The 144179-nt window shown below is 39.8% G+C and overlaps 2 protein-coding genes across 5 annotated transcripts; one reads left to right on the forward strand and one right to left on the reverse strand.

The window, feature by feature from the left end:
- Positions 1 to 9566: 9566 nt before the first annotated feature.
- Positions 9567 to 57277, forward strand: LOC124158047. 2 transcript variants are annotated; one of them, XM_046533209.1, is made up of 13 exons: positions 9567 to 9793; positions 10155 to 10400; positions 10494 to 11589; positions 11662 to 11792; positions 14744 to 14944; positions 16368 to 16474; positions 22727 to 23066; positions 34662 to 34856; positions 37832 to 38003; positions 48822 to 48973; positions 49092 to 49338; positions 50926 to 51079; positions 55680 to 57277. In XM_046533209.1, exons 1-13 carry the CDS (start codon positions 9707 to 9709, stop codon positions 57073 to 57075), a joined length of 4524 nt encoding a protein of 1507 aa, XP_046389165.1. In that variant the 5' UTR covers positions 9567 to 9706; the 3' UTR covers positions 57076 to 57277. The 2 variants fall into 2 exon arrangements, with proteins under 2 accessions (XP_046389165.1, XP_046389164.1); XM_046533208.1 differs by having other exon boundaries at positions 9568 to 9793; positions 34659 to 34856.
- Positions 57278 to 62026: 4749 nt separating this feature from the next.
- Positions 62027 to 121153, reverse strand: LOC124158048 (medium-chain acyl-CoA ligase ACSF2, mitochondrial). 3 transcript variants are annotated; one of them, XM_046533211.1, is made up of 14 exons: positions 120988 to 121153; positions 119131 to 119238; positions 100411 to 100654; positions 96645 to 96776; positions 89464 to 89684; positions 84533 to 84650; positions 82588 to 82683; positions 80746 to 80894; positions 72322 to 72514; positions 69936 to 70043; positions 67752 to 67900; positions 66648 to 66789; positions 62602 to 62712; positions 62027 to 62508 (listed from the first exon to the last, which is right to left on the reverse strand). In XM_046533211.1, the coding sequence occupies exons 2-14, from the start codon at positions 119172 to 119174 to the stop codon at positions 62350 to 62352; spliced, it is 1866 nt and encodes a 621-aa protein (XP_046389167.1). In that variant the 5' UTR covers positions 119175 to 119238; positions 120988 to 121153; the 3' UTR covers positions 62027 to 62349. The 3 variants fall into 3 exon arrangements, with proteins under 3 accessions (XP_046389167.1, XP_046389168.1, XP_046389169.1); XM_046533212.1 differs by lacking the exons at positions 119131 to 119238; positions 120988 to 121153 and adding an exon at positions 102756 to 102930; XM_046533213.1 differs by lacking the exons at positions 100411 to 100654; positions 120988 to 121153 and having other exon boundaries at positions 119131 to 119237.
- Positions 121154 to 144179: the final 23026 nt, after the last annotated feature.

Consider the following 144179-nt stretch of genomic DNA (forward strand, 5'->3'; position numbering starts at 1 on the left):
TAGCCCGATTGTTTAATATTTAGAGGTCGTACAAAGAGCATAAATGCAATAACATTCAGTTTTCCAAATTTTAGGAAATAATATCATTTTCAGGAGCAACACTCAGTTTTATCATGTTAAGGACCGAAATTCGCTCCATTTTAACGTCCGATCAACAGTTTTCCAGGAATAATACAATACTTTTCCGCGAGTTACAGCCTAGCGGCACACCCAAGGAGATTGTAAATATCAACCTTCTTTTGTGTTGTGAAGATATTTACAATGTCCTTGGTAACGGCGAGCTGGTCGCTCGTCCGTTTCTGCCTACATATGAAGGAAACCTCCACGTAATTTCAAGGTCGCACATGCTCGCCCCTCTTCCTCGTTCCTCGCCGAGCAGGAATTTCTATTGGATGATATTTCGTGATATTTTAGCAGTGCCGATTTTTGATCGCATAATAAAAAACAATAATAATAATAATCAAAACACAAAAATATCAGAATTTGGCCGGTGAAATAAAAAATATTTGGAAGTTGAAAGACGTCAGTATTCACCCACTGATAATCTCGGCGGAGGGAGTCTTGTCTAAAAGATTCAAAAAATAATTCGAAGTCCTGGGAATTATAAAACAACCGGACAGTGTATAGGATAGGGTGAATTCTCTTCCTTAACATCCGAGCCTCATCCTAATTTGTCCTAAGGATAGGTGAATATTACCGTCTGGTATAACTAGTTGAGAAAGTGCATGAATTAATAAAATAATAATAATAATTGTTTATTCTTACGGGTGTAAACCCAATGTACAGAAAAAGTGTTACATTAATAAGCATATGCAGTGGCGCCGACCCCATGGGGCCTGAGGGGGCCCGAGCCCCCTCAAAAATTCCTTATGGGTGTGAGAAAAAAATGTGCCATGCTTGCCGAGTGTCCCCGGAGTGTCCAGATATCGAGATTCGAGTTATCAGGGTTCTAATGTTGATCATATGTCTCCTCTAAAATTCTTAAAAAACTTAAAACTCAATACTTATAAAATTTCCCGGTGCAAGATCCTTGGTTTGGGCCCCCCAATTGTTTTTGTAAGTCCGCTCCCCTGAGCATATAGACATAGTGTTGCATAATAAAGTATATATAAGAAGCATATAAACATTAATAAGCATTATTTAACACGTTAAAAAAATAAAGAGTAGTAAAAGGTGACATGAGATCAACATAAAAAATTATAAAATAACATACATATAAGAAGCATACAAACATTAATAAGCATTATTTAAAACGTTAAAAAAGTAAAAGATAGCGAGAGATAACATATGAGCGTAGTACACAGCGTAGCGTACATAATGAAGCGTAGTATTTTATCAGATGGCGTTTTTTATCAGGCCGAATATTTTTATCGGATAACATATCTTTATATTTCATCGAAAAGCTATTTCTATCTTATAATATTAGTTCCGTAGTATTTTATCGTAAGACTATTTTTAACGATCCCGATATTTCTAAGGTTTCGTTAATTTATCGCACCCGATATTTTTATTGGATAATATATCTTGATAACTTATCGATTACTATATTCTATCGGTCCCGATACTTTTACCTGGTCCTATTTATCGGACGATCATTTATCGATAATTTTTAAAACTCAAATTCGTGTTCCCGATATAATTAATCGTCGCGAGATCTCACGATATAACGTCCAGGGTAACACGCCAATAGGGGTGCCAATAAGGTTATAGGGGCAGGAGGGGAGCATTCTAAGGGCGGCGCCTCGTAGATTTAGACATAAAACCTGGCTATGCCTAGGAGTGACCTACTGGATGTAGCCACTGGCTATTGGCATATGGGTCCCAGGGGTTCAAATCTAGGGTGAAGGTTTGGACTCCCCGAAATTAATAATCAACTGTAGAACTAGCTCTGGGAAAGTAAGTGGCCCCTCTGCGTAATGCGTGATATTCGCATGCCTATGGTTGTGTGAAGTGTGTGGGGTGAGCTCTACCCTCACCTTTCCAAACCAACCTTCAGATTGAAATGTGAAGAGAGTACGTAGCGTTGCCAATATTTGACAATTTTTTATTGGTTCTCACTTCCAGTGAAAATTTGTGCAAATGAATTCAAAGTCGAAATGACTTCACTTTGACCTCAGAATGACCCGCAAAAAGTCACCTTCACAGTCATAACTGCATAGTGATTTTTCGTGGGTCATTCTGAGGTCAAAGTGATGTCATTTTGACTTTCCTTCCTCCTTGGGACTGAGCCAGCATTGGTAATAACTTCGAATTTTTATACAAGAAAGCAAGGTCTATAGGGAACTTGCATATATTTCAGATATAATCAATAGCCCCAAAATTATATAAAAACATATGTTTGCATACCTCGGTGAAAGTTTTTTTATTATTTTATGACGTGGTTTGCGATATTTAATGCATCAAAGTTCACGAGAATTTTCAAATGCAAGTGAGAAGCGAAAACGCCCGATGATTGGCTGGTAGGAAAGTGACGTCATAGTTCAGTACGAGGCACGGCCATAGTATAGGTTGCATACTTGAACACATGCGACGGCGTGGTTATGATTCATTTATTGAAGTGCAGACTTATCTGAGTTGTTCATTGTGACTTCAGGGCTATTATTTGATCTATTTCTCCTCCATTGAAAGCGATAGATTGCGTAAAGATGAAGGCATATCCCTAGTAGCACAATTTGTGTTCAGAGTATGCTCAGGGCATTTTCAACACACATGTAAGATGTGTTCAACATAATTTGAGCACATGCTGAGCATATGTAAATGTCCGGCAAGGCATATGCTCAACATATGTTCAACACAAGTTTTCAACATATGCTCAGCATGTTTTCCACACATGCTCAACATATGTTTTTAACATATGCTCAGCATATTACCCACTTATGCTCAACATATGTTTTTAACATATGCTCAGCATGGTATCCAATTATGCCCAACATATGCCCATCATTCTCCCAAAATATGCTCAGCATACCCTAGTGAAAATATCTACAGGATTTTTTTCCAATAGTAATTTGACAATGGGAAACATTTGTTTCTATAGGAAATTTTTATGTTCCTACAGGAAAATTTTATTTTCCCATAGGAACCTAAAATTTTCCTATAGGAACAATCATTTCCCATTGTCAAATTACTAAAGGAAAAAGAAATCCTATGGAGATTTTCACTAGGGTGAGGTTGCATCCATTTATCCCCCTTATGAAAAGTATTCCCTTACAACCTTGCAATACCTATAGATGCACAAACTCTCTCCTTTTAACCGCTCCTGCCTTTCACTGTGGACTTAGGGCATGATGTCAGACCTACACATTGCATTCACTCAAGTTATCAGATTAGCACTTTAAATTGAAAATGTTTAATCATTAATACAACTAAATTTGGTCAAGGATTTGAAATCGCCAATGTTAATTTAAAATTTATAAATGATAAGCATTCGACAGAATAAAGCATTGATGGTACTGATTATCATGTTGTCTAACCCTTCAACATCCTCTTTAGCCCTGTCATCGTACAGCTGTCACCAGCTCCACTGCACATGTGCATCTGAAAGCATTACACTCCACACTGCTAGATTACAACATACGAAAGATTGAACGAACAAGGAAAAGGGCTAAGGCATGTTTTAGTAACATTAATAAGAATATTGATACATAGGTGGTACCATGAGCCACTATAATGCTTTAGCCCAAATTATTTGTAATTATTAAAGTCTACTGCCACTTTATCCTTTGATGGAGCTCCTACGGAATATGTAATCAATTGGTAGATAATGGATTACATAGGATATAATAGGAGAATCAAGTATGACATAGTTCTGCAATTTGATAATGAAGTAGATTTATTCTAATAAAAAAACATAAGCATTTAACATTATCAACAAATATTTCAATCCTATTCTTTTCCTTGATTTCTCTCAGTCTTCTTCAGGCAGCACGACCATCGTAGCCACTCCCCAGTTAACTCAAGAAAGGCACATTTATCAGCACTGCTAAACATAAGACAAGAGTGGAGAGCATCTGTAGATTAAAATAAACAGAAATCAATATTTATCCACTAAACAAGCACTAAACAGCAAAAAATTATTACTTCTTTAACCTGAAAATGGTGAATATTGACATCTTTCATGAATGGTAAATTAACATTAAGTTGCAAAATTTAAAATTTGCATGAGACAGACTAAGGAGAGGAAGCAGCAGTAAGGGAAGTATTGCATCATAAGTTCACACAATATGTAATGTAAAAGTTATTCATGTCAGCTAGTGTATATACATTGGTCTTAAATATCAATAATCCTACAATACATTTCCATGTAAGTCCATCAACATAATACAATTATTGAGAGCTAGATGAAGATAATACTAATAGATTAGTGAGGTCATGAACATTTTAAGACACCGATTCATTTCCATGCAAGAGGGTGAGGTTCTTCAAAAAATAAAAATGTCATTTTTTTGCATGACTAAACAGACATTTCTCATTAACAGATTTTGCATTGCTTAAAATATGTAATGAAATATGGAAAGCAAGAAAATTATGATGAACCTGAGAGTATCATGTTTAACAGAACAAACTGTTCAATTGACAACATTAAATTTAATTCCACTATAATGTGGAGCCTTATATTCCATAAAAAATCGCTTAAGATACACATTATGTGACTTTGGTCTCTAATTGTCCATGAAATTATAAATACCAATGGGCATATGGTGTATGTCTTGAAATCCGTGAAACCCAAGCAATATATATATGCCAGATTTGGTTAGTATTTGAGGCACGAACCACAGGAATACTGTAGATACTGCAAATAAACTCGATTATTTTTGTCCCCTTACTTCTGAGTGAATCGCCTAAGTGCTAAAGTAAATTTTTAGTAATCTGATGGAAAAACTAACGATAGTACGTATCATGCACTCCTTTTGAGCCATCCCCATGGGTTACCTATGCCAATTCTTTGTTTCGTTCCCTCATATCAGAGTGCAACTGTGTTAACATGATTCCTAGTCGAGACTACTCATATTTACTGTTAGCATTTCGCTGCGACAGTTGTTCACAAAATAAGTTCGTTAAAGATACTTGGTTACAAAATGGTGCTGTTATCATAATTTTATGGCCTTGTTACAATATTAGCATTAACAAAAAAAGTTTATGAATAGATTCACAAACGAAATTATAACAGGCTCTAAGCCTTGACCAAGAATTTATTACTTCCTTCACATTTTATTGTGGCTATGATTGATTTTGATCGAACATTTTCGCACTCACTCGGTTACATGCATCATATTCGATCCAAGTATTTACATTGGGCAGGAATAACTTAATACGGCATTTACGACCACAATTCAGTTCATAAATAGCCATTGAGAACTTTTACCATACCACACAAGAACAGTTAGAACTAAAATAGTAATATCATACATTTATCCGTTCATAAACAGCGATTGAGAACTTGTACGATATCACACAAGAACAGTTAGTACTAATTGTAAAATAGTAATTTCATATATTTATCTACCAATGTACTTACATTTCATGCTTCTAGATGATTCCGAGGTAACTGGGCTCTCTCCTCTTGTATAAAGTAACGTAAACAACGTGCGATTTGAGCAATGAAATCATAGCAACATGAACACACACAACAACGTCGACCCATGCGTCTCGCTCTTCAATTATTTTTAAAGTGTTAAAATCAGGGCCTTGGTTAAAATTATGAATTGATATACTTGAATTAGAATAAACTAGAACTAGATATATTCCTTTACATTAATTATAAAACTAGCACGCAGTATTCGAATCCTGATCGCTGATTTGTCGACGAAATATTTCTCAGAACGCATAGATATTTTCTTGAAAATATGATCAACATATTTCGTTGAACACATGTGGAGCATATGTCTACGTATATATGCTCAACATATTTTGTTGAACACATGTGCAGCATATTTCTATGAAAATATGCTCAACACATCGTCTGAACATATGCTGGAAATATTTCGAGCATATGTTGAAAACATGTGGTTTTAAACATCTGCTGAACATATTTTCAGCATATGCTAATGTTGTGTGCAAAACATATTTCCCTGACATAATCTGAGCATATGCTCAACATTTCTTGTGCTACTAGGGATGGTTATTCTTAGGCTGATCCTAGCAAGCTTCATGTTACTGATTCCATCATGATAACAGGGTATTGTAGTGAAACTGTAGACTTCGTCGGCTCGGAAAGTCGATGCCGAGAAATAGAAAGGTAGCTGATGTGCATCTGTAATGTTTTATAGTTCATAACAAAGTGAGACTTGCGTATAATATTGGCGAAAGCGTATACTCATGTGAAATGTGTATTCTTTTGGCAGTCCGGTAGAGTCTTATGGTGAACGTATTTCCACCTCGAAGCTGTCGATGATACTTTCAACTTAAAAATACCTTGCCTGGAGGGCGACAGGAAGCTCTGAGGAAGCCAGACTATTAATGTTTCAATTTAGTAGCGATAATATAGACGAACTTCCAACACAATCTACCATCTTGTGACTAAAAACCCCGAAGCCACATCGCTATTCTGCAGAAAGAATCGGTCAATCGCACTTCGATCAATATAATAAACACAACGTCTTCAGGTGTTAATAAGTTACTTTTGAAATGAAATACTTCCTAAATTAGCATTAAAATGTGCATGTTTTCCAAACAGAGTCTTTAATACATTTTGGGAGCTTTTCTCAGGATATATCTGAAACCTTCTCTAAAGGCGAGCTTATCGTCATTGCGATCGGTTGTCACTTAAAAATTCCGTATCGGAAATCCTACAGGGATGACTTTCGACGATGACCGTGATCACCTGCACTCGAGTGATAGTAAGATCTTACTATCACTGGAACCCGTGGTGAAAATATCATCCCAATCCAATTTCTATTTGGTTTTAACTGGGGAAAGAGCAACATAGAACTGCACATTCTTTGGGCAACTTTGGGTTTGACTTTCCCTCAAACACACCATTTCCCCTGTGGTGCACATCAGTCCTATCTTTATACGATGGCCTGACAACCTTTAATTGGATCCTTGGTTTATCCTGACAACTAACTAAATGGAAATTGCTGATCCACACATGTCCATTCTTATCTCCATACTTTCCAAATCAAAGGCCGCGGAACATTCCTCTTGTGACTCAACTTTTTTTTGAAAAGCAAGCAACGGCGCAGAATAAAATCAAAGAATGCTGCGATTCATTTTTTGTGACCACCTCTGGATTCCATCCTTTTTCCATCTACAACTTCCTTTATCTTTCGGGGTAAACTATGGGACAAGATAATGTTCAAATATTTTCATTAATTTATAACAAAATATAAGTTCTAAAAATACCCAAAAGCCATTTTATTAATCTGCACTGATGAGTGTAAATTAATGTAGAAGATGAATGCTGTAGACGTAGTAGTTTTCCTTAGGTTGAGTTGCAAATTTCATGAAGTTGACAAAACGGCTAATTTTTCGGTGCGCGGAGTCATTTATTGCACTGACCGTGTCTACATTTTTCAATTTTTTGTAATAAAATAAATCAGAATTTAGGGTAAAATTTCCTTTAAAATGACGTGTAGTTCATTATTATAGCATGCAGTGAAGCCAGGATATAAATTTGCAAAGTACAGCGGCACATCATTTTGACGCCGACAGTAGAAGAAAACGCTGTCTTCTTGGCTGGCACTCGAATGCATGAGGATCAACGTTGCTCTATATTTTCATATTTCCTCCCTTGTTTTTAAACATCATGGAATTTTCTATGTCCTTCCGTAACTGAAATTGAACAAAATGCCTTAATAATTTGAGTCCATCGTACGATCGTAACCATCGAGAAACACCTATCTCGATTTTTGTTTTGAAGTCGAGTTTTTATTCTACGGCGGCCGAATTATCGAAAAATCTCAGTTTCAAGTTATTCAGTCAATGAAATATGGAAATATTATTTATATTAAAGTTATCTTCGCTCACATAGCACACGGGTTTAACATTCCGTTTATTATACTCTTATTTTTCCGTAACGCTCATCCCGACAGACGGCATGCATCGAGGCTTTTCTTCTAATTTCCTCCTTGGGAATGCAGGCGATAATTTTTTCTGGGGTGTTATTGCACAGAGGAACAATGCACCACTTGTAATTTTTCCTTATTTCACCCACGTTCTCCTTTAAACGCAACGTGGCTCTTCCAAACCTGCAGATACTGGGCTTGGATCTTGGACTCGTACTGAACTATGACGTCACAGCCAAAGATTAGTGGGGGCGGTATTTTTTAGCCCGCGAAACTCGGGCGACTTTTGGGAGTCATTTTCTAGGGTATAAATTGAATTTTAAGCGGAAAAAAGTATATTGCGGTACTAAGTGTTTACTGTAGTATATCAGCATACTGTTTCTAAAAAGTATGCAATTTCCCTATTATTAACAATGTGCAGATAACAAATCGTTTATGGCACGAAAAATGATAGATTTGTTGCAAACAACCCAAATCTCTGCTAACTTCGAAGCAAATGGATCAATTGAAAATTGATTGTTACCGATGTATGCTGTACGCAGTGGCGTAGCCAGGGAGGGGGCCCGGGGGGTCCGGATTTCCCCCGAAACATATTCATAAAAGAAAATAAAATATTGAAAAATTATAAAGTTACATAATATTTCTTTGAAAAATGAAGTTTATTCGATTATGAAAAGTGTTAAAATTAGTTTAAAACCTTCTACTTAGTAGCTGGACCCTCCCCCGAACGAAATTTTCTGGCTACGCCACTGGCGCTGTACGATGAATTGAAGGTTAGTATATATAACATTTACTTTAATATTGCTAATAAATGTCACTATCGCTTAATATTTAAAACTTCTACCAGCACCTTCGTCGTTGAAGAAGGAGGAGAAAGGAGGCGCGTGGTTTGAGCGAGTCCCTTTTCCTGTTGCTTTGTTTTGGCCTGCCTCACTAGGCAGAGCAGAAGAACGACCAGAGCTGAAAACAAGAATAACTGTTAAACGATGTTGAATATACTGCTGACATTTAACTCGTATGATCTACGTACTTGCATTACTTACATGTTACGGCACACAACGGTACCAATAAATTTTCAATTGACCCATTGGCTTCGAAGTTAGCAGGGATTTGCGTTGTTTAAAACAAATCAGTCAATTTTTATACTACAAAAAATTTGTTTTATGCAAATTGTCAATAAAAGATTTGAATTTCTTATGTCAAAATTCCAAGTTATTAGAACGAAAACTGCGGGGATACCAAGCCCTCAAAGTTGGGCAACTTGATTTTACGCTAAAAAACACGGGTACTTTTTTTTAGAAAAAGGTTAGTAGAGGAAATACTGAGGGGCGGAATTTTTTTGAAGTAAATGACCCAACGTAGAAATAAATTTACTATCGTTTGCTGCTTTGAAATTTATTCCCTAGTTTAGACGATAGGGTCCCCTAAACTCGGGTGTTTTGCTTTTTTTCTACAGAGAGTAAGGCAGACGTTAGAGGTCGTCTGCTAAACAGGACCTTGCTTTAGGGGCCGTTAACTGCTGCCATTATACCGTGAACGGAGAGAACGGAACGAATAACATATGACGGATAGCGGTTACAGAAAAGGCGGGATCTCTTTGCTCGTTTTGAGAGTTCATGCATGGATTGCATCATTGCATGATGTGATGTGTGCCATGCAGTACTATTCAATACGATTCATATTTTCAAGAGGTGTTTAAAATGAGTGCTGCATCATTGAAAATCTTTCAGGCATGGAATTCATGCATGAAAAGCGGGAAAGTGTCAGACCTGCTGAAGGACGAGTCGGTTTGTTGTCTTTTTTTTGTATTTAACTACTCATATGATTAACTTGTGTTAAATATATATATGTGTGAACATATGTTCGTATTGTGAAGGAATTTGATTATCTGAAAAGCAGTTAAATTTCTGGATGTTTAGTATTAGAGGAGATTAGTGTTGGTGCTGTAGGTAGTGTTCAGAATTAGTTTTTTTCAGAATATAGAAATTAATGGGGCTATCTTTCTTTAATACAAACATTGCTATCATGGCACCAGCTTGAGTAAATGTATGGCACCATTACATCTCAGTGGCTCGTATGATCGCATTTTCAATAGTTTGTATGCCTATGGAGGTTTTCTTATCGGCTATGTATACATTTATGTTTTAGGTTGTTCAAGAACTTGAAAGTGATTGTGACGCAAACACTGTATTGAAGATATTTAGCCGGTTTGGGTCAAAGGTGTGGGAATTGAAAACTAAGCCTCTGGATGTAGTTTTTCCGGGGGCTACACCTGTACAGTTGATAAGTATCACTGAGATACTTACTTCTCTCTACGCTAGAAAAGTATCTAGTGACTACGACGTGAAATTCATAATATCCATTTATCATATTATGGAATATATTTTGAGAATGGTGAGAATATTTCTATTTTTTCTTGATACACTAGAGTTAATCTAGAAGGTTGCGAGAATTGTGTGTAATGTTATCTTTTCTTCGCATTTTCAGGGTCATTATGATTACTCTTTGAATTTGAAAAGAAGAATCGAAGAAGTAGACTACGGATATTTGAAAGGGGAAGAGCAAGTGAAAATAGTATTAAATAACTTGTATTTACTGTTTTGGAACAGTGCCATAAATCTGGATGACAGTAAGGGTGATCCGGATTTGGTTCTAAAGTTGCGTTTAGCTGCCATTGATCTCCTTTCCCACTCCGACCTGAGCAAATTCCCAGTGGTTTCACAACGCATTGTGGTAACATCACGTCATTATTTGGCAAGAAAAAGGGACAGCGCACGCCATGAACTTAATTTGAAAATGTGTAGTGACTTCCTTGAGATAGCCACCTCTATGGTGCTGAAGTTTTTGAAATTAAGCAGTGGAAATATAAATCAGGAAACCTGCGGTGAATCGCAGGATAGGTTTTCTGTAAGTGTGAAAGCATATGGGGATATTCTTATCGAAATTATGCGAGTGCACAATGTGATTATGGAGGGCAAAGAGGGCTATGACTTATGCACCAAGTATTACAAAATGTGTTGTGACAGTGAAAACTCAGATAAAAGATTTAATGGATTTTTAGATATATTTTGTGATGTTTTTTCACGAGTGGCCTTAATATCCTCTGATTGTTCAATGAAGAGGAAAAATTTTCATGAAATATATCATAAATTGAGGGAGATACAGAGTTTAAGCCATAGTGAACTGAAGACTGAACATGAGTACTGTGGACTGAAAGTGAAGTCTCTTCCTTTTTTGAAAGCTTCAGAATGCGTTTGCCGTTCTGTAATTGATTTGTTGGATTTTCAGATGGAGTGTAGCAACTTGAGTGATTGTCGTGGAGATGAAAGTAGTTTGCTTTTAATCCTGGATTTGGGTGGTAAACTTAATTGGGTGTCAGACCTTTCTTACTCTTTGAAATTCATGGCATTTAGTTTAAATGTTGTGGTCCGAATGTTTGCCAATGCCTCTGAGGATCCTGGATTAGGTGAATATGATGATAAAATAATGAAAGCAAGAGAGCTTCTAAGTTCGTGTTTGAGTATTGAGGAAGGAATAAAATCTACTCAATACAGCTACTCCACATCGGCTATTAATGCATTATGTAAGTTTTCCGTTGTTTACAATATGAATGGTTAAATTCATTGAATTGGTCATAATAAGTATTTTTTTTCAGTTCAGGTCTTGCATGTTTCTATCAAAGTTTTCTTTGATAAGAAGTTGCTGGTTATTTGCGAGGAGTTCTTGATGAAATATTGCAAGCTCAATTCCAAATGGGTGCAGACCAATGAATTTGCTGTTTTTAAGGTGCGTTTTAAGTTAATGTATAGCTTTAATTGAAAGTATTTTAAACAGCCAGAAGCTTTTCCATTGTCGATTGCCCTTTGAACGTTGGAGGCTCTATTTTCATCGAGTGTTAGATTTTAAAATCTAACTTGATGAATACAGTGCCTTCAGCAGTCAAACTAAATGAATTGGAATTAGCTCACAGAACATTTTTTCAATTGACTTTGGAGTAGTCTTTACCATTTTCACAGTTTTTCTGTAATGCATGATCCCCCACCGAACAAGGACGTACTCAGGATCATAACTAGAAGGGGGCAAGCCATGGGACTTGTGAGATTATTTCCTTGAAAAAATAGTTTTTTTTAGTTACACATCTTGTACTATTATATATCATTTTTCGTGGGTTTGAAGAAAATTTGTTGAATACTTTCTTTTCAATTCAGTACTGATTATGCTTAAAGACTTTTGCAATTGTTGCTCCTGGGGGGGAGGGGGGGGGGCAGCTGCCCCCCCTCCCCATGCCCCTCGCTGGGTAAGCGCATGCCTCTGGATCTTCATCCTTCAAATTCATATTTATGCTCTTCATAGTCCTATCTAAATGCTTCCTTATCTTCTGCTGAAAATGTTCCTTTTGTGGTTTTCTTATTCTCAGTTAATAATGGGGGTTTATAGTGAATTTGGAGACTCGGCTATCTCGACTCTGAGATCTTGTCCACTATATACTCACTAGTTGAAGTCTTCCTTAATGGATGGGTCCATCCAGTGTTTCCCTCCTACTCAAACAAAATCTGTGAGGATTCCCTGAATTCTGTCGATGCAATAGCAAGTGGTGGTCATGATATAATATGTGTACCATGCTTTGGCTTCCCAACGCTCCTGTCATTTTTGTCTCCTACAAACACCGTCACGGAAACTGACAGTGCTGGTGACATTCCTCTTAATGAGGCATACAAGAGGCCCAATTTCCATAGCGTACAGTTGTCCACATAGAGGGCAGCCCTGTCTGATTTCCTGCTTTAAAGGTTCAGCATAAGTACTCCTGATTGTCGAGGCTAATGATGGGGAGAGGTGACTCGAATAATCAGAAAACACAAATAATCCAAACATTCGCGTTTATTTCTTGTCATTTTCATAATTTACGGATATCCGACAATCATTATTATTTAAGCACATTTTCTGTTATTTCAGATTCCTTTCCGGAATCATTAAGAGCATGCACTCCTGATCGCGATCTTTTAGCAACGATAATGTGATTTTAGTCTTATTCCTACTGCTCCGTGTAATAAATGGTTTCAGTAAACCACGCACCCGTGGCTGCAATATCACGGATTCAGAAAAGTGGTTTGTATGAATGCTTAACAACCACTGTGCGACGCTGGAAACTACACCGTCAGGCACGACACCACGTAGTCACATCACTTGCAAGTTCGCAGGAATGCAACTGCTGTGCTTCAATGATGCGTGATCACACCGTGATGCCTGGATGGAACTCCTGTGCGGCAACGGGTGCACGATCACGCCATTGCGCAGCAGCTATTACAGGAAACCACAACTTATGGCAACCTCTACACGTAGGCAAGTGCTTGGCTATGACTCTCATGCTATCTCCACTTCCACTTCCAACCGCTGCTTTTAATTCTACTAACCTCTTCCTCTCCAGTTTGACCTTGACTAGTCACGGTATCAACATGCCCGAGTGCGACGAAATCCCCGATTTCCTAGGGCTGTATTCAACCACATGCACGTTAGCGACAGCAATTGCGCGTTAGCGATATGACATAAAATTAAAGATCGTGCATAACATTTCTCTTGATTTACGATTAGCTATCTATTGAAAAATCATCCAAAATTAATATAGAGTTTGTTTCCTGCCGCTGATCGTAGTCTGCAAAGCCGGAGGAGACGTCCAATTAAACTTATTACATTCCTTGTCAGCAAGTAAATAAAATAATCCTATTTTACGAAGGGGATTCTAATGCAAGTAATAAGCCCTGTGAGGCCTTTCATTAATGTGGGGCTTTGGCTTCCGATTTTATTTTTTTAATGAAAATAGCGGAAGACCTCAAAGGAGCTTGAATTCATGCACGGATAATCCACAACATGGATTAACCACAACCGGATAATCGGGAGTCTGCTGAATGTGAGGGAATCCTGCTTGCAAACTATGTATTCACTATGCAACTTTGTCTATTCTATATTTATTGGTTTGATGTTATGCATTGAGTCTCTTTTATCGGGTCGTCCATATACTCAGACCAGGGATGACAGATTACACTAAGGCTGGTTCCTTCAGGCATCAACTTAATATCTTTTCTGTTGAAAATGCCAGAGAAAAAAGTTGATAGACTCATCATTCAATAGCCTCAGCATTCTTTGGGCATGCATGGTAGAAGGGTAAGTCTGTGGAAACTGCCCTCCAAAGCCTTCCCTGCAGGCTGGAGAAAATTTTTGACGTTGGTCTGTAAGATGGGAATAAAAAATCAACCCAGTGCTCCTTTATAGCAATTGAGAGGATTCAGCATAGCCACCTGGGCTCACCTTTCAAGGAGCCGCTGGAGGTTAGAGATTGACTCATTTGGGAGGTGCTTGCAATTAGCAAGGATATGGATCTCTATAGACGATCATTAATGGGTGGCTGGCAGAAAGGACCCTTAGGTCAAAGTGCCTAGATAGAGTGTTACCCCATTCTAATCTAATCTAAAATGGACAATATCTTTTCTTTGAATGATATAAACCTCCTTTAACATAGCATAAAGTTTTCAACTCTCCTGCATTTATCTCTTGAGATTCTTAAGCTAATAATTTTAAGTTATGTGGAGCTGTTATGGCCCTTTAGCATTTAAGTGTCATCAGTCCGTTATCTTAATCATCTAAACTTTGCGACTGATGCTATTCATTCCTGAATGAGTGACTCATATTTTCTTTGTCAACTTTGAACTGTGTGACATTAATGATTGAACTTTTACATTTAGGACAATTACTGGTGGGCCATCCAACGCCTTTACCTGTGCCGTGTAGAGCAGGGCAAGTACCGATCAGCCTTGGCTGCATTAGCCATGTGTTTAGAGAGGAGAATCACCGATAAGTATTCCTCTGTTTTCAAAGAGTGGGGCAAAGTCAAAATATGCGCCCAGCTGTCCACTAAGGAGCGAATGCCAGGGGAGGAACTGAAGGTGAGTGCCAATGAGTCGCTAGTTATAGTTATCTACCATCTGGTTAGCTAATTTAGACAACTGTGATAAATGCATTGTTATTTCATATACTTGTGGCCTTAGGTATGTAACCTTTCAAACTAAGGTGGTTTTTTTGCCTTACCAACATCTCTTTACCATCCAATGCAGTATTCGATCAGCTTTGTTACGTTCAACTTACTTTTCTAAAGAAGTATATTTTGGTATTGGTTGTTAGCTATATGGTATAATTCTTCAAATATGTATGTATTTTCTGAATGTTAGTCAATCAAATTGGTTGGAGTTTGGTTATGTACCCAATGGCTCTTCCTTATGTCTTAGTTTGATGTTTCATCTTATATTTGGTGGAGAAAAATGTATGTGCACAAAATTCCAGTGTTGTAATTTTATTATTGAGTAATGCTCAAATTCTTCAGGTGCATAAACATGATTTTGCATTTTACATGTATAAAGGGAGGAGGAGTTGCATTAGAAATCATTACAAAAATGAGTGTAAAATGATTGAAAAATCTTGTTGAAATGGGTTATTTGCCTAATTTTGAGCAAGATAAATAAGGAACTTTGCTCATTTGTCCATGTTGTAATCCAGTTGTTGAGATTGTAGCATGCCCATTTTATTGAAACAGACAAGCGAGTAGTGTCTGTAATAGAAACCAAGTGGATCTCCTTTTTTGTCTGTATGTGAGTGTTTCTTTTGTTGTTGTTTATTTGACAATTTGGGGTTCTGGAAAGTCAGGCAAGGATTGAGTTGTATGTACATGTATGGTTTTATGTAGTTGATTTGTCCCAAAGGCATGTCTCCATCAATGCACTCTCGTCTGTAAACTCACGTGGCACCCCCTAGACTGTCGCAAGAGGCCAGCTTTTCCTTGCCCCTCCACCCTCGCCTTACAGACAACTCTCATGGCTCCATCCATTCACTCTGCTACTGCTCCCCTCTTATCTACAATCATATTCAAAAGTATTGCAGCAAATGGAGCTACACCACTTTAGCCGCAGTGGCCACTTTCTCTGCAGGCTTGGTCACTAAATGTATTTCACTGATTGTCATGAGGCCTTGACGCAAAACTGTGGGATACCTAGTTTTACTTGACATTTTATGGTTATTTCTTACCTGTGATTGCAAGAGGTATTTTGTATTTTTAGTGTTCATGGAGCATTTTACTTAATGTTTGGGTAAAAAGTGGTAATTATGCTTAGGTAATGGTATCAGTATTGATGTTTGATTTTTTAATGAATCTGGATTGAAAGTAAGCATTAACAAATTTTAGTATCGACTCAATCTCATTTAAGGTAGACCATAGCCATTTCTGTTGCTTTTTTTGGTCTATGAATCTTTCTAATTTTGTACGGAAGTATTTTTTGTTAAGATTAATGAAAATTAATGATTGATTTTGATCTACAGCTCTCAACTGTATATCACATCTTAAAGGAGAACTTTGAGGAGATATTTTCCGGCAAGGAAATCAGTCAGTTCTTGAAATTAGAATTGAATGCATACCTCTCCAAGGAGTGAGTATTACCTCATTTATTTTATTATTTTTTTTCTGTGAGTATACATTCATTTTAAATGTATACATATTTTAATAAGAAAGTTGGCTGCTTTTGCTGCTAATTTTGAAGTACAGAAGACTCGTGGTTATCCGGCAGCGTTTTATTGGGGTTGCCGATTATCCATGCTCGAGTTTGGGGTCCTTAAAAGTTTACAGCAATCTTTGTAAAAAAAATAAAATAGGCCGAAAAAGCACCAAGATATTGGCATTTAAAAAAATATAATGCTACACCGGGCTAGTTTTTTCTGTTAGAATCCCCTTTTTAAAGTGGAATTGTTTTATCTATTTGCTTACATGGAATGTTTCAAGTTAACTTGAACGTCTTCTCTAGCCTTGTAGACGACGATCAGCAGTGGAAAACTCTTGATTAATTTGAGAAGTTTTTCAATGGTTAATCACAAACCATTGAATTAATAATAATCATTAATTCAATGGTTTGTAAATTCAGAGAAATGTTAACTACGATTTCCGATTGTATATTTTATATCGCTAACGTGCCATTATTTCCGTGGCATCGCATGCAGCTGAATACAGCCCCCAGGAACTGGAGATATCGTTGCACTCGGTTACATCTACGCCGTTATCAGTCAAGGCCAAACTGCATAGGAATGGAATAGTGGAAAAGAAAGCAGTGGGGGAAGTGGAAGTAGAGAAAACAAGAGTCATAGCCAGGCACTCCCATGTGTAGACAATTTGCCTCAAGCCCTGGTGTTCTGTAACCGCTACTGCGCGATGGTGTGATTGCGCACCCGTTGCCTTCACGGGAGTTTTGTGCTCCTCTTTTCAATTAGCAATGCGGTGCGGGATCGGGCTCGGTGATTACGGATCCGCGTCCCACAGCAGTTGCATCCCGGGCAACTTGTGCGAGACGCGACTACTCGGCATGGTGCCTGTCAGTGCAGTTTCCGACGTCCTGCAGTGGTTTCGAAGTGGATTTGTGCCAACGAGGTATTACATGCAGTGGTAGGAATACAAGTACTATTACATTGACACAGCGAAAAAGATCACGGTCGGGAGGACAAAGCTCTTAATGATTCTGGAAACCAATCTATTATAATAGGCAATGTGCAAAAGCAATAATAGATTGTTTGATTTACATAAATTATGAAAATTACAATAAGTAAAAGTAAAGATTGGATTATCTGTGCTTTCTATTTGTTCGTGCCACCTCTCCCCATCATTAGCCCATTTGGATAATCGGGAGGTTATTGTACTTTACTTCATTTGTATCCGAACCCGTATTATGTCACAGCAACCCCTCATTGTATGTATGTATGTATTAGACACTTGTTTACGAGGGATTTTGTGATATTGATGGTCTCTCCCTGATTGAGGCCCATATAACAGTGGGTCTGTGTAGATCCCTGAGAATCTGGAATTTTTGCTTGATTTTCTATAAATTATTCATGAATTCCTATCAAAGGAGGGAGTTTTGAAAGCTATCATTTTAAGGCAAGAGGTAACTTATATGTGATGCTTATTAATGAGATACTCTGTAAAACCACCATGTAGTGAAATCTATAGGTCAGGTAACTTTGTTATAAGGGTGTTCATTCAATGGATTTGTTATGAAAGTTACTTTTTTATGGAATGAGTAAAGAGTTTGTATAGACTGTAACTAGGTCAGATTGAAACAATGTATATTTTCATGGGAAACTAGTCAAAATGGAATGTGTTTTTATGTAACTACGTTGCGAAACCCAGGTCAAGCCTATTTAAATACACAAGTGAACCGTACACAGTTTTATTCTTTTATTTCCAATATGGAGAGGTTTCACATTGTCAGGCCTGAAGTTATCAGTTATATTTTGCTGTTTAAAATAAAAAAAATTGAGCCATCAGGCTGTCATGTCTCATAATGTAGCCAACTACAGTAAACTCTCGATTATACGAAGCAGGATTTTACGAAGTTTTCGATTATACGAAGTGATATTGCGGTGCCAGCGAAAAGCCTATGGTAAATACATGGCGCTATTCAATTATACGTAGTTTCGATTATACAAAATGTTTTGAAATTACGAACCTCGGCTCGGTCCCCAGGGGCAAATGGCATTCATTTATACGAACTACGGCAAAATATTTGTCAATAAAACTAGTTACGCCGGCGTAAGTAGCTAAAAAAAAATCAGCGCTTCCGACTGTGGTTCATCAAAAGTGTGAAATTGTAAATGGTAGTGCAATTTTGGAGAGAAAGGGTTCGCCTAGAATCTCATGGAGGGAATTTAAGGGAAGTAGGAGTTCAGTAAAAATATCGCGACTGAAATAATGCCCCTATTTACGTGCCTATTTGTAAACATCGCATCGACAATACTTCGTAGTTTAACATGTCAGGAATGTCGCGTGGAATGTGGATAATAACGTTTCTCTCTTTATTTCTCCGATAATGGAAGATATTTCTCCTGTCATTTTCCGGTTGGAACCTTGCTCCTGTCGGCGTAAAAGAGGAGAGACATACTATATGAACATAGCATCTCACACCCGGTATGAAGAATATGGTCGTGATGAAGTCTTTCGTAGCAACGTCTGTAAAGATGATGGAGCACAGTAGCCGGACGGAGAACTCAAACAGAATTTACTTTAAATATTCGCCAGAAGATAATCATATCCTACGTATTTTATGATCGTAACGGAATCTCAATGAAAATAACTAATTGAAAAGATAGCACCTTCAGCTGAAAATACGGAGTAACTCGAAATATTAACTTACGAAGGTTATTTTGGAAACAGGTTAAGGCCCTCGTTTTTCTTTTTTTTCTCGTCACTGGGCGATAGAGGGCTACATAAATGGCGGTTAGGCCCTTAGAGTATGGTTAGGCCGGCTGGCGCTAAAATTCCGTGGGTGTTGGAAACAAATATCTATCTTACGCGTACTTAATAGTTGCTATTCGCTCCTAACCACAAATTTATAACATTAAATTCTTATAATAAACTTTGCAATTCTTCATTTCATGACGTGGGAATTTCTTAAGCAATCGTTGATATTGAAGTATGTACAAGAAATGGGAATTTTATGGTGGTATAATTATTTAACGATCTTTCATAGTGTAAATCGATAGCAAAAAAGCCTTTTCTAAGAATTCTACCGTGAATAACCACATAAAACATGTAAATAAGGCCACTAAAGACAAAAAAGGGCGGAGGAAACAAAAGCGAACATTTGTTCGTGACTGATGAAAAAGGTTTGAAATTACGAAACTCGATTTTACGAAGTGCCAATTTTCCGGTCCCACTGACTTCGTATAATCGAGAGTTTACTGTAAGTCATCCCATCTTCTCCTTGAGATTTTTATAAGACTTCTTTTTTCTCCCATTCTTCCCAGCACTTTCTCATTACTTCCTCTGTCGATCGATTCCATCTTCATCATTTCTCCGTAAATGTGTATGCATCACCACATTTTGATCCCTTGACTTGCCTTCTGCTGTCAACGTCCAAGCCTCGCCACCCAAACAGAAACATGGTCCATGGTGCAGCATCTGATGAAATGTTTCCTTACTTGCACTATTTTCGGAAAGATCAAGATTCATTCATTCCGCTGAGGGAATTGTGGGGAATGCGAGAGGGATAATAATGAGGAACTTGCATGGGTCGTAGATTGCTCTAAAAACTATTTTGAATAAGTCAAATGGATACATTAGCTCGCAAAAATACCTTCAGTTTCTCCATTCAACATCAAAAGAAATAAAAAAATTGCATTTAAAATCGAGAAAAATGTCTCTGAGCCGACCACTGCGCGAAGACACCCGAGCGTTGCCGAGGCCAGGCGTGACGTCATAGGTGCCTAAACAACCGTAGGGAGTAGGGAAATACGCTGAGCGCATGGTGTAAAATTTGTTTTGAGGGAGTATTTAGCCGCTCATCGTCACTTTATTTTGTTCTGTTATTCTTGGGCAAGTTTTCCTGTTGCTATTGTGCCTAGATTATTACTTGGGATATTAATAATGCGGCATCTGGATGATAAAGTACAAGCGTTTCACTTCGTACGTTTTAGTAATCAGAAAAATGGATGATAACGTTACCACTCGTTCGAATAGTACACCTGAAATTCATCTACATCTACATAATGCCCCGCAAGCCGCCTAAAAGGCAAGTGGCATGGGGTGTTAGGACACCAGCCTTTTTTTAGGACACCAAAAATTGATGCTCATGGAATTTTTTAAGACAAATTATTGCTATACGTCGGCGGCAAATCGAGTTGTAAAAGAAACTTTTAATACTGGAGGATAACGATCGTAAGCTGTGCTGTTGACATTAGAGTAAGCTGTGCTCTTGAATTTGGCAACACCGAATTAACAGAGAAGGTAGTCCTATCCGTCCTACGGTACGAATTCACAGCAAAACAGTCTGCACACAATCCACATGTGAGATCGCGAATTGGTTCCGCTGCCAACACACACACAAGCTATAACCTATTTCAATAATATAGGTAAATCCATAAACAATATACTAGCATATACCATAAAAATATAGTGGGAAATAGGCAAATACTCTTATCAAAAACTGGATGTCACTGTCACATTCTTATATTCATCACGTACAACTTACAATAACAGAACTCGTTATGATGAATACAACTATTTATTCACTGATTTAAACCCTTAAATTAGCCCACACAAGTGACACAGGTGACTTTCCTCACTACTATTCGTTGAAATAATGGAATAACAAACTTCACTCACAGTTTTTATTTCAATAGCGTGATCGTGAAATGTCATATCTACGGTGAACAACGGAGATTCCCCTATGAAAAAATTGTATAAACCTGTTTCAAAATTTTATACAATTTATACAATTGCCATGGTAATTGTATAAATTGTATAAAATTTTGAAGCAGGTTTATACAATTTTTTCATAGGGGTTAGCACGCCACTGACAATTTTTACACTACTGTTAGACATTTATCGATAGCGTAATAGCACTTTTTACAATTCAATCACGATGGAACACTGATAACTCTTGGCCGATATTTTTCAACCTTGTCAAACTTTGTGCATTACAACCACTGGCACTGTGATTATTAGTAGTAGCTTAACGGGAGATGTCACGTTGAAAATAACACTATTTTGGCACAAAAATGTTCCTAGATGTCTCCAATCAGCGAGCAAAAGTTGCACTGACTGGAATTCACCCCATAATACAAGCACACACAGTCCTAAACGACGAATTCTCCGGTACCTACAAATAAACGGATGAAGTTATGGTATATAAAAGCTAAGCGGACATTAGTAAACATCAAAATCGTTCTAATTACATACTTAAATGAATGATATGCCGTCGATAACATCAACTTACAATTAACGTATCCCCCTTCCAATGTCCGTGGCTCAGACTCCTACAACGATATTATTTAGGTATTATAAAATTTTTGGTTTAACTGCTCCAGTTTTATATTTTATGCCCGTACTCAGATATTAATATTATAAATAATGCAAAATATGAGGGCTTCCAAGCCTCTATCGTCGGATATTTATCTCTAAATATAAAATAATCAACACGTATAACAAACGAAGCTCTCACAACTGCTGGCAACTATTACAAACAATCACAACAATAGCTTCGCGTGATGTCTAGGCACCTTTGACGTCATCGAGGCTTCGTCGGCAGTGGCTTGGGGGGTGAGGGAGTTTTTCCCGCGCTTTAAAATTCGTTATATTTATCATTAATTATCTCGCAAAGGAAAACTCAGATTTACATGCGGTTTTCTTTGTTGTATTCAGAAAATAATTTTCTGTCCGCCTGTGAAATAAAAAAAATTCATGCAAGTTCCCCATTGGGACCGGCAGTTGGGGAAATGTGAGAGAAATGAAGTGGTGAGGGTAAAATTCACTCCAGAGGTGCAGCAATGAAGATGAAAGTGGTGGAGTTTTGCTGTGATTGAGTGGGCATTTGGTTTCTGTTGGGGCTGCATGATGTAGCTCTGAGTTATTGCTACTTGACTTTATCTCACAGCATACTTAGCTGCATTTTCCTGAAAGTCCTCGTACGATTACATTGCCATTAAAATTCAGCTTCCTCTAGCAACAGATTTTTACACCAATTTGGCAAGTTTGTGGTCTTAATTGCATGGCTGATGTGATGACCAAATTGAATTTTATCCACAACTTAATCAGCCATCAATAATTTTTCCACAAAATGAGTGTTCCACTCAAGAGAGAAAATCTGAGGTTTTTCTTGGTGATCAATGTTCTGAGTTCTACAAAAACTTTTTTTCAGAGTGTCAATGACAAGTGCAGTTCAGGATGTTTGTCAAACTATTTTGGAAGTCACTGATGATTCTATCTTGAAATTTGAAGCTCAACTTTGCCTAATTGAATTGTCATGCCCAATGGCTATGTCAGACACAGCAGTGGACACTGAAGAGGAATCAAAGAAACCTAATGACATGACTGTGGAATATGCTCTTGCTTCGTGTAAGAAGCTCATAGCTGTCTTCCAGAGAGAGATCAGGGATGCCCCTGTCAAGGAGGATGTGCCAGCAATGCTCTGTGTTTTAGGACAGGCTTATTACTCGATGTACCTGTACAAATCTTGCTTGAGACGGAAAAAGGCAAAGGTAGGTAGGATGAAGTTTACTATTTTTCCATAGCTTGTCACATGAGTGAGTAATGTATTATAATGATTAAAGTAGGTTTACTTGGAGCATTTTACCAAGTTCTCCAGCATGTCATGTTCCCCATCTAATTGAATTTATCCGTATTAATAATAATAATAATAAGGCTTATTTGCCCTTTCACTCTTTTCTTTAAATCCTTTTCACCCTTCCCCACGTACCTAATATGTATTCTGAAATGGTGACACAAGTGGCTTTCGTAATCCTCTCGCAGTTCAGTTTTTGCTCCACCCAGATTTTCCATCTCTTCTACCCATGTTCTCTCCTCCCCCGCTATGCCTAGCAGTGCCATGACCCTTTTCCTCTTTCCTCAGTGCCCACAGTTCAGTACTTTAACACGTTAGCTAATGAAAATCTTCTCAATTCATTTCTTTACTCACCAAATGAACCTCCCATCACTTCGTCCTATTCTCAAACGTTTCCTTTTCTACTGCGATTCAACCCTTACATCTTCACCACTGTCTCTGATTTCTATTATGTGTTTGCTGCCCAAATGATATGAACTGCTCAATTTTATGCCCATCTACTCTAATGCCAAACCTTGCATTCCTTGCTTGCGAGGATTTTGAAAAAACTGTTCAACTTTGATTTACTTGTGATTCAATATCAGAGATTCAGGAGACATTGAATGATTTGAAACAAAGCTGCTTCTGTAATAATGATTTAGGTTGCGTAATATTCCCTGCCATTTTAAAGGTGTTAAAAATCACATAAATTGCCTCGAGAAAAAACTCCCCTGGACTGGAAATCAAACCATGGGTCTTCTTGGGCTGCTTTGCAGACCACTATGCTATCCAGTTTCCTGGATTTCCTTGGCATTTGTATCAAGGCTCATGGTAGTAGAAGTTGGGCCCCCATGGTCCGTCAAGGATGGCTACACGAAGGAGAAAGGAATTCAATGAAGGCACAACTAGTGCAAAGCCTCAAACCTGTGCTGTGGTCCAGAAACCCGAAGATGCGTGGTTTGACTTGTGGTTCGGAGAAGTTTATTCTCATGGCAATTTATGTGAATTGATTTGGGTTGAGAACTTTTTCTGAGTGTCACAATGGACTCGAAGAAAGGAGTGGCTTCACAAGACTCTGATGTTTTGAGCGGAAAATGTCACCACCTCATTTGAATTTTCCAATGCATTCGGGATCATCTGCATGTGGGAAAGGCTCAATGGTTTCTTCCCGATACAATTTTATGGTGCATATTCTCTATTGTATTGGTACCTGTTTCTCATTACAGTTCACTCTTCATTCTTTATTTTGTTATTTCATGATTTAAAAAAAAATCTTTTCCTTCTCTTTCAATTTACTTAATTTTAACCATCATCCTGCAGCTCCACACTTGTTTTTTTCCGCTTTTAGCTTGTGCATGAAGGTACATATTTATAACACATATGCTCTATAGTTTGAGGAAGGTGGCTGAAAATGAAAGGATGTCTTAATGTCATGGTAATATGTACTAGATTTTATTCGCAATTTGTGAATCCCATGGCCGATGGTGGCTGCACCATCTGCAGCAGAGGGGTGATGGGATACGAATGGCCTCAATGTCATTTTGATTACCTTTGTAATTTTGTTAAAATTTGCAGATGGCTTTCATAATTGTAGTCTTTGAGCCTGTAAAATACATTGATGTTAGCCAGCACTTTTGGAGGGAGGGTAAGAAATTGTTTGATTCCTATCAGGTAATTACATGTGGTACTAGTGATAGCATGTCTGCAGGAGTATTCAATTGGAAACTTCTTGAGGTTAAATTTTTGGTCCTACTAGTGCAGGATGCCAGGATCAATACTGTATCTAATGTACATCATGTGCCAGACTGGTTCAGAGAAGTGTAAATATGTTGTTGATGTTTGGGGCGCAGCTAGGAATTAAGGCTGGGGGGGGTTTAGGTGCAACTAATACTGGGGTGTGTGGAGGTATGGAATACCCACCAGGCTAAGCGGTAGGTGCGAGATTAGTAAAATGTGAAATTTTAAGATAACTTGTTCAAAATGGTGAGTTTTAGGACTTTCTGAGGTATATTTTATTAATCCTTACACTATTCTATTAGTAATATGAATCCAAATAAGTAAAATGGATTAAACTTAATTTCTCTGAGCTCTGGGTGTGGGGAGGGGATTTATCCCCCAAAACCTCCCATCCCTGTGCCACTGGTTGATGTTGCTGGATGCTGCACAGAGGTTAACGTTTACCAAATACTATTTTTTGTCAGATATAACTATAAAAATTTATTTCCAACAAAATTAATTTATGAGAGCATATTTCTTGGAAACCATCTCATAAAATAGTCATGATATCAGTCGCTAAGTCTCAGTCTTCACAGATGTGGTCAAAAAATCACACCTGTGCTCAAACAGGTTTGTTCTCTCGTCACCTTCCCTGAACTTCGATTCTTCCCAACATAATGTCAGATGCTTTATTTGGATTTTAGAATACAATCTTTGTGAGTTAATTGCATTTAAGTAAGATAACTTTGTCCAAATTTAGTTTAGTTACCTACATAATTAAATGTGCAGGCATGGCCTTGGCCTAAGGTGTCTTGTTTTCCTATTTCTGCCAGTTTCAATTTCTTAAATATCCGAATGCTAATTTCAATAGAACTAAGGTGGTGCATATCATCCAAATTTTAAAGTTACACAATTAAAACCTGGCTGCACTTCTGAGAATACTCTGACACACATAGTGCTTCAAAAGATATTGGAAAAGGGTTGCACTGTTTTGCAATAATCTTCAGATAACTGCCATCAAAGTAAAGAATTATGTAAATGAAATCAGCGTCATTAATGAGTAATCTTAGAAATGTAACCAAAACTTTTTCTATTCAGGAATATGTGATTTAGCCATTTAATCAATTAGGAGTAAGCATTATTGAGTCACTTTAATTCAATGCATATGTCCACTGTGCAAGGGAGTGGCTATTGGATGGCGAGGTGCTTTTATGGTGATAATCGAGGGGAAAGAGAGCAACTACAACTTTAATGGCAATGCAAGTTTTGAGATTGAAGTTGTTGAGCTTTGAGCAGAAATGACCTGTTCACCCACAATTTGTTTGACATTTTACTTTAATATTTTGTAAATAATTGTATAATAGCTCGTTAAATGCATACACTTCTTTGGTGCTACTTATAAAAATAGCAGATGAGTAGCTTCCTCATGGAGTAAGCTGGACAAAAAGTAGTTAAGCAAAACATTCACCACAATGTATGCATACCATTTATGCATTACTCATTGCATCTCCTTGCTGTTTGTTATATTTTGAATTGCATCCTATCCCATCATAATTGTGTCAATCCTATCGTAATCCTTTGGAAGGTTGGTTGGGGGATACTGGTGGAACTCGATGGTAGCCACTTCCTCAGGGTGAGTTCTGGGTAGTTTATTCACGAAACTGACAGAGAGCTACTTAGTGAAATGCTTGGTGTTCAGGTTTTGTTCTTTCTCAGCCTTTGCTGAATTTCATGTTGAAAGTAGCTCCAGAGGGAGGTAATTCGTCATTCGATTGATGTTAATTTAAAATAATGTACCTTATTATTACTTTGTGAGGGATTATTTACTTCCATATGATGACTTATTTACTAAAAAAATGAAATTCAATCGAAATAAATATTATTTTACTTGCAATTTAGCCCCCAAAATGGAATTTTCGTAACGATGCTCTACCAAGGCAAAAATGAGTTGTGCGGGTGGTCTATAGTCCACTTTTGTTGTTTACTCATAGACATTTTTTGAACCATAGATTTTGTCAAATAAACTTTAAATTTCAGTTTTGTACACTATAAACATATATCCACTCTTTAATATCATCCATTATCCCATATTTGCATAAAATTAGTCTTCATAACCGTTTGATTTTGAAATCAGCCTGATTTTTCGCAAAATTTTAAAATATAGAGCTCGGGCACCAGTGGTTAATATTATCCAATTTGAAAAAAATGCTGTGTGTGAGATCCTTATATCATTTCGCTACTTTCCCGTGCAGGGCAAATTTGATGAGGAAAAGAAACCTTTTTTGGCCCACCCCATTGTTCATGTTACTCTTTTTTGTAAATAGATCTTATTGCATTTAATTTCCTTGTGTACAGAATATTAAGTAGTAAATAGGTTGGTTTCCCATTTCTTTTTGATTGCCTAAATTGAAAGACTCCTGGAGTACGTATTTCATGCTTTTAGATTTTTAAATGACAATACCTATTTTTCATGATTAAATGAAAAGTGAAAATTTTCAAGTGCACGAAAACGCGATGGCTAAGTATAAATGCTGGGAAAAGCCCGTGTGGCGTCATTCTGGTTCCAGCTGCTGCCGTATGAGGCCACCTTGGTGTGAGGCTATGAGCGCCGATACGATGCAGGCTGCTAGCAGTTGCTAGCACTTGGCTTAAATAAGGATTACATATTAATTCCCTATCAAACGAAGCAAACTTTCCGATCATGGGCAATTTTAATAGGTTATTATTAAGAAATGTTTTCCTGAGCTCTCTGTACCACATGCATGCATTGGTAATCTCAGTTTTAATGTAAACGATGCAAAACTCCTGACTGCTCGTATAGAATCTAGGTCCCTGTGACGTCACGTGGAGTGGCATCGCATGGGTGCCAATCTGGCCTTTTTCAAATGCGGTTAAAATTGACTATTAATATTCGTCTAGACTGGGATTTCTAAACCCAAATAATTTGTATATTATGAATATAATAATGGTGGGTTACGAATCACAATCAATGCCTTTTGTTTTCTTTGATGAAGGAAACTACCCTATTCTTTTCTTTTTGTACTGTTCATCTCTTGTCTAAATTTATTTATTTTATTAATAAATTCTTAGTAATAATTCCCTTGTTCCTACTGCTGTGAAAAGAAGTATTTTCTTTTCAATATTGCAAAATGTGGGATAATAGACAATACTGGATGTGCAACTTGGAGTAAAAACTGTCTAGCGCATTTCTGCGAATGTAGTCCCCCTCTGAATCTAACCCCCCCCCCCCCCTATATTGAGGCCTCAGTTTTGGGAAAAAATTTAAAAAATATGCTTGAATATAGTCCCTCCTTTAATTTTACCATTTGCATTTATGGAAAAAAAAGGGGGGACTATATTCAGACAAATACGGTATTTTTCATGATTTTTTCTCCCAATTCACACTTTTTACCCTCTTTCTATTTGGCAAAAATAGTTCTGTAAGGATCACCTCTGTCAGCTCGGCTTCCGTTTTCACCTTCCTGCGCCCCATCCCAACTATTACCCACTCCACCTCTAGCATCTGAGCTAGTAAGCATATCAGATACCTACACCTCTTCCTTCCTTCTATTTCCTCACCCCCTTCCCCGAATCATCACATTCTTCATTTCCACGGGAGCGCATTGTTTCCTCTCTCCCATGCGAAGCCTACCATGGGGAACTGCAAAGACAAGCACTGCGGCAGGGGGAGGGGTGCGCCGAGAGAGAGCTGCGAGGAGACAGCGCGTGGCAGTGGCAGTAGTTAATGTATCGTCGCTGAGAGTGATCACAATAAAAAACCTGTAAAGAGTGTCTCTGAGTTTCCTTCACAGAATCCCTGCCAAATCGGTGTTGATTCCCCTTTTGAGTGATCAGGGGTCTTACACTGGTGTCAGAAGTGGGATTTGGCAAATTTTGTGAGGAAACTCAAAGACGAGATGGCGGGGAGAGTGAGCCTTGGGGGACAGGAGATGGAATTACAACAGGCCATCACGGAATTGAACGAGAAACTCCTTGAGCTGAGCGTGGATAATGAAAGGCTCCGACGGGCAGGGGCAGCCACGGGAGAGGAAGGGGGAAGGAAGAATTTTGGCCTGCTTTCGGCTGTCGAGGCTTTTTCTGGGAGAGCGGGCGAGTCGGTTGCGGCCTTCCTCGACAAGATTGAACGCGCGGCTGATCTGGGGTGTCTCTCTGACGGCGACAGACTCAGCGCAACAGTGCTGAAACTGAATGGAGAGGCTGCGGAGTTTTACCGCAGCAAGGAGGAATGCCGGGGGGCCGAGACTTTCGAGGAGTTGAAGGCGCAACTCCTCCTGAGGTACCGGACGAAAAGAAGTACTCGTTTCTTCCGGGAGCTGTTGACTAACATGAGGAGGGGCCCCCAGGAGGACCTAGAGGCCTTCGCTGACCGAGTACGAAAGGTCAACAGCCAGACGTTTGACGCCACTGGCTCCGTAGAGCATGCCGCCGCGACGCGGTATGAGGCAGATCAGCGCGCCCTCGACGCCTTCCTAAATGGCCTGTCGGGGGAGGTGGGCAGGCAGTGCCGGTTGGCGTCGCCCCAAAGTTTTGAGGAGGCTGTCGAGGCCGCCATCAGGATTGAAGAGGTAGAAAGGCGCCCAGCACGGGAGGAACCAGCGAATCGTCACGTCTTCCGGACCCCGAGAGAAGGGAAGTGCTATAACTGCGGGGAGACCGGACACATGGCGAGGGAGTGCCGCAACCCGAGGCGGTGCTTCAATTGCGGAGGCGTGGACCACATTGCCCGGGAATGCAGACCAAGGCGCCAGGCGGGGTTAAACGACAGCGGAGCCGGCAACGCCGCCAATTCCGGCCCCTACTAGATGTCTTCCTCCCGAGGGTGGAGAGGGGCGGAGGACCCACGGACCTGGTGGCGAGGGTGAGCGTCGAGGGAAAGATGGCCAGGTTTCTTTGCGACACTGGCGCCCAGGTATCTCTCGTGTGCAGTAATGTGTGCGGATTGAAGGGCGTGAAAAGGTCTCCTTATCGTGTGAAGGGAATTACTGGTGATGTGGTGAAGAGTGTAGGGGAGAAGGACGTAGAATTTTTAGTTAAGGGATTTCGGTATGTATGCCGTATGCAAGTAGTGGACGAGGTAGGTGGGTACGATGGGATTTTAGGTTTAGATTTTCTAGAAAGATTTGATTGTTGTATAGACGTTACACGGGGAACCCTTTCTATAGGGAAGGATACGTGGTATTTGAGGGATGGACACAAGGAAGAAGTTAGCGTGGGGCGGCTGAAGCGAGCGAGAGAGTGGTGTGGCGCGGAATTCCCTATCCGGTTGGTAGAAACAGAAATTTTGCCGGGAATGTGCGAAAAACTATTTAATTTTAAGGTCCCTGATTTGAATGTCCCAGCCGGCACAGATGTTTTAGTCGAATCGAAGTTTGGTGATTTAGAGGGGTGTGTTGTTGCGAGGACTATATCGAGAGTGAATAAAAACCGGGAAATTGTGGTGAGGGTGGCTAATCTTAATGCAGGAGAAGTAACTTTAAGAAAGGGAACAATATTAGCCTCCGCCACCGAATGGGAGGACATTAAAGTAGAGGCAAAAGACGATCGGGGGCCGCGAGTGCATGCTGTGAGATGTTGTGAAGAAAAAATTAATTTTTCAGAAAAGTTAAGCCATCTAAATGACCAGGAACGCGAAAGTTTGGTGCCGATTCTCGAGGAGTACGAGGATTTGTTTTCTCGTAAGGGCCTCCCACCGCCGACGAAATTAGTATCACACCATATTCCAACAGCTGATGAGAAACCAATTTATAAAAAAGCGTACCGAACACCGTACCATCAGAGGGAAATAGTGGAGAGGTTGGTGCAAGAACAACTAGAAGCAGGTGTCATAGTGCCGAGCGTTAGCCCTTGGGCCGCCCCAATTGTTGTTGTGCCAAAAAAGTCGGCGGATGGAAGCGCATCGTATAGGTTTTGTGTGGACTACAGAGCGTTAAATGCAATTACTATTCCTGATGTATACCCCCTCCCAAACATAGTGGAAACTTTAGATTATCTCGGGAACTGCCGCTATTTTACCACCATGGACCTGACGAGCGGGTACCATCAGATTCCAATGGACCAGGAGTCCCGACCTAAGACGGCATTTAATACGGAAGGGGGGCATTATGAATATACGAGGATGCCTTTTGGCTTGCGAAACGCGCCGGCGAGCTTCCAGCGTCTTATGGATAGTGTCCTCCGCGGGCTTAAGCCAGCGCATTGCCTTGTGTATTTAGACGACGTGGTCGTTTTTAGTTCCACGATCGAAGAGCACGCGAAGCGATTGGGAGGCGTTTTAGAGAGGTTGAGGGTGGCTGGATTGACCTTAAAGTATGATAAATGTCACTTTGCTCATGACAAAGTTAATTATTTGGGTCATGTTATTACTAAAGATGGGATTTTTCCCGATCCGGCGAAGCTCTCGGCGGTGAGCGAATATCCCTCTCCAACTTGCACGAAAGAATTGCAGTCCTATTTGGGTTTGGCTAATTACTACAGAAGATTCGTGAGAGGTTATGCTTACATAGCAAAACCTTTAACGAGATTGTTGAAGAAGGGAGTTACTTTCAGTTGGACGAATGACTGTGAAGAGGCAATGCAAAAGCTTAAGACCGCGTTGACTAGTAGCCCAATTTTAGTTTATCCTGACTTTAGTAAACCTTTTATTGTTTCCACAGATGCCTCGAATTACGCCCTCGGGGCAGTTCTTTCGCAGGAGATAAACGGAGAGGAACACCCCATTGCCTTTGCCTCTAGACAATTAAATAACGCGGAAACTAATTATTCAGCGACGGAAAAAGAACTTCTTGGAGTCGTATGGGCTGTAGGCCATTTTAAATGTTATTTGTTTGGTAGGAGATTTAAAATTGTGACGGATCATGCAGCCCTTAAGTGGTTGTTTAGCCTTAAGGACCCTAATAGCCGTTTAGTGAGATGGACATTGAAATTAAGCGAGTTTGACTATGAGGTCGTTCACAAGCCAGGGAAGCTTCATTCGAATGCTGATGCATTAAGTCGGAAGGTGCGGACGGTTGAAATAGGACCGTATGACAACTTAATTGATTGTCAGAATTCGGACGCTGAGTGTAAAAAATTACGCACTCAGGAGGGGTTCCTGGTAAAAGGGGGAGTTTTGTACAAGGAGACCAATGGTGGACAAAGAGTAGTGGTTCCCGAAGTGTTGAGAAAAGGGATACTACAAAACTTTCACGATCATCCGTTATCTGGTCACTTGGGGGTTCGACCAACATTGGAAAGGGTACGATCGCGGTATTGGTGGCGCGGAGTAACAAAGGATGTGAAGGAAGTGTTGAAGGGTTGTGTTGCGTGCAATCGCCGCAGCCCTTATGGGAAAACGAGGGCACCTGTGCAGGAGTTACCCTCATCAGATAGGCCGTTTGATTTCGTTTCGTTGGATACTGTTGGCCCTCTTCCATGCAGTGACCAGGGTAATAAATATATTCTTTCCATCATTGATAATTTTTCCCGCTATCTTGAGATGGTCCCATTACCGGACCAAAGGGCGGAGACAATTGCCTCAGCATTCGTAAGGAAGTGGGTCTTGAGATTCGGAGTACCAGATAAAGTCTTGACAGACCAAGGTGCGAATTATATGTCCGAATTTTTCAAAAATGTTTGTGCGCTGTTGCACATTTCCAAACTTCGTACGTCCCCTTACCATCCCCAGTCCAACGGCAAGGTGGAGAGAGTACACAGAACTATTGCAGGTATTATTAGCCATTATGTAAATGAAAAAAATACAGATTGGGATGTCTGGTTGCCTTATGCTGTCACGGCATATGATACAAGCACCCATCGGAGTACCGGTTATTCCCCCCATGAAATTGTTTTTGGATGTACCATGCGTTCGCCCTTTGAGTGCTATAATTCGGAAATAGGAGAGTTTAATGACGTGTATCTTCGAGAGTTGAAAGAGAGATTGGAGACAATGTGGGAGAAATGTAGAGTTAATGACGAGCGGAGCCGGCGCGAGAGGGCCGCAGTATATAATCGAGGCACGAAGGACGTAAAGTATGAGCGTGGTCAATATGTATATTTAAGTGATCAGTGCATAAAGACAGGGGGCGCGAAGAAGTTCCATTACCCATGGAAGGGCCCTTACCTGGTGACGGAAGTAATATCCCCTTGCAATGTGCGGATACAGCTCCCCTATAGGTCCCTTCTAGTGCACAAAAATCGCTTGAAATTACATATAGGGAATCCGCCTAGTAGTGGATTCTTTCATCGTGGAGAACGCCGGCGAGGAAGGCCCCGGAAACCCACCCCTCCCGAATCAGCAAAATTATTGCCAGTAGATGTGATCGGAAGCAAGCCCCCCCACAATACTTTGCCCTCCTCTTCCCCCGGAACCACCCCCCCTCGACCCCATTTAGAAGAAGAATCGAGCGAAGAGGTAACAGAAGAGACTTCACTGCAGGAAGGCACGGAGGAATCTTGCGACGAGGCGACGAGCGACGGAGAGGAAGGCCGAACAGCTGAGCCACAGAGAAGTCCTTATCTCCTGAGGTCCCGACCTATCCCTACGTCTCCAGAGCCGTTGGGATTACGAGAGGTCGATCCCCGTCCTTCAACGGAGTCGCCTAGTGCTCCAGATAGCGAAGGTGAAGCGCAGCCGCTGCCTTATCAGCTGCGGCCGCGGAAGTGAGGAGAGCAAAGGATAGTCAGTGAGAGTGAACGAAGAGAATTGAGGCAAAATGTGTGGGGTGGTGCTGTGCGTGGTAATTTTGATGTGGGTGCTTCTCATCGCATGGCACTATTTGTATTTTGAAAAATTAACCCCTTGTGAAGTTGTGGAAGGACTAGAGTAACTGTGTGACTTGGTTATAATTTTGTTTTGGACTCCATTGGAATTTTCGTATGCAATGAAAAGGAGGGAGTGAGAGTGATTGTGGGTTTGGGTTGGTGGTACAAATGAAGTACAAAGATGCATCAGCAATTTGTGTGATTTTTGTGTCCATGTTTTAAAATTTATTGCTTTGATGTTGTTTAGTTGGGAAATAATGATTTTTTTTATTATATGGGTTTGGGTTGATGGTACAAGTGAAGTACAAAGATGTATTAGAAATTTGTGTGATTTTTGTGTTCTGGTTTTAAATTTTATTGTTTTTATGTTGTCTAGTTGGGGAATAATGATTTTTTTAATGTGAATTGGTACTTGGTAGAGGTAGCACCTTTGGTGGGGATTATTTTATTGCTTCGCAGGGTTTGTTGCATTTTTTTTATTTTCACAGGTTCGACATTTAGTCCACTGACTAAATGCCGTTTGAAAGGGGGAGTGATGTAAGGATCACCTCTGTCAGCTCGGCTTCCGTTTTCACCTTCCTGCGCCCCATCCCAACTATTACCCACTCCACCTCTAGCATCTGAGCTAGTAAGCATATCAGATACCTACACCTCTTCCTTCCTTCTATTTCCTCACCCCCTTCCCCGAATCATCACATTCTTCATTTCCACGGGAGCGCATTGTTTCCTCTCTCCCATGCGAAGCCTACCATGGGGAACTGCAAAGACAAGCACTGCGGCAGGGGGAGGGGTGCGCCGAGAGAGAGCTGCGAGGAGACAGCGCGTGGCAGTGGCAGTAGTTAATGTATCGTCGCTGAGAGTGATCACAATAAAAAACCTGTAAAGAGTGTCTCTGAGTTTCCTTCACAGAATCCCTGCCAAATCGGTGTTGATTCCCCTTTTGAGTGATCAGGGGTCTTACAGTTCTCTATTTTGTGTGAAGTATTGATTGGAACCCCTGGCTGCATGTGATTGCATATTTGGTGGTTCCGGAGCATTGCTTTCTCCTTTCCAGAAGGAACTCGATGGCGATGGTGCCATTGCACTGCGTCTTCCCAAGAAAGTGGATGCGAATGAAGAGGGGATTGAGGAGGAGATTGTGAGCTGTGACGTTGTGCCCTCGCAGTTGAGTTTGAAATCCAGCAGGCAGAGGGAGTTGTTGAGTGCTACGTTAAACGTTGCAGTGGCTCTATGGGAACATGCCATTAATCTGGTAAAAATGTAAACTTAACAATCTCAAACAAACATTTTGCACTGTGTGGCATGTTGTAGTATTGTGAAGGCTTTGAGGTCTAGGTGCTGGTAGACTCCCCAGTGATTATTATTGTTAAATTGTTACAAGTAGGCCATTGGCCTGGTGGTAACATGAACATATGATGAAAACAATTGAAAACATAATGAGAAACCTACTTTTTCAACCGATTTTGAAAAGCACGTAATTATTTAGGGAAGGCCTCGAATATTTTTGCTGGTAGGTTGTTCCAGTCTCGTATGGTCCTGTTCAAGGAGCAGGACTGGAATTGTATATGCATAAATGGCACTGTGCATATATAACCACGTGTAAGAGGCGCACCTTTTTTCCCAGAAATTGCAGCCGAAAATGGGGTTGTGCCTCTTACACAAACTTCTTGTCTTCCCCCCCTCCCCTTCACCGGTCGCAAGTCCAAAGGGAACTGAGTAGCCTTGGTTTTCAGCGTGAGTCAGACATCTGAAACCCTGGGTCAAAAACAAGCGGCAGGCAGGGGAGTTTCTCCCTTAGGCCCAGCGCACACGGTGTGACTGTTTTACAACTACCGTTGCAAACCAGTTGCGCACGCAACTGTTTTGTGACCTCGACAATGTATTTGAGTGGTGAGGCGCACACGACGTGACTAGTTTTTGACGATCTCAGAACAGTCTGAAACCAGTCACATGCAACCGTGGGCCCGCGGTTGCAGTTGCGTTGCAGACTTCAGTTGCACGAGACCACGTGGTGTTTTGGTGGTATTTTGACGGCTGTATAGTGTCGATCTCAAAATGAATGATCAAGAAGTCAACGTGAAGCTCGTCGGAGCAGTAGAGAAGCATGATGTCATGAACAACAAACTATCTAACGTCTTTGGTATTGATAATAGTTCACAGCGTCTTCTTCGCCTGACTCAGCGATAGTAAGCGCTGATGGCCAAGGCAAGGGCTAAAAAACAACATGGACCGCACTAAATAAACACTTCACTGATTGCACAGTGGACGAAACTGATTTACAACCAGCCCTTTGTCATTACACCCGTGTGCGGACAGAAGTTTTGTTTCAGTTGCAAACTGGTTGCAGACGCAACTGATTCCCAACTGTGGTCACAAAATAGTCTCTCCGTGTGTGCTGGGCCTTAGTGATGTGTTTTTCAAATGCTCCTGTTTGCATTTCTTGTAAGCATCGCACTGTCACTACCCCAGAGGTGAACATGGAAAAGATCGTGCGGGGTTTTTCTTGCGTTAACTCATGGTCGCCCAGTTTATCTATAGTGTCGCTGTACCGGCGTGTTGAGCAGTTTATTGTTGAGGTAGTAAAAGCTGTGAGAGTGAAGCATCGGAATGAGTTGTCAGTCAAAGCAACAATTTAAGCTGCATCACAGAATATATTTTTAACCGACACACAAGTTACAACCGATTAACGGATGATGTCGCCAGAAGTTGGGTCAGTTTCACTATTGATCCTGCTTCTGCTATACTAACTATTTATGCAGCATTTAAACTGTGCTCCAAGCATATTTTGCGCAGCCCTTCAAAATCAACATTGAGCCCTGCTGTTATTATTTATCGCCTGGTCAGCACCGCGGGCAATATTTCTGGCAAATGTGACATTTTGGTTGTTCATGCATTCTTTAACAACATGTTATTTAAAACTTTTACTTGGCAAATAAAATTATGGAGACGATCTTAAGTTTTTTTTTAAAGAGCTTTCCTGCTAATTTACATCTTTGTTGAAATTATTTTCATTCACTCCTTGTGGTTGTTCATTTGAATTTTCTATTAGTTCAGATAATAAGAGTTCATTCTTGGAACCAAGTATCAAGAACCAAGAACCAATGGGGAGAACCGGACCAGTACCGTGAACCGATAAAATTTAGGAACCGACTCATCCTTAATTTATTTTATCGTAGTTATTTAAATTTTTTGTTAAGTATGTATACTGAATATTTTGAAGGGGGCAATGGACTAGTATGGCCCAGAATTTCAACTTACAAGTGGAAAACCAGGAAACCCTCGAGTATACAGAGAATTTCAGTTGACTTGAAAAACTGCGGGAGTTTGTTGAGCACCAGGGGAAATCGTATTCCATGCTAATAGCATCCAGGGATCACTTGTGGCATTTAATTCTTTCAAATTTTCCTGAAAATCTTAATCCTTTTAATGGAAGCTCTTCTTCCATAGCATTTCATTATCATCTGTGTTTATTGTTTCTGTTACTGGAACATAACAATTTTTTTTTCAAGTTTATTGAACCTCGTGTAACTGGGGTAACTTGTCCGTGTAGATAAGCTTCTGTTATCAAAAGTTGATACAGACAGCATTTAAATTACTAAAAACTATTCCTTCAGTCAAAATTTATACAGCATGAGAAGATTTTGGCCAAAAATGCTTAAGTTTCAGGCTGGATAACACCCATTGGTAAACAAGTAATCGATTCCCCTAGAAATCTGATCAGGGAATTTTGTTTTTGCCACCCATTGGTCACACTGCTATCCATTTACAGATGCAGTGGAACTTTGTTTTCTACGTTCCTCCTTAGCATATTTTCCTCCTTAATATGGCGATTTCTCTCGGTTCTGGTACCATCCGAACAAAATACAAGTAAAACTATTTGGTCAGTACACTTAAAATAGTGGTGCTTTCCTGGGTAGTACACTCAATTATTTGCCTTGAAGCAACCCGCAAATCGTTTCCTAGAATATTCTGAGAGAGTAAACCTCTGAATTCATTACGTATTTATTTTATTATTATCAGCACGTTCAATTTTTGTGGTCCCATCAGAAACGTACTAAAGAAGTTCTACTGTATGTGTTTAGCTTTGCCACTGCTGGTGATGTTGATGAATGAAAGATGTCTTAAAGCCTTTTTTTATGAGTAAATTCTTCTAATTCATGAGTATATGGTTATTTATTTATTCAGCTTTTTGGGTAAATTTTAATTGGAATACATTGTTTGTTGCAGGGTTTGAAAAGTAGTGACAGTGATAATTTCAATGTCCTGTCCCTATTGAAATGTATTGAGGCATCTGCTCATATTTATGAGTTGTACGATGACTTGTGGCACTGCGTACAATCATGGTGTTTATTATGCAGATTTGGAGATGTCTTCATGAAGGATGAAGTGTATCTACTTGGTAAGTAAACACCTCTATTAGTAATAACTCCATTACAATTTTTGTTTCGCCATAGAATTATAGCAGATGATTTGAATCTTAAGTGTTTTTTTATTATTTTGTGAGCTCATCTTATTGGTTAAAATTGCCTGAAAAAAATTGAAAAGATCAGTGTCTCTATTCTGCATAAGGAATTATGCAACACCTTTCAATCCAATTCTTTTGGACCTAACTCAGCTCTATTTGTCCTCACTGAATTATAGTGAACGGTTTGTCTATTTCTGGTTTCATACTTAGGAAAATTGGAGTTAATTTAAAAAGGGTCCAGATTTTTATACGTAAAAATTAATAGAGATAATATGAGAAATGGGAGAATCTTCAAAGTTCAAAAGGATGGGTTTTGAGGGAGCATCATGAGGTTATCTCAATGAATGTACAGCAGACTCCTGATTATCTGGCTGCGGTTTATCTGTGTTGCGGATTATCCATGCATGAGTTTACACGATGACAGTGTAGTTTCCAACGTCTCACAGTGGATTTGCAGCATCCGTGCAAAATCACAGCGCAAATCTCTTTTCAGAGTCCATAATCTCGCAGCCACGGATGCACGTATTTCGGAAACTAGGTTTTATGTGGAGCAGTAGGAATAATAGTACAATCATGTTATCACCGCTATACTCTGTTCATTTTATTTTTACGGGTGAGCTGGTGAGGCCAAAGCAAGTGGAAGGGGTGAGGGGAGGGAAAGTTTGTCGACATGTGACTTTCCCTTGGCCAATCAGCAAACAGTAGGCGTGGCCTCAGTGAGTCGCATTCAGACCTCCGCCTAGTGAGCATCGTGAACCTGCTCGTGGAAAAGTTTTGCCAAACCTCACGCATTCTCCTTGTATGTGACTAAGTATGCCTTCCGCCAATGGTGCCTCATTCAGTGCGGTAGCTGACAATGTCATGGGCTTCTGTGAAAGGATCATCCCCAATGCCTTCCAAATGAGTAGGTACATGTATTGTCTTGGTGCTGGGACCAAAATACCCGTTGCAACCTATGACTCACACATTTTCAGTGACAAAGTAGGGTGGCTATGTACATTTGGCAACATTATGTTCGCTCCTCTCTCTCTCTCTCTTATTAGTACCCCTCCCCTATCAGCAAAGCCATCCGAGAGTGTGCGGGCTCTTACGAAAGCTCACCTACAGACATAAAGTGAATAGACTATGAAATGATCGCGGTTGGGAAAAGAAGACTATCTAAAATAACAGACAATGTGTGTAAATAATAGTACATTTTTTGATGTACGTAAAATATAAAAATTATAAGTAATAAAAGTAATGATTGGATTATTGGTGTTATCCGATTATTCCTGAGGCTGCCTCTCCCCGTCATTTGGATAATTGGGAGTACGTATGCAGCTGTAATTGCCCTCCTTTGCAATGTGAATATTTTGGATGCGTTAGGTGATGAGCCCCCAAAAATTATGTAGCATGACATTAGGGAATGAAAAGCACCATAGTACATACACAGTAAGATATCTACTTCAATAGAGTTTCGGAGGTGGCATAAAAGGTAGCAAATAGAGCTAAGTTTATTGGCTAAAATTTCAACTGTCTTAACCCAGGACATATTACCACTTACACATGAACCTAGAAATTTAGTTGAAGTAACATTCTCAACGGACTTTTTATCAAGTTCTATTAAAATACTTTCCAGGAGATGACTTTTACACCCAAATTGAACAATATGTGACTTTTCAGTGCTTAATTTCAATTCATTATCAACGCACGAGAGAAGAGCGTTTTCCATTTGCAGATTTAGAACTCATGACGAGGTCATTTTGTGATGGGGCAGAAAGTAAGATGTTTGCAATACATTAGACTCATAGGAGTGTGTGCCCAATTGGAGGTGTAAGCATAATTCAGTCACTTTCAAAAGTTTTGGTACAAAATTTGTGGTGCCACTTGTGCTTTTCAATGAATTCTTTTCCCTTACTGCTCTTGCTTCCATTGGCTAAACACCACAAATATTTTGTTTTTGTACGAAAATATGCACTCAAAGGATATGTTACTTTGTCAATGCAAATTTATTTTTGATTTTTTAGTTTCAATTTACGTTTGATGGAATGATAATTTCGTGTGAATTTTCTGGGTACTTGCCTTGGTTTTCACTGTTGGTTTGTATTTTACATATTACCAGAGTTATAATGAAAGTGGCCTAGTGAACAACATGTTCTGTGTGTGAAGGCCTGTTGATGGATTGGCACCCTTTTGCAGGATGCTTCACTTATGAAATGTTGGTCAGCACATTCACGAGTTTTGTATTTGTGTACAGGTTTCTAGCCATCATAAATTTGTTTTTAATGCTTTGTATACTTTTTTTGTAATGAATCATATAAAAGTTAGGAATTGGGCAAAGGTTTTTGTATGTTTTATATGGATGGCTACATTAATGTATTTATCAGTTTTTTTAATTTCCGTTGGTTTAAAGGTTTGCTGTCATGAACACCATTCTCATCACTTGCCTAAAGAGGTAGGTGATGAAGCACAGTGTTCAATACCAGGCTAAATATTTGGGAAAAAGAGAGTTGCTCTGTGGTAAAGGGAGGATAAAAACCGAGTTTGGCATTTACGCAGTGGTTGAGGATTGGTGCAAAGGAGCCACACATTTCCTTTCATTATTAACCACACCATGTTCTGGGTAACTTGAGGATAAATATAATGTATATACTAAATTTCATTCATTTAGTTTTGTCTAATAATTGAAGTTCAGCGAGCTACAAACGTTGGGGAGAGAATGAGATTCCTAAGTTGTTACCATTATTGGATTCATATAATTTAACTTTCATAATGGAGGTGGAACTTATCTTGGAGATGGCACAAAAACTTTCTCTGTGGTGACTGTTCAAACTCAATGCTCATCAAACTGATTTTGAATTATTACTCCTCAGACTGTCTACTTCGTATCCTCATACTGCTTAACAATTTAAAGGCTTTACACAAACAAATAATTTATGTTTTCCTAAGCTAATGTGTCCAGAAATTCCCTTTCCTCTTCCTTGTCACCATGGAATGCTTGCACTCCGACATGGTGTGTAGTTGATATTTGAAAGATCCACCTTCGTGCCATTTGACTGGCAGAGGTGACTGCAGGGGCTATTTGACAGGACTCATGCAGTAGTGACATCTGGGAGCCTCTGATCTGCTTCACTCCACCCTCACTCAGCGCATGTATCCCGCTCCCCCGCCTCTTAGTGTCTCTCTCTATAATTTAATTCTGGCTTTTGGAGTGAATCTCAGGGCGTAGAGGGTCGACACACACGATGAAAAATTTGCTAATTTGCTGGCAGGGCCCGTAATCGTCCTAAAAACTTAAAAATGTGTGAAAATACAAAGTACATATATGATAAGTTCTTAAAATTTGCCATATTTTTTCGATGTTTATGAAAAAGGAAGGTCTGTTCAAAGTTCATTAATACGAACCTCGAAATGTCCCATTAATTAAGTCTAATGTACAGGTTCTTAATGCCTGTAGCAAAGATCAAGCTTTTAAATGAGTCAAAAATTATAAGTCCATGACAATTAAGAGCATGGATGTATGTAGTTGTAAAATGTTTGAAGGGACTTTTTTGCAGAAATATGACAAAAGAATAGTGCACATCAAAATTGCTGTGAAAATAGAAATTGCTTGGTTGAAACTTGGGTTCCAGGTAAACGTGCCTCATTTTGGTGTTTAAGTATGTCCACATGAAAGTTTAGGATTATGGCCTACATCGATAAGAATTTTCATCTTCACTGCCAATGATAGCAATTTCCTCTGAAATAGGGAAGTACACTAGTGTTTCAAATGCACCAAACACATTTTTTAAATTAGAGTTCAGAATAACATAATGTCGGAAAACCACAGTTTAAATCCTAATAGTGAATCCTTGATTCGAGACGACCGTCCGAAATATGGAAAAATTCGAAGGCCGCTAAAACGGGTGTCCATGTTGAATATTGGCCGTGATGTCACAAGGCAGTAGCAGAAGGCAGCTTCTACGCCGTTTAGTTCTACCACTATTATTGCATTGAAAAATTACTGAATTTGAGGGAATCCGTTTTTTGCTGTCATAAAATATCTTTTGAATATATATGTGGCTGCTTCTCTTTTGAGTAAATGACTTCATCATTGCGTAATATATTAATATTAATTTACGTGTCAACTTCAAGTTTGCAAAGAGTAGTGCGAATAGCACATTGAATCTTTAATAAATAGATGATGGTATTTATTTTTCGCTGGGTATATTTTGGCACAATGCCGTTTATCATGCCAAAACTTTTTTTGTAAGAACCGAGTCAAACGAATAAACCTATTTCAGACGTTTGCTGCAAGACTTATTCGTTGCGTATGTATTTACGCTGGCCAGAACGTTCGCCCTTCGCAACTAGAATCATGGGATGTTAGCCTTATTTCCGTGCTGGCTGGTTGTTGCAATGGTTCGCTGTCCAGGATGGGTTCAAGAAAAGATAATCTTGGTTGGGAGAAGGAAAATTCCAACGATTTATAAATGGTATACCAAACTTTGATGTATTTATGGTCACTGAATTTTTGAAAAAGGAGGACAGGTTCAACGCTCCATAGAAATGCGAGACGTTAAGGCTAACAAGGGAGACCACGTACCTTGCTCCATCTTTTTCAATTAGGGCCTTAGTTAGGCTGTAATTAATTAATTTTCATGCGTTACTTTTCACAAGTCATATATATAAATCCAAAATATCCCTCGTAACCCAATTGGTCAATTGGGGTAGTGGTAGCGTGTAAGATTTCAAGGAAATACTCCTACCCTAAGGAACAGGGTTCAAGATTGCGTCATGGCAGTATTTTTTGTTGTCTTCATTGTGATCATACGGCGTCAAGTTTATCATTAATTATAATTGCAGCAATCATTGACACGAGACAATTTTTTTATCATCATAATGGCGTTTAGGTATTTTAGCAGTGTCATTACAAACGCAGAGATACGATGACTACAAGGGTTGGTGTGCGCTAAAATGTTCATTTTTTCTTTGCTTATAATGACCAACTTCCACATTAAAAATGAAAACCTCTCTTGCAAGAGCACATGCCATTAAAGGCTCGCGGCAAGCAACAATATGCGTACAGACATAATTAATAAGAACATAAAGCGAATATATAATGCCATAAATCTCGAACACTTGTAATTCACATTACTCCAAAGGGAGTTTACTTACTCAGTACCTACCAGTTTGCCTCAGTAGCAGTGCTATAAGAACCATTCCGAAATATAATTTCAATTAACAGATAGGATGAAATAAAAGTTGATAACCCTGGACTGGGCGCGCTGGCGAATAAAATACGTCAATCTTTGAAAACCAAGGATTTCAACATTGTGCGTACATTCTGGGCTAGAATGGTCTCGTGTATTCCTACAATGTACTTTGACTGCCTATATTGCGAGTTTTCAAAGTTCGAGGTATTATAGCTAATTTTTTAGATCAGCAAGATGAACCCGTCACCAGTGGAGTACAAATTACGCTGCGCGACCTGCCATGTACTATCATTTGCAAAAGTCTTGCAACAAATCGAGCGGCGCCACTTTCGCTCCATTGTCGATTTCTGGCCACCATTAAATTTGAATGATCACTATCTGGGGATGAATCTTCATGGTAGCTCGGAAACGACTCACGAACGGGTCATCGTGACACGGGAGTGAGACGTAGGAAATCATTACGATGCTCAGTTGAGTAAACGAGCGTAGATGTGTTGCGTCGTCACGGCGTTTGAGATTATTTTTGCACTCGTAGTTGACTGGAGTAGATAATTGAAAACATTTACCCGTTGAAAGAGTGGGTACCTAGTAGGTATCATCTAAGAGTGGGTAATAATGATGAGCAGTTACGGACCTGTAAAGGAAACCTTATAGCACTGGGAATCACGTTCACAAGTGATTCTGATTGGAGTTCCTTCAAGAGAAAAGCAATGATTCGTCCTATTGCGCTAACAACGCAGGATTCCCGTCGCACGATCATTTAAATTAGAAATTGTTGTAAAAAATGCTCAAATGCAACATAGGTACCTTTATATCTGTATCACCTATAAATGTACTAATTTCAACAAATAAAGATTAACTTTAACAAAAATCGTTTGTCATCATATATGCACATATCATGGGCAAAGTACGCATTTTGCCCGGTCGTGAAAAATAACAGTCGCGTCATAATTCTTTAACCAAACTACTTTCAGTTTATAAATTACGTAGGTCTACGCGGAAGATGCTATATTTTGACTCAACACACTTTCTGATGTGACTGAGGTACCTATTAAGTACATTATTATAATATAAATTTCAATTTGATCTTACAATACCTTCAAATGATCTTCAAAACAGAATATCATTTATAAGTAAGAGTCAGGAGCAGCCTTGAACCATTTATTCCGTATAGCTTGTGCTTAAGGCACGGGAATGAATATCTTCTCCAGGCATTTGTTTCGACGTCGAGATGAAATTTGGAACAAAAAATCATTTATAATTCTATTTTGAATTCATGTTTTCGGTACTAGACGACATTTTTAGGAAGCAAACTCCACCGATTCCCGGAAACTCTCGCCGCGCTAAAGAAGGCGACGGAATACAGCGATACTCCACTGGTGACTACTGCCTTGTGACGTCACATCTCAATCAAGATGGAGGCACTGTATTTCAGCGCAACATGAAATTTTCCGACTTTCAAAACGTTTTAAAGTGCATACCCCAGATGCGGGAAATAAAAGTGACTATACTTATGTTTCTTTTTTAGGCTAAACTTTCAAATTCAGCAATTAAAAAAAATTAGTGCACTTCCCAATTGTACTTTTTTATTTTTGCTGGCATTGAGAACGGAAGACATTGTTAGCCAATCACAGATGAATATGTACGTATGTAGACACCTGTAATATTACATGCTGAACTTGCACATCTTGAATGAGGGGTATCTTCTCTCAGGAATGAAGGTGGGGTGATGGTACTGACTCAGGCAAATTGGTGGGAATGAACCAATGGAAAAATAGAAAGAGGGTGCTCTGCATGAACTCAGCTGCCACACACAGTTTTCAAGAGCCAGAAAGCAAACCCAGCTAGCAAGCATCTAGTGCTGTGTGTGGCTGTGTTACTGTGGTTAGCTCATCAATCTTAAAAATATTTATCTTGGATAGTACCAATTGCCTATACATATTTTGAGATGTTTGTTTGTGTGCTTGGCCAAAAGAGCTTTAATTATTTCTGTCAGCTGAGATTGGTGTCAATAGGTATTAATCATCTTGTATTATTTAACGAAAGCAATGTGAAACTGATTTATGTATATTGCCCATTTAGGATAATCCAGCATTCTCCCTCAAGGTTTGACCATGATTTCATCAGGATTGTAATGGAAAACTTACCCAAGCGGAAACACATGGCTTGTCCTAACTCACACTCTGCAATAGAGTGAAAATTTCCATATGAAAACAGACGATTTCATGAATAAATCTGTTTGAGACAACGATATGACCATTCTATGTTTGCTATTATATTAACTGATGTTAAAGACAGTTGAATTGCAATGACAATTGAGCATCTCTGGTGAGGAATTGGTAAGTTGGTGTAGGTGGCAAGCTCTGAAATGGAGGAAGTACCGTATATGTCTGAATATAGTCCCCCCTTTCTTCCCAAAAATGCCCAATGTAAAAGTAAAGGGGGGGACTATATTCAAATGCATTTTTTTTTTACTTTTCCCGAAATTGAAGCCTCAAAATTAGGGGGGGGGGGGAGGGGACTCAGAGGGGGATTATATTCGGAGAAATACGGAAGCTGTTGTCTCGATCAATTTGGATGGTAGCTCATTACCTGAATGCTTTCAGATATTTTTTTTTCCTTTCATGTGCCAAGTTTTAAAATAATTGCTGCGATATTGCAATAAGCTTGATTTGAAGTTCAATTCAGTTCACCAGAGTGCACATAACAAAGTTCATGAAGTCAACCTGTGGCCCCCTAAACATGGTCATGTGTGGTTTCCACTGTATTTCCTATTGCCCTTTGGATTTCTCTTCCCATCTTATCTTGTTCCGATGAGAGAGGAAGAAACCTTACCATGTGAATGCCTCTATCTGATATTGAGAACCCTTGGCTTATGGAAAATTTTTTCTGGAAGGTTTATTCAAATGTGTTACTCGCTCACTCGTAATTACCGCGTTGGCAACACAAATTACAGTTATTTTTAGGAGGGATGAGGAGTGCATATAGAGGAGGACGAGCGTGCTCCCCCCGCTCTTTTCAATGCAGGTCCACAGAGGGATAGGCGCATTTCTAATTTTAAAATGTAGAAAAAAAGGCAGGGTCTTATGTACAAATTTATTTGGAATGTTCATTAAATCAAAAGAACCAACATTAAAATCTGGCATTTATAAATTAAAATGTAATGATTGTGATTCATGCTACATCGGCCAAACGGGACGAGACTTCAACACCAGGGCAAAGGAACACAGGGCATGTTGGAAAAACAAGGACGACACGTCAGCTTTCGCCCGGCATCTCCTGGAAATGGGGCACGGAAGTAGTTTCGACCCTGAAATACTCCATTTTACTGGTAAAGGAAGGAGGATGGATGCCTTGGAAATACGAGAAATAGTTATAAATGAAAACCTTGTCAACGACATAACCTTTCCCAACCCATCCCCCTTATTACTCATCACCCTCCCAAATCCTCCACCCCAACAACCCACCTGACAAACTGTGTCCCCCCCCCCTATTCCTTTCCACGAATTACCAATCCCAGCTTGATTTCAAAACTTTTTCCCCCCACCCCCAAATCAACAACCACTATATATATACCTGCCCCTTCCATATATTTTTTGTATTTGAAAATGGTGTAACAGCCGAAACCGGTAATAAATAGAAACTGTGTATTTTGTGGAAGTAACAAAGTGTTTTCATTGTTAATTTGGAATGTTCATGTACAAACTGAGGTCAGAGGATCTCTTTAAACACAACATTGGAAGTAATTACACTATCCTCTGTTAAACGCACATGATGACTCATACTTACGAATCAACAGGAGACTTGAATGTGGAATCAGCCGCATTTTGATGAAAGTTATTTAAAGAATGCAAGATATTGTTGCAAGTGAACAAATGTATCAGTTTGTGCACCGTTAACGTCAGGAATATTTACCGGTTTTTGTTTTTTTTGTTTTTTTTTAATTATTTAAAAACCAATTTTAGGAAACAATAGCAATATGTAGGAAGTAAGATATGCCGTTGCATGTTCTCTGATAAATTCTGTGCATTTTGGTACCTCATTTGTAGAGTTTGGTTGTGTATAAGTTGAGAAAAAGGTATCTATACAGTTGAAATAATATAGAAGATAACCATCAACCTCCTTTTCTGCACCTCTACCATCCTCTTCTCCCCTCTACTCTCATATGCTCTCCTCTATGGAACCCAGGCCTTTCTCAAGGTCTATTGCTTCCATTTGAGCCCTTTTTATTTCTGACGTTATGGGTGGGGCACATCCAAATAAATGGAGATGGTTGGGGAATAAAAAGGGCACAAATGGAAGCAATAGACCTTGAGAAAGACCCGACCATCTCCATTTATTTGAATGTGCCCACGTCGAACTTTTTCCTTCTGATCTCCTTATTTCTAGGCCCCTAGGTATTAGACCCTTAAGTTATCCACCCATTTTTCCTTACTCTCTGTTTTCCTAGATTGGGCCATAAATTCTCTTAAGTAGTTTTTTCTGTAACTATCTTTTCATTTGGTCCTCTTTAAGTGCCCATACTTCTGAACCATATATGTATACAACAATACTGGTTGTGAAATTGTTTGAAGGTACACATATTTCTGGCTTGGCCCCCTGCTTATATGCATTCCAGTCACTTGATGGTTGTGGGTGAGCTTTAGTGAGAGGGCAGGCACTCTCTCTAATGGGGTGGGGGCAGTTTCGAGAGAACGAGAGGAGGAACCAAGTTATCACTGTCAAAAGCACACAGCCACCCTGCGTGTGAGTCATGGGTGGCTACAGGGATTTTGGCCACGTCACCGAGACTATATACCTACTCATTTGAAAGGCATTGAGGATAATCCTTTCTCAGAAGCCCATGACATTGTCAGCTACCACGCTGAATGAGGCACCGTTGATGTGTACGAGGAGAATGTCCTCGGTTTGGCAACACTGCTCCACGAGCAGATTCACAATGTTCACTCGACGGAGGTCTGAGAGCGAATGACTTGAGGCCATGCCTACTGTTTGCCGATTTGCAAAGAGAAAGTCATGTCTCGAGAAACTTACCCCCCCCCCTCACACCCACTAGCTTTCACCTCACCAGCTCACCTGCAATGATATTATGAACGGAGAATAGTTGCTTTCAAATTGTTCATTTTGGCTAACATAAAATCTTTGTGTTGATGTTTATCCAGATTTTATCACTCCATCATGCTTTTATTCAATGATAGTTATTTACTTTTAGTTTTTATTGTCACATTGTCATATTAGTGTTTATTGTTTTAGTTCATGTTATACTATGTGATGTATCATTTTTATTAAAAAATTAACTTTCTTGCGATGAATCATCACTTAAACTTGGTGTTACAACCTTGTCTGATGTGAAGAGTACATGTGACATAACCTTGTTTGTTTCTGGATAATAATATATTTTGTGAACATTTTTATCGGCAATTTTACTGTGATCAGTAAGCATTAGTATGCAAGATTAAAATACATGCTGATTTCTTAAGTCCTTCCTTCTCTAGATTGGAATGTTATATGCATGTATATGTTCTTAACTGGACTTAGCTATGTCAGTAAAATCCTATGGTTGTGTGTTGATTGACAGGAGTGTCAAATCTGATGCGAAAGGGTGCCGTTTCACCGAGCAGTTCACTCTTGCCTCGTGCTGACAGCATTGCAGCCAAACTCCCTGATGATTCTCCTCTCTTGTACACCTATTCACTGGGAAAATGCTGGCAGTATCTTGCTGTATGTGAGGTGAGCCCTTAGCAAATGTGTTGTAGATTATGGCAGAAATAAAATTGGAATTACTTTCTCATTTAATATGCTCTAGCAACTCATGCAATAGTGATTTGAGTTTTTTTTTTTATTTTAGTATTCTGCTGGCTTGACCATCTTGGAAAAAATTTTTAAGAACACGCTCTCTGGCTCAGGCATTTGGAACATAATCATCTATGCCCATGCAGAGTTCCTTCTGGCTATGTATTGTCTGATGTCTGCTGAAGATTTTTATAGATCTGAAGTTTCCAAAGCATTAGTTCCTCTGGGTTGTACTCGCTATGATTTTGCCACAAATGCTTTGGGAACATTAGTAAGGTTACTTGCAAGTTGGAAGGACTCAGGTACGTAGCTCTATATGGTGGACTTTCTTTTAATCTCTATAGTCTCAGGCTCAACTTTATGGAAGTTCATTTCAATATTTAAAACAAACAAACTCAGTAAATGAAAATAATTAAATAAAAAAACTTTGTATTAATTCACCAATTTATTTTCGTGGCACAAACTGAACAATTGGACCCAAAATGGTGCCTGAAGCATGTATCGGACAACTCGCCAATAGGCCAGGTCTGCCAAGGAACCCCTTCGAAACAATTGGTGGAGAATAGACGGGGGTTTTTGTAATTCAATGCAGGCATGTAACAAATTTCAAAGTTGCCTATGGAAATTGTTAACTAAAGCCATTTGCGCTATTCTTCCTCCCATGCCAACCAGTTTTGAGAGAGTAGACTTATCAAAAGACCTCAGAAGTCATTGAAATTGTGAAGAAGTACTGTGTAATGTATCAGAAATCATGTACTTTGCAATGCCATATAAGCTTTTACAAGGACATAATGTAGCTTATTACCAACAAGTTTGAATGGGAAAGTTGATTAAGTGCAATGTTTGGGATTTTGAATAATCTAGAATCATTTTAATCATATTTGGGTAAGTTTAGCCTGTGTTCTCCCTCTCCTTCCCTTTGGTGCCTCAAAACAACTACATATGTATCTCATGAATGGAAAGGATGCCAAAGATGCTGCTAAGAAAGATTTTACCCAGAAAGTGATCAGGAATAGTGATGGGAGTAATGACTTTGTAATTTTCCCTGAACATTTATTGACCCTACTGGTTTTGAAAGTTAATGTGCCATTATATTGGGTACAACAAGTGTGCCCCAGAAATGTGGTAATGCTTTGGATCTGCAGGTGGGTGAAACCCTGCTGTAATAATTCAACCCCAACAACTTAAATTTGCAGAGGATGATGTGGGTCAGGGAAGAAATCAGGCTGCAAGTCTCATGCAAATGACTGATGAACTGCCTCACACACTACCAGGATATGGCTGCTACCTGCCCACATGGGTACGCCGGCTGGTTAGGTTACAAAGTCTGCTTTGATTCCATAATTGGGTGTTATTCCGCCCTCCCATTTAGCTCTAATGTGGCTATCGTAGGAGCCATACACAGCAGTTGGTGCATTCTGGACGCACCATTCCACCAACTGGGTGGGGCACTGCAGGGCAGAGTATTCATAGGGAATAGTCTTTTCTTGCTGTGAGATACTCGTTAAGTTTTGATTGATGATCAATTGCTCCACTGAAGATGATGTTATTTCTTATTTCTCTAGAGTACTACATCTTTATAATACTTCACTTTCAAGTTGTTAAGTCGACACATTCAATAACAAACACTCAGATGATTTTGTTTGGTTGGTTGGTTTTGACTTCTACATATTTGATTCCATGGTCCTCAATACTATTTTTTCATATAAAATTTTGGTGACTGTCTGCCAACTTACTGCATGTGATCTGCCTAAAATTATGATTTAATGACATTCATGATGGAACGTTATTTGGTCCGCAATGCTGCTTATGTGTTGTGATCTTGATGTGTGAAAATTTGAAACCAATGAGCTGGTTCCTCCCTTTTGACTGTCTTGCCTCTCGTGCAGGATCCTTGTCTCTGTTCATCTCTGCTCAAGTTTTGCTGCTTGACATCACCCTTTGGATTGGAGAAACATTTCTGGACCTGAATATTCCTCAAGAAGCATATGCTCATCTGAAGCAGGAGTTTCAATTGGCACAAAAGCTCTTGCTTCCTAACAGGTAATTCATCCAACTTTGTTGGTCCTTTGCTGTGCACTTCAATTTTCTGTGTTTATTATCTATATGCTCCCTCTGTAAGACACACACTAATTTGTACGAACATAGTATGGGAATTTTCATATTTATTACATTCCAATTTATAATTTGCATAGGATAGCATTTGTCTATATTTTGGTCATCCGCTGTCCAGCTCTCTGGGAGGGCATTGTCCAAGGGCAAAGGAGGCCCATGAATGAATGAATGACCTGAGGGCCATTCAGTGCAAACTATTGGTCGCTCGTCTTGGAAACTTAGATTTGTTTATAAAGTGTCAAATCTTAACAACAGTACTAAAAATTTATAATTTGAAAATATGTTTGCATCCATGCATAAATCATATACGGTTACTCGCTAGATCCTTGTGGTGAAAATGATATGCATTAAATCTGACTTTTGTGACAAATTTTTGCTGGAAAAAGTGTGAAATGTCTGGAAAATTATGGTAACTTGTTCTATTTCTTGGGTGGACCCTACTTTCATGATGTGTAGTGCAGAAGTAGAGGTCTAGCAATGGCATCGAACATGTTACTGTAAATTTCTGTGTATTATATGTGTTTCTTTCTTCAAGAATTTCTCAAAAAAGTGGGGAACATACTATACTCCATTAAAAATGCTCTTAGTTTTAATGCCATAGGTTGTGCAATAAATTAACCTTTTGTTTGCAATAGAGATGGGTAAAAAATAACCTGTAACTGTCTGAGCAAGTTATCGTGGTGATGGTGGTAATAAAGCTGACCATCCAGGAAGAAATCTGTACATATATAGATGGAAGAAATCTCTATATAACGCGATTGGATAACTAAACAACTACAATCGATTAAGAATAGTAAATCTCCGGGTCCGGAGGGAATATCCTCAAGGAGTTTGCTCCTCAGATCGCACCTTACTGAGAGATGATATTCAAGAAGTCACTATCTGAAGCAAAGTTACCACTAGACTGGAAAGTTGCAAGCGTTATACCGATATTCAAAAAGGGAAACAGACATGACCCAGGCAGCTATCATCCAATTTCATTAACATGAATTATTGGCAAGACACTTGAGTATATCCTTGTTAGCAATATCATGACTTTCTTGGACAGTTGTAACTTCCTCCTTGGCTGTTAACACGGATTCCGAAAAGGTAGATCATACTAAACAGAGCGTGCGCTCTTTCTTCCCTACATTCTCAAATCTGGGGAATTTAAAAGACAAGTTGATGCATTATTTTTAGATTTTAAGAAAGCTTCTGACACAGTACCTTGCAATAAACTTTTTAATATATTACAGTCGTGCGAATTAAACGAAGCAATGGTAAACTGGATACGCGACTTTCTCAGTGATCGTAAACAAAGAGTAGTTCTTGACAGAATCAGCTCTGATATAGTTAAAGTGACATCAGGTGTTCCACAAGAAAGCGTAATTGGCCCCCCTTTGTTCATTATATGTATGCATTAATGACCTCTGCTCCTGAATTAGCAGTAAAATATGTTTATTTGCTGATGATGCTGTCATCTTTCGTGAAATTAGTGATCACTCTGGCTATGCAATTCTATCATCGGGTTTAAACAACTTGTATTTGTGGAGCCAAGAGTGGGGACTAGACCTTAATCTGAGCAAATGCATGTCGGTACATTTTTTGCAGAGTTCATCCAATTTTAAGCATGTTTATGTTGTGAATGGTATTAACATAAAGGCAATGGACGAAGTGAAGTACCTAGGAGTTACAATAACCTCGAACCTATTGTCGGGAACACATATAAGAAATATTTGTGGCATAGCCATGAAAAGATTCGTCAAGCGTATTGTGGGAAGATTTTCGGATGAGAAAGTAAAAGAAAGTGCTATTTCGCTCTCATCCGACCGCACCTTGAATATGCAGCGAGCGTATGGGATCTGGTGCAGAAAGACTTTATCCGTGAACTCAACAAAATACAAAGGAAGGCTGCTTGGTTCGTCAAAAACGGCTACGGGTGTACAGACAGCATTACCCAGATGTTAAGTGAATTAGGCTGGGAGCCGCTGGAGACTCGGAGGCTGCACACTAGGCTTAGATTGTTTGAACAATTGAGAATGGATATCTTTAAGAGCGACACGGAGAACATAATATTAGAGCAGCACTATATTTCCAGGTCAGACAGAAGCGATAAATTAAGAGAGATATTTTGCCGAACAGATAGATATGGGAATTTGTTTTTCCCCCGAACCATAAAGGATTTTAAGAAATGCTAGTCGTAATTTCCTTTGGGCACTTCCTTTTTATTTGTAAACGGCTGGTGCCCTAACACCCCCTGCCACACGCCTTTTAGGCGGCTTGCAGGATATTACGTAGATGTATATTCAAGTCTGCCATGGCTGCAATCTAGCATAGACCATTGAGCCCCCCCCCACCGTTTGTTTTCTTCCATCCCCCTCTATACGTATTGCCTTGAGTACATATTTGCAAACAGTGAATGCCCAGAGGAACTCTTAAGATGCCAAACTGTACATCTGGGGATTTGCATTCATCTTGCCATTCCCATTAATTGTGCCATTTGGGTTTTATCTTGCAGTTTGCATTCTTATGTGTGTTTGTATTCATTTGGAAATTTACATTCATCTAGATATAGGATGGTTTCGATGGTTCATCTTTGCAGTCAATTCACGGCTTGTTTACTGGTTTTGAACGAGCATTGGTCTAGCTTTGGTCCTTTCCTCTCTTTCCTCCTCAATGGGCACGCTCTATGTATTAAAACTGACTTGGGTCTGACCTAGTTTGTTATTCTGACGGTTCGTTGTCACAAAGTGTCCCTTTTGCATTTTGGCTTTGCTTGTATTTTTTATTTTGCTCTCAAAGCAGAGGAAAAAGACCATTTCAAAAATTCCCAGGGTTTCCCAATTTTCTTCCAAATGACTTTCTGGGCACAATGACATTCCCTGACTTTCCAGATCTTCAAGAAGGCCACCTTCATGCAGCATCAAATAACTTAACAAAAATATCTTTAGATAAACTAATAAATTCTTAAATATAATTCTGAAAGTTATACACTTGGTTATATATACCGGTGGTTATTGAATTTATCGACCTTACTCATTGGAGCACTAAGGGCTTTTGTGATTGAACTGGGAAATGAAAAAACTCCAATGGCCGTTACGAGGGGACCTTGTCGCACGTGCAAACAAAACACTATGTTGATGTGCTGGAAAGGGTGCGAACTTGAGCGAGTGATTGTGTGTCTGATTAATCAACCGAAGCAGCCTTAGCGAGGACCCCCACAATTCCTTGCGAAGGTTCCTTCAGAGTTGAATGAGTGGCTGTGAAGGGTTTCCGGTGGAGAGGCTGTTGGGGTTGGTCACTGCTGAGAATATTCCTGTTCCAGCATACCAACACAGTGTTTTGTTTGTACCTACGACAAGGTCCCCTCGATGTGGCCTTTGGAGTTTTTTCATTTCCCAGTTGACCTTGAGGTGGTAGAGATCACCTATGGCTTTTTTAATTGTTTTTCTTTGATTAGCTGAAACCTTAACAGCTTGTCAATTAAGGGTAACAGTGCAGAGTCTTGCTGTACAATATCTTCTGTCTTTAAAAAATTAAATTTGTATGTTTAAGGTATTAACAAATTATTCATGATATATGTATGTGCATTTCATAAATATAAATTCAAGATTTAATAAAGTATATGTGACAATTAAAAATTACCACTTAAAAATTGGCAAATTTTGACAAATGAAGTGCATACTTGGCAGTGAAAGACAGGAAAGCCTCCCAGCATAATTACTTCATCATTTCCTTGAATGCATTAAATGTATTGGTATATTTTTTGGGAAAGGCTTAGTTAAAAACTGAGGACTGGTTGATAACTGAATTTAATTATGTTGTATCCTCATTAATCCCATACATATTCTTAAGTGCAGCTAAACAAGATGGCTCTAAAAAGTATGAGTAGATCAAAATCCACGTCGAAAGATGGGAAGGTAGGGGAAAGGTGGGAAGGGAAGTAGAAGACATGCTGCTTTGTGGAGAGGGATACCTTTAGCATATCAACTGAATGCTCAGTCATATGCGCATCATAATAAGCATCAAAATGAGCTAGATCAGCATTTGGGTCATTAAATTTTCTTTGTCCCAATGTGGCTTTTGGACGTATGCATTGCTTTAACTTATTAGGCCTGTGCTTGTGCTAGAAATGGCCAACGTTTATATGTGGAAATTTTATGCCTCTGTTGTTATGAGGCCTTATGCCAAGACATAGACTCTGCAGTCTTCACAATTCTAGGCCTTAAACTAAGAGATTTCTCGATATTTTGTGGCTTGACATCATGAAATGGCCAAAAAAATGTAAGGGAATTTATATTACTTCACTACGCTAAACAAATAACGAGGCCCAGGAAAATTACGTCAACTCTTAAAGATAGTGCAAACCATCTCGAAACTAGGTTATTCCAGCACATTAATCTTGGAATTGAGTGGGGGTCAGGCTTGAATGATGCTTGAATATTATATTTGGACTTAAGTGTATGATACCCTGTAATTTGTGCATGATTGTTAATCAGGGCTTGATTCAATATGATCCACTAATTTTGGAAAAATCAATCCATTTCAGAGCGGTGCAATTTCTGTCTATGTTGGCATTTGTGGACCTAATGGCATGCAACAAAGCTGACTGTGAAGTGAAACTTCTCGGAATGGAAAGTATAGTTGATTTGGACCATGGGAAGAACAAGGATGAGCGATTGGGAGATGTGAAGAACTTGATCCAGTGGCTCACGAAAAGTGGTGAGACTGGGCACAAGTCCAAGCCCACTAGTTTTGAGATTTATGTTACGTCTGAGACAGAGGGTGAAGTGGAGGCAATGGATGCGAAGAGAAAGAGGGGAATGAGAATGTATTCTCCCCAGAGACCTGGGAGTAATTACAAGTTCATTCAGTTGAAGAAATGTGCTGATAAGTGTTTTTGTGAATGGTGCATGAATTCAGGCTTTCAGAAGGCATTTTCTGGTCTAAGAGTGGTCAAGGTGTGTTTGGCGAACGTTGGTGAGTTAGATAATTTTGCCACATCCCTTGATGTGTTTGAAAATGCAAATGGCATTTTGAAGAATATTATGAGACGTTTTAAGATGATGGTCGCTAGAATGAGCACTTTCTATACTTCTCTTCTTACCTCAGAAGTTGATGAGACTGTTGGTCTAAAAAATGCTGCTTTATTTTCTGCAGAGTTGGGCAAAGTGAAATCTTACTACATTCGCTTAATCCGGAATATGGCTGATTTTTATTTGAAAGAATGGGAAAATGGTAAGGCATCTACAGATGACGTTGTAAGCAAATTAGATATTTTGATCAGTGTTGTTGATGACGAAACCAAAAATTCGGAGGGCTTGAAGTATTTATTTCGAATGGAAACATTCGAAATAAATACTTCAAGCCCTCCTAAACAAGAGTCTTGCATATACTTGCTGAAGACGTTAAGGGAAAAGGTGAAGGTGGTATCGTTTGCGAGCAGCGGTGAACCTGTGGATGAACTAGAAGCTCAGTTCCAGTTGTGGGCTCAAGGAAGGAAGGTGCAGCATGAGGTGTGTAAGACGCCCCCAAAGGAAGTTGCTGGTGCGTCCTGGTTAGGCAAAGGGGACACCTCAGATCTGGTGGGAGGTGGCAATGAGCCCATTCCATCTGTGCCTAACAGGAAACTTCCACGACGAAATTTGCAACTGGATCTAAAGAAAATGGAAGACTTGTCAATAAAGAGTAGATCGTCCAAGGTGATTGCTGCCCCCAGCGTTAGGATCAAGAGAGTTGAGCCAAAGGTTGGAAGGGTGAAAAAGGACCTGACAAGTGGCATCAAAGCTGGCGAACCTTCAAAGAGTAATTCTTCCGAAAGTAGTACTGCAAGTGACACAAGAAAAGCTCATAACGTCATTGCTGCTGGTAGTGCAAATAAGGGTAATGGTGGTGAATCTTCAGCCTATGAGACTAATCCCAGGAGGAGGCTAAAAAAATTATAGTCCTCTGTTGCTTCTTGAGAAAAAGTAATCTGTGATCCAAAGTACGTGTCTATCAGACATGGAAAAAATACAAAGATATTGTTGCAATAATTTTGAACTTTATTCATGGGTAATTTAAACCAAACTTCTCTTGAAATACATGTTGTACATAAAAATGCCATGTAATGTATAAAAAGTTTTACATATTATATATTAAATCATGTAAACATGTTATGATTTATGAATCAGTTCACAAACCAGACAGAACATTTTTATGGGTGGATTAGTTCTTACCCACTCATAAAGTTAATTACCCTTCTTTCACCAGTAAATAATGCAGTAAAAGAAAAAAAGTCATTTCAAAATCAGTGATGTCTGGAAGGTAATTTACATAGTTTGAAAAGAGAAGTGGCCCCAGGACGTTCCCTTGAGGAACTCCTGATGTTACTAGGTATGTAAGATTTGGCAATTTTAATTTTTCTGACCCGCATACAAATCCGAGAGAAGTTCCTTCCAAATGTGACTTTGTCTCCAATGAATTCGACTCCAGTTATAATCTGTTGACTTCTGGCAATAAGAAAGAAAGTTTGCCACTGACTGTTAACTTCTCCATCTAGTGATAACAGCTCCAATGTTGAGAGTAGATGACTGTGAGGCACTCTGTCAGTGGCTGTAGGGAGATCTATGATTCATGTGCAGTCTATAATATGCATTGATCTCCTTCCCTCTGTCATTGGCATGGACAACTGCCTTTACCAATAGTTTCACGGAAATGGCCTGCTCTGAATTTTGAACAACCAATTATTTCTCGTCAACCAATTGGTATTTATTCTCCAATTTATTTTTCCAGTAATTATCTTACCTTAGTAGACTTGACAGCTTGCAGTTTCTTGCTTCCATCGTTTCCCCTTTTCAGAACTGGAAATATATTTGCACTTTTCCGATTACTTGGTAAAGCTTGTTCTTTCATCATTATATTGAATAAGTGCTGACTATGTAAGGATCAGACTGAACATGGGGAATAAGCAAATCAAGCGATGGCTGACATTGGTGGTTTGGAGAACATCCAGACTCATGGCCACCATATTCTATTCTGATTGGCTGTTTTCTGACCGATCGATCAATGCCAAGCAAACCTCTGGTACGATTGTGAGTTAACCCTGGCTTTAACCTTTGCCATTGCTCTCTGCGTTCATTTAATTGGCTAAATGCCTCTTTGCCTTCCGCTCTGAGCATTAAGAGTATAGAAAAAGTACTACAAAACATTGAGATCTTTCGAAAAAATGCCAGGGAAGGCTGTAAATATTTGATGAGTTGATTGTCAATGCATCTTGTAATTTTTTGCATCAGAGATGTTACTCTGGTGACTTGGTGGATTTTTATGGGGTGAATTAGTGATCAACAATCAAGAATTTTGCTGCGAGAAATTGGAATTGGAAAACTAAATTAATTTCCAGGTGATGAAATGATTTAGGCCTGGATATAATAAATAACCTGGATTTGAATATAATGCTGTGGTGGTTGTGCTGCAGTGCATGGCTTACACAATTTATCGATATCAGTTGCTAGTGTGCATCAATTTGATTAATCAGTATCACGGTCCTTGATTACACTGGCGAAACACTTACGGAATATGTTAGCTACACTTTTATTGAACAGTTGAACATTGTAAGAACAGTACCATTAGTGTCTTTCAACTTGGTTCCATGGTTTCTATTCCCTCTCCTCCTACTAATGTATTTGTAAGAGTTAATCTTACTGTACTTTGTCGTAAAATGTATTTTTTTTAAACTTGGATTTTTTTCTTTTCTCCATTCGATGATGATGGAACTCAATAGCTATTAGCCATTTCCATTCTTCTTTCTTTTTGCATGTGTCTTACTACTTCCTTTAGTTTCCATGTGGTGAGGTTGTAAATTTCTGGGTTGGGATTTTTCCTGAAAACTCTTTGGCGCAAAAATTTCATCCTCCTAAAGCATTCTATGTATATCTCTTAAATGATTGCCAAATTTCCTCCAAACTCCCTCCACCACTGATCACGAGTGAGGGAGGGTGTCACTTAAGAATACCTCAAACTCCCTGTTCATCTTCCCTGTTTCCTCGCCAATAGTATCGTCTTTCTGTTTTCTGTGCCCTCTCCCCTTGTATGTATGTACTTCCTTGTGCTAGATGGAGGCTTGGCCAATTCTGGGGAAAACATCAACACTTAGGAAAGGTAGTAGGGCTCTGAAAAGGAAAACGTCCAGGTCATTAAATTCTATCATGTGAATCCCACTTGGTGAGATCTTTCCGTATTGAATAATATAGTATATATGTATTAATTTGTCGTATGGCCTGAGGATTGAAGACAAAATACTTACAGTAGGTTCTGGTTAATTGGGACGTATCAGGACATGCCACAATTTTATGATATGTGGTTGAAAATGGTGAGTTTTACAATATTTTATTATTATCCTTACACTATTCTATAAGTAATACAGGGTGCGCCAGAGAAACTTACTTATTTGAAAAAATTCCGGCGCGGTGAGTTGGGCGGGTAGAGGGGCGAGAGGGGGCGCATCTGGAGGGGGAAGTTCCCAAGTTTGTATCTCCCTCCAGTCAGTTGCCATCATGCTCTGGTCTAGAGAGCAGCGGGCCTTCGCAGTCGGGAGCTTCTTTTCTAACGGTCGCTCACTTGTTGCTATGCAACGTGCCTTCCGCGCTCGCTTTGAAATTCCTCCTCACAGACTCGTTCCTGGCCGTAATTCGATTCTGTCGTGGGTTAACTCATTTCGGGAGTGTGGAAGTGTCGCTAAACCCAGAAATGGACTTCAACGGACCATCAGAACTCCGGAAAATATCGAAAGAGTGAGGCAGTCAGTTGTGCGTTCTCCCCGGCGTTCGGCTCTCAAACACGCAGCTGCTATGGGAATTTCTGACACCACTGTTCGACAAATTCTCCATGAAGACCTTCGATTTCATCCCTATAAATTGGCTGTTGTACAAGAATTAAGTGAACGCGATTTTGTTGCCTGTCAAAATGCATGTGAAATGCTGATTGACAACCTGCCTGAAGACGCGGTCGTTTTTTTCAGTGACGAGGCTCACTTCCACATTTCCGGCTGCGTCAACAAGCAAAACATGCGTTATTGGTGTGGTGTAAATCCGCGTGAGCTTCACCAGAAGCCACTTAATTGTGAGCGAGTTACTGTCTGGTGTGCGACGTCGGTAATGGGAATAATTGGTCCTTATTTTTTTGAAGTAAACGAACGTGCAGTTACCGTCAATGAAGCTCGTTACAGAAACATGATCGAGGATTTTTTTCTTCCAAGACTCGAAGAAATGAACGTTAGGAACGTGTGGTTTCAGCAAGATGGAGCCACAGCACACACAGCACGAGACTCAATGACTTAGTTGCGACAACATTTCCCCGACCGCCTCATCTCTCTCAGAGGCTATCCAGATTTGACTCCATGCGATTTCTTTTTATGGGGTTATTTGAAATCCCTGGTTTATGTCGATCGACCACGGACCATAGCACACCTCGAGAACAACATTCGCGACGCCATTGCCAACATACCCATTGATGTGCTGCAAAGAGTGGATACGAATTTCAAAAATCGACTTCATCAGTGTATGCGCAATGGGGGTCGCCATTTATCCGATGTCATTTTCAAGACTGCATGAAAAAAAATTGGGATATTGTATTCTCAAATTTAAAAAAAATTTAAAACAATAACTGAAGTACTTTTGTTTTTATTGACCTTTCAAATAAGTAAGTTTCTCTGGTGCACCCTGTATTAATCCATTTAAGTAAAATTTATTAAACTTAAAAATTTCTCTGAGCTCTGGGGGGGAGTTTATCCCCTAAAACCTCCCCCCCCTCACTGTGCCACTGTTCTGAGAGCTTTGCTATGACTCTCTTGGGGTTGTGATCATGGTATGACTTCCTGAGAGACGGTAGCTCCTAGACGGTGGCGTAGCCAAGGGGGAGGTCCGGACTCCCCCAAATATTAAAACACAATTATTTTCTTCATAAAAGAAAACAAAATATTGAAAAATCATGAATGTACAAAATATTTCTTTTTATAAATGAACTTTTTCGATTGTGAAAAGTGTTAAAATTAGCATAAAACCTTCTATACTGAGAACCCTGTTTTTCAAAACTTTTCTTCCCCCCTGGTTTTGGACTCCCTCTCTCCCCCCCCCCCTCCCCGGAACGAAATTCCTGGCTATGCCACTGCTCCTAGATCATTGATGATGTCAGCTGATTCCAGGAAAATATTATTGTTTACACAATAAGCAAAGGGAAGAGGAATTTTGTTGTGATGGATGAAATAGGTTAACATTTAATAATATTATAATATTTTACGTGATTAAATTTTTAATGTGTGTCACATAGGTAAGGGACAGGAAGGAGAAAGATAGAGATTTGGGGTGTTAGTAAGTTACTTACCCAGAAATGGACTTCAACGGACCATCAGAACTCCGGAAAATATCGAAAGAGTGAGGCAGTCTGTTGTGCGTTCTCCCCGGCGTTAAGTTACTTACTAACACCCTATCCTCCCTCTCCGCCTCGACCCCCTTATGTCTAGGACACCTGAAATTGCAAAGATAAGAATTTTAAGAACTCCCCCAATACTCCGGTGGATGGGGAAGGTTGGACGAGTATATTAATTGACAACCAATTCTGCATTTTCATTCATCGCCCAATGATGTGCCCTGTTACGGACTCGAAAGCTTGCATGGCAAAGTGCAACACGCAGCTGCACCCAGAAGCCGTTAGCAACGATGCCACTCACTGCGAAAACCTACGCTCAAATTTGTATTTCCTGTTTGGATGCAATTCAAATGCCTATAAAATTTGCTACAGCAGTCACATTTCAAATGCAAAGGAAGGATTGTACGAGTCATATGCTTTCCATAACTTTGATTGATTTTTTTGTCAGTGAGATAAGTAAACTAAATTGGCATTCCAATAAATCTATCAATGTAATTAGAGAACATTTTTTTATTTTATTTACAAAACAGATTTTGGATGCACGTGCATACAAATCTTAGTGATGGATGTTGGCATTTTGTTTATTTCTTGCCCTTATTCCACTCGGAAAGTCTTATGGAATGTACTTTCAATTCCTTCTTCCACAATATTTAATCTTTCATCTTCCCTCATGGTCAATCCAACGGGAGATTGAATGTGGTGACGTAATTTCTTGCATTCACCCAATCATTCTTTGGTGGCTCCCTTGGGATCTGTCCATTTTTTTATGTGCAGTAAATGCTCTCTCCTCAAAAGAATTTTTGTGTGCATTCTTGTTAAAGTATCTGCCGGGAGTCTCCATTGTCTCTTCCATTTTCTACCAAGGCTTCTTTTTCCATCATTTCTTGGATCTTAAATTTCTGTATTTTTCCTGAGACAGTTTTTGGGAACTCTTCAACAAATTTAACATGCTTTGGTATTTTAAAATTAGCAATCTGAAAAATCAAAATGAGTCACAGTTTAGGGTCAAATTTTTGCTTTTTTTTCTTATTAGTGGTTTATGATGTTTTTTTTTGTGTTTCACTCACCTTGCCCTTGCAAAATTCTTTCAAATCCTCGGAGGTTAGAGACATGCCTTTTTTACACCTCACCCAAGCGCACACCACCTCTCCCAGGCGGACGTCGGGAATCCCAAACACCTGCAAAGCATAGACGAGCGTGAACGACTGCAAAAATCACGATGCGATGTCATGTATATCACATTTTTTATGTTAACATTTGAGTGCCTTTGTGAGTAATAATACCTTCGTTTGCTTTCAAATCAAAAATACTTCACTAGGCAGAGAAGGATACAATGGTCTGAAGCACGTCAAAAATTAGAGCATAAAGAATAATTAGATGTACTTCATATCATATGTCATGTACAGCTTTGGGCAAAGATTCATCAAAACTTGATAAATCAAGATAAAATTGGATACCATACAATAAAATAGTCACTAAGGAACCGTTGGGACTCCCCAAATTGTGGTCATCTGCTAAGCATCCACGATTGTCAATCATTTTATCGATGGCCTAATAGCTTGATGGGAGAATGGCAACTGCCACCGTTGACCTCTTCCCATGGGGCATTCTATCATCTTCATCTCCTGTGGAAGCGGTCGCCTAACTGTACAGTGTTCTTTAAAGTGACATTAAAGACTGAAATGCTAAGTGAAATGCTGTGTTAGGCAACAGTTGCCAACTAAATAAGATTTTAATGCAGACATCCCCTTTGCCAGTCAGGTAATAATGTTAATAATTTATTTGTCCAAGGATCTACTGGAAGGCATAAGACACATAAAAAAGGGGGGAGGAGATTCATACAATTTCGTAGATTAGAAACGTATAATTGAAATGTTATGTACAAGTAGTATGTATTTTCACATGTATAATATATTTTCAAAAAATAAAAGAGAACCACTAGATTGTGGAGTCCGTCAGGTACTCCGTAACAGAATAATAATTCTTTTCGAGCAGGAATGCCTTCAACTTCCTTTTACAAGATACCAATGACTCAAATTGATTTTTTAAATGGTGCGGGAGTTTATTATTGTATGCTCGGAGTCCCATTTCCCTTGGACCTAATTTAGTTCTATTTGTCCTCACTGTATTATAGTGAAGGCTTTGCCTATTTCTGGTTTCATAATTATGAAAACTGGAGTTAATTTCAAACATGTCCAGCTTTTCATGCATAGAAATTAGCAGAGATAATAAATAGACACATGGTGATGGGAGGATCTTCAAAGTTTTAAATGTGGGACTGGAGGGAGCATCATAAGGTTTTCCTTTAATATAATTCTAATTGCCATTTTTTGTAATGTAAATATTTTGGATGCGTGTGCCTAGAGCCTGCAATCAACGCTCTGGTGAGCAACAATTCAGGCCATTTCAATCCTCTGGTTGGTAATGTTTTACAAGTCCACTCTGTTGGGATGTCTGTGTTCAAAACTGAATGGATGGATCCTTTTGCCAAACACAGTTTGAGATGGACAAGAACTCTCAGGGTTCAAGGTGAACCCTGATAAGGGTACAACGCACCGGAGCCCGGAACCAAGCCAGGGGCTTATACGCCAGGAATCCCGGGGAGGGGGCTGGAGAGGAAGGAAAAGGGAGAGAGGCGCCGTCGCGATCGGAGCCTGCCGACGCCTCCAGGGAAAGGAAAAGGGTTGGAAGGGCGGGAAATAGGGATAAAACACTCCAGTGCTATAGAAGCAAAGGAGGCCCTACCTAGCGAAACCAAGCGTACGCAATTTCTTTACCACCATCCCGGGGAGATTTTTCTATGAGAAAGAAGAATCCCAATGAGAGGGACAGTGGGAAAGTTTGAGATGGACAGTGAATTGCAGGATACACTTTGTGGAATTTCGCCACGATGATGGGATTAATAACGACTCAGTAATTTTCACACTAAGTGTATTCACCCAATCAATTTTCACCACCTTAGTGCCAGTGGCTTTACATATTGGCTTTTGCTCTACGAGGGAAAAGTACTACAGGCCAATACGTCAGCTTGATGACAATTAAAATTATAATTAGGTAATACATTTTGTTTTTTCCTTTCCAAATGTATTAGAATATTATGACCAGATAATAATTCTTTTAGTGGAATAAAAAAATATTACATTAATATTTAAGCTAGAAAACTCATGTTTTTTCATGAAGTGCTGAAATTTCTTAAAATTCCGGTGGCACTTTTCTCTAGTACCACCTAATTTGGAGTTGGAGCCCCTTATTCGCCAATTGGCGGATAGCGGCGGTTTCTAGAACTATTTTTCTGTCGTGCTATAGTTACAAAATTTTTATCAACAAATCATAAATTTTATCGAAGTTACCATTTCATTAAACGTTCAAACATGTCTCTGTTGGAAGTGGATTATAAAAAGAATTTGGATGAATGTTTTTCAAGAGAGGTGAAATACTCTAGCGGATATTTCGCTTTACTGCCTCTTTATGGACAAAAGTGTGTGTTGGAGTGGTGTATGAATGAAGGTTTGATTGCGTCAGGTTATGAATGTCCTCAGTGTGAAAGGCAAATGAAGTTAACTAAGAGACCAAAGAAGACTGATGGAAATGAATGGGTATGTAAAAATCAAACTCAAAATAATCCGCATGAATGTTCACGATCTGTAAGAAAGAGTTCTTGGTTCTTCAATATTCATCTAAGTATATGTCAAATTTAAAAATTAACTAGTCAATGGTTAGGGCAGTGTATGCAAAAGTACAATATGGCAGTTTTGAAAGTGACGGATAAAACAGTGACTGATTGGTATAGTTTTTGTAGAGAAGTGTGTGAGACTGTATTGATTGAAGAAAGTACTCAAATTGGAGGAGTGGGAATGACTGTCGAAACTGATGAAAGTAAATTTGGAAAAATGAAGTATGGAAGAGGAAGGTATGTGAATGGGTGTTTGGTGGAACTGAAAGGGGGACCAAAAAATGTTTTTTCCAAGTGGTTCCTACTAGGTCAGCTGAGGAATTACTTGGTGTTATCAAGAAATGGGTATTGCCTGGAACTGAAATAATTTCGGATTGTTGGAAGGCCTATTATTGTTTGGAAAAAGAAGGATTTAAACATTTAACTGTCCAACATAATGTGAATTTCAAGGATCCGGATTCAGGTGCCCACACAAACACTATTGAAGCTACATGGTCGGCTATCAAGAGGACTTTGAAGAACACTCCTCACAAAGCAGACTATTTCGATTCGTACCTCTACGAATATGTGTGGCGAAAATACCATGATCACTCTGTGGGTCCTGATGCTTTTGAAGCCTTTAAAAACAAAATTATAAAATTTTATACCCCTTGGGTCAGAGACAGTGAAGTGGATGATGACAATCGTCCAAAATCCAATTAAGTTCTTTTTCTGTTAAATTTCATATTAATTAATAATTTTTTCTGTAATCACAAATAAAATTTGATAAAATTTATGATTTGTTGATAAAAATTTTGTAACCATAGAGCGTGGGAAAAATAGTTTTAGAAACTGCCGCCATCCGCCAATTGGCGAATAAGGGGCTCCAACTCCGGTCGCGCCTCACTTACTTAGGCAGTATTTGAACCCTTGACCTACGAGTTTGGCAGGCGAGGACTTTACCCCACCACCACCGAGGCTACCAAATAAGCCGTTAAGTACTGCAGGTGGATGTGCTTGAAGATTGGTACTTAGGGTAGCAACGAAATTTAACTTCTACCGTGAATTCTCCATCAGTAGCAAAGCTGACGACTGCTATTATCTTTGACCACTGTTGGACTAAGGGAGAAATTGCAGGAGTAAAATCGTGTTTTTATTTTTGAATTGGTGTGAAGTTAAACGACTTGGCAATGTTCAAAATATTTAACTTTCAAGTGATTTATTCCAAACTTCGCCTTAGGTCATCAGATCAATCACATTAATGATAATTTGATCATAAATTTATTTTTAACATTTTAGCTTAAGCTACTCGTTTCAGCACGTGTTAAAAATAATTGGTTGGGTTGCCATCTCTGTAACCTCTTATTTATGAAAAGTGCTTAACGTAATAGGTAGCTTGCATTGCTAATGATATTTATAGATACCTTCATGTGTTTCAATGCAAATCAATCCATTTCGTACCTGAGTTTCGGCTATGCTTGGGTGACCTTGGAGAAACTCTTCAATTTCCTTTGGAAAAATATTTTCTCCCCCTCGAATAATCATGTCCTTGAAGCGCCCCACAATTTTCCCATAACCATTTTCCATCAGGATGAATTGGTCTCTGAAATATACATGTATAGATTATCATAAAAATACTTAGTATTCTCTAAATTGGTTGCAAAATTCCACATATAATTCTCTGAATCGTGTTTAGCATTGGTCATGGGGCAGCAGCCACGGGTTTTTCGTGACCCCAGATAATCTTTTTCATGGGAGAGAAAATGGATTCTTGGTAAAGTGTCAAACATTTTGTGTGGGTAAATAAATGCATATATTTCGTTAGTAGACTCATGCGGTCAAGGAAACCTGCTGGGAAGAAAATTTCATGACTGTTTTTTTAAGGAACTCTGCAGTGTCTTCATTCTCAAGCTTTTGATTGATCATTCCTTCTGTAGCTTCTTACTTGCTGAGCTTTCTCTATATTTGGTCTCCATCTGGTGGGGAATCTGCTTACCAATCAGCTGCCGACACATCAGAGTCCAATGCCAGGGGATGAACAAGGAGGTGATGAGGGAGAAAAACTAATGGATAGGCTACGATATTTAACAGACTTATACAGGATGAGGGGGAAGTTTTTGGGGGAGAATCTCTAAATCAGCAGCAAGGGGAATGCAGACAGCAACGGAGGCCTAACAATGGCTGCGTGGCTGTTATATGTATGTGGGTTGTCAGTAGCAGAGGGTTAAAGGCTGCAGGAAAAACTGCATGTTGTTCTCGATCAAAACATTATCTCCCAGCAATGGCTTCATGTATTCAGTGCTGCGTATTTTAGCTCATATCTCCACTACTGCTACTTTCAAATAATACTTGCGTGCTAATTTTGTGTGAATTGAATTTGAAAATATTCACTGCTCATCAAAACATCGTCCCTTCCCTACAGCTTGGTGGTCTTTGGATGTCAAAGGCCTTGCCTGGTTTGATTCCCATCATGTGGAATGGCATTTTTTTCCCATGGCACTGAATGTGAACGCCATTGACATCAAATCAAAGTTAAGGCACACAAGCGATGGAAAGGGGACTCACCCAGTTCGCAGCCACCTGTCCTCTCCAATGGTCTCCCTCGTGCGAGTGTCATCCCCCCAGTATCCAATCATGTTGCAGTAGCCTCGAACCCAGAGCTCTCCTGGAGTTCCCATTGGCACCATCTCACCCTCTGAGTTCACCACTTTCACCTAAGGTCCAGCAAAAAAATGTCCTAGAGATGTTGCATCAACACACTTTCCTTTACTAGTTCCACTACTAAATATTATGTTGCTACATACATACATTCATTTTAAGTTATAGAATTATGTATTCATATTTTTTTTTGCTATTAAATGGCTCCTTAAATATTTATCAATCACTCAATGCTCAGACTTCGAACCAGTTGTAGAAATGTCGGTAATGTCAGGACTGGAAATCGTGTCAGGGGAATAATATTACGGTTAGGGGAAAACGTGTGGGGTGAAATGAGGATTGGATGCACAGAGCATATGTTGGCCAAAAGGCCTACATATGGGAATACATATGTTATGCTCCTGAATAGTTAGATTTTATTTCATAATACACCTCCCTGCATGTTCTACAAAATCCCAAACACATACTTCTGCTTTGCCAATGATGGAGAGAGTGAAACTGGAAATATGGGTGAGGCCAAGGAAATTGAAAATGGAAAGTTGATGTGAACCTTTATGGTGTGTAAATTATTCTTAATATAAAATCAACAGATTTAGGCGTTACTTGGTGGAACGATGAGATATTCATGGTTAAATAAAAACACAGTACTATTCCACAACCTTATATTTTTGCAGTCTACTAGTTTCAACGTTACAACGTCATTATCAAGACTAACTGAGAAAAGCGTACAACATCCAGCCTTATTTATCCAACAACAGTGTGAGGGAAGGAGGAGGGGGGGGGAACTAAATGAGGAGGAGCATTGAGCATTGTTGGTTGGGCATTGTTGGTTGGATAGGAGGTTCAAAACAAAAAGTATAAAAGTTTGGGGAGGTGGGGTGGGGGCAGGCAGATAAAAGTCAGGTGGTAACGAGGTTAATGAGAAGGGGAGGAGGAAGGATTGTCAAGGAAGAAGTCAGATTTTAAAACAGTAGATAAAAAGTTAGAACATTTGAATACAGTCATATCATTAAAAATTTCGATGTTACGTGCAAGAGTGCATTTGGTGATTTCTAAAATTTCTAATATATCCAGTTTTACACTTTTGTCATGTACATGTAAAATTTTAATATTAAAATCACTGTTGTGGCCAGATTCGGACAGGTGTTTAGAAAAGTGGGAAATGGAGTCTTTCAAACGAGCACTTCTTTTGTGTTCATCGACACGAGTTTTAAACTTGCGGCCCGTTTGACCAACGTACACACCGTTGCACTCGTCGCATGTCAGGGCATAGACACCACTTTTGTCTTCAGGATTCACTTTGTCCTTGGAGTTAAAAATCACTTTACCAAGGGAGGTCGGGGAGTAAAAACACACTCTGTATTTGTCTTTGGGTATGAGGTTGTGAACACTGTAAGACAGGGGGCCAAGGAAAGGTAATTTGCACCACCGTTTGGGTTCTGTTTTGGGGACCGGCAGCAAACTGGTTAGGGAGGGCGATACTCTTATTCGGGTTTTTTTGGCCAGTAATTTACGGATGAGGTCATCATGATAGCCGTTATTAGAACATATCGATTTAATAACATCAAGTTCCTGGTTGAAACTTGAAGCAGTCATTGGTATACAAAGGAGTCTGTTTAGCATAGAGTTAATGCCTGCAATCTTGTGGGAGTAAGGATGGTTTGAGTCTGCGGGGATAAGTACATCCGTAAAGGTACTTTTCCGGTAGATTGAGAAGTCATGTTTGCCTTCTTCGAGGGAAATCGTAAGATCTAGGAAGTGGATTGAGTCACCTCCGAGTTCAGTTGTAAAATTGATGGATCGGTGGAGGGAATTGAGTAGCCCAAGGAAGGAGGCCAGTTGTCTATTGCTACCGGTCCATAAGCAAATAATGTCATCCACATATCTAAAGTAGTAGCACAAGTTTTTTAAAAGAGGGTGATGAGAGCTGAACAGTTTACTTTCCAGGTTATCCATAAAGATATCAGCCAGGATAGGCGAGAGAGGAGAAGCAATTTGAAGACTCAGTGATTTAAATTGGTGAGCAATTGGCCTCACACCCCATCCTAAATCTTACTTCAAATTCGTATTTATTAATTATAGAGCGCTCACCTCTACGTGTTCGGTGACGTACCCAACAGTCGTCAACATTTGTTCCAAAGTGTCCTCGGTCGTTGTTTGAAAGCTAATGGGACTAGTCTCTGTCATGCCGTATACGGACTGCAAAAGAAATTGAGATATTAAGACAGGCGAAGGAAATCAGACGTCCCTCTGGTGCGGAACTCAATGGGGTTGTCTTCAGGTCACAGAGTATAATTTAGGACTAGAGTGGTACAAGCTGAGCGAAATGAGAGAATATCAGCTAGGTGGAGTGCTAATGAAGCATAACTGGTATTAGAATAAAAAAGGAACAATATGTTACTTTCACCTCATGGTGGAAGACCCACCCTGGTGGGGTTAAACCTGTGAACCAATGGTTAGCAGGCAAGGACTCAATCCTGATGCCACTAGAGCCGTAAATATGTAATGCTGCTATTACAAATTATAAAATCCTTTAAAAGAGGTAGTTGTCTGTTTCTTGAATTGAATGTGATAATGAGTGGTGGCTGCTTGAGTATAAATGTGGAGATTCATGCAGCCAAGAAGATGCTATATTTTTTTCCTCTTGTATGTAGTCAGTTTAGTATATCTTGGACCAAAAAGAAGAATTGTTGATAAATGATCAACCAGGCTATTTTATAAAATTCAATTGGCACTCCTGATGGTGGTATTTTTTTCATTATTTAACGGGTGCATTTTGGGAGGGTTCAGTTGGAAGCGGTCCCCTTAACATCCGACCTCCCCATCCTTCACAGATTTCCACCATTTGACCTCACCCTCTCGCTAATGCTTCACAGGTTTTTTTCTTCAATCATTTCATAGTACATACATAGTTCCTATCTGCTATCTTCCCAATCCCTAAAGCAGGAATTAACACCATTAATTCAATAAATTGATGAATTTCGAGATCAATCAATACATATCTTTAAATGACATATTTTTAAATCTTGCTTTTTTTATTGCTTTCGTGAATTCTGATTGGAATATTCGAGATGATCATTGTTGACCAAGGGAGTTCGAGAGTCTCAACCTTCCAAATAAAAAAGCTCTCCAATGGTGTTCACAGACTCTCCGAGGTAAAATAAGCGTACAGTTCAAATCTTCACTTAAGCAATCACAAGCTGTTTAGGTTTTCATGTAATGTAATTGCAATTTTAAATGCCAGGAATTAGTTCAATTGTCTTTATGACTGAGATGACAGAAGCAATAAACCTAACTGATCAGGGCTTGAGCCTGTAAATACTCTTTAAGAATTTAAGAGGTTCTGTTGAAGGTTCATTGTCCAAGCAAAGATAAACAATGCATTATTTTCGCTCCTTTTCCTGAAAGGCATGAATGAATGACATCCAATTGTACATTACTAAGACTGTGGGCATGTGAATTACAACTCCACCTTGAACGAAACTCTTAAAACGCATCTCAGTTGTCCTGTACCTGTATTTAAAAATATTGATAATGGCTCTCTTTCCTATGATAATTAGATGATTGTAACTTTAAGTATCTACTTTTATCAAATACATGAATTTAACAAGAACTTATCTTCGGCTGTATTAAAATACATGTTTCCAATCGATGGGTTACAAAGTCAGCCGTTTGCTCAAGCATGCTAAAAAATAACAGGTCCTTTTTCCTTAAAACTGTGCTTTAAACTATGAAATGGCATTTTTCAATTTAGAGGGTTTTTATAAACCAGCTCAAGTGAGAGAGACAGATTATGTTATAATTAGTTTTTGTGCTCTTTTTCATGATTTAATTATTTGTATCCAAGTCTCATGAGCAGTGCATACAATTTCAGCTCCGTGAGTGGCAATGCTGATGGCCGATATGACATGTAGGCTGATTCCAAAGGTGTCATTGATGTGATCTTCACTGTAGTATATAGACTCTAGATATCATCATATTCAACAACAATACAGTCTTTTTATGCAGTGACAACAACATCATTGGAATTCCTTGGGGTACTGCACTTGCAGGCCTGGAATTAGGGCACATGTCCTGGGTGGCAGATTTCAAGGGGTGGCAAAATTTGATTAGATAAAGTTATTAAATTTTTATAATTAAATTATTGGACAATAATTATTAATTTATAAATTATTAAACAATAATATTAATAAAATTTCTTAATAGCAAACATACGGAGCATAATTTCAACTATCGCATCTCAATAAAATAGGTTGTGGTTGTATTATATTTTAGTGCTGGGAGCGAGGGGGGATCAGGGGCAGCAAACTGTTCTTTGCCCCCCTGACCAAACTCCTAGTTCTGGTACTGTACTTAAACTTAAACTGTAAAACATACTTTAACTGTTATTGATATGCCCTGGGGTGCGTGGATTGTGGGAAGTAGGTACATACAAGAAGAAAGACTTCAACGCATGCGTTCTACGTTGTGTACTCACGCACACTCTCTTCGCGCCCAGCGAGTCCATGATGCGTTTGAGGAGGTGCTCTGAGCAGGGCGCCCCGCCGTTCACGGCCACCTCCAACCCCGACCAACCCTCAGCGCCCCCTCGCAGCGGTCCACCGCCCTGCCGCCCCTGCTCCTCCAACAGATCCACGTACATGGTCGGAGTCCCGTACACGGCCGTACACCTGCGAACCAGACGCACACACACCTCATGGTCAGTGCTAAACTGCTTGGAATACGATGACAGGAGAATCATATACAAACAGGGGCGGATCCAGGAATTCTTTCTGGGAGGGGCACAATCGAGGCCGTATCCAGGATTTTATTCAGGGGGGGGCACAAGGATACCTCGTAATACAAAACGAACGAAATGAGAATGGGACCGTATTAAAAATCTTGCATATTTTTAAGGGTCTGGGGGGGGCACGTGCCCCCGTGCCCCCCCCCTGGATCCGCCTATGTATACAAACATTGGTCACAATGCGCAGGGGCGGTCTGGCCATGCCGGCGATCGCCAAGGGCCCCGAGCTCAGGGGGCCCCCAGAGTCCTCTGAATTGTCGATAATACACCACATAGTTCATAACCCTGATAATCCTATGAGCCCTGAGCTTCAGGGGCCCCCACCATAGGAGGATCTAGGGGGGGGAAAGGACCCCACTTCCGCCTATGGTGGGGGCCCCCCTAGACCCTTAGAAAAATATGCAAAATTTTTAATACGGTCCCATTATCATTGCGTTTGTTTTGTATTACGAGGTATCCTTGTGCCCCCCAGAACAAAATCCTGGATATGGCCTTGCTTGTGCCCCCCCCCCCCCCCAGAAAGAAATCTTGGATCCGCCCCTGGCCTCCACAACGCTCGCGTATATAATGGAGCTGCCGGCCCCTGCGCCGGTCGCGTCTCTTCTCTCTCTCTCCTGTCCCGTACGCTTAGTCCAAATACGACGACGAGTTCGTATGAATCTCCCTCGTGAGATGAGACCACGGTGGCAAACACAAGAGCGGCCGTGCACTATAAATCAGTGTATTTTAGGGGCTACTACGGATCATGTGACATTCAATTTTTTTCCCCAGTCAACTCTTCCCAAAGTCTCTCGTTCCGTCGTGAAACCCGATATCCCCGCAGATGTTTCTGTGTAGTCGATACCCCAATTCATTCATCGAGAAAAAATATCAGATAACAATGTTTGGGTATAGTTACAGATCTCATTGTCTGAGTTTTTGACTAAGGGGTATCTATTACCGTGGAATTCAGTGCCGCGGACGCAGGTAGAGAAGGAAGCGTTATTGGAAGGGCGCGGAAAGTACAACTATTCTTTATTTTTCCTCACATAGATCGCGCAATGCTAAGTAGTTCAGTGCATGAGCGTATCCAGAGGGGGTGAGGGGGGCAGCTGCCCCCCCTAGAAGCAAAAGTAAATGTAGTTCAATAAGATAGTTTTGAACAAATTTTCTTTTAATGCAAGAAAAGTCTTATTGGTATAAAACACGTAATTGAAATAATTTTTCCAGCAAACATTTTTAAAAACTATTAAAGCGCTGTCATAATATTCTTTAAATTTTAGTTTCCTTAACTTTTTCTGTGTTACAAGTTGAACAAGCACGGCTTGCCCCCCCCCTTAATTTTTGATCCCGGGTATGCCCTTGGTTCAGTGAATGCTTGTTTGGTTAGTGGGAGAATTTCATCCTCTTTAAACTGTTAATATGAAACGTAATTACAGAGGCAGTGCGCAGACAAGAAATGAGAAGGAGAAAGAACTCTTTTATGTAATACAAAAAAAAAAAAAAACTTGAGCGCTTGCCTGAACGAGAACGAGGATCCCTATATCGATTTACTACACAATGAGAGTTTATATAGTGATTCAGATACGCTGGAATATTCGTATTTCCCTTTATATTGTTTAAAAACACCGTCTTGTGACGCCGTGTGAGTCAACTTGCCGTGCGGTTCTTTCTTCTCTCTATTATCACGTTTATTTTTTAGTTCGTTTTGTGCACTTATTTTAATTTTTTGTGCGTTTAGTTTCTATTTTCAATATATTGCGCCAAACGTAAACAAAGGAAGGAAACGATCTACTATTGCAAAACCTGCAGTGATACGCCTGATATCAGAGACAGATCTAAGTTTGGAGCAAAGAGTTGGGAGGGGCGGGGGACAGGGGAATTTCCCCCTGCCGAAGGGGGGTTCGGGGATACAGAATATTTGGGATTTTCAAGACTCAAAACCGGCGGTTTTTGGCTAATTCTTTGATTAAGAAAGACACCACTGTGCACATGCAAGCTGCTTCCATAGGCGTTTGGCGGGGGATGTCAGGACAGCCGCCGTATTCATAGGAAAAGAAGAAATACTCTAACGAAATTACGCCTAGCATTTATCAAAGTCCTTTATCGTGCGGGGCCCATTCTCATTTGCTCGAGCAATGTACGTCTAGCGCGCAGCCTTCCGAGTCCTCCTGCGGCTCCCAACCGAATTCGTTTAACATATGTGTAACGCTTTCTGTGCGCCCGTAGCAGTTTTTGACGAATCGCCAATCTTGATTAGCGATGGAAGATTAGGTTAGAAGGAATGAGACCTTCAAGAGGAAGGACTCCACGGAAACCTTTGCTGTCTATCTTAAATCCATCTATGAAATAAAATGATAAAAGAATGTGGGAAATTGACCTCCTGAAATATTCTTCTGGATTTTCTGTGGGAGCGTTTCTTCTGTTTCTCTGACGTATGCATGTTCTCTGAGTTGATATTTGAAACCCCAGCTCATCTGCCACTTGATGGGAGTTTTCGGGTAGACTGTTGAACTCAAGTTCAGCTTCGCGTCAAATATCAGCCATATATGAAGATATTCATTAGTGTAGAGGTCAGCTTGTTTGCTTATTAATTGCTTAGTAATTGCTTATTTTGTATGTGCTACATAAGTGTGTAGAAGTTGGTAGTATTAATAAAGTTGTAATTATTTATATTGTATTTAATATGAGTCCCTGAACACATAATCACTTGCAATTAGAAGGAAAGCACAAAAAATAATTGTATTATTGATTGGGTCCATTAATAAATGACAGGCATTGATAAAAATACTTTTTTTAAATAAACTCCTCTAATATAAAGATCGAAATCAAAATGTATCCTAACATTTTACCAGTTATTTTCTTTTCTACCCGACAGTTTAAATTGGCCAGCTGATTAATATGGACGGAAAAAATTGCTAAACATTACCCTTAAAAATTATTTCAGATATATTTGTTAATTTTAGCTTAAAATTTTCTACAAAATTAGTAATTACTTACCTCAATTTAAGCACAAGTTTTTATCTACACTTTAAAACAATGACCAACGAATATGGATAAAAGCTACGTACTTGTGACGATATCTATATGCAAAAATGCAAAAAAAATATTTAGAAATCATTTATTAAAAAATCATGATTAAAAAATTTTATTATGCAAAATTTAATCAGACAAAGTTAATTCATAACACCCAGAAGTCTTTATCTGTCCCAAAAATATGCTTCGTAATATTGTACATTTTTACTTCTGCTTTTTGAAAGGGTTATTCGAAAAGGTTATTTTCGAGCTATATTACATTTCAGGGCATTTTCAAGGATCAAATTCACTAAACAGAACCATATATACATAATTATATTTTATTAGCTGAGAAGTTCTCACTTTTAGTCATAATTTTTTTGAAAAATTTTATTTAAAAAAATTTTATCTTGTTTTTAAGAGCCAGAATAGCGCCAGAATCCATTTCTGGGCATCCAAATCCCTAAAATTTTCCGGGGTGGGGTGGGGGTGGGGGGTTGTGAACCCTCCGCAGAGGGGGCTCCAGTCGATGGCCCCCTATCACCCCAGACCGCCCTTGACAATACGCATGCAGGAAGGAATGAACGTAGAGGAATAATTAGCAAAGAAGTCCATGTGGAGGATTTAACCTATCGCTAGGACTGTTCGATGCGTGCCCGCCGGCATGAAGACGTGATCTTTCGCCTCTCAAAGGACGTGATTGCATTGCATTATCCGTTGCTTGATCACAGGACGAGACCTGGCACGGCTGTGAGTGGCAATTGTCGCAAAAGAGGGCATTTCGTAAATATTCGTTCGTGATATATGGTCGAGCGAATGGGGTAGTTTCCTTCATCAAAGAAAACGAAAGGCATTGATTGCGATTCGTTACCCACCATTAGTGTACTGATAATATACAAATTATTTGGTTTTAGAAATACCGGTTCAGGCGAATGGCAATGGTCAATTTTATCCTCATTTGAAAAAGGCCAGATTGGCGCCCATGCGATGCCACTCCACGTGACGTCACAGGGACCTAGTTTCTATACGAGTAGATGGGAGTTAACATCATCTGAGGTTACCAATGCATGCATGAGGCACAGAGCTCAGGGAAACATGTCTTAATAATCACCTATTAAATCTGCCTAAGGTCGGAAAGTTTTCTTCGTTTGATAAGGTATTATTAATCATAATTTAAGCCAAGCGCTACTAGTTAGCAGGGTGCTCTGCTACCTGCTAGCATCCTGCGTCGTATCAGCTCTCAAAGCCTCGCCCCAAGGTCACCTCACTTGCGGCAGCGGGAACCAGAACGACGTCACACGGAGTTTTCCCATCATTCATACTTAGGCGTCGCGTTTTCGCGCGCTTGAAAATTTTCATTTCATCGCGAGAAATAGATGTCGTCATTTAAAATCTAAAAGCGTGAAATACGTACTCCAGGAGTAATAATATTTCGATTTAGGCAATAAAATAATAATAGGAAACCACCTTATACTGATCTGGGAGGTAAAGATGAAAGACGTATTGTAAGGGGCAAAGTGTGTTGTTGGGGATTCGTTGAACGGGGATAGAATATGGATAGAATGAAAGGTAGCCGGCCTTAGTGTCAAGTGAAAATATAAGTCAAGTTCGGAAAGAGAGACAGCACGGGGTGATTCGTAAAATGCTTGTTGTGTAGCTACCTCCCTTAACCCGTGCGATACTTTAATAATGATAACTTTATGTTGTAAATCACGCCAGTTTCTGTCAGAAAGGTATTAATAATCTAGTTCAGTGTTTCACCCTACGTATTGCCATGCGTTACCTCTGGAGTCCAATGCGATTTCCGAATTTTAAGTCAAAATCACAAAAAAATATTGTATGCATAAATTTGATGGCCGTGGTCGTGATTAAAGATGTTCTATAGAGCGTTCCACATTTAGTTGACAGTACGGGCCTTATGGATAACAGTGTTGCCAAGCTTCCGCTCCGCCGGCAGGCATCCTAACAGCGTATGCAACCACACATAATAGAGCGCCAAAATTGTTTAGTTCAAAAAGGAGTTAGGGATCGCACGAAAGACGACGTAAATTAAGGAATTTTTTACCGTAACTAAAATACCTTTGCTGCAATATAAAAGGAAAAGTCTTTTGTTATTTTATGCATGTACTTATTCAATGCACAAGCTGAATAATGAATAATCTGTAATGTAAAAAATAACAATAAATTGAAGGATAATAAAAATTATAGCCGCTCCTGAATGAGACAACATTTATATTCCTTCTATATTAGGCTATATTTTTTGGCTCTAGCTAGTATTACATGAAAGGCGATGTTGTATAAGACATCATCAATCTTTAATTTTTCAAAATTTTCCCGTACTTGGTTTATTGTAAATGAAAGATCTCTTTTCAAGCTGACATATTCAAAGCTAATTTCCTTAATGTTCTCTTTCCTTCACCTTGTAGTAGGCAAGGATTCCAATTTCCTTGAGTAATAAGAGGCATTATCTACCACTATAATTGATCCTTCGGGTAAGTTTGCAAGAAGTGAGTGCTCAAACCATCTCTCGTAACACTCGCCACCCATTTCTTCATGCTCATCCATTGAGTTCTTTTTGTACAGAAACACATGCGATGCTCCTTTTACGAACCCATTTTCCGTTCCTGCGTGTATAATTGCAAATCGTCCTCCTCGGGAAGTGGGGGCCAAGCCCAGTATTTAGTCCAGAAAGGAAAGCTTGACGCGGATTTTCTAATTGTTTGTTTCGCAAACTAATGTTCACTATTTGTCCAACATTAATCCAACTTTCGCCTGTAAATACACTCGTCCTGTCTTCGCGACGATATTTTTTTAGCTACCTTAGATAATTAATTGTGCCACCAACTAATAATATCATCCCTTTCGATAAGGATGATTCTTTTCCCCCTGCGTTCGTACACGAAGCCTATGTCCAAAAAAAGACGATATAGTGTTGTCCTTTTGTAATCTGGGAGAATACTATTCACCGGGTTTCAGATGGATTTTAAAGTTGGAGGAATAATTTTCACGAAGGATTCATGTACCATTCTTCTAATTCCCGATCTCACCAAACCGTCGAAAATCACTGCCCTCGAATTTTTGTAAGGCTGTCTAATTTCTTTAGTTTTTGAAGGAGTTACCAATGGACCACGGGAGCTTTCCTTTCTCACTCTGTAAATAGTGAACTCCTAGCACCCAGTAGCCTTCGAAGCTTCTCGGCAGGCCTCACTAATACTGAGAGATTTCCTTAAGTACGAGAAGACTTTGAGCACCAACTGTTTTTCCGCAGCTTATGAGCTTCTCATCTTTTCTCCTCTTCTTTGTATCGGACATATTGATTGGGCGTGTTACAGCAAAGATAAGTGTAAAACACACTTCACAATTCTCAAGTTCAATACACCACACAACACTTGTTCACTCCAAAAAAATGCAATGACAAACTGAACGCCTTCGTAAATTCTTCCCTCGGCCCCTTCGGCCTGGGTCGCTTTTGGGGCAGGTTTTATGGTAGGTACCCTATGAAAGGAACTCAGAAAAAACCCAAGCCCCCTTTTGTAAATGGGTGCACTGGATGGGGTAGTGTTTGGTACAGATTATGAGATATTCTTTTTCTTGGTTTCCCCGATGGGACCTAAACACCCAAGGCGAAAGAGTCTTACTTCCAAGCCGCTTGCTTACTTTCGTGTATCAATGTATTCAGATAAAAACACTGCTGTTACGACGTATGAGTACGTATTCTCTGTTTAGGATATCAAACGAATACATAAATACATTTCATAGTATGCATTGACAAAAACCTCCTTTTCCGCCCGAGAATTTTCCCTCTGCGCGCAAGAAAAAGCAAGAAGCCCGCCCAGCGGCACCGTAATATTTTTTCTTAAGATAAAAACCTTGTAACTCGCTTCAGAATTGATGTAAGTTTAAGACTGTACTACAGTGTGTACCATACGATAAATAGGTACCAAACTACAAGGTTATTTTTTCACCAAAAATAACCTTGTAGTTTTTTTCACATTTGATACGCAGCATATAGGGACCTACGACGTAAGAAACGTAAGTTAGTAAGCGACTACTTTTTACCTTGCAAAAATAAAAATTTTCTTGCCCTAAAGGGTGTTACGTCGGCATAACAACATTAAAACTCAATATTTGTACATTTTGGTGAAGACCTTCAAGTAGAAAATAGTGTGAAGAATTTTTTGCACAAAATTCAATTCAATACAGACAACAGTCAGGCAGAAATTGCGAGAAGAAGATAAAGTAAAAAAATACACGTTTCTGTCGGAAATTTACGGAAATGTTTTTTATAGCTTTCGTTATAATTTTTATCGAAAAACTATCGGCACCAATGAATGCAGCACCTTTTTCTACATTAGAATGAAATTTTTAATCAGTGTGTAGCGCAACTTTAATTTTCGTGCTGTTGTTGACAACACCGCGCTCCTGGCCTTATGGAGATTGACATGGGAAACGATTCTCCATAAGAGCCCATACTGTCAACTAAATGTGGAACGCTCTATACTGCGGAAAATCCCCCGGACTGGGAATGGAACCACTGACCTTTGGCTTTTCAGGCTACCACGCAGACCGTTAAGCTATCCATATTCTTCTCGGCAATTTTTCTCGAGTTGATGAGGCGCATTGCGTTGTGCGGTTCATAAAGGAGAATGGGCTTGGAAAATGCCGCGACCAGTTGACATCCAGACGCGTCCGCGATGTGTAAATGTGATTCGGTCCGAATCGATCGATCATTTTTCCATTGACTCGTAATGATCACTCCAGCGATCGCCAAAAAGAGATTGCTCGAGGCATCATCGCTCTTGATCATCAGTTGATTGTGTCCCTCTCCTGATGAGCTGTGCTCCCATTGCCCGACCGTCACGTTACAATCGCGAAGCACTGCCGTGTGTTATCAACGGTTAAAATTCGATGTCGGCGACAGGAAAAGCGATGGGGAGCCCCGTCACTTGAGTTATCATTGAGAATGACGGTGCGATTCGGGCTCACTCATTTCGGATCTGCTCGTGAACGATGGTGAAATCGAGGTGGGGATGATGAGCAATGTGCTCCTCGTAAAGCGTTAGAATACCTTTTACTATGATGCTGGATGATGTGAAATGGTACCTACTCATACATACTCACTTCTCTTGCGTGAGCGCCGTGAGCGATGCTTTGGCGTTGAAGGTGGGAGAGGGCATGACCAAGGTGGCGCCACAGTGGAGGCTGGCGATGGTGCCCACCACGCACCCGAAACAATGGAACAGCGGAACCTGCAGACAGATCCTGTGCGCCTGTGGACGAAAACGTGCGCGTTGGTTTACACGAAAGCAACATCACTCCCTTCCGGTTTGCGAGCTTAAATCCTTCTCCTCCTGACCAAGGGCGTACTCAGGATCATAACTAGGGGGGGCAAGCCATTGTGTATTGGGAGGGAGGGGGGGGGGGGGGGCAAACCAAGTTCTGACATTAGTTCATGAGATTATTTCCTTGAAAAAATAGTTTTATTTTAGCTACATATCTTATACCGATACATATCATTTTTCGTGGGTTTTAAGAAAATTTGTTGAATACTTACGTTTCAATTCAGTACTGATTTCGCTTAAAGACTTTTGCGATTTTTGCTTCTAGGGTGGGGGGGGGGGGAGCAGCTGCCCCCTCTGCCCCTCGCTGGGTACGTCCATGCTCCTGACCGTATTTCAGATCGAAAAACAATCGATCAAAATGGTAAACGCGTATCTCAAGTTTGATGGAGGCGACTGACGAATTTGCGTCACCGAGACGGTTCTTGTGGAGGAACCCGGCGTTGGCATTAGTCTGTCCACCCTAGTGGAGCCAAGGGGACCACTGGTTGACGTCCCTTCCGACGGACGCCGCTCGATAAATTGGGTTCGACAAATCTACGTTTTCTAAGTGGGTGACAGAGTCCATCAATGGCCTTAATGGGCAAAATCGTCGCGATGGACTCTCTTTCCTGGTTCGAAACTCGAGGGAAATTTATCCAGGGGTTATCATTTATTTGTCACAAATTTCCTGTCCCCTGGCTTGGTTTTTGTCATTGGTTGATGAAGGGAGAGATTAATATGTAAGTTTTTACTTCGCCAGCTTAGCTTAAAATGTTTCAGAATACTTGATGAATATATCTAAGAGCCACTTTGGCGCACGCACATCAGACCTCAGGCGTTTCATCGCTGACTGTGAGTGGATCCATAAACGTTAGTCGTTCAATGCCACTTGGAAATTCTTCAACTAAGGCATCAAAAACCTAAGTCCGAAAATCAACTGGGTTAGGGACTGGGTTAGTCTTCAATCGGGAAAAAATTGGAAGAGATTAGAGCTACTGCAACAAGTACCTTGTAGATGTTTATTTTTTATGAATATGAAAGTGATATTGCATTCCACCAAGGAGCAGCTGAAAGTTAGCAACCGCCTCCCCCCACAGCGAACTCAATCCGCCCCAGGAAGCCGCCGGGATTCGGACCCAGTATCAAAAGGTGGGAGGCCAGACGATACTCCAGCTACCGCACCAACCCAGGAGAAAATCAGTCGTAAAGATGTAGTTTACGGTTTAATTTTATTTTTACTCTTTCAAGTCATTCATAAGAAATATGAATTCAATGCTATGACCCGAAAACAATTTATTTTTTAATTTAATTTAAAATTTCAGACTAAAATGATATCCCTCTCCTTACTAATCGCATGATCTTGGCACACAAAGCTATCTCCATTGAGGCATGTGAGGTTCTTGGCATGAGTTCCCAGGTGACGTAAGCTTCTGTCTGTCTGGTGGTAATCATAAGATGATCACTTAAGTTGGCCATAGTATCGTTGTGCTTTAAATTCTGGGAATGAAAGTTCTATTGTTCAAATAGATGGTGTGAGAGGTGGCATTATGAAGAATTAGTGGAAAATGGAATCGGTCGATTATTACAGTTGATAGGTCCCAAAGAGAGTAATGTCCCCAAATGCTATCACTTATGAACTCACCATATCTTCGAGTCCAGCTCTTCGAACCATGAAACCAGCGTTGTTGACGACATTGTGGTGGCTTAGGAATGCTGCTTTAGGCTGTCCAGTGGTGCCCTGAGGGAAAAAGTGAGACATTTTTAATGATTCTTATTTGTTTTCTTGTGGCGATTCCAGTGTCATTCAGTCATGTGAAATGTCATGTCATTTCGTGAGCCCGCATGGAGGTTGTCTTCGGGTGTTGCTTTTTTCATGAAAATGGAGTTAGTGTATTGAAAATTTACATGAATAAAATACGTGAAATTTTATAGCTATTTATCCACAAAAAAATGATTTCCAATCTTATTACTAGTACAAATCCGCTATTATTGATCGTTAAGCTCCAAGATAATCAATTATTGAGCTGATATGATTATTGTGAGTAGAGGCATTACATCCACGACTGAAACGCGAACGCCGAGGAATGAGGAGGGCCTGACGCAGGAGCATCCGAAACATGGGTGGGTACGGAGGGCGTGAAATGGAAGGAGAGGAAGTGCTGGACATGGTGGGCGAGGAGAGGAAGCTTCTACAAGTAGAAATTCTAGTAGATTAAATACGGAGGAGACGGAAGGTTTCGTTGGGGCTAACTGAGTGGGGAGGGGATGTTGCAAATACTTTTAAAGGAAAGCGGAAGAGGGGGGGCGGGGGACAATAGGATTTATAGATGTGATAGAATGAAAGGGAAGATGAAGAGGGAGGTACAAGTGGTGATGGGAGACAGGGTGGGGTAATCCACAAAATGCTCCTCGTGAATCAACCGCTCGGGTACTTTTAAAGATAATTTATTTTCAAACATACCGAATGAATTAGGAAGATCTGATGAGATGATCCCTTTGTAAGAGCATGACGGAGAAGACTGCGAAGAGTCTGATCTGAAGTGATTCACTCTGCGGTGCGAACAAATGGACACTTGCGGGAAGGAGGACGAGAGAAGACTGGAGGCGTTCCAGATGTGGGTGTGGCGAAGAATGGAGAAAGTAAAAGGGATTTGATTTATTTCTTTACCTGTCCAAGATGAGGCCACAATCCCCCCCCCCCTTCCTCTGGACCAGGGCTCTCTTTGCAAGGTTATCAATACGGAAATAAAGGAATACAGTCATCATTTAAAAAAATTAATATGATGATAGATGATTTATATTATTATGTAGCTAGGCCACGTTGTGTTTTTTTTTGCCAGCTGTCGGATCATCTTCGTCCTTGACCAGTTGCGTCTCTGGTCATCCTAGAGGGCGTTAGTTGAGCGGGAAAAGGTGCATATAGTAAATGATCCCACCATACGCGAGCACCTATGGATCGGGACCAGAAATTTGTTTCCTCCATGTCGCGTGTTCCACGTGTGGATATCGCTGAGCAGAGCCATGCTGTTGTGGATGTAATAGGATGGAACACGGTGCTTCCAAATTTTCCACCCGGTTTGCAGCACTGCGAGTGTTCGACGCTCCTTGATTTTCAGCCACGAGCATAGAAGGGGGGGTCAGATGGTCCCAGGCGGAAGGCGAACCTCATGCAGGCAGGCGTTTTGCACCTCTTGAAGCCTCTGTAGCTCTCTTCCAATGAGGTCCGAACAGGGTGCTAAGCAATAGTCTATGATGGGCTGTAGTAGGGACTTCACAAGGAGGGACGGGGAGGAGGAGGAACAACAAAGTGCTGGAGATGGTGGGTGAGGAGAGGCACCTTCTCGATGGGATACGAAGAAGACTGCAGGTGTGGATGGAGCGAGTAGGTACTTAGCGGGGAGGGGATGTTGAAAACGGTGTTAGAGGGAAGAATGCTTGTAGAGCGAATAAGTGGAAAATATCATTTGTAGATAGGACGCGGAGGCCTCACTGAGAATGTAAGAGGAAAGTTCATTGTGGAAAGGGTCGCTGTCATCAGTCAATTGTTTACTGTGCCTTGTCCGGTAGATTGACTGCCATGGACTTACCGAAGTAAACTGAATATTGCACCCTTGGTCTGGCTGTATTTTCGAGCTCAGCTGTCGAACCTCTTCCAGTGCTCCATCGCTGGCACCTTCGATCAACTCGTCGAAGTGAGGGAAACCCCTGGAATTGATTTTGTATAGGATTACTGGATTAAATAATGATATGTGACACGATTCAGATCGATTAATGAAAAATTATCACTAAATACTTGTATATTCAAATTAAATGATGTGAAATTATTTTTCCTTTGAAACCAAATAAGTTTAAAGGAATCTCATTATATATTTGAAGTGCCATCTTCTGCGGAAAATTCTGATAAAACTTTAAGTTCGTCCATGTCAGGGGGGTATACAGGAAGTGGGGGTGCGAGAGGCAAACGAAACGAGGAACATTTTGTTAACGTTTAAGCTGCCGTAATACTTTCGGTTATCTATCTACCAGTGCTATCGTATTTTAGTTATTTTTTGAGTTTCACATATGATTTGAATATAAAATGTCTTGAAGTTAGCTTGTTATAAATTATTTAACCTAATCTAACATCGGTCTTGGTCCCCCCTCCGAAAATATGTCGAATATACGCTGCTGATTCAAATGGGATGGGACTAGTACTACACTGTCAATAAAGCACATGAGATTAGAGGTATTTTTAAGATGGAATTTAAAAAAATGTGACTTTAAAAGTCTTATCATCATCATCACTGGTCAACAATCCTTAGACTAGTTTGACGCAGCTCTCCACTCAAAAGTCTTAATGAAGATAAATTGCAGTTGGGTTTGCAGCCAGGTCAAGTCTCTCGTTACTTGTTGCCGACGTTTCGATAGTGGAGTCGTCCAACGGCCTTTAAGTCGTCTCACAAAGTCTGAAACCTCAATTCCGCGAATCGGATGAACAGCATGATAAGTACACGGGCGTTGTTTTACTCGTTACGCTGATTCACTCCTCGTAAAGAGGGCGCAGGCAGCATTGGTGCAAACGCGAAATTGTACTTCTACATAATATCCTGCGAGTCACCTCTAGGGTGTTTGGCAGGGGGTGACGAATCACCAACATGCAGCATGCAAGAGGATCGCCACATACACGGTCATAAAAATATTACGCATACGAGCAAAAGAAGATACATGCATATTCATGCAAAGTCAAAAATTGCCAATGGTCATTAATTCCTAGAGCAAATACATGCAAGGTTAGAACTATGAAAAAAACATGCAATGAGTGATCCTAGCGAGTGACGCCATTAATTCTATTCATTGAGACACCGTTGCTATCCTTAATAGTGCGAGGGAAGAATGACATTTTAAATCTCTCTGTTTTACAGCCTATTTCTTTTATTTTCTTCTCATGATCACGTACACCATAGTACGACGGTACACTAAGGATATGTTTCACGTCGTCTGAGAAAATTTCTTCCTCGAATTAACGAAGTAAATTTAGCCTAAACTTCGATATACGCTCCTGTAAAGATTCCCATCCTAACTCGCGTAACATACTGGACACGCTGCACCTTTTGTCGTAACAACTCATCACGAATCTGGCCGCCCTGCGCTGTAATCGATTGATATCAGCCATCCGTCCCACTTCATAAGGGTCTCACACGCCAGCAGCATATTCTGAAGCCTCAAAGAGTCAGGTAGCTTATGTCTTTCACCTTTATAGGGCATTAACTGAGAATTCTTTTTACGAATCCCAGTTTACGGTTAGCTTTCGCGCATACTTCGCGTATGTATTTACCCCGCGAAAGATCCCGAGTAATGGTGACCCCAAAGTATTTTACGAATTCCGCATTTGATAATTGAATACGGTTAGCGGCACTTCTTCTTGAAGATGTATGATTTTCCCAAAAATTCATCACCATACACTTTCCAAGATTTAATTCTAACTCCCAAGTTCTGCGCCATTTATGCAGCGAGGTCCTTTTCTAACTTTTATCTATCGCAATGGTCGTAAACTTATCTGTGTACAACTACATCATCTGCGAAGAGGCGGATTTTTCTCGTGACCGCGATGGTAATGTCATCAGTGTAAAGAAGGAACAAAAGAGGACCTATAACGCTTCCTTGGGGTACACCTGAGGGAACTTGCATTTTATCCGAGCTAACTCCATCCAAAACAACCCTCTGTTCGCGATCATTTAGGAAATCTTTGATACAACCAATTACGTACGTGTCAATACCGTATGCTTCCAATTTTTGAATCAGCTTTAAATGCAGGACCTTATCGAATGCCTTTCTGAAGTCTAAAAATATGGCGTCGACTTGAACATGTGTGTCACCCACGGTATCGCGATTACCGCGGTATCGCTCGTCGATACCTCGGGTATAGAGGGGAAAGGAGGCTGACTTGGATGGGCGCCTGTCGATACTTCTTATGGGTAGGCGTGGCTCTGCTCAGTGTGCGAGCCGTTTTTGTTTAATCTTAGTCATCAAAATTCCCATGATCTTAAGCGACAGGAACGGAAGCCAAAGATTCACTGGTCAGCGATGGACGTTTGGAGGTCGATCAGCGAGGTAATGAAGACGGATAGGTGGGAGCTCTTGCGCAATGGAATGATGAGGGCCCATTCCACTTAAAGCTGAAAAATTGCACAATAAGTCCTTTGAGGGAGTGGTTCAGAGCATAGCGGAACATTTGAAGTGCACGTAAAATGCCTCGAGTCTTCAATTAATCCGGCAGATTTTGAAATTCTAAAGAAATATTTCATAAACGCCCCTTTACTACGATATGTAATTATGTCGCATAAATAAAACTTTTTCCGTACACCGAGGGAGGGCGAGGTGTTTTGAGTGTTGGCCGCCAGGGGGGAGTGTGGGCGTAGGTATCTGCTGCGTGTGTGATCGAAAGAGGCGATGAAACTCGTTACTTATGCGGACTTTCTCATCGTGAAGCTCGAGCTAAGTGATTGATGAAAATCGTCTCGGGCGTCGATAAAGAAAGAAATTGATGGACGCGGGTCGATTGCTTTGATTGGTGGGCGCGGCTCTTTCAACCGAGACTTTATCTCTTTGATTCTTCGACCATTCTCTGCTATTAAAACCCTTTCCGCGTTAACTTCCATTGGAACGAACATGACATTAAGGGGTTTCTTTCCGCTTATTGTTTATACATGCCCATGATTATTTAAATACGGAAATACGGAAATTTAATGCATGGAAAGTAGCCAAAAGTTTTGGCACAAGTGTTCATAAGACCATAAATAAGGTAAAGAAGGAAAAATATTTCTAGCAAGAGGGAGAAAATTTATTTCACTGAAAAGGAGAAGGTATTGGTCCCAACATCAGCATGAAAAAGACGGTCGCTTCACCCGAATCATGTGCATCACATCAGATTACAGGAAGGATTCTTCGTGGAGCAACAAGTGGCTTTACCTTAGATCATGCAAATTCATGCCGCGAGAGCCTCTCGTGCAGCCTGATGCCCGAAACAGACATTAGATCGGGAAAATATTGGGAATTGACTAATTCCAAGAAAAATCAATGAAAAGTTTGGAATTCACGTTTTAATAATCGAAAATCAGAAAAAGTAATTGGATGGTATTTTTCTCGAATCGCGGAAATATAATCAGGAACTTCAGACATAAGATCTTGAAAGACGCGATTGTTTTTGGAAATTAGAATGGCTTGGCCTCTTGCTTTCTTTCTGCAGTTAAGGTCACTACGGAATTATGAATCAGTACGAATTATAAAAGTATCTAATGCTCAAGTCAGCATTTTTTACCTTAACAAAACAAGGTTAAAATTAATTTCGTTTCATTATTTTGTCTATCCATTGCCCGTTTTTGAAACTGACAAAATTTGATTTTATTAAAATGAACATTCGAACTACTGACCCTCCAATATGTGCCTGAAATATTAATCCATTTTAGACCGAATTTTTAATTTTTGCTTTGAAAATTCGTGAAAAGATCCTTAATTTTTATGCTGAAAAGTTGTAAGCATCGTTTTTACTGTAAAAAAATTAAAGATAACACAAAGTAAATAATTTTGGTAAATTGTTTTTTTGTAAGTTAATTTTGTTTTAAATATTTCAGATTACATTGTTGACGAAGGTTATAAAAATGCATATTTTGAACACTTTTTCGAATTAAACCAGGGCGTAGTGATAAATGAAGACGGTGGATGCGATACATGAATAGCAACTGTGTGTTGCCCAAGATCCGAGCTTACATCGCCATCAAAACATTCCTAGATGACATGGAGTATTATGTGCACACATTAATTATCGAAACGTCGATTGAGCATATTTAAAGTCCCAGTCCAAGCTGCTTCGCGACAGCTGACCAATCGCCGCCATCTGATGATTGGATGCTGCGGATCAGATAACTGAACGTCGGTGTCTCGGTGAGGATAAATTCACTTTTTCGATCGAAACCACTGTGCTTTAAAAGCAATGAAGCAAAGGTATAGGAGTCACTGTCGATTAAAAGAAGGTTTTGAAAAAAACTGATAAATATTGAAGGGTCATCGGCCTGATATCACTTAAAAAAGTACAAAAATAGTAAAATAGAATTTAGCTAAAGAGAGGAGAAACATTAAGCTAGAAGAAGAAATGCCTGAAGAGGTGAAAGAGGTATGGTACCAAGGATGCCACGTTATTAACGATGGACGGGGAAAGACAGGAAATGGTCGTTAGAAAAGCACAGGCGAAGAGGGTACCTATTCTACTTGAAGAAGCATCCACTTACTACTGAGATTACAAGCGTTAAGGTAAGTCAACAATTCATCTGATGCCACACGTGTTTCTTTACTGAAGCGAGGCATGGACTTCGAAAGAAGCAGAGTAATATGGAGTGGTCTAATTCGAAATGTGGTGCTACCGAAGAATGAAGAACATGAATGGATCGACCGAATAAGTTATGAGGAAGTGCAACGAAGAGTATGAGAAAAAAATGGTCTTTTAAAACTATAGGAAGAATAAAGGAAAGTGATTGGCACTTACTCCCACTTCTCTTGTCCGAGCAGGACGACGGATCGCAGTTCGGGCAGGTGTCCGCATCGGACGGAGCGGGGGCGGTCGGCCAGGGGTCCCGCCACCACCCCCTCCACCATTTCTCGGTTGCTCCTGTCGCGGTACTTATCGGCCGCCAGCAGGGCCTTGGCGCCCACCTTGCGCAGACTGTACAGCAGCTCCTGATCCCAGTAGGCGGGGTTGATGTTCACCTACGAGCCAATGAGATTGGATGAAGTGCAAGGCAGCTGAAGCTTACGGTATTCGACAGCGAAAAAATTATGAATAGAAAATGGAGCGAACGGGACGAAAGTGTTCTATGGGATGAAAAGAGCATGCAAAATGCTCTGTTCTTGGCGATCCGTCGTCGGTGTTCGTTGAGAATTTACTGGAATTCGCTGAATCGCTTGTGATTTCGACGTAGAAATTTTGCATAAAGAAGAAATGTAAAACATTGATTTTCTATACCAATGTGAAGTACCCAAGCTATAAGAACTGCAAAATTAACAAACTGAATGCTAATTTATTTGATAGACTTTTTCCCCCATGAACTTGCTACGGTATAAAATGTATTTGACTCTTAGCATTAAACTCTTTGTTGTGACTTTACTGTTGTCCTTGTTTGAAAAATCGATATTTTATGCGATGCACATTCACCTCCTAAGAACATGAAAGAGTTGACTCATTCCATGATTCTCTGACGTCACAATCGTCCTTGTCCTTTTTACCGCCCCTTCCGTTGCGCACCCCCAAAGAACCACTCTATTTTCACCCCCCCTCCATCCTGCCTCCTTCACTGATCCACACTTGAGGAACTGGCTCGCGAATTCCTTGATAACGATATAACGGTGTCGAAACCATGATCGGGGCTAATAAAGATTGTGTGGAACGTGTAAGGAGAGCCCTAGCGACATCTGCGATTAATTTTATGAATTGAGAAACCCCGAAGGCCTCGTGAATTAACCAGTGCTTGTTAATGCCCAAATTTATGAACGTGTGGATGAATGGAAACAATCACCATGCGAGCGCCCAAATTGTGCGAATGCATGTTAAAGATGATGATGAATAGAACCTGGTCTAATTTAATTCATGCATTCGTACCCGCTACGTTCCGGTAAACCAGAATCGTCCATGCATTTAGGCATGAACATTCGAGGGTCTATGTACCGTTTAACCAGGCCTTGAGAGCACGAGGAAAGAATGACACTTTAAATCTCTCTGCATTACTGTATATTTCCTTTGTCTTCTGGGCGCGAATCTTTTTATTCTAATACGACGTTAAAGGAAGGATGTTTTTCACATCCCGTGGGAAAACTTCCGTGTCAGCAGACGTTAAATGTCAAAGCAGGTTGGGTTAAATGAAAGGTATGCGGAGAATTACTAACCCGTAATTACTCCCCCTAATATGACGACGTTCGATAAAGTTGAGCCACTGACAATAGAATCAATCCAATATGTGCTAATGCTAGTGCGGAATCAGGGATAGATTTTTAAACAAATTGAACAAACTCTTCTTTCCGCAGCGTAATTTACGATCGTTGACGGATCAGACAACTGCGTCAGTGTTAGTGAAACCTAACTTCAATCGAAGGATCGCTAAAGCTTTGAGAGGCCCTGGGGAATTGCTCAACCTTTGTGGCATTTGATCTTAGCAAAAGAAAAGTCGGTTCGTGAGATATGAGCCTCCCCTCCCTCTTCCCCCAGCGAAGAACTTCAGAGAGTAAGGAGGAGGGGGGATTCCGTTGTCTTTCTCTTCTGAATTCCATTGGCCCAACATCTATTTGAATGCCTATTGGCGGACAATTATACGTGCCCATCCCATTGTTCATCGCGATCCAGTTCTTCATCTCAACCGGCACGAGCATGTCGTGGCAACGCACGTTTAAGCGATTCCGGATTCGATTGTCAGTGTTCTTCAATCCCTGCGCAGGTATATTGAAGAGAAATATTAGTATTGTTGCAGGTATTAGTTTTAAGGCTGAACACAATAACTTCCGTGTCGTTTTTGGAGCGAATGCCATCCAAGGTGTCACGGCGCAAGGAAGAGGTTCTTCTGACCACGGGGGATCACCCAATCTAGGAGTGCTTCAATTAATCGCCTCAGGAAGGAGTTCCTGTCAAGGTATCGCTTGTAATTATTTCATCCAATTAGTCCGTTACTTGCTTTATGTATCTGCGAATACCACCTACTCCCGAGATTAATTTAAGAGTAAATTCTTATGAAGTAGTTATAAGAAGAAGGGAAGAAGAAGAACTATAGGTAGCGACCTATGAAAAACAAAACTTGTTTATCATATTTTGCCCCCTATAGTTGTAACAACAAAAGAATGAACCCTGGATCTCACTATTACGAAATTTCAATCCCAACTAAATCTGCCGCAGCCCAATTTTTGATTTAGTTACGAACTTCCTGTGATCGCTTTGTGGCGCTGAGGAAGTTTAGACTAGCGGAAGTATTTTAAAAATAAAGTCCCTTTGAGTAGGATTTTACTTAACTAACCATTATTATCGACAGGCATTAATGCTAAGATTCGATTGAAGCAGCTCTCCAATCAATTCTCCCATCCGCCAATCTTTCGACCCTCACCTGATTCTTCTGCCTTATATTCTTCTTCTCACCTCCTCTCATCCGCGGCCCACCTTTGCCATTCTTCTCTTCCAACTGCCCTTCCCTTCAGCAATGATTTTCATTAGATCCTCGTGTCTCCGCCCAAGTTTTTCAAAAGACTCCTCTCCTGCCGTTCTTAAAACTTCTCGCCGCACTACTCACCGGTCTATTCATTTGATCTTCATACTCTAGCGCCACATTTCGACAACTTACACCCTTGATTTCGCCGCTGCTGTCATCGCCAATGCCTCACTATCATAAAGACATGAGTGCTCAAAATGTATAATCCTTTCCCGACTTTAGCGCATATCTTTTCAGCTGTGTGAAGTCTCATCTTCCTGAATAATGCTTTCTTTGCTTGTGCTATTCCACTGACTATTCCTTTGTTGCTTCGTTCACTGCTGGTCAATGGGCTACCCAAGTAGCAGAACTCCTTAAACGCCAGAAGTTAATGACTTCATAGCTTCAGGTTGGCCATCGCCTATTCTCTTCTTCTGCAGACCTTTTTTGTCTTCGCATTAATTTTCTGCATGTATCTTGTCATTATGTTTTTCATGATGAATAGATTTTTCTTCAGACCTCTCTTTGTCTCTGATATGACAGCATGATAACTTTTTCACCCTGGCCTTTCACACCTGTCGATTGACTCTTTTGTTGCGTTGATATCTTTCTGAATGGACCCATTGGAAATTACCACTTGGGAGAGACCACACCCTTCTCTTAGTCCTTTTCTTTTTCTTTCTTCTTTGCAGCTCCATCCAGAGATAATTGGTTTTTGTATAATATATTCTAAGTAATTTTACGGTTATTGCAAAACTCTCCAATTTCTCCCAGGATTGCGAACATTTTATTCCAATCCACGTTTTCTTAAGTCTTTTTTGTGTCCACAAACGTGATATATAAAGGTACGGTGGCTAAGTGTGAATAGACTAATTTTGAATCTTTCCCTATGTCACGTATGCTTTTCCAAATGCTCTGACTGGAAGAATGAATCATAATAATTAATTTTTATCTTTTTTTAATCATCCCCTTCTATGAAGTACCCCATAGCGAAGGTAATCGTTATATTGCCTTGTGGCCAAAGTCAACGAAGTGGGACATTTTTTGAGGAAAACGAATGGTGTAACATAAATCCCTTGCGATAATTATTCTTTCCAATGGGCTAAATAGCAGAGTTTCAAATAGAGCGGTAAATATTTTTGGTAAATATTACGGAATGCGTGAAAGAATTATGGGTGGAATATTTTTATAACATAATATTAATTTATAATACAATTTATCTCTTTGTTGAAGGTAGTTTTCGCAAATTTTATCTTTCTGGTAAGGTTATTGCGGAGTAAACACTAGTGTGGCTTACCGAAGATAGTTCCCACGGAGGTCAATTGACAAATACATACTAATTACTACAACTTAATCACTCTCAACAGGAGTGTGGCAGGAGTTTTTTTGGACGCTAGCCGTTTTCTTCTGACAGTGAGAGAGATCATTTTCTTGACGTTTTTCGTCCTTCCTCTCATTCCTAATCTCGGGGGAAAAAGTGAGCCCACCGGGAATGCTTTGTGTTCTTTTTTTAAGTGTTCTTTTGACTGACTTGGCTTGTATTCTCGTGCGTGATGACAAAGAGTCTTTGTGATATAAGACTTAATCGTCAAAATAATTTATGCTCTTTGCGAGTGAGTGATGTATGTCCACGTGGGCCTACGATCTGTCGTAAGGATCTTCATCGGTTCGTGTTAGCTAAACCCTATCTCACAAAGACACTTGTAATTGCGGTGGCCGCTGCATGCAGCTGAGAGCATGTTAGGGTAAGAAATGCCGTCTGCCATACACCTTAGAGGAGGCTCGCAGGGTGTAAGGTAGAGTATGGGAAACACTCCCCTTTGGTAACATTTTTACTTGGATTCCTCATCGTTGTCATCTCGCCTGTAAATTATTGTGCGGTTACAAAGTGATTCTCAGTGTGCTACTGTTCCAACTGAAGAGATACTTGAGCTCCATTGCTCAAGAAATATTAGGCCTAGTTCGTTACCTCGGAATTCCCATCGGCTTGTGGTATATTGTCCGTGATTTCATGCATCAGCAGTTGAGGTCTCACCAGGGATGGCGAGTGAAATAGATAGAAGACCATAGAGTATACTTACTCTATGGTCTTCTATCTAGAGGACTTACGATTTCACGACGGGCGTACAAATCTGAGGACGTCAGGCAATTACTGGCATTACTCGATAAGAATGCCTGCATTTGCCTATCTATTCAGTTTACCTAAATTCTCAAGAGTACTAGTTACCACGCCTATGTTTGATAATGAATTTAGACCTTTCTTTTCCAGGCCGATACAAGATAAATTTGGCTATTGCAATCGAAAAATCTTCATTTGTCTTAATCAGGAGGTAATCGGAACAATGAATGGCTTTTGGAATTTCGTCTAATGAAATTCCAGGTGACTTGCATTCGCTGAGTGGATATTTGAGCCTCGAACTTTTTTAGCCTCGAAAACCCTTTCATCACAATTGGAAAGCTTTTTAATTTGACTGATTGAGACCCTCTCATTTCCCTGGTCGATAATGATAATCTTTAGTGCATCGCTACGGTTTCACTTAAACGATTAAGAACCTGCTTCTTGAATAATGAATTCCGCACCGGATATTGCGTTTTTTGCGCACTTGCTCCAATCGTTGAGTTAATTGCTGCTGATGGGATCTGTTAAACTGCCTCTAGCATTATCAGACGGTGATATCAGTCCACGCCCTGTGTAGTTTTACATTCCTCTATCTCGTAATGACTCATGCTATTTTCTGATTGCGAATAGGCCTCTGAGATTCCTGTTAAAGTATCTGGGGTTTAATGTCCGATCAATTACATATAATGTTCATATAGAATTTCCGCCAGATATTGGAATAATATTAGATGTGAGTACTGGTTTAACTGCATTTTGAAGTAGACCTCCGTATTATTTTTTTCGAAAAATTTGCCTCATATTCAGGGACCTCGACTTACAAAATTTTGGGGGGGCCAAACCGGGGATCTTTCCCCGGGAAATTTTGTAAGTAGTGAGTTTTAAGTTTTTTAAGCATTTTAGAAGAGTTATATGATCAAAATTAGAACACTGAGAACTCTAATCTCGATATCTGGACACTCCGGGGAAAATTGACAGGCCTGACACTTTTTTCCTCACACCCATAACGAATTATTGAGGGGGCTCGGGCCCCCTCAGGCCCCATGGAGTCGGCGCCACTGCTCATATTTCAATATTGACAGCTCTTACGAGAAACACCATTGCTAATTATTAAAATCTTTCCAGATTCAGAAATTAGGAAATGTCTTTCTTCCCTTAATTTCATTTGGGTAATCTATGGCCATTTTCAGTCTCCTAATTTTGTTTTATTCCTTAACGTGTATACCTGGATTCCTCACGCATTTTCTAAATAAGATGCCGGCATTCACCTGATTAAATTTTTCAATACCACAGTGTGCTATCTAGATGTAAATCAAATGATTAATTACATTTATGGCTTACACTATAATCGTAACCCATGATGGATTTTCTCCTCAAAATCCAGATAACAATAAGTAAGCAATGCGTGTGTGCTTATTTCAGAGGTGCAGCTGTCAAATAAGTATGAATTTAGCGCAGTGAAGAGGTTTTGTTCAGGTTTATCCTATACGCATGAAGACCTTTAGCAATCATTATGTCACCTAAACCTTCAAAAGCATTGTAAGCCGTAGGCAGAGTGTTTCGGGGCTAGATATTCATTTGGGGCATTTTGGTGGGGTTATTTTTGGGGTCTCGTGTGAATGTATGTTTGAATGGTGGAAAGAATTAACTCAAAGCGCATTGGCGTCGGAAAGCGGACAGCTCCGGAAAAAAATTGAAGGCTTCCGTATTCCAAAATTTGGCCTCGTTATTCTACCATACAATTAAGAATTTTAAAGGCTCTATGCCCTACGGAGAAATAATCATATCCGTCGCATTATAGCAACGCGCAAAAGATCCAGATACGAATTCTTCCCCATATTATCCTAAGTATGCTTTGCCTACGACTCACCTAGAATGGAGTTTACAATGATAAGAACATCTATGAACACTGCCATCAAATTTCAAAGAAAACAAAGGAGATCAAAAAGACTAAATATCAAATATTTATTAGTGCATTTTTCATTTTCACTCGATGCCAGCAAATAACAGAAAGACAATCGTATTTCTTAGCCTCAAAGTTTCCAATACATATTTCTTTCTATCAAATTCTGCACACAACTCTCTTTGGAAAAAATCACTTGTACCCTTCGGATTCTTACCTCCTCATATGTCATCACGGAAGAGACTGAAGGTTTGGGTGGTGCGTGTACTGAGTGAGAATTTGATGTTGAAAACAGTGTTAGAGGGTAGAATGTTGGGTAAACGAGGGAGGGGAAGAAGGATGACAGGGTTTTTTGATAAAATCATGAGGAGTAGACCTTACGGTGAATGGAAGGGTCATAAATGTGCACTCACCGCTCATTTGCTTGGTCCCAATGACTTTTCTGAGTGTGCATCCAAAATTGAGTGATTATTTAATGTACTTACGAGCACGAGTCCAGCCTTGGCAGCAGCCATTTGCGTGAGGTACCACTCAATGCTGTTGTAGCTCCAGATGGCCACCCGGTCCCCTCGCCTCAGACCAAGCGACTCCACGAACGCAGCTGCCAGACGATCTGCCTGCCAACGGATAGCAGAACATCATCAGTGCATACACGAATAGGGGTCCTCCAGTCCATACTATGTTAGGCGACAACATAGTATCTATCTAATCCTAGTAGATACTATGATGTCTCCCAACATTATTACAAAGGTAATCGCTCGCGTCTCCCTCGACGAAGCGATCTGATTAAAATCGGAAATAAGCTATTACGTAGGCATTAGAGGTTTTAAACGAAATTCGTATTCTTGATTGTAATTCTGGACAAATTCGCAATTTTTAAACGCTATTTCTCGCGATTGCTCTCGCAAATATTCAGCATGAATGGATTGCTATGAACTGGTCGCCGTGCTGCGGACATCATTGCCTCTTCTAAATCAATCGCATTGATGTTTTAAAGCTGTTAATTCCCTATTTGCGCTCAACTTTAATTTCTCATCCGAAAATCTTCCCACAATACGCTTGACGAATCGTAACTTCTTCAGCGCAATGCCGCAAATATTCCTTATATGTGTTCCCCACGAGAGTTTCGAGGTTATCGTGACTCTCAGGTACTTCACTTCATCTGTCGCATTAATGTTAACACCATCCACAGCATATACATGGAGGTAGTTGGAAGACCACCGCAAGAAATGTACCTGTACGCTTCCTTGTGAGACACCTGACGTCCAAATTATGCTGCAGTCTTCCGCGACGTCTAGTGTGGGCGTCTGTTATCTTCCGGGTATACAACTATTTCGTTTAGCCCGCATGACTGCGATTTGTATGAAAGTTTATGGTGAGGTAGCGTGTCGAAGGCTTTCTTAAAATTTAGAAATAATGCGTCAACTTGTCAGATTTGATCAAGTGTGGCGGATCACACCGCCTTTGGATAACTAGAAATAGCGTAAGAACGAATTTTCTCATTTTCTGATATACAATGAAAATTTCAGGTCGATAGCTAATCGGGAAATGGGTTTAATTCATTGGTAAGATTTTTCCCTGAAGGACATAATAAGAGATAAGCAATTGACTTCTTAAAGAACGTGATACAATTTGTTGGCGACGAGCCGAGAAGGCGTCGTTTTAGCGACGTCATCTACGGCGATGCCATCTACGGCGTTAATTAGACACTAACGATTTAAAGATGAGTTCCAAGAATTAAGTAGTCCAGAACTTAGATTAAATATTGAGTGCTTATTCTACTTCCGTATATACTCTGTGAGATTCGTGTCTAATTTTCTGCTGAGTCAGTGCTGCTGCCGGAGCCCCCACTCTCATCACCTCCATTCACTTCTCTTGAGTTGGTGACGTAATTATACGTAGTTCTGATCCATTTACTCGCTCAGGAAAACTTTTCATACAGATGAGAAATCGCTCCGGAGTGTATAAACCAGAAACAAATGACGCGGGGAACATACGAGGAGGTGAAGCGGTCACCTGCTGACGATGAGTTCGTGACGTCATCAATTTTAGCTCGAAAAGGTTAAAGCAGTCGTCGCGAATAGCTCGAGAGTGAGCATAGAAAACGAAAAATATGATCTTTTATATATTTTTCATACTCGTATAACACAATCGAAAAAATTTTTGGTGAAGTTCAGCGTCCTATCATAGAAATATCCTATATTTATCTAATCAATCTTATTCTTTTACTACGAGAGTAGCTATTTTCAATGATCTCCGGATATACTAACCCCTTTTTAGTGTACCTTGTGAACGATCAACAGCTAAGGTCGAGTCCACTTCTCCTACCTATGCTCGAGTGTCTAGTGCGGTAAACCTATTTTTAATGTAAGACGTGGTGATTTATGGAGTAAAGATTATATTCAAACATGTCCATTTCCGTTAGCAGGCTACTCTTGCTAGCCATAAATTTGCGTCTAATTGACTTTCTAAACCTAATGTAGGTTAAATAGATGCTCAGGACCGTAATTATATGGATGTGAGAATTGCAGTCATTACCTATTTGGAATTTTAATCATTCCATAGACAAAGTAGTGCATATCAAGGCATTTAATTTTCCAATTCCTGTCTTTGAAGATAACTACATCCTTGAAAACCATCTTGGTGTCTTTCCCTAGTCATGTTTTGTACCTCAAAGCAAAGTTTTTTATTGCGTGGAATATTTTCGATAACATTTCTACATTCAGAATTTTAAATGATTAAAGATTAAAGCGTTCAAATCAGGTTAATTAGGTAAGACGGACAAAATGAAATGATTCACAATTAACCATTAAAATGCGCTAATTTTTGAAGGTAGTTTCGTTTACTTTGCTTAAATTATTACATTGTAATTTTACTTCACAATGCCTTGGTGGACAAATTTTTATCCTGACATGTAGGTTACTATTTTTCTGTTTGTTTGAATCATATTTTTGATCTAATATAGTTCTTCTGATTTTGATCAATAAATATAATTAATAATATCACCTGGGCAATCTTTAAAACATGTGGCGTCAAGCTTTGTGCTTACGACGTTTTTGGTGTCATGTGGAATTTGGTAATTTCTAGTGCATTAGAAGGGAGTCTTCTTTTATAAGTAATTTTAAGTTCGTTCAATGTGACACAACGATAAAAAATCGCTATTCCGATGACTGTAAGATATTTCGAACTCGCCGAAAATTTTGTCTTTCTCTTGGGAGGAGATAAAATTGTGCCAACAGAGCAGAGGTTAGCCGTCTGCGATTTCACACATCTTCTCCTGATCAGCCGACAGAAAAAGTGTTTTTGGAAATATTGATCTTTCACCACTGCCATTGGTATTGTCAATTCCATTCTTCGGACATTTTCAATGAAGATATTTTACAGCTCAGGGAAATTATTCTACGTTCAATAAGCCTTCGGATTTTAACATCGAAGTCGTAAATATAATTCCAATTTCTGGATCGACCGGTGAGCCTGGTTCACGCATCGAAGGTGATTACAGAAGCAATCCACAATGGTGCTCCACTCGTGCGCGTGAGGCACTATCAGCTTACAATTCTCTTCGCGGTCACTGTCCACGCGTGCACGTCGAGTATAAAGGCTGGGGCACAATCAACGTGAACGTGAGACGTGAATCCGTGATTTGCGAAGAGATGGCTGACGGAAAGTATATAGACTGTGGACGTGAAAGCAAACTCGGTGCATGCACGCGCGATTTGGCCAACCTCCATCTCTCCAGGTTTCAAAGAAGAGACCACAGAGAACCAAAGAGGAGAGATCTCACTAGGCAATGGGACACACCCCCTAGGACAGGATAAATTTCCGAGTTGTGAGCAACTTCGTCTACTAAAGAAGATGATATACTAGATTTTAAAGGTCAGATTTTGTTTTCCGTAATCTGAAAAAATAATTTTTCCTTGCATAGAGACTAGTAAATAAATGAAATGAAATGTATCATTAAAAAAACTTACAGGAGTTCAAAATAAATCGCCACGAATTCTTTATCCATTACTCCAAACATAAATTTATCAACAGATCTAAAAGACCATAAGTCAGTTAACACGCGCTGTTGTTTGGATTTAACGTTACTCTTTTCCAGTGTCAGTCATTCGAGGAGGCGCACCTCGATTGTCAATCTTCCGTCACACGTCCGTCCCTCACATTCCGCGTACACCGTGTCCCGAACTTGACAGTCGCCTGTCATGGCAGTCAACTCAGACTTTTTTTTAAATGTGCTGTCGTTGTTTTTACCTTGTGTTTGGCCTGTGCGAATGTGATGCTCTGCCTTCCGGGGTGCGTCCGGCGCCCTCCCGCTCCTTCCCGCGCCCACATGGCCACCGCCGCCTCCCGCTCCGGCCACCGCGCCGCCGCCTTGTCCAGCAGGGCCCCGATGGTGAGGTGCGACAGTGGCTTCTCGCCTGGGTTGTTCCAGTAGCTGTCCTTGGGCCCAAACTCATTCTGCAGCACCGCCGACGACGACGACGATTTGGACAGCCTGCACCGACGTGAATCGTGGTTATTGCATCTTTAGAGAAATATCGACCTTATCATCATCTTCACTACTGTCCTAAGTTTAGTTTAATTGGAGCGCTATGCAGTGGCGGATACAGATGGGGGCGGAGGGGGCGCGCCCAACCCCCTTGCGGGGCAGTCTATATGGCCAAACATTGCAGAAACACAATTGTAATTTTTTAATATCATAAGATGACATTGTCTTCTATATGCGTATAATCACTTTAATTAAAACTTTCTTAAACTTTGCATGTGACTTGATTATTTTTTATAACGATAAAAGTAAAGGTAACTCAAGATATCTTTTGCGCCCCCCTTGAGTTTTTTCTGTATCCGCTATTGGCGCTGTGGGTCAATAAAGTATTCCGAGAAGAGGAGTGTTATGCCTTTCCTCGGAATTTTAATCACTCCATTTTAATGCGTTTTTCCTGGCCCTCGCACATGATACAGGGTTGCACGGTAGCAAATTCATGTGTCCACTCTTCAATCAAGGAATACAATTTCGTTGACGACGCCTTTTCCTTGACCGTGATGGCCTTGCTGAAGAGAGAAATTATAGCGATGGATTTTTAATCATTTTCCTTGCTTTGACGAAAAGCTGGAACATTATATTACATGAATAATCATCAATCATCATCATAGAGCAATGACATCCAATGAGTTACACTTCATTTCGATCTTTAAAGAAAGTGTATCTCAACAGAGTGCAGCAATCCATACATTCAAATTCCATTTGGAGAGCACGAGTGACGACACTCCATTTGATACAGAACTTTTTGATTCCTCTCAAACCACACTTAACCGTTCATCATTTTTTTAAATTTTATTTCAAAAAGGCTCGTATTTTTTTCGCTTTTATTTCGTTCGGGTACCTCTCGAGCAAATCGCTGCCAATGTTAGACGGGCTGAACCCTTTCGCTGATCATTTGATGACATCACGAACTCACGTGACTTCTTATAGGTACTCTCGCGATCAATTCCATCCCTCAAGAAGCGATTTTCTCCGAACGAGAGAATGCAGCGGAGCACTGATGACGTCACCGACTCATGAATAGTGGGCGCCAGCTTACGCTTTTTTATGGTCTAAAATCATGACAGATTGGATCGCTGACGGGAAGATATTCCTTGCGTCGTCGTATCTCATCCGCCTTTTACCGTCGTCCTGCGATGTTTCGTTATTTCGGGTCTGACAAGGGCTGTTTCCATGGCGATGTCGCACCATTTCAATTCTCGATCGTTGAAATTCTGTGACATGTGTGCTTGAATGCGTTGCCAAATAGATAATAGATTCGTCTCCGTTTCATAGGGCACTAGAGTGGAAGAGAAGCTCTCGCCCTCCTAATGCCTCCCTTAGGCGTTCACCACAACAAGCCTTCCTGGATCTCTGTCGGGGTGTAATTGAGACAAACGTAATCAAGCACAAGTATTCTAGTGTCCAGAAGGTGCAGAAGGTAAATGATCGATTCCGGGCACTCTGATATCCATGCATTCGTTATTCGGTGCTTTTTTTTCCTTAAGAAGGCGAGATGAACTGACAAATACCTCCCGTATCTTTTGACCGATATATAGATTAAACTAGCGAAAATCAAATAGAAAACCTCGCGTAATACTAGCCTCACATATGTGGGGTGTTTATAAAAAAACGTATGGATGCGTACAGGTCGTCATCTGTCACCCTTCTAAGAACTAACCGGAAACTAAGGTACACTCAGTCCATGAAATTATGTTTAATTTTTCCTTGGCGGTATTGATGATTTTACCGGAGCTTATTTACCCATTCCACCGCCAATATTCTCGTTATTCTTCGTCTAGCCATGTCTTCTTGCAATATTCTCCGTTCGCTTCGGAGGAGAAACGCTGGAATAGGTACGTACGACTGTGAAGTCTGACGCTAATTCATTATCGATACAATTTCCGCTTTTTTTTCATCAATTTACCTGTTTTTGCGCGCGTTGTTTTTTCAATGAACGACGAATGTTGGAGCACTGTAGTCTAAGCCCTTCCAATACTTAAACTATCGATAGTTGCTTTCCTATCGAGGAGCCTTTGGCTACGTGATTGGCTGCTTATGGTGATGGTCTTACATGTTTTCGGGCGGATCGTCGAGACAGTTCGGGAGAACCCGTATCTGGTGGCGGTGAGCGTGTGGCGGAGTCCAGCGTCCTCCGGACGATCAGGATGTCAGGTCAAGTCAGGTGTGGCGTCAGGCACGGGCGCGCACTCAGCGAGTGACTGTCGGAGGTTTTGCGTGAAGAGAGAGTTGACACGGCCAAAGGACACCTCTGCGTTTATATAGCAGCTTCCTGTCGCCGTGTGTGCTTGGGAAGTACGTTCGCGAGGTGCGTGCGCATTGGATCGGAGGGCCCCCAAGGGTCGCGCAAAGTGCGGAGGTCGACTCCTCTCACTGACAGACGCACGCATTGAGTCGCTCTCTTGTGGACGACGAATTGCATAAAGGGGGGCGGGGCAGGGCTGTCGCCGAAATTAAGAGAACGGGCCGAATTGCCATCCGCCAGATGGAGCAGAAAAAGCGAAAGAAATAAACGTCAGCAGAGGTGACGAAATATTCAAAGTTGACTCGCACACCTTAAGATTATTGTTAATTAGAAATGAACTCGTTATGCAATAATGGGACAATGGAAATCTCAGGAAAAACCGACGTCATCTCTTGTTTTATTTTCAGGAACTCAGCGGCTACGCAATCTTATTCTGTCGTCGTCGATTCCTCACTCTTTTGCATTTTTTATGGGATCATGCTTTACTTCGGAGTTTAATTTGGATGGTTCTTTCAAAGTGCTTGGCATTACGTCTTTCGGTATCCATTTTCGGTGTTTTTTGCTCGCGTCAATTGAATTCATAGAGGGTAAAGGGGAAACAAGACAAAAACGCTCATCTTTAATTGACCAATCTTCACTTCTCGCCAGCTGACTGGAGGTAATAACCCACTTAACCTGAGGACCTATCACCAGCAGAAGTTCATCTTTATCATATATCTATTATACCTTACATCGTTACTCAGTGTCGTTATTACATTGTGTTTTTTGAATATAAAAAAACGAATGCATGTTTTCCCTGCCTCTGTGCTTTACTGCGCCATTTATGACATGAAAGTCGGCTCATTTTTTATTTATTCCATGGAGACGATTTTAATAACGCAGAGTTCGTTCTTGGCGGCCATCGATGTCCATGGCCCTCCCGCCGATGGCCCACATGCTAAGCATGTTGGGGTCGGTGCTGCCGTTCCATTTCTAGTGTTTTAAAAGAGCTTTCCACCAAGACGAAGGGAAGGGATTTTCTCTTCAGATGAATAAATAATGAAGTTTCTTATTCCCTCAATAGATCTCTTCCTCCTCGCATTTGACAGAAAATCATAATGTTAGCTGGAAAAATCACTCATTATCTATGATATATACTCTGACAAATTTCATTGGCTGGCAGTGATAATTATAATGAATTATGATTCTGAATTTGAGATATAAGACCACTTTCATTCCAATTGAGTGCTGAAAATTTGTGAGTATATGTTTCTCTACCTATTAGTTTTTTACGCTCTTACTGGGAATGAAGAAATATGATTTATCAGAACAAAGTGTGCCAGGTTTTGCCAGAAACCAATTTCGCACGCTTAAAATTCAGATAGATCGTTTTGTTTCCGATAGCCCATTGTTATGCATTAGTTAAATTCATATCACTTATGTTTTAGTGAAGCATTTAAGTTAGCCGGGGCCCGAGGAGACGGAGAGCTTTTATAGGAAGGCTAGCAGTAAAAAAAAAACTGCTCAAAATTAACCGCAGGAAGCACAAAGCGTGAGATTACGGTGCCTTTTCTCCTTCGGCGCTCTACGTTCATGGAGAGACCATGCTCCTTAAATACATATCAGGACCATGGGTAAACCTGTAGAACTAAGTGAAACTTCTTGAGTGCGAAGTGTCGTATTCATTTGTTTCAGCGCTTTTCCTATGTTTTTTCTCCTGTTTTTCTCCAAAACTCCAATCGATAATCAAAGAAGGCATATCGACGTGTAATAGTCATAGTTAAAGTAAGTATCAGACACAGCATCAAGACAAACAGTATCAACTCAAATAAATTTCAATATAATACGTGCAGCAGTCTGCTGAGAAGAATGATATATGGCGTGCGGTACGCTTTATGTTTTTATAAACCCTCCAGAGCTGTAATGCGGACTTCGTAAACTATTTTATTGAGTTTTCTCGCTGCCTTTTCCATAATCCCTCCTCAACCAAGTGATTATTTAAAAAATATAAACGATAATTTACTTCACATATTCATTAAATTAGTCGTTGCGATTCTAGACTCTACCACTTCTTCTACTATGATACGATACCTTGAAATGAGCCATCAGTAGTGCGCATCAATGGACGGATATTTATTCCCCAACATGCCCTCAGTTACATATAGGTGTTTTTATTTTCTTACATTTTTTTTCTTTTACTTTTTAACTTACAAATAGGTGAGTGAAGAGTGTAATCTGGAGTGAAGCGCTTCAAGGAAAGAAACGCTGATAGGAGGCATGCTAGATGTGAGTGTGGAGGAGAATAGTGTTTGAAGTGGACGGTGGGGGGGCAGTGGTTGAGCGAGGAGAGGAATCGTCTAGGAGGGACGGAGGAGGCAGAAGGTTTGGAGCAAATGCCGAGCGCGTGAGGGGATGCAGAAAACAGCGTTGGAGAGAAGGATGTTGGGTAAGCCAGGGAGGGGACGGCAGAGAATAGGGTTTTTAGATAATACTATATACTTGAAGAGAGTAGGCCTTACTAAAAATTGAGGAGGGAAGTTGGGAGACAGGCTGGCGCAATCTGCAAAATTCTCCATAAAAATCTACAGTAGTTGGTAAAATAATTTTATAATAACTGGCCGTGGCACATGATAAGAAAACCTACTTTTTTCGAAACACTTCTGGAGTAAAGTTCTTTGGTTTTCTTGAGATCCTTTCGCATTTTTATTTTTGCAATTTTAGGGGAGACCGGGGCACGTTGGCCATAGGGGCAGGATGGCCCAGTCGAGTTAATTCATACAATAGACACTGAATCGTGCTAGAAATCTATCAGAAGGTTGGTGACACACTTCCCCTTTCTCCACAACACCATTATGACTGGCGGAGCAGTTTTTGACAAGTTGTTGCGATTAATAGTATTTGAGCGTGTTTCAGTAAAATTCTACTCCCAGGTTAAATGTGCGTTATTTAAGTTTTGATCAATTTGGGCCCAATAGTTGAGTACCATAATTAAAGCTCATAGTTTAAGGATAACTTCTGTGTGGCATACAATCTAAATTGCTTCAGTGAGTTTTGTAACGAATAGATTCTATTGTAAACATAGTGATGGGGCAGGTTGGCCCAGCGACGACGGGGCACGTTGGCCACCCGGGCCAACATGCTCCGTCCTATGCATTCCTTCGTCAAAAATGGCCTAATTTTGAAAAGACGGTCACTTCCACCATTAAATGAGCTGTCATTTAGGTATAAATGACTTGTATTGTTTCCAATCGGTTACAATGCATGCTTGCCGACAAGAGTGTGGGCATGTACCTTTTGTTAAGGTTTGTTACCTTTTTGGGCCAACACATACGTTTATTAGCGTATTTATCGTAGCATGACATTAGCATTACTAGTCATATTGACTGACATCAGCATGTCATACGCTCCTCATTCTCCAAAGCTATATTTACTTTTTTCTGGTTAGCATATACGTCACTGTTTATGCAAATGTGCTTAAGCAGTTCTAAAGAGAAAAATGAAAAAAAGTCGGGTGGACTAAAGCATTTTATTGCCTCTTCAGTAGGAAGAATCGGATTACAAATTGAGCACGAAAGCTTGATTACCCCTTTCCCACTTACATGGATTATTTTCTATTACATTTGAGGGTAAGCTTGCATCAATAGTCAACTCCAGAGGTTCCGCTGGGTCTGCGATTAGTCGTCTTTGGGAGCATTGGGTTGCGTCTGAACTGATTAGACACAAAGACTCAATTAAATTCTCAGAGGCTACTAATATATAAGCGCAGTGGTGAAGACAGACTTCTATTTGAACGTAACATAGTATCACAATGTAACGCATTTCAACAGGAGCAAAAAAATAAAATACGCGCGTCCGATATAGGAAGATGAACTTATTCAATGTGCCTAAAGTGTGCCTTTTTCGACGGTGAGCCTGGAGCACAACGTATTTAGTGCACAAATTGCAAGCGTTGTGCTCATTAGACATGTGTGAACAATGAAATCCGCGTACTATTTCACAAGAGCAATAATTGTGATGATCATTTGTATCTGGACAGTCACAAAAGTCAACTGGTTTGTATTAGCACGCCAGAAATCCTAATAATTTAAAGCTTACCCGTTGTTTTAGTAAAATGGTTACATATATTGAAATATATTTCTTGATAGCTATTAGTTTTATTTTGATTTCCTAAAATCATACTAGTTCAGCTTATAAAAAAATACATGGGCCAACGTGCCCCAGCCGCTGGGCCAACTTACCCCGATGTAGGGGCAGATTGGCCCACCTGTCATATGCTCAGTATTTATTAATTTTTAAAAATATATAACTCATATATTCAAGTTCAATTATTGTCATCCATATTTAGAAAGACTGTTCTATAATTTAACAATAATTTCATAAAGTTAACTATGCATAAATAAAAAATATTCAAAAATGTAAAAAAATCGGGCCAACATGCCCCGGTCTCCCCTACGCATTGTTTATTAGGTATTTTCAAAACGTTGTAAGATTGCGTTATAAGATAAGTACAGGCAGGATGGTAAAAAAATGCATATAATATCTATGTAACCGACTCGATGAAATGTAAATTTCTCGCTGTTATCCTGGAATATCACAAAAGATACACTTGTGTGAAGTATTACAAAAATACATAAATGGTCAATTAAGCGCTACAACCACCTTGGAAGTCTCCTTCTTCAGGAATTTCATCGCGATAACATATGCGAATGCCATGTCCCTCATATCACAGTTTTTGTTAATGTTCACGTCATGCCGCGGCACGCACCGCTCTTGATCCCACTTGCTCTCTCTCTCTCCTTCCATGTTGATATTGGGCACTGTTTTCTTCCTATCTCATCTCATTCAGTACCTTGAGTTTTAAATGCATGGTAATTTGAAAATAATTACTATTGGATTGCGACTTCCTTATACGGCAGTTTCCGGTATCCCATATAGTTTCTGTCTGGTTTCGCCTCATACTTTGTGTGTGATGTATGTACTTCTTCTATTTAATGCCACTCTATTGAGTTTTAATTTATCTCATGAAGAACTTCCGTAAGTTTGTATTTTCTTCTAGGCTTATATTTAAAAGATCGTCTAAAATAAACAGGAATTTCCGGAAATAGAGTTTGACGCGGCTTGCTAATCGGGGGCAAGGTGAGGAAGTAAATGCTGATGAGTGTGGGCTAATGAGGTCAATTAATCGCCGTTGTCTTCATTGGAACGCCTCGAAGCGAGCAGAAATTAGACCTCCAGAGAGCAGTTATACTTGTACGTGATATTTATCCTAGAAAGGTCGCGGATTTATAATACGTGGTCTCTCTTAGAGACACGTGAACTCGTCTGCTCACCTGCTACAAGTTAACCCCCCCTTCCCTAGCTGATAAGGCTTCGTCTCTGTTATTACTCATAAATGCGTGGTATGAATACGTTGGTGGTGGAGATAATATAGAGTTGAGATACCTGCGAGTTACAATTATCTACCTCAAACGTATCGTGGGAAACGCGAAAGGAGTTTCTAGGCGTCCAGCGTGTAGTAGGAAGGATTTCGGGTGGCAAAATGATGGAGAGGAGATGTTGCGTGTTTGTCAGGCCACACCTTATTATGGATATTGGATCAGGCGAAGGAGGATTTATTCTGAAAATTAAATAAAATGCAAAGGAAACATCGACACGATTCGTCAAAAAATACTACGAGCGATTTGAGATCGTTAGACAGCCTTTTCACTCTTAAGTCTGGAAGCTGCTTGAGGCTCGGGAGCCACAGCCAGGTTTACAGCAGTTTAGAACATTTCTTTCACAATGATACGGAGGCACAGAAAAGAAACCTGACGGAATCAGATTGGTCACTCCGTTAGGTTTCTATTCTGTGACGGAGGATATCAACTAAGAACTGCTGTAATGCTCAGGTTTGAGATAAACCTGAAAGTAAGAAAAGTAATTTATCTAACAGTAAGACCCCTATTTATGAGTTAAAAAAACTAAAAGGTGAAGTAAAGATTTTGATTTTTTTGAAATTTTACGGTTCTGAAAGGTGGACACTCAGGAAGGAGGACGACAGTTTTTGCAGCTCAAAGTCCTTACAATCAAATTCTGCGCATTTTTCAGTGTCAAATACGTGCACTTACGTAAATCAGCCGTGTTTTGGAGGGCCCAGACTAATGTTCAATGTTGGAGTGAGGCAAGGACGGATACAGAAAAAACTCAAGGGGGGGGCGCAACATATCTTGAGTTGTCTTTACTTTTATCGTAATAAAAGATCACAGTCAAGTCACAGCCAAAGTATAAGAAAATTTTATTTAAAATGATTGTAAACATGTAAAAGATAATGCCACCTTATGATATGAAAAAGTTGCAATTGTGGTTTTGCAATGTTCGGCAATACAGGCGGATCCGCAAGGGGGGGGCGCGCGCCCCCTGCGCCCCCCATCTGTATCCGCCACTGGAGTGAGGATGGCTTCGACTGGTGCGGTGCGCGGATTATAGCGAGCAGCAAACCGTTGTCACACGATCAGTGAACGCGATTGATAAGCATCCCGCTATCCATCAATTTATTTGTGAATAAAATCGAACTAATCTGTGAATTCTAGCGAAATTATGTCTTCACTAATTCGATCTGTAGGACATGTGAGCTCAAAAGAAGAATAACTTTACAGTAGGTGGGGTCCATAAATACAATCCGAAGTGTATTGCATGTAATGCCCTCATATATATGTCTGTTTTTTCGTCTTATTCACACCTTTTTGGAGAGTTTTCCATCAAATCAATAGTTTCTTTTTAGAGGGATACAATTTAATATCACATAGTAAAAATGCATTCTTATAAAATGGTAACTTAAAGAAAAATAGCACAAAAGTGGTTGGGAAATTAACAACATACTTGAATAATGGCGTAGTATAAATGAGATTATGCAAACAGATTAAAACAATTCTCATTTCTTACACTCTCAATCTTCTCTCAATCACTTCTTCTCAATCAGTCTCAGAGGTCGTTTTCACAAGAGGCGAATTGTGACCGAGCCGTGTTGGATGGTTGAGGCCAAAATTGTAACCACGTTATGTTTTATTTGCGGGAGATTTGAATTTTCGTGTCCGTAGATACGAGTGATTCACGTCTTGCATCACTGTGTGATCGGCGAAAACTAAGTTTATGCAATGATTTCAATTTTCCAAGCTAACTCGTGGCTCTCATTTCTAAAGGAATAACAAAGGTCTGAGAGGGAAGTTGATTCAGGATTAATCTGGTGGAATTTTAACGTACCATTCACTGCGGAGCTATTTGCCTTTTCCATCCATATATCGAATTGTTCGCACGAATCAATGTGATTTCAGGTCATGGTAAACGATTACATTGCCAGTAAATTTATTTCCATCTAGTTATCTTGTAACAGAAGTGTATCTAAATCTGTCCAGAGTCGTGCTTAATGGGCGTTTTCCACCCTCGGCATTGCATCTGACTATCTTTTTCATTTCTTTTCGTTCGACCCATTTGCTTACGAGTCTTCAGCTGATTCGGGGTCCCACTGCCCGTCCACGATAAGATATCTCGACTAAGGTCACCAGTTTTGAGTGTCAAAGTTCTTTGTGCCTTCCAGACTTCCTCAATTTATCGAGCTTTGGTGTGTCTGGAAATCGAGATCGCTTATCTTCTGTGTCAATATGGGAGTCAGTCCTGAATTCTTACACGCATGCTTACGCACGGATTAGGTTGGGAGTGGTTGGGAGTCACTAGAGACTCAGAAACTCTGCGCGAAGCTTCAGGTGTTTGAGCAGTGAAGAATTTCTATCTTTCAGAGTGATGTGGGAAATCGTTTAACGTAATTACCGCTGGAGCGCTTAAATATTCAAGATAGCTCAGAAAAGGATGAAAATGCAATGCTCTCACGCTATTGCATGGAGATCAGTCCCAAAAATGGCCTCGAATGGAGATGCTGAGATCATTACAGGTGTAATGAAGTATCTTCAGAACTCGAATGTATGTATATTTACGACAGTCACAGAGAGCAGTTGCAAGAGTCGGCAACCCGTAAATAGGGGAGCCCCGATCTACCCTCTCGGGTGGCTATTTTTTCTTATGTAGCCGTTTTTCCATTCTAAATATACTAAAAAATCTAAAATAATGTTATTAAATAAAAAATACCACAAATATTTTATTAAAAAGAAGGAAAATAACGGCTTCAATTATTGAAAATGTTAAATATTTTTAATGAGAAAGTTACATAAATTTTGTCTTGGCGAAAGCGAATGTAATCTATCTTTTTCATGAAACACATTTGAAATTTTCAATAATTTAAGGGGCCGCAGGCCGTTATTCGTTGATAAAACGTGTTTTTAATAAAAATATATCTTTAATTACAATACTATGCGATATTTTTAGCGATTTGGACGATATCTTTCGTTGACAGTGCCTTTATTAGTTACCGCGAGCATTTCTCAATTTCCTTGAAAAAAACAGGCAAGTTTTCTTAGGCAATAATTTTTTATTTTAACGAATTATGAATATTCATGGTTAATAATTCGTGTTTATTACTGTCCTTACGGTGAATGAATCCATAAAATGACAAGTTCTATGAATGAAAAATCATGCATCTTTCTGTTTTTAAGAATGTAAAAAAGTATAATAATTCCAGGAAAACTTTTTCCTCACAGTTATTAATGCATATGGAAAGAAATTTATTTGCGAGCAGATTTTTTTACTCATAGAGATTTGTTTTGTGGACCGAGGTTTGTATAAAGAAATTACTTCAGTACCTTCAGGTATCTTAATAGGAAAAAGATCATAATCGAAAAGAAAATAGTAATCGCCCCACCATTGGTATTTACGCGAGTCCTATTATTATTCGCAAACAATGGGACCATTCATCATTTTTTATTATCGATTGCCACGGAGTAAAAAATGAAAGAAAAATTCGCACTTTTTTCTTTTTCTCTGGTACGTTGATGACGTCACGAGCTCATGCCCAGCGGACTTCCTCTTTTCAGCTCCTCCCTGACCTTCGGCCTCCCGTGCTTCATTGTTGTCTACACTCTTCTTTGGTGCTTTTCATCTTCTCAATGAACTGTTCACCTCGAAAGAATAAATGAACCGAAACTCTGATGAAGTCACCAACTCACCAGAAGTGAGTAGCAATCTCCGCGTTGTCTCATTTCAAATTACGATGGAATAAATGAATGGGAAAATTGCTTTCGTCGTAGCTAATCCTTCCTTTCCATCTATCGTGTATTCTTCCTATGAAATACGATTTCCTGTGAAAGAGCCCATTTTTTAGGTCCTTTTTGCAGACGCTAGTAATATCTCCTCAGCTGGAATTTCGTCCGATTCTCACTTTGCTGTACTGCGTGCGCGACGACGTTCGTGGCCACAGTGATCGACAATCGTCGATGGACAAAGTGATTGCGAAAACGGAAAAGTAATACCTCGAATAAAATCCGGGAAATCTCTCCATGTGACGTATTTCTGGTTCCCGCTGCCGCCCTGTGAGGTGACCTTGGGGCGAGGCTTGAGCGCTGATACGATGCAGGATGCTAGCAGGTAGCAGAGTACCCTGCTAGCAGGTAGCGCTTGGCTTAAATAAGGATTATTAATACCTTATAAAACGAAGAAAACTTTCCGACCTTAGCCAGTTTTAATAAGTAATTATTAAGATCGTGATTCCCTGAGATCTGCGACTCATGCATGCATTTCTAATCTCAGACGATGTAAAACTCCTATATACTCGTTTAGAATCTAGGTCCCTGTGACGTCACGTGGAACGGAATCGCATTGGAGCCAATCGGGCCTTTTTCAAATGAGGTTAAAATTGACCGTTGCCATTCGTATAAACTGGGATTTCTAAAACCAAATAATTTGTACATTATGAATACACTAATGGTGGGTAAGGAATCGCAATCAATGCATTTCGTTTTCTTTGATGAAGGAAACTGACCTATTTGTGCATTGCGGGTGACTCCGTGAAGTTATCACCGTGGCTCGTCCCGGTATTAATCGTAGGATTGTTGACAAGTGGTGATGATGACCGCGTTACCATGCGCGCGAGGTTGAGGAGCCGCTGACACGAGGTGACCCGTACGGCAAAAGTCGGTGACGTGATCGACCAATCTCAGTTCGGGTGTATTCCGATGTTAAGCCACTAACAGCTCGAGAGGGAGGCGATGGATATAAAAATGTGGCTCTCATTGAGTTTCAGCGTCAATCACAATCAGCAATGAATTGAAAATTGTTCTGCCAACACATGTAGGGAAGTTAACAGGATTCTTTTTCGTGATAATGCGCTCTTTCAAACAGAGGCGGATCCAGGATTTCTTTCTAGGGGTCTGGGGGCACAAGGATACCTCGTAATACAAAACGAACGCAATGATAATTGATGCGTATTAATAATGCTGCATATTTTTCAAGGGTCTGGGGGGGCACGTGCCCCCCTCCCCCCTCCTAGATCAGCCTATGGTTTCAAGTATACAACTTTTCAATTGCAGTTGAAGTGCAAATACTCTGCCGCAGATATTGAGAATCAATGGATCGCTGTGCTCTCATCGTGGCGCTGGGGACATATTTGAAAACGGGTTCAAATGCATCCAAAATGGCGACATAAATCTAGGTTCCCCGGGACACGGGCCGGCGCCTTCTCTGAGCAAGCAGTCTCCTTCTCTCAATGTCTAAGATATGAATACGTACATAAGAAAATGGAATCGCCCTCGGTTAAATGCAAACAATTCATGGCACGTGTTAGGCACTCGAAGCGCCTCGCATGCGTTATGTCATTTGTGATCCGTGCTATATTTCATTGCGAGTTCAAGTTGCGAAACGCGCACCATCTCTTGACAGTTTTCAAACTCGGAAGGCATTGAGACCTCTTCGCTGACTTCAAAGCAGGCCGCTTTCTCGTATTTCAGAGTGCGTCATCACTCAAGGGAGATTTGAACACGCATCTCTTGTAATTCGCATTCAAATAGGTACTTAGAAAGAAATTGGAGGGTTTCTCAAACCATCTCTCGTAATATTATGTAGAAGTAAACATATGTTTCGCCTTTTAAAATAGTTTTACAAGAAAACTAGTTTCTTTGCATTTTTCAGTCTCGTCTTTCGATAAATAGACATAGAGATATTCTTAAACAGAGCAGAGTCAAGCCCTTTGCCGGAATCAATTGGAAGTTAAAATAAATGTCTTGAAATATTTAACTTCTAAGTTAAATATAAATTAAGCAAGCTCTAAGGGAAGTGAAACTTGAATGCTTTCAAATGACACTTTCTAAGCTGTGGCCTATTACGTTTAGAGACGCAGGCGACACTGATCTCGGAAATTTGTCTTTCATGGGTTCCCTATGATTTTCTTCTCTAAAATAATAGTGCAATAATGTCCAAAATTAGTGATTTTATGGCGATGCTATTTATTTAAAAAGGTGATTCACAGCATGATTTCATAACAATCACAGATATAACTTTCAAAGAACATTGGCGCGCTGGAATCATCAAGAATGGCAAAAGAAAACGGAAAACATTTGTGCTTGGTTAGGAATAACTAAATATAGTATATATACAATGGTCATAAATAAAGTATTTATTTATGACCATTGTCCTATAAAAAAAGTAGAGATACCTGCTCACTGCTCGGGAACTTATCGATATATTTTGATTAAAAAACTCTAAACGATGGAATCAAAAGGAAAGATAATTTTCCGAGAGTGAATTAGACTCTAAGCAATGAAAAGATCAATGCTTTTTAACTACCATTTTTAGTGCTATTAAAATAATTACAAAATTACCCTGATATTTGAATTTTAAGAGTCTTCTTTTCCTATATTTGGACTCATTTATATGTTATCTTTTTGAATTTGGATTACGAGACAAAATAGATTTCGAAGTGTGGCTTCCGTTTTTCGGGTATCGAAAGCATTTTTTTTTCATTCAAGTACGGATAAGATATTTAAATGGCAAATAAGTTAAACTAAGAATATATTTTCACTTAATTTCATTACTAATGCCGATCGTGTTGTTGCCGAGAGACAACACTTCAACTGTAGGTGCTTCGACATTTTGCAAGGGCAAGAAGGCGAGATATATCTCTTAGGCACATCAGAGTCTTATGCAATGGATGACGGGGAGAAATTTGTTTTACTATCTCCTTTTGCACGTACTTGTCACTGTTAGCGTTAAAGTCTGGTTGCACATGAAACATATTACTAGTCCCTTCTCTCAAGGGCGTATCCAGGATCTAAACTAGAGGGGGGGGGGGGGAAGCCGAGGTCGTTCAGGCTGTAACACAGAAAAGGTTATGGAAACTAAAATGAAAAAAAAAATTATAACAGCGCTTTGATAGATTTTACATTTTTTTAATACTAATATCACTTTGGATTAAAAGAAAAACTTTCAAAACTTTCTTTGGGCTAAATTTAATTTTGCTTCTGGGGGGGGGGGGGGGACAGTTGCCCCCTCCTGCCCCCCGTTGGGTACTCCCATGCCTTCTCTAACTCTTGGCGAATGATGCGATGCTCTCTTGTTTGTCATCCACGCCTTACTTAAATGGTCTAAGATCCACGCGCTGCTGCGGGTGTGTTTACGCTTTCAGAAGATCGTTCTCCGACTATCGCTCGCTCAATGACCCTCCGAAGGCGATTTCATTTGTCGTATCTGCGCTGCCCAGCTGTTGGCGATATAGGGACCCAAGGCCAGCGAAAGATCCATATATGTACTATCAAATAATGGGGTGGAGTAAATACTTTGCACTCATTGCCGGCTGTTGGTACGCCTGCATATCGAAATCGAATATTAGGATTTTTCGAAAGAATTCTAGGAATATGCGATGAAAAGATACAGGAACGATATTATTACTCTCTCGTGAGACCAATTATGAGTACGGCTCTATCGTATGCGACCCGTATGAAAAAGGAATGGTTTTGGATATAGGAAGAGTAAATAGGCGAGCAGCAAGATTTGTAAAAAATTGCCAAGATAAAAAAGCACTGTCACTGAATTAATAAGGTTTTCAGAATGTCTAACCGATCCAAGGGAAAAATTTGGATTAAATATTTTTTTCGAAATTTCACGTGGAATAGGTTTTGCCTGACGCTTAACATTTTTGGGAGATTATCATTATTATTGCAGAAACTATGAGATGGATAATATCAGGGAAATAAACTGCAGACCAGAAAGATTTAAGATGTCGTTTTTTCCGTGTGCAGTAAGAGACCACAATTGTTTAACACCAGGATACATTGACTCGAACTATAACAACTACTCCGATTCGGCACAATTGGATCTCATGTTCGTGAATACAAACCATTAGCATGGAAAATGATTTGATCCTTTCCCGGCGAATAATGTGGGTAAACTCTTCTCAGGATTCCCAACGGGTTAATTTATTCGCAATAGCCAACGTTTCTAGCTCCGACCCAGTGTGAGCCCCCTGTTAGAGCTTGAAACGCTGGCTATTATTTAAAAATTAACCCGGTGAGAATCCCGAAAAGGATTCACCCATATTAGTCTGACATTTTTGGCGAGCTATAACTCGTTCATGAATCAATTACTACGCTAACTTTTCGTTTTCCTATTACAAACTAGTAGGTACGTTTATTTGCATGGTAAAATGTTCGTGTTCTCCTCGTTTCTGGTCTGTCGTTGTCTTGAGCGGTTGGCCTGTGTCTGGCAAGCGAGAGGGTTTCTTAGGATTAGTGGTTAGGATGAGTGCTGGTGTGGAATCACTTCCTACCACACATCCTGGTGATGGCTTGCGCGATACGTCGTGGATGCAGATTTGTATTATATTTTTTGTAGCAATTGATTAATATTGATCTTGTATTTTTTGTAGCAATTCTTGCCCATGAGAGGACTGCCTCTCCTCACATCATATTTTTCTTTTTTGGTGACGTATTTCAAACTGAAGTCATCACCTTGAAATTTTCATAAGTGCATAGCAGACCTTTTTCTTCATTTGCGTGTATCTCGAATTTGAAAAAATGCATTTTGGTGCGAAGGCTTCCACGGTGTTGCGTAATGAAATTGCGTCATTAAAAATGTACATGTTACTTGTTTACTTCCTTTGTTCATTACAAAAACATGCTCATCCAAATTTGTCCTCCCATGGGGATGTGATCTTCGGCACGGCGCACTGCGGAACCAGGCCGCCCCTGATATCGCCATTAAAGGGAGGATTTTGACAGCCGTGTAAAAGATGAGGGAATTCCTGATAAAAGGAGACAAAGAGAATTCGCTTCTTGGGAAGAATTAATTGAAATAGACCTGAGAGCGAACTATAAGTACAATGTGGGAAAGAGGACAATTAAAAAATCAGAATAAAAGACAGTTTGATTAAAAGCAAGCCTGATGCTACGGTATTCGATTCCCGCTCGTGTACACCTTAAAACTGTGGGAAAACTCAGTTGATTAAACCCTATCAGTGTGGGCATTGGCTTCCTCTATTATTGTACATATCCATTCAGTTCTTCTGCTTCCTTTTTCCCTCTAACTTGTAACTCCGATTCGCTTCAAATCATCTTCCACATCTGCAGCCATCACTTCCGTGCCTACCTTTTCTTCTCATCCCTTCCATTTTGCTATTAAGTATTCGCTTGAGCATTCTGTCATTTTCCATTCTTTCTACCTGGCCCGATCATGCCAACCAAAGTGATCTTACATCCTTCCCCTTTAGTATTTATCTCCCTGCTCATTTTAACTCTCCATGTATCTCCTTCTCTAATTGGCCGTAGATTCTCCGCATGATCTTTATTTGAAATTATCTAAGAGTTTCTTGATCCTGATTTGATAATATCCATTCCTCGGCTTCATAAGTTATACATATACATAAGTTATACATATATTGTTATAGATGCTCAGCTTTGCACTCCTTGTAATCAGGGATTTGTTTGTACAGTGAAATAAGCGGTCTTCATTCCAGAAAATCAAAGTCTACTTCCACTAAGATCTGGTGAATTTTTCCCTGGTGAATAAACTGAATAAGGGTTTTTATGGATTCCATCCGGGTGAGTGTGTCCATTATTTCTGACGCTTCGAGGTCCAACACAATTTAAACTCTCACTCACCCGGATGCAAACCCGAGAAAGGCTTAGTCACACTACTTCCACCAGCTCGCCCCTTCATCACGTCCCCGCTGTTTAATCTCTAATTCCTCCCCCCCCCTTCCCCACACAACTGATGGAGCCATTCGCGTGCAATTCGCCTTTCAGTCATTGCGATCGCATTCGCCGTTTCATCACGATGGATGAGAATGAGGAGCGGATGCGAGATCCTCTGGCCCGTTACATAATCGCTCGTACGTATACGCGTCAGATTGAATCCCTCGATATCGCAAATCCAACGCTCATTCCGAATCGCGCCTTTGAGCATACAATATCGCTAGACGCGGGGAATCATTCGTGGGTGTTTGGAGAGGGGAACATTTCGTGAATTCCTCGTTTTTTTCGTTAAAATTGTAATCATCATTCCGACTTCCTTAATTTGAACGCTGTACTTAAGCCATGCGTTAGCCATTGGTATGAACATGGACTTACCAAGCGGAGGGCAGCTGCACCCCCAGAACCGAAAATAAATTTAGTTCAAAACGAAAGTTTTGAAAATTATTTTTTTAAGAAAAACGATATAAGTGTAAGATACGGAGCTAAAATAAAAATAATTATTTTTTCAAAAAAATAATCATAAAAATAATAAATTGCTGTCATAATTTTCTTAAAATTTTGGTTTCATTAAACTTTTCTGTGCTAATATGTTACGTCTTGAACGACCAGCCCCCCCCCCCCCATAATTTTGATACTGAGTACGCCCCTGGGTGTGAATAAATCGGCAAATTGAAGACCATAAGTTGTATTACTTATATTCATTGTAGTACGTCCACGTATCCAAATTTTTTAATTGATCGTTTAGAATATTGCACATTTTCCTTTGTTTGTACTTGCATATAAAAATGTAATGGAAAATTGCGAGGCAATACAATGAATATGAGATACTTCCATGAGGTGACACCTGACTTAGTTGGGCCTATTAATCTGCAGTTATTATTACCATAGAATTATTCCTTTTGTTTCGTGAAAACCGCCAATACGACTGACGATATTATCTTGGTAATCTTTTACGTCATCGAAATTATTTTTTTGTTACGTTGTTACTTTATTTTTAGGAATAATTAAAGGGAAAAAAGTAGTGTTTTATTTTTGGCCGCGCTTTTGCTTTTGATGCCTACTGCCTAAAATGTGGCCTTCGTATCATCGACGCTTCTTACCTTCGGACCAGTACGAGTCCCAGACTCCATTTGAGTACTCCCATATTCACTTGCGCCGAAGGATCTCCCTTATCCGATGCTGTCTCCAATTGCGTGTAGGTCGCAGCCCTGTAAAACCACAGCGGAGCGTGAAACACTAATGGTAATACCAGCGAGACCGTAAGCACCCGAAATAAAGAACATGGGAGTTGTACAGAAAGGATGAGTAAAATGTTTTGGGTCTTACCATGTATTTATCAGTGAACCCCGGCGTTGTGTGATCCGTGATGATCGCTTTTTCTTAGGGAATGATTATCCGCTGGGGTTTCCTGATAAACTCCGATAAAACCCGAAAAAAGTCGATCGTGTTGTGAAATTACACACAGATTTAAAATTGATCGAACAATCAATCGTACTCTTTTCTTTGTTTGTACGTCCTTTTATTGATATTGTAGAAAATTAAAGGAATTATCATAATTATGAGATATTTCCTGGAGGTGAGACATTGTTTAAGGTAGCATTAAATTACTCTTCTGGTTATTTGCCATCAGGCGATTTTTGGATTTAATAGGAAGATGCCAATATCAGGCTGAGAAAAGAGATTAAATATAAAATTAAAAGTACTGCATGTAACTAGTGACTTTGTACACAGTCATGCTACCAGGTTCGACGATAAACCCACGATGAGAGAACCTCATATTTCAATTAATATCTATGGAATTAGTTGGCGAATGTTTTTCACTTTTTCCTGTGATATCAGTTTTTCCATACCATATTCCTGTGATATAGAGTAAGACGAGTGCTCAAAGTTTGATAATAATTCGCGCGATACAAACCGCAACGGCCCCTTGGGAACTATGCTTTTAGAACCCGAAATTTTGGAATTACAACATGCAGTGCGACCCAAAATTTGACGTTCATTCATAGGAACGTATTTTTCCGGTTATCCGGCCGATCTTTCGTATTGGCTTGCGTTGAATAGTCCATTATTTTATTGCGCAGGACAGTGTGGTCTACTGTGGAAACAAACCACAACAGCTTCCCTAAAACCTTTGTCTTGAGAGCCCCGTATTCTGGAGTGACAACGTGAAGTTTGAATCAATCCTTGCTGTTTATTCGCGATGAATTTCTTCAAATCTCGAGGCTCAGATGCATACCCATTTGAATTTATTTTCACGTGACTGCACAGCGAAGTGTTCTCCGTATTATCTATCCCAAATGGTCAAACGATCATTGATAGATTTTCTGTGCAAGGAAATATTTTTCCAAGGCAAGTAATGTTAAACAGCCTCAGAGGATATCTTACTTGGAAGACGATTTTTTCAACATCTAGATGAGATTCGGAAGAGACGCGATGGAGCCACTTCTGATCGGGGAGGAGATGTTGAACTCGGTGTTAGAGGGTACGATATTAGGTAAGCGAGGGAGAGGAGGGAAGAGCATAGGAATGTTAGATAGGATGAAAGGCAGCAGGCCTATTTTTGAATTGAAGAGGGAAGCCCACGAAGGGAGGGATGACAGACAAAATACTTCGTAAATACTCCATGCGAGCCTACCTTAATCGGAAGAATACTTGAATGCCACGAGTATGACATTGGCCGGCATTTGTTTCGTAAACACATTCAGCATCTGAATTGCAACGCGTGAACACACAAAATTGCCCAAATTCAAGACTGCATGCCCGGGAAAAAGCCCCCGTTCTGTTTTTGCGCATACATCCCAGCATTTGTCCGGCCACGCACTTGCACGGATGAATGCATCGTGTGAACACGGCTTCAGACGTTGGGAGGATCCCGAGTGAAAGTAGCAACATACACGCCGTGGGAAGAAACGCTTCAGCGATCGCCATTCATTGGCCATTCAATGACCAGTCCGTACCTGTTTTGAGTCGGCTAATCTCGGATGGGCTTCCTTCCTCCGAGCTATGGCTGCTCTCAGTCTGCCCCGAGGGAAATGCCGCCGACCCGACTCCAGTGCGTCTTGCATCAGAGGCTCAGCGCGGTTGGGCGTCCGTCAAACGAGTTGCGCAGCCGGGGAAGCTGTGGTACCAGCGCTCTCTGAAACTTCCTCTGCGAGCCGCTGGGGCGCTACACGCCAGAGCTTATCTTTCTTCGGCGGAGGTATCTGCATCGCATTCTGGAGGCCGCAACGACTGTGCATTATCAGCCATAGCATGTGGCGCGTATTTGTAAATAGATGCTAATTTTTATGGTCCCTCCCTAATATTCGCTCCTGAGGGTTCGCTCCTTACCCTACTCTAAACATTGGTTTGGCCCAAATGTAACAACGGTGACGAAAGGCGATCGGATACTTATGGGAAATACGTGGAATTCAGTTCTTTGGGGATTTCGGTCCATAGGGTTTAGCTCTCTCTCTTTCACCCTCCCTGCTTAGTAATTGCGTAAAATGGTGAATAGATAATGGAAGGGGTACGTTCAATGTAAGTTTAGGTTGACTCGAAGTATTCTCTCGTGTTTTCGTAAATCGTTTTGAATAGCTACTCGGGTTTCCCACCGGGTGATTGCTGACATTCCTGCCGACGTTTCGAGAACAGAGTGGGCTGCCATCTTCAGGGGTCAGAAATCAACCGCTCGGAAGCCTCAGTAGACTTTTTCTGTGAACAAACATTAATCAAGGACACCGCGGTCATTCCCTCACGCATAATTCATTGAACTGAGACTATACATTACGACCTTTAGCAGTGGCAGTGGCGTACCTCGGAGTGCTTTGAGGGGGAATGAGATGGGTTATTGGGGGCAATCCCCCCTACGAAACGGAGAGTTCTGGAAAAATTTTGAAAAATAACAAGCCTGAAAATGCATTTTACATCTCAGTGGCGGCGGGGTAACGTCCTCGCCTGCCAAACAAGAGGTCGCGGGTTCGAGTCCCGCCTGGGCAGGTGTCCCCGGTCCAGGGCTTGGTTGTTCGTGTACATTTAATTGTTACATTTGTTGAGTACCTCGTTATAAAATGGCCTATAAGAGCTGTATCCGGTGGTTTGAGAATAAAATAAAAAATAAAAGTAATTAAAATTTTGGCGCCTAAAATTTAACGTTTAGCAGATGCAGAAATTATACATCAAATCCAGAAAAGATTTTTAAATAATTTTTTGATTTCTCTGAGGCTTCGGGGGGAGGGGGGTACATCTCCTCATCTCCCCATAGTAACGCCTCTGACCTTTAGCCAATCAGTCTCTATGAGAAAGCGGATACTCTCGAATTGGAGTAGGTAGACATCATCTATGGTAAACATCAACGAATGAAATTATATTTTCGAAAAAAATGGCACTTAAGTGATTCTGTTATAGAGTGAAAGTCTAATGCAAGCTTATTTTCCGCATGCCTGTAAAAAACTATGCCTAGCAACCAGTTGGAAACAATAGGGAAAGAAGAAATTGAAAGAAAAAGAGAAAAATTGAAGACATCCCCAAGCAACAGGATGTGTGCAAGTGGAAAGTAAGCATTGGGTATCACAGAGAGACTGAGATATATTTTAGTCTTTGCTATCATGCATTTCAGGTATGCAAAGCAGTTAAAGGTAGGTATAGGATAGATATTTGGGTTAACATAGGTGAAATATCTAGGGTCATTTGATTGCGGATCCTTATGAATGTCTATCCATTGACATTCGGCACAAATGGACGTTTTACATAGGAGGCCACATGGGAGGCGGATCTAGGAGGGGGGCACAGGGGCACGTGACCCCCCCAGACCCATAAAAATATAAAAGATGTTTAATGTTGTCCCGTTATCATTGCATTCGTTTTGTGTAACGGGGTATCCTTGTGCCCCCCCCCCCCCCGAGAACAAAATCCTGGATACGGCCTTGCTTGTGCCCCCCCCCCAGAAAGAAATTCTGGATCCGCTCCTGTGGGAGGCTATTCATAGGAAGGGCGTGATCGTTTCGCTGACGAAACTGTAATGATAGCATGTAATGGGAGTTCAGAAGAGAAATTGTCAGCTTCCCAATTTGAAATCTATCTGGGTGATTGCAATTTCATTTAATGGTCTGTCCTTTTCATAAAGAATAGGAAATAATTTTCATTATCAAATAGTTCCGACAAATCAGTGCCAATTGGCTTTCGTGGGGTAATATACGCCAAGTTTAGTTCGCTTTGCAGTTGGAAATACAGGAGGCATAGGCCAGGTCACATAGTTCATAATTAAGACAGCACTAACTATCTTAATTGTGAATAACACACATCTAATTGTTTACCATAAATTATCGGTCTTCTCGACTTGTGAGGACTGACTCCCGATCTTACTTAATTTCGCTCGCGGCTGCGGATGCCAGACGTGTCTCTCTCTCAATGAAAAGACGTAAACTCTAAACTGTGGAATAAGAGGCGATATGTTTTGAAATGGCAGGAAAACAGTTGAGGAAACATCTTGAGATAAGGGTTTATATAACATTAGATAAACGGTCTTTGGCCTCAGAATTACTTCTAAACCGCCCGCAGCTTATCTCTGTTTATCCTGTCTTATAAGACTTATCTGAGCACACGGGTATGCAATACACTGTCTATCGCACACACATTAGTTATTAAAGCATTTCCTAGAATCGAGAATCTGACCTTTGCGTCGCTGTATCGATGTCATACATATTTTGTCAGACGATATCTCCCGCGACCTTCCTATTCGTAAACATTCAATCAGACGGGAAATTTAAATTATAATTGAAGTTGGAGGGATAAATAACTGCGAAATCGGTTTTCAGATTGTCTTTAGCAGTTTCGATTGACTTGGAGATTTTTGAGACACTGATATCGAGTCAACTGCCGAGAGAAAGATGCACGGTAATCATAGGCGGATCCAGGGGGGGGGGCACGGGGGCACGTGCCCCCCCCAGACCCTTAAAAATATGCTAGATTTTTAATACGGTCCCATTATCATTTCGTTTGTTTTGTATGACGAGGTATCCTTGTGCCCCCCCCTGACCAAAATCCTGGATACGGCCTTGCTTGTGCCCCTCCCAGAAAGAAATCCTGGATCCGCCCCTGACGGTAATGATCAACCGAATACCAGAACTACTATATTGAGGCTTGAATACCCATTATTGAGTCCGATAAATATCATTCATTAATTCAACGAATTCAGAAGTGCGGACAAACGAGAAATGTGCGAGGGGATTGAGATGAGTATTTAATAATGTAATTATCAAATTACTGGTGTGCATCACTTGAGTAATTATACCATGATAGTTTATTATTTTGTCAAGTGATAAAAATGTTTATTCTGGTTGTTTTGCATATTGTTTATGTATCTAATGAAGTGTATTTTTGCTGCCGAGATGTGGGTATTAAATTCGCTCCGCGAATGCTACCCGATGGCAATACACGGGGTTGAACCCGTAGGAGATCTGGGTTAAATATAGACAAAAATTGACTGATATATATTTTGATTAAGATCAATGACATCGAGCAGAATTAATCAGAAATTGTCTTCTAGATTTGTCCTCTACTGAAAAAAATAACTTTGTGCTTTACCGCAGTAACTTTATTTGGCCAATCTGTTACAGCAATTGTATTAATCTAAGAGCATTGAGAATGCAGAATTATTTTTTCATTAAATAAAAATCAGTTGACGATATCAGGAAGGGAGAAGTGTCGAAGGAAAAGGGTTTGAGTCCTGAGATGAGGCTATTATTACTGCAGGTGCAATCAGCTCACGTGAGCGGAAAAATTCAAGAAAAATTAAAAACTAGCCAAGTCTTAAATGTCAGCTGATCTCATCGTTATGTGAATTTGTGTGTATGTTCAGTTACTGATATTTCCCTCTTCTTCTTTCCTCGCAGGAGTGGCACATGGACCACGAGCAGATGAATCTTGTCCTTGTGTATTTTGGGAGCCCGAGTATTACGAGATGCATTGCGTCTACGACCATCACAGCCGCAGGGGAAAGCATGAGTGAGTACCTGCCACCCGGCAGCCACATATCTCTCTGCCTTTCGGAATGCCCGTACTAATGTTGAAAGGGATACTTTGGTTCTTCGGGTTGGATGTTTTGCTTGATGCCATGTGCGATATCATTCTTGAGCATGAATCGTGGAAAACCGGCCCTTGAAAATTCTATGCAAGCTAAGGTTAGCGTAGGCGGCAAAAGAGCGCTGTTGGGTAGAACGCTCGGCTTTTATGCGAGGGGTACCGGGATCAAATCCTGGGTGGAAAACCGAAATCCTCAAACTGCGCTTTTGACTTTAATATTCGTAATTTATGCGTGCGTGACTTAGTCACGGGTGAATTCGACCCTCACCTATTCAAACTGTTCCCCGAATTGCTCTCTGGTTGAGTGAGTGCTGCTAAGGTTTCATTCTCTTCGCGATGTTCTTAAGATTTTTCCGCGAGTTCCGTATGAGAGCGGAGTTGATTTACAAAACAGACAGTGTCTTCTTTATTTCTAGTTACTTGTTGTTAGTCCTTTTTTTCGGCTTGAGGGGGATTATATCGTCGGTGTCGTGTGAGGAAAACGAAATATATCTATCGGAATTGTCAGCTGATATGTCCAAAGACGATAACTACATCATGACGCATGGTATGGTAATATGCGGGATAATTTTCAATTCTGTTTAGAGAGTGACGAATGGTGGATTTTGGAAAATTTGGAACAGCTCTCCTTTGGACCGTCCCCCGTTTCGAGAGGACATTGTAAACATTATTTGAAGTTTATGATACGTACGATTAGAATTAAATTGAAGGTAGTTTTTGGGGATTTGACCTTTTTTGGGGAAAGATAGTGATGAACTCTCCTTGAATGGAAATACGAAATAACAGTCTACTGGCACATTCACACACTGCTGGCAATGTTGATAGTGTCAGTTAAGTACACAAACGACATGCCGGCTATGTTCATCTACTTACTATTCGCCTGAGAAGGGGTGTCGCGGGGCTATCGCGACAGCAGCCGTCGAAAGAAGTATATGTGCGTTGGAGATAAGTTACTACGGAGCCCTAATTAGCATTAATTAAAGTTTTATTCTTGCTCTGAGGAAAAACGATTTCCTATAACTATCCGTTTGGCAGTAAATCTCTCTAATTTCATCGTATCAGTAGAGCCTAGAAAAATAGTGATGCTCTGAGATGATGTACTCCTCGTCGGTCTGTCATAGATATCATCTGCTCATCCTTGCTCAAGCAATCCAAGCCTCGTAGGCTCCCAGCCCAATTCGTTTAACATCTGAGCAGCGCTGTGCGTGCGCCCCTAGCACTGTTTGAAGAATCTCGCATATTTCCTTTGCATTTTATTGAGTTCACGGGTTGTGTCTTTCTGCTCCGGATCCCATTTGCTTGCTGCACATTCAAGGTGCGGTCGGACGAGTGCGAAATACCTCCTCTCTTTTACTTTCTCATCCGAAAATCTTTCCTCAACACGTTTGACGAATCCTTGTTTCTTTAGGGCTCGACCACAAATATTTCTTACATATGTTCTCCGGGATAGGTTGAGGCTCTATTGGAAATGCGTCAACTAGTGCTTGCTCAATTGTAAAGAAACATTCGAGCGAAACCGACAGCGGGTGTGCATATAATCCTCAATTGCATACACATCAGTTTACAGTGTTTTAGTTTGCATCACGATTTAGCGAATATCAGTTTCGGATTCCGCGCCCAAAAAAAATGGGGAGAAAAAAATAAAAACTTCAGAAGTAGACTTCGACTGGAATAAGAGGTGACGGAGAAAAAATGTGAATAAAGGATTTGATATCACAAGGGTATCTCAGACCAGAGAAAGGAAAATTATTTTACCCAACGATGAGTAGTACCATTAGGGCCCTTCGTGGTCCATAGTCGGCAATCCGAAGATTGATTTGACTCCAGTCCATTCTCGGATGAGTCACTCTTTCTACCTGTCCCTCTGTTTTACTTAATTCATCAGCTTCTCCTTCTTTCTTTGAATTTGAGGAATCTTTGATTTTATGAGGCGAAGTTAACACTGAGTTCTCAAACGAAGAACGTTATCAAGTAAGAAAATTTATTAATCTAATGAACTGTTTCAATTTAACTCACTGCACCATGTCTCCAATTAGGATATCAAAATACAATGAATGTGTTTTGGATCGCGATCCTCTCTCTTCACCTTAGCGCCAACAGGAACTATACCTACGCCTAGCTTTGAGGACACATTCTCCCTAAATAAGATTTCTTGAAGAAGAATTTCCACCAAAAAACGCGTCCATGACGCCGAGAGACAATCACCTTGCCGATCATTTTCCTCTTGAATGAAATATAGGATACATATGAAATGTACGACGGCAGTAAAATAAAGAAGGTGGAATGAAAGGAATTAAACTAGCGAATGCTTTGTTGATTCCTCATATTGATTACTGTTCTTTGGTGATGTCGAACATTAATAAATGTCAGATATCTAAATTACAGAAAATACAAAATTGTATCTTGCGTTATGTGTGTAACATTGGATATTATGATCATGTCACTCCATATTATAAGGAATTAAAAATTTTAAAAATTGAAAAAAGAAGAAAATTTCAAATGGGTCTCTTTATGTATAAACTTTTAAAAACTGAAACTCCTTCTCACATTTTCCAGCCTTACAGAGATAACTTAATGAAAAAAACAAGATTTACAAGAAATAAAAATAAATTAATTGTACCTATTCATAAAACAACCATGTACCAAAATTCATTTTATATTAATTCATGTCATGTATGGAATTCGATTCCTCAAGAGTTAAAAAATATCTCAACATTCAATAATTTCAAAAAGTCTTTGCTTTCTTTTTATTTTTATGATACCTGAATTATTTAAGCGTCCGCAACTTGCAATTTATGGGTTTGTATGTTTTTTGTTTGGTTTTTGATTTTGTTTCATGTTTTTGGAAATCTGTATAAAGGTGGCTGTTTGAGTTGGTTGGTTGAGTGTTTAATGATTTCTTCTTTATTTTTATGTTAACCTTCTCAGTCTGAGTGTTTATGATTATGTATTTATTTAGGCTCCAAAGGAAAGAATTCCTAGAGCCAATAAAGTTTATTTATTATTTAAAAAAACTATAAATACTTGAGACTTATTAAGAGGTTATTACAGTTAATTTCCGAGAAGAAATAATGGAAATGACTGCAGGCGAAGTTCGAATACGTGAGAGGCTGAGTTGTGAGAACAGAAAATTCAGTTACGTTACAGTTAAGAGTTACATAAAATATACAGTTTTGGAGGTATCACAGAAATGCGAGATAAGCGAAACATCTATTAAAGAGGGATGATTGTCAGGAAAGAAGCCAACAGGCGTCAGGGATTACTATAAGGCACTACGCAGCCTATATTCGGCATATGAATTACACGTAAACAGTCCACTCTATCACCATCGCGCTGCTTACATTTTTCGCCGGTAGTTGGAGTCTTCCGGGCTGGAATCGCGAATATATCACCTTCATCTACTGATATTCCCTTCCTTTAGTCCTACAGCGATTATTTTCACCGTAATGAATATTTTTACGCGATGTAAAACCCGTGAAGAAATCGCCTGCCTGTATGAGGGGAAGTTAAGAATCCTACTTCACGCTATTCGTCGTTTTGGTGCGATGTAAAGAGTCCGTGATCGATTGGTCGTGGGTGAGGCTGACCCCCACTGGCTGATAACACTTGTTTCCCATATCGGAGGGCATCGCGGCCGCGTGAATTGGATCCAGGAACAAATTATAATTCCGTGTATCGGATATCGGCAGCCGTTGACCCCGTTTGCTTCTCATCAGCGCAAGGGCCGGCAGCTCACCCCGGAAGAAGGGCGACCGCGCCCTCGTCGGGGGCGTGGCTGCTACCACAGAATATAGAGGCCTAAGGGAGGTATTCTGTGGTAATTACGCTAGCCCATATTCGGTCCCATTACTATGTTGAGGCCCAGACACTCAATTCAAGTAATTATTCAATCAGGTAGCTCCAACTATACTCGCATAGATCGTGTTGCTTATTAAATATGTTGCCGACGTTATCGTTTGTTGTAGATTTTAAAAATCTTCTTGAGAATTTCAGGGATCAACATGTTCATTGACCAATTCAATCTTTTTTCTTCTTAATAGGATCTTTTTTGTTTTGTTATAATAATTATGAAAACTCTCGTAACTGTTATTTATTAATTTAAATTGATATAAGAATAATAAATTTATTGCTACAACATGTGAAAATACCGCCATGCGGTTAAAATGTATGTGGCCAAAAAGAAATATCGCGTATTGTATCAAATATCAACACTTATATTTTAAATGCCCACCAAAGACGCCCAATTTGGTTCAATAAATTGATTATGACACACTTTACTGCAAACATGAACGGTGAACACAAAATCTGGAATGCACGTGGTCAATTTGTTACGGGCCCGCGAGATAAATCACGCTATTATCAACTATGTTATAAATATTGTGAATACAGTAATAATACCTATTTTTTCCAAAGTTTACCCCAAAAAATGCTTACAGTGGACTTAAATCTAAAATGGGGATGTAAAATTAAATATTCGGCTCACGGAGCCATGCCGCATTTCCTAATAGGCCCGCAAGATCATTTTAGTTGGCCACCTTTACTATAATAAACTCTCTCATAGAGAGAGTACCTACTGAAATGACACCTATGCCTCAAATACAGGAAGCTTACCTCAGAGAATATGCTGTGGTTAATTGCTTCAGGTACTTGTAAAATCGCCTACTCCCTACATGCTGTAGAATTCAAGATTTTAGCACTGTGTGTAGCACTTTGCTCTTCCCGGGTTAACGGCGGTAAATTATACAGGAATTACTACGAGAAAAAATCCTCTGGACCCGGAATCGAACCACGGACCTTTGTTTTTCCCGATCCCTACGCAGACCACTGCGCTGTCCAAGATCCGAAATTCCATTAGCGGTCGACGGGGTTTTTCTCTCGTGGGAATCGATTGAAAATGTTGGCATAAAGTTTACAAAAGCAGTGATGACTTCAAAAGAATGAATGGATCAGGAAATGAGATTGAGAGACAGGATGGATTGAGAGGATGTTGTCTTTAGGGACATCTTGGTGCGACCATCTCGGCACGGCTGTTTTCGCGCGGCCTGTGATCACTTTTTTGAAAGCAGCTTTTGTAGAGAAAGGAATTTTTGTGAATATTGTAAATAATTTGATCAAGATAGCTCAACGCATAGTCTTCTTAATCTGTTCGAGGTATTTCCGAAATTTCAGTTTCTCTTTCTTACAGAGTCCCTTTGTTAGTCTGAATTTTAATACTTGGTTTTATACCTTGACGGTTATTGATGAACATTTTAGGTATTCACTACGCACTCTTGATTTTTTTCGAGGAAACTGCGCCCATAACTATCCGTCCACAGTTAATTGGAACTGTTTCTGTCTGCAAAATTATTTTAAATGATAAAAATAGCCAGAAATAACTTATGTGATAAAATTATGTTCATATGTGTAGACGAAGCAAAGTATGCTGCATTCAAACAGCTTTTATCTTCTATACTCGCTTAGCTCGCTGGGGGGGCTCTGCGCCCCCTAGGCCCCCCCGAAAAAGGCCTGCGGCCTGTTATGCTCACTGTGGGAGGTCTTACACTTTTTGTTTGCTACTTGTTACTTAAGGATCGTTTACTTTTAAGCTGGCTAGCTTAGGTATAAGCAATATTTCCACTTTCCCGTAAAACGAGCGCATGGTACGTAGGCTACAATATGAATGTAAATATTTATAAAGAGAAACGTTTTTCTGAGGGGCTAAAAAAGTAAAATAAATTTCTACGAGTTTCTCTAACTTATTCAATTCAAATACAAAAAACGTTGAGACCACATTCCGCTGTAACACGCAATGCATACGTAATATCATAACATAACCACTTAACGAATTACAATGAAAAACACATTTATTAATTATTTTCCACAAAACTCAACCAAATTCTTGATATACGAATAAGATATAACAGCTGTTCCCCTTCGTAAGCGAATTAAAACAAAGAATATAAGAAACAAATGCGCCTTAGCATGAATTGGGGCTAGTATAACGAATTTTATCGAAATATTATTTATCGTGATCGCGAATGATTTCACTTCAGAAATACCGCTATTTAAAGTTTTAATGAATCGGGATACACAAATATCTCAGCTTTAATATCCAACGCAATGCGCAATAAATCTGGTGAGTAACGGATCACTGCCTTTGGTGTACAAGACATTGTGAATGTCAAGATTTCGATAATTTTTACAGTACAACTTAGTCACTCAAGGAAACGTGATTTTCGCAAGACAAATAATTGAATAAGAAATACCTTTATTTGCCCTTATCTTCCATATTGTATTATTCACTGCCTATTCTCTCCTGCAGCTCACGGATAATATTGTACATTAAAAAGGACATAAACGGAAAAAAGAACGTAAACAAAAATAATAAGTTATCACCATCACAAAAAATGAAAATAAAATCATTTTTACCTACCTATATTATGTAAGACTTGTTTAAAAGTCTTTCTACCACAATCGTGAATCGCCAACAAGATACGAACTATAGTCAAGAGCACGAATCTTATATCTAAAATGGCATTTAGTGTACTTGTTAACTTTGAAATTAATTACCACCACACTTTCGATGTAATATACCAAAAACAACAACTAATTTCCTACCTTATATTTCTCCGCTTTTGATTTGAATGCGCTTTGATTTAAACAGATGTTTGTTCTTGCGGAAAGAAGACGCAAAGAAATAGACACTTCAAATGTTACTTTCTTAATTTCCTTCCTCATCTTTATCATCCTTTCGTTTTAATTCCTTTATCTTCTTTCCCAATTTAGCTCCTCTTGTTTGCATAAACAAATATGTTGCTATGATTGTTCGTTTGTATGACTGCCGCGCCGCCATTGGAATTTGGTGGCCATTTTTTGAACTAATCCCTATACTCACTTTTAATTGAATAGGCGGATAAATAATTGTAAATTTAGTGTTTTCATAATTTTTCCTGGGGTTTCAGACAATTTTAGAGGGGGTCTTCATTAGACTTTTTGCCGTATCTCGTCTCGTTAACCCCAAACATTTGTATAGGTGAGTGAATGAATGAATGAATGAATGAGTGGTCGTTAGGGGATTTTATGATGTATCTATCTATATATAAAAGAAAGTGGAAAATCGTGTTAGTTAGAACACTTATAACTCGAGAACGGCTGCACCGATTTCAATGAGATTTCTTTGGATTCGTCTCAGGCCCTGATAACATATAGGCCATTAAAAAAGGATAATTTCACAAAAATATAATTAATCTCTTTCCTATGGACATGCTTTTGGGAGTTATAGTAACACAACAATTGATAAGTCGGTCGAAACTACAAATTAAATAATTTATTTTGTATTTACCACTTTAATAACTGAATTTAGTAACAATATAACATTTTAATTACTAAATATATTCAAAATATTAATTAAATTGAAATTACATTTAAAAAATTTAATTCGAGCTAATTGTAAGCCCAGCCGTGGCCCAGCTCGAGTTGACACTTCACTACCGTGTTTGTAAACAAATCTCCAAGCAATTGTTGAAAAACGGTAATGTCCGTGTTCCTGTCGAGGAATCGAGTAGTTTTAACTCATTTCCTTGGAATGATTGCAAATTAGTTTCAGCGGAAGGTGAGCTCAACAACAAAGAGTTCCAGAATATGATTGATCACCAAAAGAATCAAAGATGGTTGATTTAGCGAGCAAGAACGAATATGTGGATGACTAAAACGAGGTACATTCAAATAGTTCGTACTCTGCATGAATTCGAATCTTTTAAATGTGTAACAAACGAAGAAGAAATCACCAACTATCTATCTGAATATTTTAAGTCCTTGGACGTACCTGGCTTACCAAGGCACGATTTACAGAAAAATGTAGTTTCTGTGTTCATGATATTTCGAAGCCTAAACCAACCATATCTATCCAACGGAACGTGTTTGGTGATTAAAAAAATTGGTAATGAATGTGATTCACGTAACTTTACTCAAAGGAAAATTCAAAGGTGAGGAAGTCCTCATTCCGTAGATTCCATGATCTCAACTCATATGCCCTTTTGAGCTTAAACATATTCAATTTCCAATTCGTGTTGCATTCGTGATAACGATTAAAAAATCGCATGGTCAGTCTTTCAGTTTTTGTGTGGTTTGTGCTCATGTACTAATGAAAACCCATGATTTTCTCATGGTCAATTCAACGTGCTATGTTCACGAGTCGATAAACAATCCTCTGTATTTCTTCCTTCGCTTCAAGTGCGTAGCTAGGATAGGGGGTTTTGGGCGCAGCTAATACTACGGGTCTGTAGGGTATAGAAAACTCGCTAAGGCAAGCGGGAAGTGTGGGGGCACTTCCCCCAGACATTTTTTAAGATAAATGGTTCAAAATAGTGGGTTTTGCGGCTGTGTGAATAGTTAAATATGTTTTGTTTGTTAGTCATCCGTCCCCCTAATATTAATAATAAAATCTTTCATAAAAAAATTCTCTAAGCTCTTGGGGGGGGGGGGGACCTATGGGGGACCTTTCCCCCAAAACCTCCCCTCGCTGCGTCACTGCTTTGCTTCGCTATATTTATTTAGCTTCATCCGCTTCATCTTGCGCCTGATAACAAAACAAAAACTGTTGTTTATCAGAAGTTGCTTGACGCAAGACATTAAACCCGAATGTGTAGGACTCACCGTGGTGCGTTTACGTATGCAGTACGTTTACGCAGTGCATTTTTTCCAAACAGAGATACTAAAACTGGCGCGCCTTTTTAATGCGAATGCTGCTTCATAGGGGCTTTTCTTGCACGATTTTGAGCATCAGTCAAGCGTCGGTCTGGGGTTGTGTCAACCTGCCCCCTGAATGGGCCAAGTGTATGCAACAGACTTGGACCTAAAAACATTTTTTTACAGCTAATAACGCAAATAGCCAACAACTGAATGCGTATAATTTTTATTTTATGAACTGCTTTACTAAACTACAATGCCCAAAATTTCTGAAGCTAAAACGTAAGAAAATTTGTTGAAAAAAATCCGCGTAAACGTGCTCCGATCCACCCTGTCTTTCTGACAAGCAATTTTGGTACTCATTGACGTAGTTTTATTGAATTTGTATCCTTATTTTATAATAATAAATTAAACATGATTAAAAACGATACAGCTGCTCTTGATTTATAAATGGTGTAAGGAAACTGTAAGTTCATTAATTGTTAGGCGGAACGAAGTTCGCCGGGTCAGCTAGTAGTAATATAAATTAGGTTCAGCCGCCTTCATAATCATTAATATGATAATTGTTTGTTCAAGGTAACACTTCGAGTACTGATGCGAATTGTTTATGAATTGCTGTTGCTCCTATATTCATGTATTAGTGATAATTAAATATGAATTTATTATTTAAAGTACAATGTGATCATTTACTCAGACGCAAAATCGAAGTTCAATGAAAGTATTCGGTAGGAGACAGGGGGAGGCGAGGAACTAAAGGCAATCCTTCCGCAATCATTTATTTATTGTCAAATTATAATGGATATTCGTGGAACCTGCAGCCATTACTTTTCCTTATTGAACTATTATGAAGGAGTTCCATCACGTTTTGCCTGAAACTGTTGAATTTATCGTGAAGGTTAGGTGCGACGGAAAAAACCGCACTCCATCATCCAGTCTGCTTTTTATAAGCTAAAAATAAATTAAATTGCCGCCCACTTTTACTTACTTGGTGTCATGTTTTGAGTCGATTTGTTGGAGATAGAACCGCTCATTTCGGGAGTTAAGGGCGAAGCAGAGTTTGAAGGCGTTGCAGGAGGTGGTGGCTCTCGTCAGGACGACGAAGATGGGCCGAGAGGCGGACGGCAATTGATGTAATGCTCGCTTGATCTTTTAATGCATGTGGAACGAGGAAGTTGATTAATTGTCATGGCCTGGTTATGAAAAATTCTGATCTTGATTCTACAGATGACCTGGTAGTATTGTGAAATCCGTTTGATTATGCACACTACGAGACTCTAGCGGCCGTATCCATAGATTTCCGCTAAAACACGCTAGTAGGGCGACTAACTTAGTCGGCTACTAAGACCTTTTAGTCGCCTACTAAGATATGGTATTCATGGATTCTATTAAGGGAGCTACTAAGACCTACTAACTTAGTATGCTACTAGCCAGCTCGGCAGCCGATACTCGGTAGCGATTTGGGTTCAACCCGCTAGGCTACGCTTGACAACACTGCATCTGACTCCTCCGCGGCGCGGAAAATTCGTAAAACTATCAAACAAAAGAAATTGATTCAGCAAAATGCATTGAAATTTTTACTTCATAATGGAATATTCGATGTGATATCGCACCGCAGACATATTTTTTGATTGCTGTGCAAAAAAAATATGCAATACCATTGGGAAAGGGTAGATTTATGAGTAATACCGAAGCATTTGTATGTATGAGATGCAGTTATTGTTGTACAAACGGCCGTGTATTCATTAATTATATACATTGCATATATTTTGCACTTCCGATATTTGTTTCCATTAGTGTATGCGCGATTAGTATGGAAAAACATAACTAGCAACGTCAGTATTATACACATTTGTATTCGGAAAGCAGATATACACCTCAATGTCGGAGTAGAAACGAAAAATTTTGCAATGTAGAAATGAATCGTTAAGAAAATAACGTTAAGATAAATATGTGAATGATACACATTTATTACGTTACAAACACCTACGTGCGAACAATTAGTAGGTAACATATGTTTGCAACTCCTAAAATGTCAGTCAAGGAAACAACAATCTGCTTCGCTACATTTAAATATTTCAAATATTGACAGCGTGCGGAAATATACGGCATATAGTTTACTAGAGGTGGTTAATGTAAAAAAAAGCATAATTAACGTTACTTGTTTTACTTATTTATTGCTGATCATATCACAAATAGCACTACAACGCACACAACATTTCACTTCACATTCCACGAGCTGTTTTTATGACACTTATAATCCGTACATTCCAAATCAACTGGTTCAATGAAAAGCTTGACTCACACTTAATTCAAAACTCTATAACGTAACTCTAGTAAAGCATGATAAACAGTTTTCCAATCACTCTGCACACACCAAAAGAATTTGCACTCGTTGACGTTCGTAAGAATTCTTCACAACTCACTTCCCATTCATCGCTAATGATTTAGAATCAGTTGATGTTATTTCACATTACCATTACTTAGACAATGAAACAAATTTTTAAACCAGAAATTGTTACATCAACAAACTTCCAATCTCACTCTCCTCTATCAGTCGTACCGTAACCAAAACAAAAACAACATCGTAACGAAATACGCGAAATGTACACACTGGCGAAAGTTCACGATGAAGTGACTAGAATAAGTAATAAAATCAAACAAAACTTATAAGCGTACAAACGAATGAAAATTTATAAGCGTTTGCTGTATCCCTAAAGAGCAACTGCTTCAAATATGGAACATACCCCTCTCGCAACAGCTAGTAGATACCTTTGATCGAAATGATTAAACCAGTATGGAAGAAATAAATTATTTTGTCGTAGCTCATACACTCACAAATCACTTCACTTGTCGCTTCACTCTTTACTGCATCGTCTATATGCAATCAATTCACTTAGGGGTGCATTGAATGTACAAATTGTGTTCACTTACACTAAAGGCACAAATTCACTGCAAGTCGTAGCTTCCTCGCAGCTACAAAAAACTTTCGATTCCTGTCAACAACTACACTACATACGTTGCCTGCCTTAATTGAAGAATGGATTCACGTATTCCATTTTGGCACGAATGCGTAAAAACTCTATAACAGTATACAAATTAATCCGGAGTTCGATCATCCACAACGGTCCGCCATATTTAGTAGCTCCCTTAGACAAGGCCTGAGGGCGACTAAGAACCGGCTACTAAGATAGTAGCATACTAAGCTTAGTAGCCCTTACTAACGATCTATGAATACCATTTTGCTAGTATGCTACTACTTAGAACGCTACTTAGGCGTTAGTAGCTTACTAAGGAAACTATGAATACGACCGTAGGTATTTTCATGGATCTATTTGTATTTCAAACACAATCGACAATGGATTGATAATTGGTGAGCGAACTTATATTCATTTGTGCCTCTATTCTGTACTGAATAATGCCTTCCATGAGTTTAAGAGGAAAACTCTCGGTCCAGTCAATGCAAATCCTCAAGTATTCTGGTCATTCGTTGGAGAGGGATAGGGAATCTTTAAACGGATTTGCAGCTCGTAAAATCGAATAATAGTTCCTTCGTTTTTATTCTGTAAACCCCACTCTACCAATTCATCTTTGATGCCTTATTTGCCCTTCATTTCATCCAATTCATCAACTAATCCCTCCTCCGGAGTTATTACTGGGTTTTATCTTTCTTAATGCCTTCTGACGCGATTTTGATAACAATATGGTCACATTTTGATGCTTTACAAAATATGATAAACAGACACCTGAAAATACCTCTATTTGTATCCATCGGGGATGATTGTGATTTGATATTTAGTCACATGTTCGCAAAATACGAGCTAATTTTCCATTTCCGACAACGGAAGCGTATACTACTACGGTTAGTGGAGGCCGATAGTGTCCGGGGGCCACTTCTTTCTTTACTAATTTTGTAAACAAGACACGGCCTCACAATTAAAACGCCACCTTTGCAGTAAATTAACCTTGAAAATAAAATTGTAATAAGGTATTTTGTGCTACATTTGTGGTATCTCCTTTTCTGCATATACTTAGATGATACGGGCGTGATGCGCCCGCTCCCAGCGGGCTTCCCCCGCTCTTTTCAATGCAGATCAACAGAGGGATAGGCGCGTATCTAATTTTAAAATGTAAAAAAAAGGCAGGGTCTTATGTACACATTTAATTGGAATGTTCATGTACAAACTGAGGTCAGAGGACCTCTTTAAACACAACATTGGAAGTAATTACACTATCCTCTGTTAAACGCATATGATGACTTATATTTACATATCAATAGGAGACTTTAATGTGGAATCAGCCGCATTTTGATAAAAGTTATTTAAAGAATACGAGGTATTGTTCCAAATGAACAAATGTATCAGTTTGTGCGCCGTTAAAGTCAGGAATATTTACCGTTTTTTTTTGTTTTTTTTAATTATTTAAAAACCAATTTTAGGAAACAATAGCAATATTTAGGAAGTAAGATATGCCGTCGCATGTTCTCTGATAAATTCTGTGCATTTTGGTACCTCATTTGTAGAGTTTGGTGGCGTATAAATTGAGAAAAAGGTATCTATACAGTAGAAATAATATAGAAGATCGTGCTTGATATTTTAAAAACACTTAATTTTTTAGTGTGGCAAGAATTTATTGAACAAATATCTGACCGTGTAGACTTTTCAGATGATAAGATTTCCAAAATACTTATTGTTAGCCACAGGGGCCAGTGACGCAGCGAGGGTGGGTTTGGGGGTTAAAACCCCTACCCCCCAGATCTCAGAGAAATATTTAAGTTAAATCCATTTTACATAATTGGATTTAGTGTTGCCGCGAGACGAGACGAGACGAGACGAGACTTTCGCCAGTCTCGTCTCAGTCTCGTTTCCTGACCTCGGGTATCGTCTCGAGTCTCGTCTCGTGAACCCCAGTCTCGTCTCGGTCTCGAGTCTCGGACGAGACTCTCGTCTCGTTTCCCCTATAATAAATTTAGCGTCGTTTCCATTGCGTGCTTAATCGCTGAATCGCTAGTCTTAAAAATAGGAGAGCCATTAATAAAAATTGCAAGCACATATTTATCTGGACACCAATTGCATCAAACTGGTGCTAAAATCACTGATTTTATTGATAATCAATGAATAAACTAGTAACATAAAACGAAAAATGTCTAAAAATGGAATGTAGACATAGTCGTAATCAATCACCGAAAAAAATTAAAAAAATTATATTATCTTAAAAACTGTTTGAACTTGATTATTATTAATACGCACTTACGATTTTCAGAGCCATTTACTTTTGCCTGCACCCTGTATGCCGTATTTATTAGTTGACCAGTCTGTGGTGTTTCTCAAAACAGGGTCGTACACAAGTTCCTGGGCAGTTTTACATCTGTATAATGTCTCATATCTCTTCATGTTTTTCTCACTCACTACACACTTTCTTCTTTCAATCCTATATGTTTCAATTTGTGGGCTTTGTTGAACAAAATATGCCGTCTGGTTGATCGAGCACTTTCCGTATTGGTATCCGAGAGCCGTCCTTTGTGCTGTTCTAAATTCTGTCCTGCTATAATTTTGTTCACTAAGATTCAAATATTCACTAATGGGCGAAATTTTATAGTGGTAAGGATCTTTTTTTACAACTTCCTTCCTCTTTCTGTACACAAAACAGAGAAAGTTGGTGAGCAATGAAAACCTTTCCTTTCCCATTACATTGAGAAAAAATTGAGTCTCGAATGCATGTTTACCGATAAAATACATTCTGAAGCTTGGTTTCTTATTTATTCCCCATCGATATGAGCAAACCTAGAAATAATATTATTTCCACCAGAGTTGTGGGAACCCACTTTTGAAAGCGCAATTTTTTTGCTTTGGAATTTTCTTTGTAAATTTTCAAGAAGCTATGCCACGTAGCGGTTATTCTCAGTCACTATAATTGTTATTATTTCATCATCAAAAAATAACTCCAATTCCAAGGATCCTTTTCACACGAATAGGCGATATTTCTTTTCAACTAAATCACACGCAAAGGTTAGAGGCGCGTCTTCACAACCGATCTCTTCCCAATTATTTTCTTGAAAATTCACAGAAAAATGAGATGGTATAAATATTCGAACCTGGAGTCAAGGTAGTATCCAATTGAAACTTCCGAAGTGGTATCAGAACATTCTGCACTATTTTATTCCAGACCGCCAAGCACACGTTCATCGGACCTCTCACGAGAGCTAGAAGGCATGGTACTAAGAAGGGGTTCAGATACGGAAGGGATCCAAGGCCGAAAAAAATTAAAACCACCGGAGCAAACGTAAGCGTGAAAAAAACTCCAACCCTCAGCTTCCAACGTCATAAATAAGATACCAGATGCTGGCAGGTCTTCGAGGTTCCGCGAACTATTGGGTGACAATGCCTGGACGGTCCAAGCCTTCACTATCATTGCCACGATGAAAGAGAAAGGAAAAGATGAGACAGAAGATGAGATGATAATGAACCACAGAGGAAGGCATTCAACGTCCCCACATTGAACACACAATCGCTAAGAAAGCACATAAATCGGAGCGTAAGTGGGCGACTATCTTCCATAAGCGTCCAGCAGACGCCGCTCCTAGAGGAAGCATCCTGGCATCAGTAAGAAAAAATATTCTAAAAAATTTCGACCACACAAACAGGGGCAATTAAGAGGCACAGAACGAAATCAGGCAGATATGTCTCACATATATACTCACTGAAAGTACATATATGGTAGATTAAGAGATAGGAATACCTAGTGAAACTTTCGAACGCATACGGGCTTGAGGCATTGCATTCAGAAGACGCAGACGTTCGTTCGCGCACGCTGAGGAAACGACCACGGGCATTTAAAGTCACGCATGAGGGGTTAAATAGCAATAATAGTACTCCCTCGTTTGTACCGGCGAAAAAATACCGGTATACTGGTACATTTGTAATTGATAAAATTTTTTAATAAGTTGAAAATAAACGTTCGTAGTGATCTATTATAATTATCCGATATATCCGAAAATTAGATTATTATACAAGATGATTACACTGAAAAATCATTCACAGGCATTTATACGAAAACCCATCGGAAAAATTCATCGGAAGCTCGATTATCTAATTGTGGAACGGTGTTAGCGATGTAGTTGTGAAGGGCAACGTTATACAAACGATTTCGGGACATACGTTTTAATTTTTGGTGTTTTCCTAGCGAATGATAAATTTGAAGTTCTCTCAGACAAGAGTAAGACACTGTCAGCAGAACGTCTTCTTATTCAAACACCAGACGGTGTCAATCCGACACAAACTTTGGCTACTTACACAACAACCACTCACTTGGTGCCCGAGAAAGCTTTTATCATTTTAATTTCTGCTGTATTTATGTGTGCAAAAATATTTTTACACTTGTCTCACGTAAAGACATAGTAGTATTTACATTTCTAGAATCGGAAATAGTTATGCCTAAAATACTTCGATTGAATAAAATTAGATGTGTAGGTCACATTTCTGTTTAGTTTATAAAAAATATATACATTGTACGGTTCAATAACATTGATTTTCTTGCCTTCTGTGGCTAAAAAAATCTTGTATGGCCATCGTGATAAACAGTTAAAACAGTCAAGCATGTAGCCATAGTCAACACACGTATTAATTTTGAACTGGATATTTGGCTACAATTCTCGTAAAATTACTTTGCAAGTCATATTTAATTCGAATATTTTCATTTATAATTGATACTTTTAGATCATTTAACATGCATGCAAAAAAAATCTAAATCGTGTAATCAAATCTTCATGAATACTGTAAATTATGCCGTCATTGTTAATAGTTATGTTCTTCAAGATTAATCTCGCTTGTAATATTATCAACGCTCAATTAATTTAGTAGTTAGCTGATTGATAAAACATAAAATGGCAGCACCGTTGAAGTACCTCCATAGTAGAACCGGTATTTCTAGTGTCGATAAGGCAGTACCGCTTTTAAATACTGCCAAGTACTACCGGAGTTTAAAAAAATTATTCTTCGTACTACCAATGGGTATTTTTTCTCCCAACCCCTTTTGTTTTTCCACCTTGCTGTCGAATGTGATTTGATTCTGGGAAAGTTTCTGGGAAAGATTCTAGGAAAGAAAATGGAACAACCAACTAGTTACGTGAAGTAGAGATATCGGAGAGTAACCGGCTAAAGAAAAGGAAATATTACCCTCGAAAACCATAGTAAATGTTATATATATTATTGCAAAGGGCCCAAAGAAAGAGAGGAAAACTTGAATTCTCATTTCATCAGTTGCGGCTTATGGGAGGATGTCGCTTATGCTAAAAGTCTCTTATCTAGTCAGTCCTCTAATTTTTTTATTATATATAACGTCACTAACCATCTGGGGGAGTTCTACAACTCTTACGTGGCAAAGTACATAGGAGATAGGAGAGTAAATTTATGGCTAAGGGGTCCTACGAAACTAGGTGCGCCGTTGCATCAGTAGCTTCCAATATGAAAGACAACATGCATTTTTCACAAAGAACTAATGGACAAGAGCCGACGAGGATATACAAAAATAATTGTTTCCTCAGAAAGGGATGAGGAATATATGAGGAAAAGGTGTCTGGACTTATCTGCAACATCCAAAAATAAACGTCATCGAATAAAGGGATCAGACAATCATTATGGACTCATTTGTGATGTTCAAAGTGACGTAACTTTGGCCAACCACGATTCAATGAGTGATTTCCTGTCATAAGTAAAAATGAAACAAGGGTGGCGTGAAAATTAAGAGAAGGAAACTAGAGATAAAATGCTCAATGGGACGTGGCGGTCAGAAAAGTGGTAGAGGTTCAAGCCTCTTCCTTTGGTCGTATGTGTAATCTTAGGAAATCAAACATCAAAATTGGCTGACGATGGTTTGCTTCCTTCCTTCAGAGGAAACAAGGCAACCGATGGGAAAATTGGGGAAATGCCAATGCCGTCAGGAAATATGAGAGATCAAGCAAAAATAAAGTTTTGCCCGGAGATGTCTTTGTTAATTAAAATTCACTTTTTTGGCAGCTAGTCCTGATGGGATAGTATCTGATGGCGAGGTCTTGGTGGTACAAATATTACTCCTGAGGAAGAAGTTGAAAATAAAAGTTACCTTAATGGATATAAAAGAAGGAAATTATAAGCTACGCAGAAGAAGCAGATATTTCTACAAAGTGAAAACAGATAGACATATCTAATAAAAATATTGTGATTTTATTTGGTGGTATCCTGATGGCATTTTAATTGAATACCAAGGGAAAATCATTTTTGGGCAAAAGAAATGATGGTAAAACTAAAGGAATTTTACGTGAGCTTTATGATGCGCAAACTATTCCAGAAGGCATCAGGTTATAGTAAATAATTGTACCGGAGTTGATGTTTTTTCATTTGAACCAACTCTTTCCTCTCAGATGCATATTTATCCTTGATTTTCTACATGCCCACACGCCTTCTGGAGACAAAATATGGTGACATATTTATCCCTGTATATCGCGGTGCGGCCAACAGCAGCCTCCTGCCCCCGCCATAGGCTTTTCCCGGATTATCGCAAGTGTGGCATAACTGTGTAGGACACATTTTTTCACCACCAATTTTAAAAATTAATTAAAATTATAACAAATTTAAGTACGTCTTTCTCTCCATAAGTTCTTACAATATGCAATACATAGAAATAATTATTAGCTAACAGCCGCGCGAACTACATTGTTTTGCAATTACATACAGGTAAAATATTTCCGGACATGGCCTTAGAGATGGGACTCCAATAGGGTAATGAGTTCGCAATACACGAAGGTACTAGTACCACCTCGAAATACCCTCTACCAATTATGAACAGATTCGAATTTTTTCTCCCAGAAAAGATAAAATGCTGAGGCACGACATTCATTTTCTCCGAGTATCTTCAAATGAGTGAGATAAAAAATTGAGGATACCATGACTCTTCAGCTTATTGAGATTTTAGTGCCGATGATACTTACTTCATAGTTAAGAAACCACAGACTTCATAGTTAAGAAAAAAATGAAGTTGGCAGGATCTCAGGGGAGTTCAGCTTGAATAACTACATAAGAATTTTAATGAATATAATTATAAACACATTTACATCTCTTATTAAATTCAATAATTGTAAAATTTTTAGAATTTAAATATATTTTTCCTACTTAGAAGTATAACCTGGAGTTTGCAAGGCGTGTGAAAACCTTTCACCATCGTTGAAAGTTGAAGTTGAGTTGGAGTTGAAGGGATCGAAATAAAGGTAATTTAGGAATCCTCTTAGCTGTAATAAAAATGATACATCATTACCATCTTAGGAAAAATTTAGAAACGAAGGGCGCATTATAATATATTACTGAAGTAATATAAACGTGAATTCTGTGATGGATTGCTCCAAAAAACGGTGGAAAGAAAAAGGAACCTGGAATTTACGAAAGTCATAAAC

The sequence above is a fragment of the Ischnura elegans genome, chromosome 4 (genome assembly GCF_921293095.1).
Source record: "Ischnura elegans chromosome 4, ioIscEleg1.1, whole genome shotgun sequence".
NCBI classification, from domain to species: domain Eukaryota; kingdom Metazoa; phylum Arthropoda; class Insecta; order Odonata; family Coenagrionidae; genus Ischnura; species Ischnura elegans.

Excerpts from the sequence above, each read along its gene's own strand:
- LOC124158047 (XM_046533208.1), top strand. The coding sequence starts at position 9,707 with ATGAGTGCTGCATCATTGAAAATCTTTCAGGCATGGAATTCATGCATG. Across the intron at positions 11,793-14,743 it reads ATGAATTTGCTGTTTTTAAG|GACAATTACTGGTGGGCCAT; the intron begins GTGCGTTTTAAG and ends TTTTACATTTAG. Across the intron at positions 51,080-55,679 it reads AAGCTCTTGCTTCCTAACAG|AGCGGTGCAATTTCTGTCTA; the intron begins GTAATTCATCCA and ends AATCCATTTCAG.
- LOC124158048 (XM_046533211.1), bottom strand. The coding sequence starts at position 119,174 with ATGGGAGTACTCAAATGGAGTCTGGGACTCGTACTGGTCCGAAG. Across the intron at positions 84,651-89,463 it reads CTCGGACAAGAGAAGTGGGA|GGGTTTCCCTCACTTCGACG; the intron begins GTAAGTGCCAAT and ends AATCAATTCCAG. Across the intron at positions 70,044-72,321 it reads TGGGCGCGAAGAGAGTGTGC|TCCGTATACGGCATGACAGA; the intron begins GTGAGTACACAA and ends TTTCTTTTGCAG.